The sequence below is a fragment of the Phalacrocorax carbo genome, chromosome 3 (genome assembly GCF_963921805.1).
Source record: "Phalacrocorax carbo chromosome 3, bPhaCar2.1, whole genome shotgun sequence".
NCBI classification, from domain to species: domain Eukaryota; kingdom Metazoa; phylum Chordata; class Aves; order Suliformes; family Phalacrocoracidae; genus Phalacrocorax; species Phalacrocorax carbo.
The window spans coordinates 64616859-64761037 of record NC_087515.1 but is presented as its reverse complement, the minus strand read 5'-3'; the positions used below and the strand labels follow the sequence as shown (position 1 = coordinate 64761037).

The 144179-nt window shown below is 41.6% G+C and overlaps 3 protein-coding genes and 1 long non-coding RNA gene across 5 annotated transcripts in view; 1 reads left to right on the top strand and 3 right to left on the bottom strand.

Moving 5' to 3' along the window:
* The window catches only part of LOC104046339 (p53 apoptosis effector related to PMP-22), a 16525-nt gene extending 10480 nt beyond the window's left edge, over positions 1–6045 (bottom strand). Inside the window, exon 1 of the mRNA XM_009506464.2 lies at positions 5716–6045. Within this exon, the coding sequence (XP_009504759.1) occupies positions 5716–5926 (211 nt within the window). The 5' untranslated portion in view covers positions 5927–6045. The remainder of the gene's footprint in view (positions 1–5715) is intronic.
* An 8078-nt stretch (positions 6046–14123) lies between these two features.
* Positions 14124–25406, bottom strand: PERP (p53 apoptosis effector related to PMP22). The gene is made up of 3 exons (XM_064447183.1): positions 24841–25406; positions 17250–17393; positions 14124–16604 (listed from the first exon to the last, which is right to left on the bottom strand). The coding sequence occupies exons 1-3, from the start codon at positions 25049–25051 to the stop codon at positions 16369–16371; spliced, it is 591 nt and encodes a 196-aa protein (XP_064303253.1). The 5' UTR covers positions 25052–25406; the 3' UTR covers positions 14124–16368.
* A 1617-nt stretch (positions 25407–27023) lies between these two features.
* On the bottom strand, positions 27024–28578 carry LOC135312865 (uncharacterized). The gene is made up of 3 exons (XR_010372484.1): positions 28467–28578; positions 28170–28230; positions 27024–27596 (listed from the first exon to the last, which is right to left on the bottom strand). It is a non-coding gene; the product is annotated as an uncharacterized LOC135312865 (long non-coding RNA).
* An 18278-nt stretch (positions 28579–46856) lies between these two features.
* ARFGEF3 (ARFGEF family member 3) lies at positions 46857–143972 on the top strand. Of its 2 annotated transcripts, XM_064447181.1 has the most exons (35): positions 46857–47546; positions 48618–48669; positions 65683–65764; positions 70176–70307; positions 84215–84283; positions 86930–87061; positions 89322–89444; positions 90796–90838; positions 91862–91940; positions 95281–95385; positions 98068–98392; positions 99808–99920; positions 100668–101578; positions 106441–106607; positions 107855–108020; positions 109454–109561; positions 109805–110020; positions 110278–110388; positions 111799–111949; positions 112563–112877; positions 114462–114595; positions 116085–116230; positions 117815–117994; positions 118370–118514; positions 119653–119775; positions 122057–122160; positions 123663–123807; positions 126298–126426; positions 126976–127152; positions 127833–127947; positions 128574–128676; positions 129306–129437; positions 131021–131151; positions 134723–135953; positions 136705–143972. In XM_064447181.1, exons 1-35 carry the CDS (start codon positions 47462–47464, stop codon positions 136894–136896), a joined length of 6672 nt encoding a protein of 2223 aa, XP_064303251.1. In that variant the 5' UTR covers positions 46857–47461; the 3' UTR covers positions 136897–143972. The 2 variants fall into 2 exon arrangements, with proteins under 2 accessions (XP_064303251.1, XP_064303250.1); XM_064447180.1 differs by lacking the exon at positions 86930–87061.
* The last annotated feature ends 207 nt before the right edge of the window (positions 143973–144179 follow it).

The following is a 144179-nucleotide window of genomic DNA, read 5'->3' as shown; positions in this document are numbered from 1 at the left end:
ATGGTAATTAAATGCTCTGGGCTTGATTCCCTTCTCTCATACCTCTTTAGTAACAGCGGAGTGTCTCCTACAAGCCGGGAAAAAATCAGATTTGTTCTTTCTTGCATCAGAGTTCTTTAAATATACTGTTGTGGTGATATTTTCATTACTATATACATTTAATTTAACCTGTATTTTCTAGAATTCTAAGTTTTGAATAATGATGGAATATTCTACGTTATTAAGTAACTAGTCTTGTAATCTCATTTCTCACTGGTTAGTCCCATGTAGCGTTACACTTTTAGGAGACTGACGACTTAGGAAATTATGAGCTTCTCTATACACTGTCATTAAAAATACAGACAATCACTGTATATAAATATAACTGTTCTATGCTATGATGCAGCAGGAACAGAAACAAGCTTTCATTTTCAGTTCACTGTGTCAAAGAATTCAAGGTTTGCCCTGTAGTCCAAGCAATGCACATAGGGTAGAACTGGGCTTCATCCTGGGCTCTCCCATGGGTTTCCTTGGACTGGTCAGAAACCTCCCCAACTTCTGTTTCCCAGCTGCAAGGACACTTTTCCAAATCTACTTGAATTTTACCAAATTCTGAATGCCTTTAGGTGCAGAACCTCGACTTCAGGGAAAGTCTGCAATAAAGACCCTGTGGCTTGAGCTGGTCCCTCCTTCAAAAGCACAGTTACTTGTTTGCTTCATTTCTGTTCCCACGTGCAGACACCCTCAGATGCCAAAGACCTGCTGGGACAGCCTGCTTGTCCTCCCAGGCCCAGGCTGGGAGGGGCCGTCTCCCAGCCCATCCCTCTGGAAATATCTTTGTGTCACTCTGCTCAGGGCGCTTGCTTCAGGTTGAGGCAAGTGAGGGCTTCCCCACGCCTGGGATTAGGTGCTGCCTGTCAGATGTGATGGGAACGTGGGGGAAGGCAAAACAATTTTACGTAGGCAGCATGGCAACAGGGAAACTTGCTGTCTGGTCTGTCCTGTGCCCTGGGCGTGATGAGTCACTGGTCTGCTGGAGAAGTTAGTTTTCCAGAGGAAGAGCTGTGGGGCCGGCAGTGCAAGGCCAGTGGTAGGTGTAGTACCAAGAGAAGTCCTTTGCTGCTTGGATAATGCTCCCAGCCACACGATGTTCCTCACTGTTGTATCACTAGCCGGGGATTTTTAGCAAGTGATTTCTCTTTTGTTATTAGTCCAGAATAATAAATGGTGCTTCATCATAGCAAAATATTCTCTGGACCCAAGAGCCTGATATAGGCAAAAACAGGAAGAAAATCTACTCCTCAGTGGTGTTCTTATGAGACTAAAGCAGAATATTTCCTCCCTCAAGAGGGTATTACTTTTTGCAACATTCCCTTCTTTCACTTATCCTGTAGTCAAACCCATCTGCTGGCATATTTGAAGGAATTTTTCGTCCATTATAATCATACTATACTAGCAATCCTGCCTTATAGTACTGCATTAATATTCATGAATCAAAATAAAACTGGAATGAGCTAGAACATGGTTACCCATTATTTGCCTGGAATACAAGATGCAGGAAGGTGTACCTTCCAGATGGCAAAATCATTCATCCTTCCACTAATCTCCTTCCAGTAAACCCTCCACACATCTTAGGAAAAGGCTGTAATTTAATATTGTGATGTGAAAATAACTGAAGGACTGGATTCCAGTTGTCACATGGAAATGCCTTTTTGTGATTCTTTTCCCCCAAGATCTCTTTTTGCACCGTGCAAATGAGCCAACCACTTCAACCTAAATTTAGAGCCTTAAGCTTGCAGTTATTTTGATGGTAGCATCTGTACATGGAAGAGCTGCAGGGCCAGGTGGAACATAAGGTGTTACAAGTGTAGCCATGAGTTTTTCATCTCATTGTGCATCATATTGGGACTAATAAAATAAAATCAGTTATTTTCTCCCAACCAAACCCACACATGTTTAAACATCTTCAAAGCTTGCAGTGGAATAAATTACACACTGAAAAAGTGTCTCAGGTCTGTGAGACACACCTTGTTTAAGAGAGGTTAAATAGCCAAAATCAAGAAAAACAAAGGAGTGCTATGCCAGCTATGTGAAGGATTTAACCTCTGCATTTTCTTTGCAAGCTCAGCCATGTCCTGGACAGATACATTCCACACTGTGCTCATTATCTATCCAAAAAGTCTTTGTCTTTGTAAATGTTTAGCATTTTATAAGCATGAGACCTTTATTTGTTCCAAGTGCCAGAACACTGCAGAGCTACAGTTTGCATCTCTCAGACCCTTACCCTGAACTTCAGTCATTTCTAGAAAAGTATCCTAATGCATGAGGTTTGTTTTTTTTCCTAGAAAGCCCTATTTATTTGAGCTAAATATGCTGGAAAAGCAAAAGACTACTGGTAAAGTCCAGATGAGTGTCATATGGTTAAATCAGAAAATTTGAACTCTTGGAGAAGATAACAGAGTGAAAAAACTTTTCATATTCTCACTTTCCACAGAGTTCATAAATTTTGCAAAAGACCTAGAGTGTGTAGATGCTTTCACAGACGATAACTGCACTGGTGGAGCTACTCTCCTGTTTCTCAAAAAAAAATATTAAAAAGTGCACAGGCATCTTGTCTTCCCTGTGAGGTTTTGAATTCTGTCAGCTTAAGCAACTATTCACAGACCCCAAACTTTTCTGGTGCAACCAATGAAACATTCAACCTTCTTCCCTTCCAGACTGACTGACTTCAACAATGGTGGCTTTTTTCTTCTGAGTATATACTCATGTTAAGCCAAACAGCAGGCATTCAAGGGGAATTACAAACACTGCAGGTAGAGAATTTTATTTTAATTTCCACATTATACTGAACAACTTGCAAGAATGTTACAATTATATCCAATTATGATAGGATAAAGATGCCTGTAGTAGATTAAGATAGCTACACTATCCAAGTCGTGTTGAGAATATTTGCTGGCAGCTGCTGGGACGCACACGCGTATCACATATGTCAGTGAAACCATCCCCACAGGAAGACCGAATCTCAGAACCTTTCCAGCCTGTGGCAGATTAGGCAGGGAATCTGAGAGTAAAGACCAGAGGAAAGGAGCTGGCAACTGTGGAACAGAGGGGGGAAAGAGAGAGTTCATCTCAGGAAAGATGTAAAACACTTCTGTCCTTTCTGTTTACATCACGTCTTTTGTCTCTGTGCTCAGGAAGGCATGTAATTACACTTTGTTTATCCAGCACTGTGTTTAGCTTGGCACAATACAAAGTTAAACATCCCACAGAACATGACGCTGAATGCATGTTTTCTACGACCTTTCTGAGGCAGTGTAGATAAATGTAATCCCAGAATTATTAAAACGCTACATTTCAGCACGGAGGCAGGTAGAATCAGGCTCGACACAAGACCTGGTTACTCACAAGTCAGATGCTGTCTCATGGCCTGGTCTTTTGGGTGGAATCCAAGGCCAGCATCAGGTACCTGGAGCCTCAGAAGAAAATCCCAACCCCACACCAACTGAGCAAGGCAAGAATGATAGGAAAACTGGAGAACAGGATTGGATCACATTGGATTGCAGAGGTGGGACACATCCCCCCTCTGGAGAGAAGGTGTCTGAAGGATGGGGCTGGAAAAGGATCAGGACAATGACATGAGTTTGCATCTGTAATGGTCAGATCTACAGCCCTGTTATGGGTTAGGAGTAACCAACTCCTGCAATGATCAAGATCCACATTGTAATAGCATAATCTTGCAGAGGCAGCAGCCTGGCAGCATAATCCACTGTCATGTGGCCTATGCACACATTTTTTACATACAGGCTTTATATATTCTCCCATTGGATAAATAACTCAATCGTCCCAGGTATAACTTCCTTTTCCACCTGGAAATTTTGTCAAGGAGGATTTTTAGGACTTGCTTAGGTTTTCTGGATATTTAGTAAACTTGAAGAGGTCAAATGAGAGATACATGCCCACTGAAAGCATAATGCAGTCATGCAGTACATGAACTGCGTTTCTAATGCTTTCAGAAGCATCAGCTGACTCTCCAACCTATGTGCTGGAGAATATTCTGCCTGTGTGTACTAAGTCCAACATTTCTGTGCTAGAAGTGCTGGACTAACTGTAGATGTGATTCATGGTAACCCCAGACATTGCAGGATAGTCCACACCACAAAGGATGACCTCCCTCGTTTGTCTGTTGATGCTGCCCTTTGGGAAACTGTGCTTGCAACTGCAGAATTTCAGCATGTAAGAGTGAGGCAGAATAATGAAGAATGTGAAATGCTGAACCATGTAGGACCTGAAGGCAAGGTGAAACTTCTCTCGATAAAGAGAAGCAAGGTGAAACTTCTTAATATTTTCTGTCCAGTTAAAGCTGGCATTCATGACATAGATAGTGGCTCACTTTTCATGGAAACTCAGGACTGAGAAGCCCTTTGCTAAGCATCATGGTCTCTCTGCCACTCTCCAGCACCATGTATCAGCAGTGGCAAACTGGCTTGATCTATGCCCAGCCACACAGCTGATGCAGGAGCTCTGAGGGCAGGACAGGGAGTGATGCTGAATGGACCCAGTCTTGTCCTGGAGTCCTACAGTCACAGGGGCCTGCCACAATTAACTTGTTACAGCTGAATTTTGTGCATAGAGGGTAGAGTTTGACTGTAGATTATAAACTTCCAGGAACACTTTTGAAAAACTGTAATAAGTGATCCCCGAGACTGCTTCTGCAAGTGTTTTTATGCTCATTTTCAACAAGAGCAGCTGAGATTCTGAGCCTTAGAGAAAATGCTCTTCCTTTTAATTTGAATTAGCATAAATTGTAAGAACACTTGAACTTTCCTCCTGGGTCAGGCTGACAGCCCATCACTCACAATAATTTGTTTCAAACAGCAGCCAAAAGCAGATATATAGAAAAATAGAAAAAAAAAAAAACCCAAACAAAAAAACCCCAAACAAACAAACAAACAAAAAAAACCACAAAAAAACCCCAACAAACAAACAAAACAAAAAACAAAAAACCAGGAGACATCTAGACTGATCCTTCTCTTGGCCTATTCTCCCAGACTCAGTGGTTAACATCTTTTCAAGCTGAAGGTTGCACCTGGGTCAACATGTTTAATAGCATACTTAACCAAAACTCAGTACAAAGAAGAAATCCTTTCATCTTTTAAAGCTTTCTTTCATAATCACAAGGAGACTTTTTCACACAACCCACCTACTGGAGCAGTTTCAGGGCAGCATTCTGCAGCCTGACACTCCCTGGGAATATCTTCCTAACATCTTACATTTTTACCTCCCTGTTTCTTGCTGGCACTCAGGACTGGCTTACCACCCTAACGCCAGGCTTACCCACGAAATTTGGTTTTTGGACATTTGATCTGCAGTAGCTTTTAGTTTTGGAAAGCAGTGATTAGTGAGAAGAGGTTACTAGGTTCTTCTAAGAGAGGAAGAAAACCTTAAATGCTGTAATATTTTCTGTGCTGGTACATTACTATGTGCGGCTTTTTGTACTATGCAGCCCACCATCTAAAGTAACCAGGTTTCTTTCTGCACAGGGGTGAGGGCATATTTCTTCTTCATCCTGTTAGTCAAAAGCCTTGATGTATTTCAGTGACAGTTCCCATTGCCCATAACTTCTTATATAAATGCTAGATATTAGGCAATACAGTTAGGAGAGCTGAAGGAAGATGAGCTCAGAGATGTGACCCACTGCTTCAGAGACTGCTCCCCACCACCCTTGCAGGAGCTTACCGTAACCCATGAGGGACTCGCAGGTCCATTCCCCACCCTGCTGAGGCCTCCTGCAGCTCTCCCATAACGACGCTTGGTGCACGTAGGGCAACGTCTGCGACTCCAGCCAGCCCCTGCCCGCCAGCGCAATGATACCAAAGATAACGCCTATGCCCAGGAGCAGGGGTAGGATCCATCTGCACCGCGTGTAGTCGAGGCCGTACTTCACCATCTTTCAGGGCAGGGGGAGGCTGGTGGGACAAGGGTGGCCGTCTCTGCCTCAAACTCAGCAACACGAAGCAATGGGTGCTTCTGCAAAGCTCCCGGATAGTGAGCGTCGGTACCTGCAAGCGTGTGTGCAGATGTTTGAGAAAAGCTTTTTAATCAGGAGACACACGTCAGGGAGGGAGGGAGGGATGGAGGGAGGGAGCTCCACCTAGATTCAGATGAGTAAGAGCTGCCACTGAGCAATAACCAGTTGAGCTGGGGAGAAGCTTCCAGGCTGGGTTTATCTGTGGGATCCTCTCTGCCCTGCTGACTAGGTAACAAATCGGGTGCTGTTTACCCTCGGCATTTAACGCTTTCCTTCCTGCCACTCCCCACCAGCAAGAGCATCTCACAGCTGTGTTTACACCTTTCTATCTCCTAAGAGATTTGCATTATGGCAGGAGAATACAGGAGACAGGCCAGGGAACTATTTGCATTGGAGGGTGGTGGTTGCTCCTGAAACTTGCCATCTGGAGGTTGAAAGCAGCTTTTCTTGGACTCCATTTAAACATAAAATGATACCTTATTTTTTACAATTAAAAAAAAATCCTCTAGCTGCTATAAAGCTAAGACAATAAAGAATGTGTGACTGCCATCCCTCCCTGTTTTGGGACATAGCTGCAGGAGAAAATAAACAACAAACTTTACCATTAAAAATATAGTATGATCTGGGTATAGCCTTAGCGGGAGAACAAAAACAGAGCTTTGATTTGACCGTGCCTTACAAACACTCCTTGTGTGCAGCTCTGGCTGTAGGTGCACCGCCCGGGGCCTGTTAGAGCCTGCCTGCAGTGTGCTGTGAGAGCACTGCAGGGACGAGCCATTACCTCGCCGTGGCCCAGGAGGCCACCCAGCCGAGTGCAGGGCAGAGTTTTCTGTCAGCTCAGAGGCAATATAGCCATGTTCATAGCACTCTCCCTTTGAACTAACACATGCTACAACCTAGTATTTTGGTAGGGCCCAGGCGTGCTTACATCTGGAAGCAGCTGCACCCCTTGCAGATCAAAACTGGTTTCTGTGAAACATGGTTAAGCACAGAGGATGCAGATTATCATACAGACCTCATTTACTCACAGAGAGTGGGTACTACATTGCAGCTTTCATGGTGAAGTGACTGAACCTATTGAACAGCAAACACCATAGCTTTGTGCTGAATTAATATTCATAAACCAATAATGGACTAAATAAAAGAAATTACACTGTCCAGGGGAGTGCCTGAAGAGGCGCTGAGCTTGCATAGACCCAAACAGGAACAGCCACAGCAACGACCTGCAGCACTGTGAAAAGGTAGTAGCTCTCTGTCACCAAAGGAGTTTGAACGGGTTAATGTGACATGTGCCTTATCTCTAATCAGAAATGGCTTATTAGCCTGGTGGTAGATTAGCAGTGATGTGGCTGCTTTGCCTCTCATTCTCTAGCTGGTGCAATTCTGGCTAGCTGAAGCATCCTGCCCGCAGCTCCCCTGCTGTGTGAACACGGCCCAATATCCCCGTGGTTGTGAGAGGTCCATCAGGGGCGTTCAATTAGTCTCTGTGAGAGCAGGAGATGTTCTTATAGATTCGGCCTTTGAATTTGAATGTTGCTGAAAGCAAAAGCCAGCTATGAGACACCTCAGCTTCTGTTTTGCATTGGAAATGAGGAACAACCTTAAGAAAAATGGATCAGTAGTTTTTGTAAAGGACACTTTAGGGAACCACCATTTCCTTGGAGTATTATGTATCTTCCCTTGTCATCCACATTTGTGCTAGCCACAAATTCAGTTATCATTAACCTAAATATAATATTTCAAATGCCATTTACCAGTTCTATAACACTGCAATATATAATTTTTATGCACGTTTTTAAAAAATATTTGCATTAAGACAAATATCGTTTGAAGCTCACACTTAGTGCAATATGTTGGTACCCGCAAGCTGTTCAGGTCTGTTTATGCATATTCTTTCTGTTGCCACAGCTGAGGTAGAGACGGGCACAATAAACTCCAAAAGACTGAGAGCACATGGATTTGGATATTAAATGTTTTTTAAAAGATCACTTCAAAAACATTCATGCATGTGGCAGTAGACTGTAGCCCTTGCTCAGCTGTCTATACCTAGCCTCTTGCCAAGTTTTAAACCTTCACAAACAGTTACAGGTTTCTAAAAGCTCAGCCTTTTCTTCTAATCTCAGAGAAAATAAGTCAAATCAAGTTAAAGCAGTTTTGTAGCTGAAGTCCAGTATGAAGTCAGGGACTGTCAGGTATTTGAGAGCCAGTGTTTGTTGAAGAATAAAATCCTTTTCCTTGCTTTTTGAATGCTTAACCGTGTTTCAGGTAGGCATTTATGACTGAAGGATTTGTCATCGGTTTTTGTCATAACTCACCCGTGGACAAATGGATATTGTCACAAATGTTAGCATTTGCAAGATAATACCTCAGAACATATTTATCACGGTGCGAAAGATGGATGAGGAGTGTTCAGTCACCGCAGGTGTTTCTGCATCTTGCCCATCTCTGTCACCCTGAAGTAACTTAAAACTACAAGCAATCTTCACGTTCAATACAAGCGTAATTTGTGATATCTGGAACAGCAGAGAAGTAGATGTATTCAAAGGTGACAAAATTTAAGTATCTCCTGTAATTCTGATACTCCTATGGCAAACAGGGAAAAATGACTGAAAACTTTTGTTAAGGAGTCTGTGATTTGAAGTGATAACTAACCCACAATGTGCTTTGTATTTTGCAGCATATGAGCTGGGTGTTTACATGAAAGCAAATGCTTTCTTCTTTCCACGATCTGTGGATAGTCCCTCCTGATTAACACCAGAATAATCTGTTGAAAATGAAGATATATTATCGTGTTAAACCTGGTAGACTGTAGTGCGCTTTCTGCATCTGAAAACGTTCCTTAATGAATCTTCGTTGCTACTTGAAATAATCATGTAATCAGTAGGATATTGATAAAACAAACAATTCTACGGCATTAGAGTTAAAAATAAAAATATGCCCTTTTCAGTCAAGACACAAGTGGTTTTCTTAGTGGAAGGAGATGCTAACAAATGAATGGCAGCACATTTTCACCCACCTTCAGTCTGATGATCTGGTCAGCTGAGCTATATTGACTGGATTATTGACTGGATTGACATAGGCTGACTAGCTGTTGTGCATGTTCAGGACTCTTGCAGCAAGCTCATTTTCATTCTCTTATATTCATACTGCTTATAAACAGTAAGTCCCTAGAGTTTGTTTTTTAAAAGCTTTGCTAAAATGATTTTATTATCTGTTCTCTTGCATGCCATTTCACATTTAACAAGTCACCCTAAGCAATTGAGAAACACTTTCTCCATGAGCTATCATAAATCTTATGACTATTATTGTTACCTTTATTGATATATTTACAACCATGGGTCCTTTTCTTTTCTGATAATGCCAATCTGCCTTTTCCCTTTGAAGAGGGCTGCACCTTGCCTTGCAATTGGAATATTGTGCTGCAGTTATTGTTACAACCACAGCCCTTAGAGTGATGCAACTCAATCAGCCAAATCCTACTAGGGCTTAATTGTACCTTCTGGTCACTTGGTACCTTGCATCACCTGTGCACCAAGGCAGTAGCATTCTCAATGTGAGTAATATTTCATCCATAGTAAGTACATGTAGAGAAATACCTTTAGACACCAGAAGTGTTCACAGAGTAATGCAAGCTGCAATTCCTTACATTAATTAGAAGGATGCTGGAAATGCATTTTGAACAGGACCTGACTTTACTTCATTGCAAAATAAGACCACTCTCCCAGAAAAATTAACACAGTTGAGATATTGTAGTTTCCCCCACACTGGGCATTTCTGAAGGACTCTCCCATGGTGGCTGGACACTGAGGCTTGTCCATGATGCTTGTGGTGACCTGGGAGTGGTCAGTGTTTGGTCTTGCTGCCACATATCTGGGAGACCCTTCCTCTAGCTGCCCCATTCTGCGCAAAAAACCTCTGCAGAGGTTTGAGTCCTCCTCTGTTTGCTGGCCACTGAGCAAGGAGGAGTACTTCCACGGAGTCTTGTTAAGACTTTTAGCAAGAGCTGTCCAGGACCAGCTTGCGGTCAGACCTCCAAAGCCTGCCCCATGCGCAGCACTCACTGGCGTCTTGTATTAGGAAAACACAAAAATCTTTGTGTGCCTGAGTATGGATTTAATTTTCAGCTAGTTTTCACTAAAGGACATGGTTTCTTCAGGGCGGGAACTGTACTGGGACAAAGTTTAATCCCCAGTTATTTCTTACTGATGCCCTGCAGAAGTGTGACAAGTTCAGCCCACCCGCCCCAGACAAACAGCTGAAATCAAGGGTGTCCCATCAACCCACCACACATCTTCCAGCTGAGATGGCTTCTGAACATTTGTAACTGTTACGGGTGTCTGTAACTTCCTCAGGTGGCTGTCAAGAGCGCAATCCCTCTGGTGGGTGCACATAGAATCACAGAATGTCCTGAGTTGGAAGGCACGCAGAAGGATCGTCAAGTCCAACTCCTGTCCCTGCACAGGACAACCCCAAATTCACACCATATCTCTGAGGGCGTTGTCCAACTGCTTCTTGAATAGCGTCAGGCTTGGTGCTGTGACTGCCTCCCTGGGGAGCCTGTTCCAGTGCTCCACCACCCTCTGGGTGAAGCACATAGGGTTTTTATGAAGTTGTGTGTAAGCAGAGAGGCACAGTGCAGCCCTGTTCTACATATGGGATAATTTTACTTAAACTACTTGCTTTGGGCCCTACAACTTCTCTGTGGTATAGGTAGGCTAATTAAATAGTTGTCCTATCATAGTGTATCATAACAGTAACTCCTTGTAAAACATATAACTCAGCTGCCTTAGGAGAGGAACAAAATCAGCCTTACATAGGTAATTCCCAGGTGCCACACCTTTGCTACTTAGATTTCTCTGTCAAAGAAGTGTGTTTCATTTACTGTGCCTTGTGGGTCGGTTGGAAACAGCACCAACTACTTCTTCAAGCTCTTTGAGATTTACAGATAAGACATGCATACCAAGCATATCTTTAAGAGTTTTGGCCATGAATTTTCAATCTGAGATTCTCCAGCCAAAAGTAGAGTTTTGCTTATACAAAAATGTTACATGGAAATGACCTCTTCAGTTGTAAATGTTTGATATGGAATTGTTTTGGGAAGCAGGCTGAAATGAAAATGGTGGTCTCCTATCCACAGTTTCAACTTTTCCTATTGTCTTGATACAAAATGTCAATTACGATTTTCCCAAGTTTTGTTTTGCAAGTTGTTTTGTCTTTCTATTGCAAATCAGAACAGAAATTAGTTTTCAAGTATCACAATCCATCTAAATTCCTTTTTCATTATTAGTTCTGCTTATTTCTTGTCCTATGGGATTGCTAACATAAAGAGAGCTTAAAAATAAGCTATTTACTGAAAAGGAATTGTAATGACCACATATCAGCTCCTGTCTCAATTATATGCCTCCATGTGTATTCAAGACCGTGACAGTCATCTAACGTACTTTAATCCATGATTATTTCCCAGGGCAGCACACTGGAGGACAGGAGTTAGCTGGCTTTTACGATCACAGTTTCATGTGAGTGTTCACTCCAAACCTTCCTGGGTCCTCTCAAACTCAGTGAACCCAGATTTCCAACGTGCCCCCTTAACACTTAGCAATTTTTAAAACCTATAAAATATTCTGTATTCTTAAAGATCTCTGTGGAAAATAGTATGTGTTGCCCATAATCCCATAGATGAATAAAATGCGACAGTCATACCAATCCTTCTAGTAAGCATTATCCTATCCTGCAAAGACAAACCCATGAGGAATATAATTCATGGCAACATGGGTATTTATTATTTATATTATACAATGCATATTGCTTATTATAAATTATTGTTTATTTATATTCTTTATAGTTAAAATATTTATATTATAGAGTTCTAGATATGTCTGCATGTTTTCCACTACAGTCTTTATTATTAAAAAAGCATTATTAGATAGGTATTCAAAAATCGTAATAAAAAATAACCTTTAGATTATTCTGACAAATCTCAAGTAATTTAAATATAATTTTATAGAGGTAAAATTTGAGGGCATCTGGCTTTTTGCCTGGAATTTCTGGACGTCAAGCTCCATGGCTGGAGTAGCTTGGCCCATACCTTCAGATGCCAGGAAACCCCAGACAAAAGGCTGCTTACTGTAGCAGCACAGACCTGGGCAGGGGATGCTTTGGGCCTATCTTAGAAATGTGCTGTACATGCACAGCAAAATCAACACATTCTTCATCAATGGGATCTACACATATGAACTGCTGCACCTGTGCAGTAATGCTGTCAGATCCCAGGTGCTGTGAACTCATTGCACATGGATTTCTCTACTCCTATACGGACACCCGTTATAGGAATCCCATTCAGAAACTCAGCCTCCCTATTTTTGGCAAACGTATCCTCCACCTTTGATTATACTTTATTCTGGTTGTTAGTATCATCTCCCCAGTTCATTTTATCTGTGAAACTCCACGTTCTAGCACTGAAAACTCTGTTTTTTCAGGGCGCTCTTCCATATTGCCAGTAACCTCCACTGCTCTGCGTTGTGGCACCAGTACCTCAGCTCTCTGAGCTTGTTGTGAATCTCCTAGAGCATTTTGATTTCCATTGATGTATGTGTTTGGTTCATCATTAACTCAAAAGTGCTCAATGATCTCAGCAACTCTTTTTGTGTGTGCGTAACCTTTCCTTTTAGTATGTGGGTGTTTTTGTTCCTATAGTGCTTATCACCATAACAACCTTCCTGCCTGCCCCCCCCCCAAAAAAAAGTATCTTGAATGGTGTGTCACTACACTGTCTTGATTTGTGTATGTATTGTGGGTCCAGACGTCCTTAGATGCAGGGTGTAAAGGTCGGTGAATACTTCTTAAGAATTCTACCTTGTCAAGATATTGTCTAAAATATTAGTCACTTGTTGCATCAACTAAAAATACAAAGCCCGAGTGAGGTGTGGCAGCTCTTTCCCACAACCACGAGATTTAAGCATTAGTCATCCCATCCAGGTCAATTAGCCTTCCCTAGCACCCAGTCATACATGGTTTTGATTGCTTGTAACTCCCCCTGAGGTGAGAGCCAAGTGTGCTCAGAGCCCCCAGAACTGCTCTCTCCTCCAGGATTGGGTTAGAAGGAGCTACCCTACAGCCTGAAGCTGGCTGGAGTTGTTCAGGGGATTTCAGTGAGCACAGAATTAGGCTGCAGCTGAATACAGGCTGGTAGGTAAACAAGAGTACAAGCGTTCTTCATGTCAAAAAGAAAAAAAAAAGGACATTATACAAACCCTCCCCTTATTTTTAAACCATTTAGGAAAATCTAAAAGGAATAAAAATATTTTCCCTAACTGTGTATTTAAAATTAAGAGTAATTAAAGGGGGGGGATGGGGACCTCAAAACCCAGAAGAAATGCATGCAAGTCGCCAGAATCCAGGGTAGTAAGTATGTTTTAAAACTAAACCTAAGATGTTTAAGGTAGTGCGCAGCTAAAAATAATCAGAATGGTGAACCTGTCCTTCCAGAAATCAGAAGCCATAGGCTGGTTTAAGGCAGCAGTGGCCAACAGGAGATTTGCTCTCTGTGAAAACACAGAGGGAGAAAGAGTTGTTCAGGATACAGAATGCTGCTAGCACAGGGCTACAAACAGGCCATGCATAATCTGAGGTTAGGAACGGGAAGGTTTCTAATCACGGGAGAAGTGCAGTCTTCCACCCAAAATAGCAGGTGAGTACTTCATATTTTTCCCCATATTTAAAGTTCTTGATCAGTGTATGGAAGCTATTTGGCACAGTTTTGATAAAAAAAGAACAGGTTTCCCACATCTGAGACCTCCTGTAGATGTTAACATTCTTAAAATGTTTAGGGCTCCCCTTCAAGTCATTTAAGAGGTTTTGGCTTAGCAAGTTTTCTATGCCTGGCAGTTCTGATGAGAGCACACAGCCGTGTCAGCCGTGTTTTGCAGTGTGTACTCAAGCTTATTTGACTGGAAAATAAAGTTGTTGCCTCCTGGACAGATAAGGTCTTTGACTTCATTTTATTAACATGACACTTCATGGATACTGATATTCTTGTTAAGAGAAGTAAATAATGGTGATTTGCTTGAGTTTATGCAATGAATCTGTGAACCACAAACAACACCAAGTTTCTACCACCATCAGTTAAAATAGTTTTAATTAAGCCACCACATTTGAAAGGACTGCCACATACATTAGTATCTCTTGAAAGTAATTAATGTCTATTTGCAATAGCTTTCTCCCAAACATCTTAATTGTGTAACATGCTGGTTATGTTTCTACCCCTCCCAGTATATTCAGAGCCAAGTTTATTTTACATTTGTGCTTTTTTGACAAGGTATGACAATGCTTATTAAAAAAAAAAACACCATACAAAAGACTTCAGTTATGCTAAACCCTATTACCAGGCCCCCCTCTCTTTAGGAAGGTTGTCAATTTTCTTACATATTTTCTCCTTCCCAGCTTTAGCTGTGCAAGGATTTTCCAGACTTGGGTTTCTCTGTTGTGTTACGAATTCACTAGAAAGTAGGTACTATTGTTACTCATGATACAGATAAGACTACACAGTATTCCCCACCAGCCAATACTGTACAGAAAAAAAAAAAAAGAGACTGATTTGTCACAGGATTCCCTTCTTCAGCAAGAATCATAAATACAGTTGATTGTATATGGCACGACTGAGCTTGTAACACAGTTCTGAAGTCTGCGGATGTTTATGTTCTTAAAGTTATAAAATACAGGCCTGGAAGCGACCTTCAGAAGTCACCTGGCCTTTCCAAAACAGGATCACATGCAAAACACACAATTTCCAAATTAAAAAAGGTGTTACAAAACAGAAAGCTATACAACATATAATACAAGATATATTGGGCATTGAAAAAGCTTAGTTCTAAATGGCTTTAGCTTTGCAGTGTGCTGGTTAATGCTTTGTAAGTTCTATTTTGTACATGTGCATGAACTTATAAACATGTGGATATATCCACACACTTACCCTCTCCCAAGTGTGTTCATGATAGTAAGAATTAAGCTGCTTGCTATGCAGCATTTGCTTTCCACCCTGCCTGTACCCTGCTCAGAAATCTGCCTCTGCTAGAGCTACCTCCCCCATAGCTGGAAGAGGAGTTCCACAAATGAGCATCTTCCTTCTTCCCCATCTGAAGAAAGCTCTGACAAAGTTTATAGACCATAATTAAATCTACTTGTAAGATGCTGCAGGTCCATGACCAACACAGACATGGCTCTGCCTTGCTGGAATACTTATTTGGAATTGCTGGCTCAAGAAACACAAGCTAGGAGCCAGCCAGATTACCCACCAAGATGTATGTAAGCTTCATACAGACACCCGTAAATTACTCACAGAACTGCTTGCTATTTTTACCTGTCATCCGTAGTGACTCACAAAGCATCCCTAAGTCTACTAAACTTTGGAGTACTTACAGTATGCTTTAGAAATTTTTGGAGGTTTTCAATACCTTACGCTAAGATTTCCCTCCAAAGCATGGCTGATAATTAAAACATTGTGGTTTTAAAAAGGTAGACATAAAGAACACTGTGTGTTTCTACTCAGAGGTATTTCCTAAATCAGCATCCCTCAAATACCGTGTAAAAATGTATGTAGTTTTACATTTGAAGTCTTATTGATTCTCTCTGTGACAATGTATATTAAATTCTATGTGGCTCCATCACAAGTCCTGCAGTGGGCAAAAAAGGTACCCAATAAGTGTTACATTAGCCACAGTTATACACACCAGCTCCATGCTTTAGAGGAGATCTCTGTCCAACAGCACCAACTGGCAGAAAATAAATTTTAATTTTATTTTCCCCTTAATTCAAATAGCCAGTAGTCAACAATAGTCCAGTAACAGGACTGAAAAGAGATTCTTAGGCAGCAGGTGACTGCAGCAGTCTCAGGGAAGTTCCTTCCTTGGGACTGACTTTGGTGGAAAAAAAAGCATTCTTTGGAAGGTTGGGTTTTTCTCCCTAGTTCTATTTAAGGCAGTTTTGTCAGAAGTGAAAATACAATAACTTGCGGATCCCTCTAATGGGTTATTTAAAATCTCTCCTTTTCCTTTCTACACTCGAAACACTACATCTTTATTCATAAGCAAATGTTTGAATAAAATAAGGATGACTCAATAAATTGGGAGGGGAAGGAGCATGTAAACCACCCAGACAGAACCGACATGAGAATATGTAAATCATATTTCAGGTAAAAGCTATTTGCTTAAAGATGCCAATGTTTTTACCAATTTAATGCCAGAGCTAGTAAGAAATACTCTGGAGAAACAAGGTGGGGTTTTTTCAGGCTCCTATAATTGTACCAAATTTACACCAGAGGTGCTTCTCTGTTGTTTTGACAGTTGATTATACTTGGATTTAATCTTTCAGTTTAAGTATGGTGCTCTCTCTGGGGAGGAGTAGTAATAGGTAGGCTTGATGTTTCCCAGGACTTCATCTTCCCAGTTGGGGAGGCAGCAGAAGAAGAAAGCACAACCTATTACAACAACAGTGCTGGCCCAGCCAAAGCCATAGGCCCAGCTGAACATATTATCTCCTGTCAGTGGAATGTCTTCTGTGAATTTCACTGGGTAGATGACCAAGCCTATGATCTGGAATGCAGCTAGAGAGAGAGAGAAGAAGAAAGAAAAGCAGAAGTAAACAACAATGAATGATATTACATTTCCCACTAAAAAAGGTACCTGGAGATAACTGCGTATCCTTTTAAGACAGAAGGATTAGCTTCAGTCTTACAATCAAACCTGCAGTCTTGCAGAGGTATGTGACTCCTGGCTAAGGCAGATGCCCACACCTATCTGGCTGCAGCAGCTACAGCTGACACTGCCAGGTTGCAAAGGCACTCATCTGCATGCCCCAACCAGCCCTGACCTACAGGCAGCCACCAGGATCCCTGCAGAGCCAGTTACCTCCTGCTTGTACCATAGCCCTGTCACTCCTCCTCTCCTCAGGAAGGTGGGAAGCACCCGGGACTCTCAGCAACTAAGTCTTAGCATGTGACACACAGGGTCAAAGGTGTTGGTTGCCCTCGTACAGTGCTTTTGGGAAAGTGCGAACTGACAAAGGCCACTGGAGCTTCCCTGACAATTATCCTCTCAGAGCATAAATCAACCTTCCCTTGCTCCCCATGAAAATGAGTCATAAAAAAGACAAGGACCGCTTACTTCATAAGGGAGGCTCCACCTAGTACGTTTTTCTGCTGGTGCCTGTTTTACATCTAAAATAACCTTGTCTTTGTGCCTAGCCTTACCAACAACAAAGAGCAAGCCTCCAATTCCTCGCACAAAGTTGAAGCGGAGTATCTCGATCGAGAACGCGATGACTGCGAGGGCGAAACAGATGACCAGGATCACAAAGCCAACAAGGTACGTGGCAGCTGCTGCTCTTCCCCATCCTTGAAGAGAAAATGAGAAAGATGTTATACACAGCAGTGCACTGAACTGTAGGTCATTGCAGGTCTTTGGTTTTCTTTAATCATTTTTTGTTGCAATCCTTTACTGCAAAAAGCATGCTCTATGTCAAAGCAATACTGGATGTCTTCAAAGCCCACAGCCGCAGAACAGAGCTAACTTGCCTGCTAACTTGCCCTGCTGAAAAGAGGGGTATAGTTCGGCATGGTAATGGAGATAACACCTCCAAACTCCACATCTGTAAAAGACCCACAGACATCTGAGCAGATAGGGAACACAACCACTGAGAATGTACTTTATTGTTACTGTTCCTGTTTGACATGCAAGTTTACAAAACCATTTCCATGCATGGGGAAGTATGAGAGCAGACGAGAGGGTACCACCGCAGGAGACAACTGCTGGGAAATAGTACTGCTGTCAGCGTACAGCTTCTTGCCTGTTTATGACAAGAATAATGCATGCAGAGCAAACTTAGCATGACCAAAAAGAAACAGTTGTGGAATAGCTGAGAGATGACAAAGAGAAAGCTCTTGAAGATAAATATCTATTCACAGCTGAAAAAAAATTTAGAAACAGCTAAAATGTAGCAGGTGGAGGAGAAACAGCAGAATCTGAGGAGTCCTCTTTGAATCGTTACTTTGACATTTGATGGGACAGGGTGGGACAGACTCTTAGGATCAAGCAACTGCAGTCTGGAGAGAATCAGGCACGAAGCAAGTGGCCTTATCCTAGCAGAGCAGCACCAGCACCCAGAACTCCCCCCACCACAGGCCAAGGCCAGGGCAACAAAGGTAAGAAAACCTCCAAGAAAAACAGCTGGCAATTCCCCTTTTGCAGTGACACAGGGCTTGTAAGAAAGCCCTCATTACGGCCAAACCATGTCCTCTTTAGAAACCAAGCAGGAGTTCAGGTGAGCCCTATGCAAATAACAAGAAGCCAAGGTGTTCCTGCCCTGGAGGCAGGATACCTGCCCACATGGGCTAAACCATACTAGCTAGTGTTTTGTTTTCCCGTCAGCTGTCATCACAGCTCACTTTCCACATCTGCATAATGTAGGTTTCTACTTTCACACATTCAGACAGAGGTAGGGCCAGATCCCGAGCTCCATCTAATGTAGGAATAAAAAAAGCATCAGGATCTAGGTCAGAACATTTTCAAATATAAAATCTCTCTTTGATCAGAGCTGTCTGTTCCAACACAGCCGAGGCAACTCTGGAGACACACTGCTTTCAATGTAGCCTCCGTTATTTCTGTGCAAAAACTAAGAGGAAAAGGACAGTGAGACAGAGAACCTTCTCCTAAAGAGTTAAAATCCTCCACCTTAACTCACATACTCTACTGGTTGTATAAATGGGGAAAAACTAGTAATCTGAGACAGAGAATGCAGTAAAACTACCTCAGACACCTCCACTATGTACATCAATTTACTCTCTGAAAGCAAAGCATTGTTTTACAGCTATTTTCAGTAGATCACTCTGAACTGGTTTCTTTCCCCCCATTCCAATAGCAAAAATGAAATACAGTAGCCATCCATCAGCCAGATCTCTGCCCAAAACCCCCAACCACCACCGCCACCACCTGAAGACAGTCATGCTAGCATAGAAAGGGTAAGGAAAAGGGTTTTCTTTTGTCTCTCCCTACTTGCAGCTACTCAAGACAGCAAAAACTTTTCAAACTAGTTCTTCTTCAGCCAGTTGTGCATGTTTTACAAGACAGTGCTGCAGGGTGAGGAGGGAGGGAGGACACCCGGTGAGCATCTGGAGATTAAAGCTGCGTCAGTCGTCCGATACAATCTTTTCATACAAAATATTCTCTGACATACCTAATGCAGGTACTGGGTATTGTCTCCACAACAGGATTTATTTAGGCATAACTAGTATAAAGGGATAGTTAACCATTACACACAGCCAGCCCAGGAAAACCAATTCAGGATAAATGAGCTAGGAATGCTATTTATCGGTACGTGCCCTATTAAGAAAAAAAGCACAACAACAAGAAGTTATCAGTTATTGAAGTACATTCTCTTTCAGATGCGTTACATATGCTGGCACAGTGTAGGAAGCCGAGGCTGGCATCTGCCTGACAAAATTTAGGTTGCAAACTCAAATACACCTGCAGGTTAGACATCTTGAGGTTTGGTGCAATGCAAACATGACTGGAGGAGATATGACCCAGAAAGTCCCCAGTGCGCTCTCTGCTGTTTTCATATCCTCTGTCCCTAGATTACAAGTGTAACAAGCTTTTAGATACAGGTCAGCCCCAGCTCCACTCACAGTGATTTATTTTCTCATCTCTGGTGATATAAAAGTGACAACACATAGCTGTAGGAAATGTCTCTTCGGGAAGATTAATATCAGTCCCAGCTTTGTTTCAGGTCTTCAGGGACAGGGCAGTAGTAGACGCCAACATTATGAAATTAAGGGGGTTTTGTGCTCATGTGTGGCAGAGCTTGGTGCTGGTGACCCCCTACTTTCCTCTCGGACTATATTCTCCAGCAGCAGTTATCAGTGGGCTGATACTGAGAAGACCTGATGAGATTGAGTCATCGGTGCTGGCCATGGCACTGGATGGGTCTACACTGGGCTGGACTAGACTACAGCCATCGAATGGCCAGCCTGCCACATGAGCATTGGTGCAAGTCACAGGAAGAGCAGCAAAAAGCTCTGGACTTGTATATATATATACACACACAATGTAAGAGAAATCTCAAAAAATTAACTGGAAGACTTAATAAGTGACTGATGGAAGAGGTTGGGGTGGGAGGCTGCACCCTTACCCAGTGTAGGGTGCAGCCCTGGCATGCTTCTTTCCCACGCAAACTGGTGCTACCCCCACCAATGGGAGAGCTTTCAGTGGAGGGGCTGCTGCAGGGCTCCGACTGAAACTGATGTTTCTCCATGCGGGATCCCTCTAATCCCCATACTTATCAAGTCAGGCTTTCCTGGCTGCTTCTCCTTGTAGAGACTCCTGAGACCTGACTGAGCCCCCACAGGCAACCAGGTCTCCCGTCTCCATCTGCAAGATCCTCCATCTATGGCTCCCTGCTGCCGGGAGGGGAGAGGTGCAGGTTTACACACTCACTGTTGCCTTAAGAGCTGGAGGGACCTGCTCACACTCAGAGAAGGACAGATCAGCCCCAGTTTCTAGCTGATTTGTGCTCAGAAGTACCTTGTAATCATGAGACATTTAGCCAAAATTCAAGTTTTCCATAAAAAGTAGAAAATTCTCAGGTCCCTTCATTTGGCAGAGAGAGTATTTCTTACTCGAAATAGGCATAAACATGATGTCTGTTTATGAAATCAAACAATAACGCCACAGTAATTTGGGGCTGCATAAATAAGACAGGAGAAGAATAGAAGAGCAGAAGAACAGTTGGAGGTATTAGTGTTCCCCGGGTCAATTTTGCCTCAAAGAAGAGTTAAGTTCTTTCATCTGATCAGCAGAAAAGTATTTATCAATTAGGTGGTGTTGAAAGAACATTAAAAAACTGTTCGGGGGCTGAAGATCTATAACTATTAGGAAGAATTAAGAGTTTTATCATATACCTTGATTAATGATGACTATGGAAAGGAATTAAGCTGCAAATGTTATCATGCAAATAACTAGGAGGGGTCAGGATTATTTAATGATGAGCATCAGTAATATGATGAAATTAAGAAAGAAAAGTGACAGAGATTTAGTGTCAGCTGTATTTCCTAATTTTATTTGGCTGTGCCTCAGCCTTAACAGGGAGGAGATGAAAGCTCTACAGCGTAGGACATTTAAATATAGACTTCCCTTTAGAAATGAACAAAGGGACTGGGAAAACAGTCTAGCAGGAAGATGAACTGCAACAGCATTTGAAGAAACAAGCCTTTCTCATCTTTGTTCAATTTTTACAAAAGCAGAAGCTAGTTTGTTACCTTGTGAATAACTGGAATCTTAGGGTAGAAGGTTTTACCATGACGTGCATAGATGAGACACGTTTTTACACTGTAGCTATAATATTTTTCTGTATATAAAGCACAGTCACAACTCGTGTTTGGCCTTGAGAGCTCATAACATAGAATTCCCAAAAAATATGCTTTTGTTGACAGAACAGAAGAGTAGTGGACTGCAAGCAAGAGGCCACTGTCAGTATTATGTTCTTGATCACAAAATGTGCAAAATTCCATGGTAGCACAACTAGTGAAGGAAAGCTATCTGCACACCACCCACCACAAGCACAGGACAGCCCAGGATCAAAGGTTTGCTGGGAGAGCTGGCTGGGAATTAATATTGGGAATCACAGCCCTGTTTTGGTTTTAGGAGTGCAGGAAAAGTGATTGCTATATGACCAAACTATTAAATAAAAGCCCACAAGTACAAACTTGGCTTCAGATACTTCACTCTGCCGGGAGCTCAGGAGAGGCACAGTCCTATATATTTCCAACTTTTAATGCCTGTGTGTTGCCAGCAGTGGAAGTATGCCTGCCTGGGAGCCAGCAAAGCTCACTGCCAGGGTCACCAGCCTCGCCTGCTCGCTGGAATCTTTCACTGGGGAGTTTCAGTAAATGTTTCCTGAGTGTTGACAGGGACACCAACTGGTACCTCTTCCATTAGCATTTCCCAAGTGCCTGCACTCAGCTGACACTACAAACTAAGTTAGTTTGTCTCTAATACATCCTGGCATCATAAATCAGACAGAAGCGTGCCTGAAAAGAGGTGCACTGAAAAGATAAGCACATCTGTAACATTCCTCCTTTATTTAGCTGACTCCTCAGTGAAGTCAACATATGCACTCAGCTTCACCAATAATCTGTGGTATCAAAGTCCATGCCTCTAGGAACAGAGGTACAGTGGCACAGCCGCAGTAAAATATGATTCACAAAGGATGGGCTCCTACTTCCAGGTTCCACTTTTTTTTTTTGGCACTTACTAAGAATCCAGAAGAATGCTTCCCTTTTTCTAGGTCAACTGTTGTGTACTTAATGCATACCAACTGGCTGTTAGGAATATAAGAAAGAGTTAACCTCCATGGGATCACCTTTACCGCACACATACACACCCATCCTTTACAGTGATAATTCAAAGCAAAGTCACTGGGAGCAGCCATTCAGAACCAGGAGGACACAGCCACAGACAATATTGCTCCTTAAATTTACAGCCTCGTCACTATGAAGACAACCTCCCTCTCCAAGTAAGCACACTGCAAAAAATCCTTGTCATATCTGATGGCTTACTGGTAGGTTTTAAACATGCCGTCAACAGTTTAATCCTGCAATGGCCCAGACTAAGTCATCTTGAGTCATATTACAGTGCAGTACAGCAGCTCTGCATTGCAATGTTTTTTGTTCATACACAGACGCTGCCAGCCAGGTACTTCCCAGATGCAAACCGGTACAGAGCACTAAACAAAATCCTTTCTTCCCTGCCTCCCACCAAATGACATCCCACTCTTTTTCCCTTTCCACTTCTTCCCTCTCATGTGGCATTTGCAAATGTGCCTTAAGAAGCAATGCAGTTTAGGAGACATCCCTATTTGCAAATCTTTGTCTGCTCCTGCCCCTTTTCCCCCCATTTACAATAAGTGACTCACCTGCTTTTTCTCTTCCTCTTCTCAGTACGCATGCTGCAGCTCAATTAAGAAACTATCTAATGGAGCTTTCTATTAATGGGGATTCACTCTGAAGTTTTTCTTTCATCAGAAGAGCCACAGGATAGTTAGTGCATAGTAGTTATTGTATGCAAAACACAAGTTATGCATCTCAATTAATTAACTTTTATTTTCCTGCAGCAGTGCTGTAAGTGCCTGCTAGGCATTTTTTCCTTTATAAATGCCCTCACCTATTTTAAGCCTAATTGCATTAGCATAGAAAAAAGGAAACAAAATAAATCAGACCTGAACTCATATGTTACATCCTGTCTCTAAATGCAAATAGTAGTTGAGTAGACAGTGGCATTGATGTCATGAAAATTAGAGAAGAGGCAAAGTCAGTTTGGTCTAAATAAGCCAAGGATTTAAATAAATTTTCACTTAAATAAGCCAAGGCTTAAAGAAGCGAAGTCAAGGATACTATTCCTCTTTGACAGCTTGTTAACTAGAAAAAACAGCAGAAAGTTGCTTTTGCCCCACAACGATCTGAGCAGATGCAAAGCACACGCCCATCAGGACTCAGGGACATGAAAAGCAGTGTCACTACAGAAGCAAGCATATTTCAGCAGCTGTGCTGTTCTAGCACTTCTTCCCTGTGCAATGTGAATTTCAGCAACTCTGCACTAGATTTTCTTCTCTGTCTCATGGGGGAGATGGATATTTTTGTCACACTAGCCAGATTTCTTCCAACTACGGTAAGACCTGGCTGCAGGAATGAAGCCCTTGCTCTTACAGTATATTCAAGATTTAGTTTATGCATGAGTGTTGCAATGGAAAGCTTCTGGAATTCAGTCCACCGTGCTCGGGCGGCAAGGGATCTGCGCGGGGCAGCAGTCCCGGCTCTCCCAGCTGAAACACGCCCTTCCAGCTTCCCAGTCCCTGAAGCACCCTCATCCAGGATCTTAAGGCGGGTCTGCTTATTTGTCCAGAAGTATTTTGTTTGAGGGAAAAGCAGATGTAATCACACCCACATGTTCTAGCAAAAAAACCCAAAGAGTCCCCCAAAACCCCAGAAACTGGGAGTGTACAGTAAGAGTATTATTCTGGTGATGCCGGATATAAAAGTAGCTCAGCAAGTTAAAACAGAGGCACAATTATCCCCTGATTTAGGCTTCAGTGCAATAGAGAGGTATATGCAGGAAACGGCTTTTTTCCCATCTGCAAACCCACATCAGGCCATTTTAAGCTGCAGGTCAGGAGGCATCTGAATATCCAAGTTCTCTTGGCCAGGCAGGGTTAAATTAAGGTACTCTCTCCCTCCAAAGGGCTGAGGGAAGGCAGTTTTGCTGTCATGCAGGAGTGGCTCTGCATAAGACACCCTATGGGAAGGTTTCCACACTCACCATCTGACCAGTGAGGCTGCTGGCGAGGAGAGGGGGAGCTGGCCAGTGCCAGGCAAGGCTGCCAGGACCGGGACCACAGCCTGAGGATCACTGAGAGAAAGCAAACTGGAGAGCCTACGGGACTTGTGGCCAGTTGGCTCTTTTACTTTGGTTGTAAAATAACTTAAAAAACAAAACAAAAAAAAACCAAACCACCACCACTCTGGCTTCTCAAGTTTGTACTGATAGAAAAAACTGTTCTGAAGCAGTCTGGACCTGTATTTCTTTGCTAGTTGAAGCCCTGAAACAGCATTAGTACTGGTTCTGCAAGGGAAACCCCATCCCAGAAAGCAGCTCCTCCACAACAGAGGTGGGGAGACTGTTCATGGTGTTAGGACCCACCGCACCCACCGCTTTCCAGCCACTGCCCCAGGGTGCCGCTTGTGGCAGGGGCCAGGGTCCTATGGAGGGAAGGTCAGGGGGCTCCCCCCTTACCATAGTCCATGAGGGATTCGCAGTTCCAGTTGAGGTCCTCCTCGCCCCGCTTGCAGCTCTCCCACAGCGACGCTTGCTGCACGTAGGGCTCCGACTCAGACTCCAGCCAGCCCCTGCCCGCCAGGGCGATGATGCCCATGATGATGGCCAAGCCCAGCAGCAGGGGCAGGAGCCACCTGCACCTCCAGCAGGCGAGGCCGCACACCACCATCCTGCCCGGCCAGCGGGGGCACCCAGCGAGCCCGAGAGTCGCGGGTGGGGTGTTTCAGGGACGCTCTGCCAGGACGGGAGACTGGGTGCGTGTCGGTATGAGCGGGTTTTTAAGGCGCTGGGGGAGGAGGGAGTCCCACCCACATTCCTCTGACTAAGCCTGGCGGCGGCTGTAACCAGTGGGGCCGGCAGAGAAGAGAGGAGAGAGAGGAGAGGAGGGACCGTGGGGCTGGGCCCCGCGCCTCGCTCTGCCCCGGCTCTCCGCCAGCCCCGCAAAACCCCTCTTCCTTCACTCGCCCTCCCCAGACTCAGCTTTGTGTTTAACCCAGTGCTGGCTGCCACCCCGCCCCATCGGACCCGCTTCTCTGTCGTGGCCCCGCCACTGCAAAACCTAACCACAGCAAAAGCTTTATGCTCTCACTAGGTTTCACAAGCCCTGCCTTCCTCACGGGTGTTGAAGCTTATCTTTCTCCTCTCTGTTCAGTAGACAGACAGACCAGTGTTACTCAACGTTGATAATATTAATGAGGCGCCAAAAGCTTGTAGTAAGTTGCTTTGCAGTTGAAATGGATCAAGTTCTTGCCCAGTTTTCGGACAATTTCAATGCAAATGAGAAGAAGAAAGAAAGGTATTATTTGATGATGGGAACATGACATTATTAACAAGGAAGCCATCACTTGTCTGGCATCAAGCTCAGCGTTAAACAAATGCATGTTTCCTAATGGCCATCTAACAGGTGCTTGATTGCAGTTGTGCTCTGGCTTTCAACCAGGCTGTGCCAGACATAGGCCAGGAGTGGTACTCAGGATCCACATGCCCTGATCTTTCCTCATCCCATGCCTGGAAATGCACCCCTGAGATGACCAAACCGAAGGCTTCCCCATCATATGGCAGGAATGAATACCCAAAATTTTGGTCATGGGAGAAACACTTCTCCACAGTAAGATCTACACACATGCCATCACATCATCCCAGCACCAATGCAAACTCTCATCATATGAACAGACAAGTGCCTGTCACAGTACTAGGGGTGCATGCGTTTTGGGCATGCAACTCACATGCATTTGGTTAAGTCTTGGAGCAGCTTCAAGGCCTCAGCAAAGAGGTCAGTAGGAGGACAAATCATTGAGGTCTGAAGGGCTGAAAAAGAATAGTGGGTAGTGGGGATTACATGGGTTTCACAGAGGATGAGGGGGTATGAGTTCTTACTGGAATGCATCAAATGGAATTTTGTCACAGTGTGTCAAACATGCTCAGACTGTGCCCAATGTCAATTCCTCAAAAGATACTCAGGGGAGGTGTCCTGTGAGGAGGGATGGTGGAGCTCGTTTGAGTACCAGTTGCTGGCAGATGCGAGGGAATGGTCTGTGAAGCTAAAACCAGAAGAGTAAGATGATATCACCACAGGCAAGTGGCAAATATCTCAGGCAGGTTACCTCAAACCACGTAGAGTTTTACCAGCCCTCTTAACAGCCTCCTCAAACTTCCCACCAGAAAAATCTAGGAAGATGCTAATGTATCTAGAAAGTATGCACCTGTATGTGCTTGTTAATGCAATGTGAGTGAAAAATAGGACTGAGAGAAGTATTAATTCTGTCAATAATAATTAAAATATACAATTTCTGTTAAAAAGTAGCTTTAAAAGATTATTTGCATATTTCCTGCATAGCATGTGGCTTTTCAAAGAGTGCAGATGAAGAGCGACAGCTATGAATTATTGTAACATTTCCTAAAAACTGAAAAAAAGGGTAGTTTTAAGTTGAGGCTTTTAAGAATTTCCATTTTTGAATACTGTAGAGGGACATCTTGCCACTTAACTGTCTCAAGGACTTTCACTGGCAAGTGCATATTGACCGGCAAAATAATGAAGGGTTGGTTTTAAGCTCTAATCTAGCTTTAAATCACCTATTTTGAAAAATTAATGGCCTGCATATTTCTGTATAGTAAGTCGTGACATTGTGACAAGGTATCCATTTACTGTTTAATAATATATACATAGATATATATACATACTCACACACATGTATATACTTTTACACAGAAATACTTTTTGTTCATAACTTCTCTTCCACCCTTCAGTTCTTGCCAGTGTTTCCTTGCAATATAAATTCAAATAATATCTACCTTTCTATCATTCTTGAAGCCTTGATTGCCGTAACTTTGTCTTTCAAATCCAACTAAATCTTCAGTACAACACTAAAACCAAAATAATCTTCCTCCTTCATTCCTGATGGTCATGCCCATTGTTTAGGTTTCATTCCAAATTCATTATCAAACAGAGCTGTAAATAAATGTTGCCTGAACTACCTGCAAGCATAAGTCTTCAGCACACAATTTTTCCATACAGAAGTAAGGGCAGAATTGGGCACCACGATCATCTCTTTTTGTCACTATAGCAGAACTTCATTCGGGACAGTGCCAAGAGGTGATTTTCCAGCAGTCTCACTGTCCAGCACTCAAATCACCGCAGAACCAGACAGAGAAGATATTTTCTTCAGCACAAAAAGGGAGAGTTGTTAGAAGAGAAGGGAGGTTGGATTTCATCCCTTTAGTGAGAAACAGAGTAGGAACATACCACTCAGGAAAGTGCTTGCTTCATCACAAGGTTAAAAGTTAGAGAGTTCCCCCGGTTCAGATGGGAGCATAGAGGTGGCTACCATTTTCATTTAGCTGCATTAATTGGTTTCCCAAGTCTGTGCTGGCACCTGGAGTGTCTCAGTGCCCAGACGCTGCGGTGGCTGGGGGGCCACGATGGGAAGCACCAAGGGCAGCCCGGACTCGCTGTGCCGCATCACACCAAAACCCCTCCAAGCCCACCCCTGGCATTAGCAGCTCTTGTTGGCTACCCTGCTGCTCCCAGTGACCCCATGAAGAGAGAAATGCCTTCTTCTCCTTTGTTTTTAAACATCTGACTTTTAAACAACTGGCAAATCTAGCTGAAGTTAATATAGCAAAGATTTCATTCCGTGTGACTAAGGGTCTACAACACATCAGTGAAGTTATCTACCTCCAGTCCTAAAGTGGTTTGGATTTAGTAGTGAGGAAATCTAGCAAACTAATAAACCAGTGCCTCCTGCAGCAAAATAGGCAGCTCCAGCAGCATATGTAGTTTTTCTCACCTCCAGGCTGTGTAGCCCGCATCTTCACAGAGACCAGATGGTTGGAGTCAGCTCTGTGGGCCTGTAACAATACACGCATGAAAAACATGTAGTGCTATGATCATGAGGAAAAGATGCCCTAATACGTAACAAAATAAACTGGAGCGTTGCTTTACTGAACAACCAAAAATGCCTGAATCTGTCCGGGCATCCCGGACCAAGCTGCTTTGTCAAAAGTACGTTAACTTTGGCTATGAACACAGCTATGTGTTCTGTTGTTATGAAAATCTAGACCCTTTTCCCAAATTTTTCTTTTACCATGGAATAAAGGAATGATAAGCTTCTTTCATCACCACTATCCTTAGTTATTTATCTCGTAAATGTCATAATCTTTGGGGCTCTATAGCTATATTTTTTCTATGCCCTTCTAGGATATGTCCCTCTAGTAGACGGAGTAAATCATTTACCACTGCTGGCAATCATTCACCCAACTATCAGAGAAAACCAAGCAGTGCTGAGTGAAGGTCAGGGATCAGCTCCAGCCCAGACAGGCACAGCTGGGTTCTCACGGGGACGGCTTTGAAATGGGTCGGTGGGAATCTGCAGGCTGGTTCTAAGAGTGCATGTCGGGGGGGCACACAGTGGTCAGCACAGTGCCAAGGGCGCCCCTCCGCCCTGCAACGGGCAGCTGTGGTGCAGAGCAGGGAATCCCTTCAAGGCTGAGGTTCCTTTCCTTTTTCCATTTAATCTGAATATATATTTTTTTCTAGCCTGTTTACCTCTCAGCTTTTTTCCATTAGGAAAAAAAGCAATGTCCACAAACTGAACACCTGTTGTAAATCCAATTATTTTATAATTCATGGGTGTTGTCCTTCAGCAGCGTCTTATGCTCACTTTCCTCCATGTCCAAAAGCCCTAATTCTACTTAATCTCTCATCAGGCATCACAGCCGTAATACCTAATTAGCATCACCAAAACAAGGTAGTCATTCAACCCATAAAACAGGATAGGGATGGGAGGTACTTGGTATAACCTGCAACCACCACCCCAGCAGTATTTCCAGATAAAACTTCAATTTCCTCACATGGGCTGAAAAGCTGCCATTATCTGAATTTAAAAGAAAGCAATTTTTCTGAGCAGATAGTCAGTAGCCCTTGGTTGAACTGAGTTTACATTAGAGACTCATCTGGCACAGCTGAAATAAGGTGGCTCTGTGCAATTGATGTGCAGGTGAGCCTGCTTCAAAAGCCTTGTGAAAATACTAGGACATCAGCGTGGCCCGCAGAGGTGTGACTAACCCTTTCTCATTCCAGCAAGAGACACCTTGTGTGACTCCATCAGCCTGAGATGACCTAAAATCTTAGAAATAAATGGATGGTAAAGAGCCCTCCTCCTTCTGTGCATGTTGTGCCTATGATTGCTATACAGATGGTCATAAAGGTGGATGTGAGCTGACTAACTCCAGTTTTCTACGCTTAGGTTGTGCAGAGGTCTCTGAATTGTCCATATATTGTCTGAATATCCAGGGTCTTCGGACAATTAAGGTCTACGGACTTGTTGCTGCAATTTTTCCTCCTTTACCTCATCCTCTCATTTACATTTTCAAAATGTAAAAAATGAAAGCATCAAATAAGGGATTGTGTCATACTTGACCTCCATATTAGTCTTGGTTTTGTCCATAAGTCCTTCTCCAAGGCTGCGAACTGACAATCTTTGTGCATAACGTTAAAAGACCGGTAACAAAGTGCTAGGAATTGCCTAGCTAACACTGAAACTATTCCCGCAGGAATGGGAGCTGGGTGCAGCATGTGAACATTATTTCCTACAGATCCTAATCTTTCTTTTTGAACCCCCCCCTCCAAGAAAACACAAGGTACAGTGTACGTACGAGGGTGTGGAGGTTTTCACTGGTTTTTAGCTCTGTTTTCTTTTAACATAGACTTCTGTTTACTCAGAAATACAGGGAAGAGTTACTAATTCTTGCAGAGCAGCATGCTTGTATTTATTCTGAATTGTGTATCCACATCAAGTGAGTCAAGAGAAGATGTGTTTTGGAAAATACCATATTTGTGCAATATCAGATACGAAGCTGGAAATGCAATTACTGTAACCCTGCTCTGCAGGCATAATGTTAGTTTTTCACACCATTCCGGGTACGGGTGTCAGATTTGAAACTCAGCTTAAGTGAGACCTGAGATTTCTCCTGCGATTACACTCTTTTTAAAAGAGCATGGGATGCATATATACTCTCTTCCATATTTGCTACTTACACGGCAGGTAGCCTGGTAGAAAGGGGGTCCATGCTGCAGCTTTCCGGGTGCAGTGGAGGGCGGGGGGGGTGGCCGGGGCCGGCGGCAAGCCCTTACCACCAGGGGGCAGGAAACACCCCAAAAAAAGCCGGGGATGCCATCGGGGAGGGCAGCAGGGACCTGCCGCCAAAATACCCTTCCTGCATAGGGGCTTATCGCGTCCTGGGACCCTCACCCTGGCACTGCGCAGCCTCCCGAGCAGCTTGGCCAGGCTCGGCCGGGCCCTTTCATGGGCACAAAGTCAGCTGTCCTTATTCCTGCTCCTGCAGCAACGAGGTATTTAAGTCCGTAACTCCCCCCGAAACGGCAGGCCAGGAACCCAAAGTGGAATTTCTCTCGCTCAGCTGTTTCAGACTGAGGCTGAAGTGAAATGTCTGGTTGACTCACCATTGATGATGGAGGGTTATCCAGCCTGCAGGGTTAGCCCCTGTCCATGCACTCACACCACGGACGTGCATAAGGTAGAGACGAATGCCTTCATGCCTTCCAGTGGGAGTTTGGCACTGCTTTCCATTTGTGGGTTTGAGCTTGCCTTGGGAGCCAGAAGCTGCTGTCCTGCTGTCCATTCTTAGCACTGAGATTTTTTTATATATGTCTTTTACTCAATATTTTTGAGGAAATGGTCAAACCTAGAATTAGTTTTTCCTTCAAATATCATGAGGAAAAGATATTTGGCTTGATATATTTACAGCAGCTTTCCTTTTCACCAATATTAATATTTCCTTGCATTAATCCATATTTCCTGCCTTGGTTCCTCCTTTCCCTCTGTAAAGCCATGCACATCTCAAACGTGCCTGTACACACAGCACTGTAGAAGACTCACATTTTTTGTTCTTTCCAGCTCTTGTAAAATGATGTCTTGTTCCCATCAGCGGTATCAGGAGCTTTTGGGATAAATTTAATCTCCATGTGCACATGCAGAAGCAGACAAGGTACATTTCATTGCACAGCTCCACATTAAAGACCCTGTTTAGCTTTTATAAATGACTCACCCAATAGCTCAGTCCACCGAGGCCTCATTTCTAAGAGACAATCTGGTCTTTAAGTACGTGTTCAAATGAGGGATCACAACACCAAATTAGCAGCACATGTGGACATGACACTGGATTCATGCAGCATGCATGAACATCAATACTTTGAGTCATTATTTTCAGGGCCAAATCAGGGGTGCTGTTTCTTACACAGTCTCTCCCAAGCCTTGTTACAGCAGGAGCTGACTCCGTGTTCCTCCCTGGCATTGATCCATTTTGCTCTACTATTATGAAAAGCAATAAAGCAATAGTTTAAAATAGTTATAAATAGTTATAATGCTGAGTCTTTTCTCCCATAGCGCTGGACAGATAGAAGAAATTTCCATCTATTTGTCCTGCTGCAAAAGACTCACCTTCCTCAAATCAGCTTGATCACACTTACAGGGTTAGATTCCCCTTGCAGAAACAGTACTGTACCTCTGATTTTAAAAGCAGGCCTTGAACACCTTGCTGTGATAGACAGAGCTCGGTGCAGGAAGATGAAGAGGATTTTGCAGAAGGTAGTATCTAGAAATGCCTTAAAAATGGGAGAAAAAAGTAATTTTAAAAATACATACACAGGCAGAGTTAACACTACTGTGCATGACCAAGTGTTTGGGAGCAGTAGGAGAAGGCTGGGAGATGGAGGAGGAAGAATGGGGAAGCACTGTTCTTGGAGGCCGAAGTTTCCATTTTGGCAAGGGTGCTGCAGGGAAGTGTTGCTTCAGCTCATGAAGTGTGACAGTATCTACCCATTTCTCTCAAGTGCTGGTAAGCATGTTCTGTAAATACTTTTGTGCTTTAAGGTAGTAAACACTGAGATGGAAACATCAGATTTGTGTGAGAAGAGTGGAGGTGAGGGATTTAGTTTAAACACTGTCACCAATAACAAGTAAGCACTGAAGATATCTGCTTACACAGAAAAAGGAATGGTAGGCAGGGGAAAAATATCCTCATCTTTTTGCTCCTCTTTTTCTAGTTTACACATCATACAGTAGATAGCAATTAAATTGAAATATAACCTGTGGTGTAGTGTGATCAGTTGGAAAAGTGAGAACCACGAGAGACTTCAATTGATCACACAATAACAGATGGCGTAATAAAACCTGGGACAATAAGGAATATTTGTGGAACAAATGAAAGATCAACTTCCCTTCTGTTGCAGAAGCAAAAAATAGGCAAGTGTTAAAGAACAATCTAAAAGGCAAATTGATGAGGGAAAGAACATATGGCAAAGATGGAAACTGTTAAATACACACAGAGGAAAATGTATGTTTCTAAACCGTCTTTACAGCACGCCTGTTCCTAGCTTTTTCATGCTTTTTTTTTGCTACAGTTTGTGAAGAAATAATTCCTTGGTTCTGTGTAGTACAAAGCATGAAGGAACTAGGTCAAAAATATAGGTTCAGCAAAAGCTTAAAGAAAAGCACAATAGGCAGAGGAAAGAGAAAATGAGGCTTTATCACAGGTGATCTGAACAAAAATGCTACCAAGATTTTTTTCCCCACACATATTGTAAAAGAGATTATGCCATGTTTAGAAAGTGACTGCAGCTAGAAATGGGATGGGAATCAGCTCTGTCTAAGCACCAACGCTATACTTTTCAGTGCAGTATCTAAACAGCAACATCCAGTGTATTCCATCCTCCGTTCTGCTGGGAAAAGAAGAAAGACAAGAAACATGGGAGCCATCAATAAACTCCTCAAATACCAGAGTCTCTTACAACTGCTCAGAGTCTGTTGCACAGTCTGCTGCAGGGCCAGAGGAGCCCGGTAGGTAAGATGCAGTGCCCAAGCAGAGATCCAGCCTACAAGGCAGCTCCAGCCACAGCCAGAGGTCACTCACTCTCTGTGGGACACGCAGGACCTCATACACCTGGCATTTCAGCAGCCCAAAATGGTCTTCAGCTTCTGGGTGAGGCAGATGTGTGGAGGGCAGGTACCCAGGTCGGTGCTCACTGCCATCCCCAGGTTGGCGCGTTCAAAGCAGCATGGATGCAGCCAGTGCTCCTCGTCCCAGCAGTGACGGCTCCAGGGCCCGTCTGTGAGGAGCTCACTGCAGACTCAGCACTGAGTAACCTGGCTCCTCATGGGGGCAAGAAGGCTGTCTTTAAGCATGTGCTTGAACCGCAGATTTCAGGGAGAACACCAGGCCTTGTTGTTCCCTCACTCTGTGCCCAGCTTTTAGCTAGGAAGGTCCCACAGAGTTCACTGGGACTGTCCTATATTTAAAAGAAAGGCCTGCCAGCTATCTGTGAGTTGCAGGGGTGACAGAGGGTGAGAGGGCTGTGTTTCACACATGGGCACGGCCCACTTGTATAGTGGGATAAAGAGCAGAGATGTATAAACCCTCCCTGGGCTCCATAGCTGGATCTAGCCTTGCACATTTCTTCTCAAGATCAGAAGTCCAGCTGAACAGAACTGAGGTCAAAACCCTGGATTTAGAAGTAACACCTTTTTTCTATATTTCTGTTTGTTCTAAGCAAGTAGTTATTTTTCTTTATGCTGTTATTTGCCTTTCTTATGGTTGTAGAAAAAAGACAAATGTAAGAAAATGAAATGGAGAAGTCCCTACTTATCCCTACCTACAGCCCCATTTGAATACATCATGGTGAATCTTGTCATTCATGGTAATACGAGACCAACAACATGGAGACAACTGCAACACTGATGCTTATCACCTGGGCTACGCTGCAGTGCAGTGTGAGCTGTATTCTCAGCAGAGCTTTTTCTGGGTTATGACTCATGCAGAGCCCTGCTTTTCTGCTCCTCTCCCACCTACTCTGACAAACAAGAGAGTTACAGGTAAATAAATAAATAACCAGCTATTATTATCAACCAGAATGCAATACAGAAATTTAATAAAGATGCTGCTACATGTCCTTCATGCAGGTACATCTGGATCCTGAATCCTGTGCCATGAAACACCACACTTGTGCAGTGACCTGTGCCTTGTCCCCTCCCACTCTGAAGTCTCAGTTGAAGCTCTGCTGTTGCAGGCCTTCTTCTCATTTATGGTCATTTATCTATAGCAGGAGGCCAGCGAAGAAGGGAGGTTTCTGAGGACAATTCAGCCAGGGAAAAGTAGGTGGAGAGGTTGGGAGGAAGAGATGAAAAGGCCAGAGGATGAAAGCAGTAGGGTAATACAGAAGCAAGTCTGTGCAGTGGGTAAGAGCTTGCTGACAGCAGCTCTGTCACCCTGTTTATGATCTTTCCAACAATGTAGGTAGGGGTTGGGGTTTATATGTAGGGGTTTCACTTTTCTCTTTTTTAAGGATGGGCATGTCTCTGTGTCTCAGTACGGTTAAAGGTAACCGGAGAGAAGTTACAAGAGTGAGCCAGAGTTTACCTGAGGCTGGTGGAGAGCACCCCTCACCTTACCCACACTAGCAAGGCTGAGCCTGCAGAGATTTCAGAAGCTGAACATTTGCTTGTGGGGCCAGCAGTCTCATACCATCCAGTTAACTTTGACAAAGTGAATTAACATAGGAGGCATCTGCACATCTGGATGGGAGAGAATATGTGCTCTATGAGACTTCTTTGCCTACGCTGCACTTCATCTTTTTGTAGGCTTAACGAAGGGGCAAAATCTTGGCATAATTGTAAACGCTTGACTACCTGAAAGTAGAGATGGCCTTTATAAGGCTCACCAAAAAAAAGGACCTCATTGTCTGTTTCAGATAGCTAGCCACAACCAGAATGTAAACAGGAATAATAACAAGAGTGTTCATGTATGACACATTGGGATACAAGCAGGATGCACAGCCAAATTACTTAATCTTCTATGAAAATACTTTCATTGGGAGCCCATTAAAAAGCTGCTATAAATTCATTCTTTTGGCTGAACTGGCATAAGCATCTCAAAACATAGCAACAGCTTTCCAGTGTCTTGAGTGTTAGGCTTTTGGGCTCATCTTCCTGAAACACTTATCAGTTTCCTCTCCTCCATACATTTTATTCTATTTTCTTTTTCTGAGGGGTGGGGGTGATTTTCTTCTTTTTTGGTGTGCTAATACTGCAACAGTGAAGCTCTTCCCTTAGGCTGGTTTTATTTTGTGGACATCTGAAACGTTTGGGATCAGATTACATACTGGCAAGTAGGACAATGGCATTGCCGTAATGAGCTGGAGGCTAATTTATAGGCTTTGCAGATGTGAATGCATTAGCATGCAAATCATGAGCAGCCCCTGCCTATAAATAAAAGAACTTACCTTGCCAAGAGGTGGCTGTCCCAAAAATATAATGAGTATTATAAATTATAGGCAGGTGTCAGATTTCAGCTTCCTTTGTATTCTTGTTTGTGCTTCTCCAAGGGAGAATGTAAAGATAAAATGTATAATACAATGCATGGCACAGGCAGTTATAATCTTTGCTCCCCAGTGCTATTATTACCTTTTGCCAACTGCCACTCCTTCATTTGTTAGAAAAAGAGCTATTCAGACTTGTCAGCAGCTTTGAATAATATGTTATTACATGGTAGTACTCTGAAAAGGAAGGATGAACTGTGCTTAACGGACTGAACTATGGCATAGGAGAAATTTTCTGTTCACTGCTCTGCCTCAGACATAGCTCTTCCTTAGACGTTGTGTGTGGCCTTGGGCAAATCATTGAAGCAGTCCATGCCACCATTTCTCTAGCTAAGAAATCAGCAAAATTGAAGTTTGTTTTACTTGTGTTTTCTGTTTAGATAGTGTTTTGGGGTAAAGCCTGTCTTTACCATCTGTAGAGGGCTGTATATGTTGGCACATGGTGGGCACTCCTGGCAGTAGAAATAACATCAGAAATAGCTTCTGAAGTTACAACTTCGGAAGACATTTAGGAATGAGCTCCAATCCTATGGGAGAGAAAATATAAAGGTTTTTTTTTTCTTTTGGAACTTGATGAGAAGAACTTAAGAGGATTGTGCTTACTGATGTGACTGGCTCTATCAAGCCACAAACACATGCAGTGCTGATGTCTCAGCACAAAGTGTGACTTTGCCAACTTCCTGCCACCCCCTATTTCCCCAAAACACCTTTTAATGACAGAAGAGTAGAAGGAGTGAAACTGAGGAATTCTTGTGAGTTTCGTCAAAACACATTGCATTGTGGACGAGAGAATCCCAGAGTATCATCTTCCTCCCCTAAGGGAGAAGCTCTACAGTGAGCTCACAGAGAACTGCAGAACTCCTAACTTTTGCTGCTCATAGAGCTACTCATTTCTTCCTAAAGTCATACTTTTTTGTGGTTCTTTCCAGTGAAAGAAAAATCCTCCTGAAAGTGAAATAGGCCTGCTGGAGAGAAGGCTCACTGACAGCTTTGCTTATTTTATGGACATGTTACATCAAGCTAAGTCTTTGCCATCTGCTCTGCCCCTGACTGTAAATGGAAAAAAAACCCCAACCAAACAAAAAGAACAAATCACAAGAGCATCAAGGAGATAAAAGTGATTTAACTGCCTGTATATGCTCTGCCAACAATGCAGCTTGCACTGAAGATGTTCTTTCTCATGATTCAGACACAAATCATGAGGAAAACAGTTCACACGCGACACAGTAAATCTCCTGCTGAGCCAGAGTTTTCTTGAAGCAAACCTGACTCCACAAGAGGGTTCAACTGTACTTATGTGAAATTATGGGAGCTTTATGTAAAGACTGTCCTTAAATATTTTTTATATTGTTTGGAGCTCAGGCAGTAAGGCACAATGCGGTATGAATTATTTAAGGGACAATGCCCATGGTGGAGGAATGTGTGAGGTAATGAACGGCTTTTGTAGGTAACTGAACACCACGGCAAAGCTGTCAGATATCTGAGAAGCACAGAAGGCATTCACTGAAAATCTGTCCCAGTGCCATGTTCAACAAGGAAAAAGTTAAACAAACACAAGTGTGAAGATTGTGATTTTCTGGCCATGTGAGAATTTGAGAAATCTATGCAGCTAGTTTGCTAGGGAAAACCCATCAGAAAGCATTGAGGTGAATAGATTAATGGGGCAAATAATTAGGAGGGGGGAAAAAAGTGATGAGATTCAGCAGACGCAGGTGTCAATAAAGATGCATCATCCATGGGAAGCTTACATTTTGCACTCAGTGATAAATCCTTATATCAACATGCAGCTTGTTGTATGGTATTCTTGCTACACTGTTAAGCACAAAGACAAAAGACATGAACCATCCATACAACATAACATAAATCACTGTAATGCCCATTTAAGGGTTTTCCCTTAAGAAATGAAATTATAACCTAATGTGTTGTATTCATCTGTGGAATGCAAATTCCTCTAGCATGTATTCATTGTGAGCATAAGGGGGAAAGATCATTAATGAAAAGATTAACAAGCGGTATATCTATTCCTTTAATTTCTCTTTAAGTTAATTAATAAAATTTAATTAGCATCAAGATATTTGATATTCTCTTAGGATTATGAAACTAGAGACTCTAAATTGGGGGGTGTGGGGGGTGTGTGTATACATATATATATATATATATATGCTTCAGCATTAAAAATATAGGCCTACCTCTTCTGCTGGTGTAACTCTACCGGACCATCTTCTGCGACTTTGAAGGACCTGTGTCAGCTCACAGTCTTGCAAATACCTACAGCAGCTAACCTCTGTTTACAGCAACAGCCACTGAGAATGAAGGCAGAGAATACAGGAATTGCTGCTGCCCCCCTCAGAGGGTAGAGTGCATGCACATGCATGGAAGAATCCAGCAACTGCAAGAAATATGTGAGGTATGTTAACTTGTGTTATTGGGAAGGCTGGTGGTAGCTACAGGACTTGCTTCTGCTGCTGAAGGGAAATCCTATCACTGCAATTGACCCTTGCTGCAGGAAGTTGTGTCTTCATTCAGTGGCCAGCTACAGTAAATTAGTTTACAACATTTTGCACAAGGCTGAATGGAAAAAATTGAACCTGGGAATTTAATTAAAAAAAAAAAAAGAGACAACTATTTCTTTTTCATATACTTTGTATTTATATAGCCTTAGGTAACACAAATAAATCCTCTTATTCTGATATCTGCATTGGTATTTCTTAATGAGTCAATAATGCTCTGCTGTTCCGTACCATAAAGATCAGCTTAGTCTTGACATGAACAACTATTGGACTGATTTGTTCCTCAATGAAGAAATTATTCAAGTTAGACAGTTGGTATTTAAAAAGATAATGTTTTTATCTTCCACACAGATCAGAAAAGGCACAGTAAATTAAATTAACAATATTCTCATTACTAATGACATGCAACTGTATGAAATAAATATTGTATCTGCAATATAAATATCATTTATAAAGTTGGCTGGCATTACAGGTAAGACTACCTTAAGGTCACCTGGCAACTGCCACAGTACAATCTCATTTTCACTCACTTTGCCAAATACTAACCTGGGTTGAAATCTTCCATCTGGATGGGATCAGGGGTGATTGCTTTGCATTTTGATCAGATTAGTTTCACTATTTCTATACAAAAGAGAGAACATAATGTTTTGCCGATGTTAATACAATATGATAACCTTTCTTTGAGAAGACGTACTGTCCTTGTTTGTTGTCATGAAGAATTAAACCAAAATGTATGCATGGATTATGTATCAGGGTTATGCTTTTTGCTGCAGTTTTGAAAACTTGTCTGAATCTTTCTAAATTTCAGAAAATCAGTCTACCATGTTCAGTGAGGCCACTAGATTTTATCAGCTAAAATCTCTGAAGAGACTTTTTATAGCTATATGCTAATACTCTACACTATAAGGGACTAAACAAATGTTTTCCTATATTTGTAAGCCTGCAGACCTGTAGGTGGCCATTAATGTGACACAGGAGCTGACAGCAAGCAGACTTGCTTATCTTGTACCATAATGGTGTCCGTGTAACTTAGCAGTGCCCAACCTAAACAAAAATTGGTTACTGATGTCCTAAATGGAGAGTACTGCAGTAACACACAGCTCAGTCCAAGTTACTCTAACCTAATTCAGAACTATCCCACATACAGGAATATGTCATCTAACTCTAAAGATCTACAAAGGGATAGATTTAATTTTTTAAAAATTAAGATCATATAGACAGAAGGGCTGACTGAGGGGAGACATTGACAAGGGGCAAGCTAGGCTGATGCTTGTACAAGGCGAACTATGACTGGCCTAGGAAGAAGGATGGGACAGGGAGGCAGTGAGAATAGCTGAAAGCACCTGCAGGAGAGGAGATGTGACAAAGCGCGGAGGACCTAGGGCAGAACTGGGCAGAGTGAACAAGGAGGCTGAGACTGTGAGGGCTCATGAGGCTGGATGACCATCTACACTTTATCATAATGGACAAGCTGCATCTCAATGTTCTTTTAATAACTGTGCTTTTGTGTGTACATTCTAACTAAACATGAGAATATGCCAGACAGAATAGCAAAGAGAGGTGAAAAAGAAAAGAGGACACAGTCATCACCTCTTCTAAGTAGCTGTCAGGAAATCATAGCAATATTAACTCAGAACATCTTTAATTCAAGCTAAAAGTAAAACATTTGTACATGACTGAACATTCATTGGTTTTTAAACTTTACAGAGAAGATCTTCTGTGATAAAATCTAATATCTTTTTGTAAAATACGCCATATACACAAAATTATTATGAGAAATCGAGTACCTGAAAAGGCAAGTACCTTATCCTCCAATAAAAGAGCAATCTTCTTCAGTCCAGTGGTCTGGCTTCTTATTATTCCTATCTCCCTATTTTTTACATGCCCAGAAAAAAATAAATGGCCAAGCCACTGCAGCTACTGTGCAGCAATTCAAGCTCTTACACATCAAAGGAGGGAGAGAGAGCACATTGCAGAAGTAAAGGACTATGGTAGAAAAGCCCCTCTCTTTTCATATCAGTACGACTTGAAATCAGACAGTTCTGCTGGTTGCAGTTGTGGCAACATAACATGAGGGAAAAGAGTTGCGTTGGTCCAATCACACACAGCTGAAATCAGTGAGACTTACAGTAGTACTGAAAGCAAGGCTCCTGCTAGGTATGTTTATGATCAAGCCAGCTAAACAGATGCAGACAGTATCCCTATAATTAGTCGTTGTTCTTTAAAGGACCATCATTCTAATAATCTCCCAAGCATTTTCATATTTTTTTCTTTCTGCTTACCCTACAGTATACTGTAGATAGCAAGGAATCCAGTCTAATAGAAACCAGATGACTCTGTAGCCTTGGTTATTAGATCCCTTTCCCCCCAAGGTTTTTCGTTTGTAGACTGCGTATATTTGATCTGGAAGCTACTGAAATCCAAACATAGAACTCTGCAATGCCATTCTTTGAAATCCCTTTTCAAAATATGTGCTGTGAAACTGTCTTTCTGCTAGATTTTCCATTTAATGTAAGAGCAATTTCCAAAAGCCTTAAAAAAATACACATTTGGATAACAGTGCTCTCCCTCAAGCCTACGAGGCTGTGTGCTTCTGTGCCTATTGCTGTAGTAAGAGCTTTTGTGTTGTTCAATATCCACTTAACATTGGATTTTCAGATCATGACTTAGAGGCAATTACTGTCTACTCTTAGCAAGTTGGAAGCTGAATGCTATATTCCCTCTGATTATACCTCCAGAAAGTATATGCCAATAACAATCTGAGCATTGATTTCATGTTGATTAATACTAGTAGTGAAATATAAAAGGGCATCACTCAATATGCAACTTCATTGGTCAGCTTATAGCAAACTGCTATCTTGAAGAACATGCCAAGAAAAACCTCCAAGCATGTGACAATACCACAGGTCTACTCACAGGTCGACTTTGCTGTTAATTTGCAATTTAAGTGTCAAATCCAGCAACTCGGTCCTGTGCCCAGTCAGATGCCAGAGAGAGATGCAGAAGTAATTGATAGTCTGCTAATTCATGTTGGAAGTATTGAGCATGCTCTGCCTTTGAGATGATGAGAAGTAGTGTCTGCAGGGACAAGAGCGTATGGAGAGTAACAGACCCTTATATCCTTTGGAAGAACTTTGGGAGTCCAGGCCCTCCCTTCCTTGAAATAAGTTCCTACTTATTGTTGTGCAGAAAAAAAGCATACTAACTAGGAGCCAAACTATGTTCTGGAGCTAACTTGCTCTCTTAATTCAGAACATTTTATCTTTTAATAAGTTTAAGTTGGCAATATAAGCACCACGGAGTAACAGTCAAGCCACATCTCAGGAAGTTCAGGGGCAGCATGGAGAAGAAAAGGAAGACATTTTCTCACATTTAGCTTTTATATGTGAATATTATGTGAATGCATAAAAAGAAGGCTCTGGCTTGAATTTTGCTACTATTGTATTGTAAAACAGACAATATTCCCCTGAAACCAGCTAATTCATTTCAGATTGATCTATCATCTGTGGCAGAACAGAATCTGCAAATCAACACCGTTACATAAACTTCTATTTAACCTGTCCCTTTGTGCTTCTCTTTACTTTGCACTATACTTAAAAAATTTAGGGATCTGTCACAGGGGAACCATATAAACATTTGAAATAGTGGCATGAAAATCTGTTTATCTATTTTAAAAAGAGAGTTGAAAACTTACACAATTTCAGCTTTTCCAGGAATATTTCTAGTACTTCAACCATTTATTTACATGCTTAACACCAAACAGGGCATGCAAATAACGATCCATTTCCTGGCTGGCAGAGATGTAGTTAGGTCTTGCTGACCTTTCTTGACTTTGCATCACAAGCATCTGACAGCTGTAGATGCCACGATGTCCTTGTTTCCTCATAATGAGACACGTCTTTTTCTCAGTCAAAGGCCACAACAGATTGCAAAGCAGTTTATGGCCCCAAATATGTATAATGCATTTGTAACTTTGAGTGACCTACATTTCATACAGCTATGTGAGAAGTTGTCAATTCAGTCTCTCTCTAGATTCAACTTCAGAGAGTTTGGTTTTGCCCATTTTGCAAATATATGATGGCTAGATGGTACAATCCTGACCTTGGTACTTGAGCGTTTGAATGCACCACTGTTACACTTCTAAACTCTCTTTCCATAGATTAAGACTATGGGAATCCTCTGCATTACAGAGAGAAAGGTGGGACACAATGAGTCCTCTGAAGTTTAGCTGTCTGGCCAACCTGGAACTCTTGTGATATCAAGTTTTGCTCCACAGTTACTTGTAATTTACTTTCCCCTTGAAGCCTCTTCAGTAGAGTCTGGTGGAAGAAAGGGAGCTTTTGTAGTTCAAATCTTCATGCCGCTTTTTTTCCCATGTATTCACTCTTCTTTCCAAACTCTCATATTTCAGGGTAGAGCAGAACTGGAAACGGTACAGAGAAGGGCAATCAGTATGACAAAAAATCATATATGAAGATTAAATAGAACAGTCCACTGTAGACTGGAATAAACACAGCTGAGGGAGAACATGCTTCATGCATAAGGAGTCATGAATGGTGGGGAGAACACGGATAGGGAAAGCTTATGCGGTGTTTCTCACAGTACAAAAGCTAGGTAGCATCAAAAACCCAAGCAAAAAGAAGCTAAAACTGTAAAACAAAATTTTGCTTTTGTTTGTGTGCAACTCGGCTGTGGAACTTGCTGCCGCAGGTCAAAAACATACAAAGGTTCAAACTGAATTAGAATAGATTCATGGAAGAAAAAAATCTGTCAGGTATTACTGAATACATAAAGATAAAATCACTATCTCCAAAGTAACTAGCCTGCAAATTAATAGAGAGTTTACCAGAGGAAGGGGCACTACGCTCTTTCTACCCTTTCTTTAAGAATGCCCAGCTAACTTTTGTCAGAAATAAGCTACTGGGTAAAAAGGACCTTGATCTGACGCAGAATAGCTGTTCCACGTTCCTGATACCCTCTTCAATTGCCTTTGCAATTCCGCAGGGAGGTGAGAAGATTATGGTAGATTAAAGGCAGTTAAAGGGATTTTCACTTTTCCTCTGTCTTTGCAGAAAGTGTGTCTCTGCAGGGCCCTGTCTCTTATTTCTATCCTGCCATGGATCTCAAGACTTCACTTTTGTTTCAACTGTTCTTTACAGAATAAACGATGTAAGGATATGATGGACACTCCTGAATATATGAAAGCTTTATTCACAGCACCCACTCCAGAGGGATTTTCTCCTAATTCTGTGATCCCAGCAGCACCCATCATCATTGTGCTTTGTCATGCTTTGCCTTTGTTCAACAAGGTCATGCTGTGGAGGGTGCAGAAAGCAGCACCTGCTTGGGAACGTACTTCAAGTTTTTTGAGCAATTTGTCCTACATAAGGGGAGTCACACGTACAGAAATTCCTGAGGAAAACCAAGTCCAAGTTTCTTTTGTAAGTCTGATCAGTCCAGTCACGGGGGTGCTTCTGGGAAACGAGTAATTTTGAAAAATCTGACTAGGCACCATTTTTGAACCATGGAACCAGGTGGTTTTGCTATCATTAGAGGGTATTAGTATTTCGTAATTAAACTGGAAGTTCTCAGGGACACAGCCTATCTCTTTGGTCCACACTGTCCAGCATCTGCAGTGTACAATGAGATCTTGACCAAGCATATTGTTAAAATGGCCAAAGCACATGCAATACATGAGTGATAATGACTAATAGCAAATATATGTGATTATGTCATGGTTTAACATGCCTTTTTCTCATACTTTTCCACTGTACATTTGGTTCTTTTTTAGGATCTCACAGACTAGCGTGATGGGACATGTGTGTTCATGGGCAATATGGCCATATGCAATGGGAAGATAGTTAAACTAACACCACATTGCCTTCCTTGGCTAATGGAAGAAGCAGAGCCATAGCAGCACAGAAATCTCTGACAGCAAGCATATGCCGCTCCTTAGCTCTGCTTACTAGCCTAGGCAGAGAACTGTACCTATATAGCTCTATTACTCTGGGTATTTTGAGTACCTTGGTTTTCCTTACACAGTTCTTGCCTGTGTCCAGAGCTGTCGATATATCCTGGGATAAAATCTGCATTCACGTAATGCAAAAGATCAGTAGCACTGCCAGGCGAGAGTCACAAAAGCGCACTGCATATCTGCCCCTGCATCTTCTTGGTATATAACCACTGCATCCTCCAGATACCAGATCTGCGTAGGATCCTTCTGATTTCCAACTGGACAAGGCTTGAGCTGTGCAGGGGATCATCAGAGCCAAGTCCTAGGTAGCCTCTACCACTGTAGAAGGCTGCTGGTTTTCAACAGCTGGGACATGGCAAGGAGGACTTATGAGCTGTAAGCATGACCATAGAAAGCTTAGCTGTCTCTTCATGGCAGAAAATAGGAGGTTTCTTTGTCATCATCCCTCCTCTGCACCTGGACTTCCAGATGTTGTGACATTCTAGGCCACTTGCCTTGAAGGGGAGCCCAAACAGCATGATAAAATGTGACCTCCTCCCTGTGCAAAGCACACCATTCAGTGACTGACTTCCAGCAGGACATTGTTTCCGTGCATTTATGTGCTTACTATAGACAACAGAGACAAGGACTGATGGACTCCTGTTCATGTGGAGATGGAGGGTCTCACATGAAAAGTATCAGCAAGCTGACTCATAGTACTCTCACATACACTTACTTGGGAAGATTCATCATGGCTTACTTGTTTTTCCATCTGCATAATTTTATAGGCAGACCTTAAGATGCTCTAGAGAGCCTGAGCATGACCTTTGTTTCTCTCGCTCTGCTGACATAACTACTGGGAAAACGTGTTTAGCAGCACAGAATCAATTTTGCTTGAAGACATTGAGCAGTGAGTGAAACACAAATAAATGCAAATTTTGATTCAGTGACATCAGCATCTATGAAAACACTGTAGCTCTGGTGAAGATTTCAGCTGCAAAGGCCTCCCTATAAAGACCACAGAGAAATTAACTAGTGAGTTGATGATGCACATAGCTAGAAAATAATTGAAAATTAAAAAGTAATTCAGTTTTGTCAATGGCTTCCTGAAATAAGCAATCAATTATTTACTATGAATAGATACATATTAATCTTTTAGCATTCCACAGGCCCAGATGAATTCTGGTACATTGTTTCTACATTAAAAATACCTCAAACACCATCACAGTCCCTTTGTTGTTTTTCTCCAGGAAAAAAAAAATCAAAGTCTTGAAAATACCAAAACCGACCCTCATGCTCATTTCCACTAACCACATCAGAGAATAAAGAAGCAGCACATAGGTGGGGAACAACTCATCATCACTTCATCTTGACCCTCGACTTATAGCATCATGGTCCACTGACAACCCTGGCTACAAGCTACTACCAGTTTTTTACTTCAAGGAATGTGGTGGAACATGGTCAGAGATAAGAAACTTTGGGAATCTACTTCCAGTTTCTTAAAGGTTGGTTTACATCCTGGAATCTGAAGCTTAATGGTCTTCTATTAGAGGGTTTTTTGGTTTTGTTTTCCGATTTTTTTTTTATTCCTTCATATTGTAGCTCTAGGCATTCCCTATCCATCTCCAGACCTTTCTGGCATCATTCTAAATCCTATTCTTCAGACATGAGTTTTACACTCTGGCCTTAAAATGCAACTATAGATTATGCTTTCATTATACTTCTGAACACAAGCAGGATCAGCCCTTGTAAGTATTTGGATAAAGGACAGCCTTTGAAAGCCCAATATCCTGTGGGAAATGCTATGGCTGATTCACCGGGTGCCAATATTCTGTCTGGCAATTCACAATTGGTACTCTTCCAATTAGCAGTAGGAGACATAACCGCTAATACCGCCAGCTGCAACCTGGACTGCCTTTATCTGTTGTCTTTTTCTTTTCCTAGCCTGTTTGAACTCTTGTATCTTATGAGAAAGATTCTGCAACAAGACAACAGCATTAAAACACTCAATTAACATTAACTGATGCAGTCACAGAAAGGGCAAGTAGTATATCCTGGAGATAAGCCAGGGAAACTGAAGAAGGCAGGGCTTTTGAGGGGTAGGAAGCATTTGGGGTGTGAGGAGGAAGGTCTGAGCTAGCAGAGTGGCTGTTCTTGCTCCCGGGGGCTGGCTTGCTGGGGGAAAACGGGTGTGTGTTCTTCCAAAGACACAGGCGAGTAGGTTGAGTCGTGACCTTCTGCACCTGCCAGCTGGGGAGGAAGGCATAGATCCTGCAGGGCTCATAGCCTTTCATTTCGTCCCAGTGATTTCAAGGATGACCAGCTCCTGCGCACACGTTGGTGCGCGGTCCTGGCTCCGTGTCCCTCCCCGCGTGGCTCCGCAGGGCCCTGCGGGGCAGAGGGGCTGCCCTGCGGCAGGGCCGCGGCTGGAGCGGCCGGGAAACAGGGATCCAGCCCTGCGGGGCCAGGCCGCGCCCTGCGGCGGGGAGGGCGGCTGGAACCGCTGAGCTTAACCCGCAGGCAGACATCAACCGCCCCTCCCCGCGCTCCCTGGGGGCGGGCAGGGGCAGGGGCTGCCGGCGCCCCCTGCCCGCGGCCAGGCCGCCGGTCGGCATGGCAACCGCCCAGGCCGCAGCCCGCCCGCCGCCTGCCCGCGCCGTGTTCCTCCCGCGGGGGCGGCCGCCGCAGGGGTCTCGGTCCGGCGGCGCCGTCCGCCGCTCCGCTACCCGGGCCCTCCACGGTCGGCGGCAGCCGCCACCGCCGCCGCCTCACCCGCCGGCCCCGGGAAGGGACTCCCCGCGCTCCCGGTGCGGGGGGAGGCCGCAGCCGCCGGGTTGTGCCCGCGGCGGGCAGGGCAAAGCCCGGCCCCAGCCCGGCTGCGCCAGCGGGGCCTGCCCGGGGTGGGAGAGGAGGAGGGAGAGGAGGAGGAGGAGGAGGAGGAGGAGGGACTCCGCAGCGGCAACAACTGACGTGTCCCCGCCATGGAGCTCGGCGTGATTCATCAGCGGCGGCGGGGCGGCAGCGGGGCGCCGCGCACCATCCCCGCGTAGGCACGGCCGCGGCGGGGGCAGCCCCGGCAACGCTCTGTCGCCAGCACCCTCTTCTTCCTCCTCCTCCTCTTCCTTGTCTTCTTCATCTTTCTCCTCCTCCTCCTCCTCCTCCTCCTTCTCCTCGCCGTCTGCTCCGCTGCCCCCGCGGCTACGCGAGCATCCCGGGGGAGGCAAGATGGAAGAAATCCTGCGAAAGCTGCAGAAGGAGGCGTCGGGGAGCAAGCACAGGGCTATCAAGGAGAGCTGCACCTGGGCCATCGGTAAGGAGCCGCCGATGGAGAGGCTTTGTACGGGCGGGGGCAGGGAGACCCCCGCAAACTTGTTCCGCGCTGGCCGCTGAGCTTCCAGCGGGCGGGCGGGGACTGGAGCGCCGCCGGCGGTTCAGGACGCCCGGGAGGGAGCTCGGCGCTGCCGGACGGGGCGGTGGCACCTGCCGGCGGTCCCGGGGAGCATCCCTGTGCCCCGCCACCCCCGCCTCCCGGGTCTGCTTCGCGGGGCAGGTGCGGGTATCAGCAGCTATCCGTTTCTGTGTATGTTGGGGTGGTGGTGTGTCATTTCTCTAAAAGCCCCCCCCCCCCCCCCTTTCCTAAATCATCATTAAAAAAATCTCCAGTACAGTTCTAACTGCTGTCTTACATTCGGGCATCTATTTTGAAAGCTAGCTTTTTTTGACTGGATTCCATGAGCTCTTTTATCCTTGCTGTATAATGGAAATAATGATCAATAAAATGAGATCTTCTTTTATAAGGGAATATGATCTTAGGTACGTTTCAGCATCCACCCGTTTCCAGAGGTTGGATGTGACTTGAAGTGCTTTTGATGCTAACTAGCTGGAGCACTAGTCAGCAAGACCCTTAACTTACGTCAGCATAACTGTGATACTTGAAATTGCTTTAAATTTTTATTTGTCATCCATACACAGTTCCAGCAATCTGTGGTAGTTCATACCTGTTGCTGTCTTATTACTGGCCTTTCAGCTGGATGTTCCATGGGTTGCTTCATTAATTGTGTGTTATCTTATCTTTGCACAGCAGCCATGCTAATATCCTCTGTGCTGTTCCAGGTTTAGTATACGTGCTGTCGAAGTGCTGATATGTGAAAGGGAGTTCACTGAGGAAAAGATAGTACTCGGTGCCTTTTTATTGAGCACCCAGTGTCCTCACAGGTTCATGCAAGTCTTTGGAGACTTGGAGCAGCAGTGATTGTTGTTCTGTCAGCTGGAGTAGATACAAACTTTAGGATTGTTGGTTCAGAGATTGTAGCAGATGTATTACTATGGTTGAACTCAAGAGTTTCTTTCAAAAGCCCTATTGTTTCCTTTGGTTGTACAGAAACCTTGGATTCTCCTGATGCTGCTATCAAGATACCTCCATATCAGCTAAGGTAGGAACTTTTAATGTTGAATCCTGTAGAGCTGTGAGTATTTGTAAAATTGAAGAAAAAATTTGAATTAAAAGTGAGGTAGTCAGAGGAAGGGGCTGAATGTATGTGGTTTCTTTGGTTTGTAGGTATACGTTCCTAGGCTGGTAGTAGTGGGTAATTTGCTTGATGAGTCCTTGGCCTCTAGCCATGGATGAAATGTAAAGAAATGTGTTAAAAGGGGCATAAGTATGTATAAAGGTGACCCTTGCTTAGAAAGGAGGACTGGCTTATGATCTAAAGAATTTTCCTTCTAAGTTACAGCCTTCAGTATAAGTGATGATGCTTCTCAGTCTTCTCAGTCTGTGTGTTTTCCTTTAAATCTACATCAGTTTTTGTTTACTGAAAAGAAATATTCTAGAAACTGGGAGGTTATATCATCATATAGCTAGGACATTGTGTAGGAACTAAAATCATACAGTTTCTATGCCTACTTCTTCCTTTAGCCTGCTAGTTTATCTTGAGTAAGCTTTCTCCCTTCTTCTTGCCTCCACTTGTACACTTATGAGATGGGGGAGGTGGCACTGCCCTCATTTGTAGAGCATTTTGGAAATTCTGATCGCTATGGAGAAAGTAAACAGGCAAAACTATTCACTGTCCCTTCTGACAGAAACCATTAGGAAGCATCAAAAGAAGATAGCAAGTGCACTGTTCAAAACAGGAAGGCACTATTTCACACAGCTTATAGTTAAGAAGTGAAATGCTTAGGCCTTCCTTATTAGAGAACGTAATGGATGCTAAAAGTTTGCACGGGTTCAAAAAGCACCTCAACAAACGCGTGGAAGAAACTGACTGAAGTCTATCAGATGCAATGTATCACTTCTTATTCAGAAGTACTTTAGTCAGAGATGATTAAGTTTTTAAGAGAGTATATAGAAGTGTTGCTATAGATTTGTCCTGTCCTGTAGTCCTGGATATCTGCTATTAACTGCTGACAGAGGTGACACTTTTTTTAAACCATGGTGTTACTCTCTTGGGAGGATTTTTATCACCTCATTACTCCCCACTGCTCCTTTCAGATATGCTTGGTGCAGCTTTTTGCGAGGAAAATTAGGGATTGAAGAGCTAGTTATTCCAGAGCAATCACCAAACAGGGAAGAAGTAAGAGCAGTTCTTTTGCTGCTCTAAACTCCTGTCAGCTGCAGTCCCCAAGGGGCCTCAAGTCAATTGGGAATGGATGTAGCACAGGTCTGACATGACCAGTACCAGCCACATGCATCTCCAACACAGGTTGGGCAGCTGAGAACAGCTGGATTAGTAGTTTGCAGTAGCTCCATTAGAATTAGATTATGTTTAATTGGCACTGTGGTTGAACACTTAGCTTTTTATCTTCCCATTTATCACCCTTCATCTTTAATACAGTGTATGGTCTCTGGTTTTAAGTACTATTCTCATTCCCTATGTATTAGTTAGCTGTTGCCACTTTTCTTCCTTTTTTCACTTGCCTACTGCCTCTTCACAGATAAGCCTACCTTTTCTCTTCTTCATCCAGTGTTCTTAATGTTGTATTTGTTTAGTTGGGTGTTTTTTTCCCCACTGTAAATCCTAATCTTTTTAAATAAAGCTAATACCTTCACAGGTGTAGCTGTGATGAAGTAAGCTCTTAACATTAGACTTGTCAGTAACAATGCACTCAATATTACTGGATGTTTTACAAAATGAAGAGTGCACTAGAGAATTTGAATAAAACCTTTGGTTGTGGGGTCCTTGGTATGGTTCTGCCATCCAGCCTCAGACAGCGTGGGAGATGTTGCTGTCACCAGTAGCCTGAGTTTACTTTTTATTCTCTACTAACAAGCTACTGCCAGACTCCAGATCAGCACACTCGGCCACATCTTGGGCTGGAGTTCACCTGCATGATGTGCAAATTAGATAAAAGTTCATCTTGTCTTGGTATTTCTTAAAGAACAGCACTGTGACAGCTTGGTTCCTAACACTGTGAAAGAACAGCCTTGCAAACAGAGCAATGGCATTGACCAGAAATACAGCCAAGAGAGGTGCAGGATAGAGACATCCTGACAATGTCCTTTCCTGCTTTCGTCTTCATCAGGTGCAGATTGTATCATCTGCTGTAACACAGATCAGCCCCTGGCTGCTCATCTGCTTTGAATCTGCCATTCACCCTTTCTGCTATAATATTTTTGAGTGTAGTAGCAGAGCCTTGGGGATACGTTCTGGAATATTCCATGATACTAGAGTTAGAGTGAAAATACGTGTAATCTTTCCACCAAGTAACCTTAGTCCACAATTCATATCTGAATCCACAGCGGCCACGTGCTGAAAGTGTTAAAGGCAATATGGCAAATAGTTCAGGAGAAAAATACATATTTGCGAGGTCTCTTCCAAAAGCAGCAGCTGAATGAGTAGTTTGAGTACTGTATGTGCAGGGAGGACATTCCAGCTTGTTTAGTAGGCAGGTTTGTTCTGTCCTTAGAATATACTGGATACAAGAAAAGGACATCAGCCCTTCTCTACAGTATATTTGGGGAAGTGCATGGTCTAGGGCACATCTATACTGCATAAGAATGGGGGACAGATTCATGAGCTGCCATGTCCAGTTGAGGTAGATACTGGCTTGGTTTCAGAAACAGCGACTCTTACAAGTACCCCAGTCAGTATTGTTTCTGTTTCTCCACAGAGCAGCATCTGGCTTCCACTAGTGAGTTGTGGTGGTGTTACTGCCTTTTAACAGGTTGGCCATGCCCTTACTTAAGTTTTTTTCCTTCTGGAACTGAAGAATGAAGTCTGCTTATGAGAATAAGAATGTGTAAACTGTATACTACTTTTTTTTTTTTTTTTTTTTTACTTAAAAAAATAAAAGGTCATCTGCTGCTTTTGACACCACAGTTCTAGATGAGTAGAGGTTCTTCATAATGTTTTCTTTTATGACTGTGATCCTTGCTTGAGAATGGGGAGGACTAGATATCTCTTTGCATTTCCTCAGACTATGACTAGTTGAGTTCAAGGTTTTCCTCTTGTGTTATACCAGTTATACTTACCTCCATGATACTTGTGGGGTAGATTAATTCTATGTTCTGGCTTGCTTCTGACCCACATCCATAGCTTCCTCTCTTGTGTTGGGCCTCTGTTACTGAACACTGGACAAGCCACGTTATAGTTCCCTGAAGTCTGTGCAATTAGTTGTGGGGTTCAGCTGTAGCATTTGTATAGGAGCTGTTTGCAGCCCTTGTCTGGTAGCAGATTAGGTAGCACATGCCTGCTATGTTTGGGAGCACCTGGGGTGTTTTTGCCCCAAGGGAGTGCAGTGACTGGACATTCAGCCTGGAGTGTCATTCTGTAATTAGTTTGATAGAGGTCTATTGGGTATATCTTCAGGGCACTAAATGAGACTGTTTTGCTGTTCTGCTTCCATTGATGTTAATTGGACTTATGAATCCAAATCCCAGTTAATGATTTTGTATATTAATTCTAGTGAGGGGCATTATTTAAATATCTCACTTCCTAAAAAAAATACAAATCTCCAACAAATATGGAGTTTCCCAGAGAGTCCTGTCAGCTCTGCCTTGAGATAGGACTATGTATGTGCTTTTTCAACACTTTCACTTGTGATCAGAGTATTGAGCAAGGGTATGAAATAATAAAGAAGATTAAAGTGGACCAGGAAGCAAATGACCTTAAGTCAGTTCAAGGCTTTGCCATAGATGTCCTGTGGATTCTTGAGAAGGAAGAGTCACATAACCCATTGGTAACTGGTCTGTTGTTGCCTGCCTAGTATGATGATGTTTGTTTCTGATGAACGGGTGTCCTGAAGATTGGATATATACTAAGTACGTAAGGAGGCTGGATGGATCACTTATAAATAATGCATTAGATAAAAGGAATTGATGTGCTGGTGTTTTAATTGCTGAATTGATCACATGGAAAATAGCTTAAGAGAGCTTAATGTCTGCCAGCAAACAATTGTTTGCTGCTAAGTTGGGCTGCATTCGCTTCAGTGTTTTCAAGATGACAAATTCTGCCCTAACCTACACTGAACAAGTCTCTCTTCTTTGCTAATTCGTGGCCAGTTTCTTCATTGTGATTTTAGAGGCTGAAATGTGATCCATAAGAGGTAACTGAACAGACACAAGAAAATGAACCTTGATAAGAGTGTTTAATCAGAGCAGTTTAATACTCAAGAGTGTTATCTACATACCCGAGACTAAAATGAGAGGCTAGACAGCACTTGCCAGTCACATACTGGTTTGAAAAAACTTGGGTTTACCAGAGTTTCTTGGAATGCTTTATGCAACTAAGTCATGCCTTATAGGCTATGTAAAACTTAGTGGCTTTTTGTCAGCACGGACTTGGTGCTGCAAAGAGGAGGTTGCCTGGGACTTCTGAGGGAGGTTGTAGCTTGGTGGGTAGTTTAGCTGTTGTGTTTTGGTATTGCTGTCTTCACTGGAACTTGCAATCTTACCTACAGAATTTCTTACCACATCCCTGCCATTCTTCATTAGGATTTTTTTATTATTATCCTGAAGAGATTTTTCTTATAGTTCTAAGACATTTCCTATAATTTCCAGGTCTGTCATTGCTTTTCTTTTTTCCTGACCAGAACAATGGCAAAATATTTTTTTTCCCTTTTTTCAGTTTAGCGGAAGCATCACTGCAGACTTGAGTTTGAGCTGTTCTGTGAGTTTGTGTGGCAGTTGTCTCTTTACTCTCAGAGAAATGTGGCTAAGTGCAGAAGAAGATGCATAGGCAAGACTCTCAATAGTATAAATTGCTGTTCATGCTAGTTTAAAGTTTCCCCTGTGGACTTTAAAGTAATGGCCATGAGACATGTTCATGACTGAGGTGTTCTGGTATAGTAACTGATGTAATTTACATTCCTTGAAAGAAGAACCAAAAGGGCTTTCCAAATGCTTACTTATCTCTTCAGCATATCTGTATACTGCATGTCTTTATACCTAAAAGTTTCAGAAAGTAATTGAAATCGAATGGAGGTACAGGCTCAAGCCTTTGGGCCATCAATTCTGGGCGCCTAATCAGAGAGATATGGGTCCTCGCTTTCAGAGGTGCTGAGCAAGTCCTGTTTGTTTGTAGTGGTTCCTCTGTTACTGCAAAAGCTTGCATCCCTCTAGTATTTCACATTGGCCTTTCAAAAATAACCAGTATTTCTGGAGATTGCCGCTGAAAAGTCAGAAGTCAGTGGTGAGCAGGGTCTATTGTAATAACCAGCTTATGTCCAGTTCTGCCTCTCCTCTTTGTGTCCTGGTCCTATTCATGTTGTTACTAGTTTTTCAGGGCAATTTGTGAACTTTGGGAAGCCAGTGCAATGAAGAGCAGTCAGGACAGAAGGAAGCCTTAAACTTAGCTGAACTCTGAAATATCTATCCTGCTTGCACTTTTTTCCTATAGTCATGGAAATTTGGGGATGAGATTGGTATTTCTATTCTGCCATTTATTTTTGCATCTCTAGCTTTGCCTCTGACACTTCTTGAAGTAGCTGCAGCTTATAAACTCTTAAATAAAACAACATGCTCACTCATTTTAGCTTACATGTGCTCAACAAATAATAAAAGCAGTAAGTGTGGTGTGAGCATCACCAAACATCTGTCATGGTTTAACCCCAGCCAGTAGCTAAGCCCCACGCAGCCGCTCGCTCACTCCCCCCAGCAGAATGGGGGAGAGAATCAGAAGAGTGAAAGTGAAAAATCTCCTGGGTTGAGAAAAAGACAGCTTGGTAACTAAAGCAAAAGCCGCGTGTGCAAGCAAAGCAAAACAAGGATTCACTTGCAGAGCAAGGGTTCGTTCACTGCTTCCCATGGGCAGGCAGGTGTTCAGCCATCTGCAAAAAAGCTGGGCTCTGTCATGTATAACAGTTACTTGAGAAGACAAACACCATTACTCCAAACATTCCCCTCTTCCTTCCCCAGCTTTATATGCTCAGCATGATGCCATATGGTGTGGGATATCCCTTGGTCAGTTGGGGTCAGCTGTCCCAGCCGTGTCCCCTCCTGGATTCTTGTGCACCCCCAGCCTGCTCACTGGTGGGGTGAGAGGCAGAAAAGGCCCTGGCTCTGAGTAAGCACTGCTCAGCAGTAACTAAAACATCCCTGTGTTATCAACACTGTTTTGGTCACAAATCCAAAACACAGCAGCCTACGAGGTCCTGTGAAGAAAATTAACTCTATCCCAGCCAAAACCAGCACGCATCCAATGCCATAGAGACTTCAGATCTAGTTAGTTTTCCAGATAATTCATCCACTTAAAGAATCCTGAGGCTTGGGATGTGTTTTGGCTTCTCAATTGTGAAGAAATATTTGTGATTTCATCACTTCATTCTTCTCCCAATTACTTTATTTTGTTCATCATTTCTGTTAGTTTCTTTCTACTGGGAGGAAGTGGATAGGGAAGCTGATACATATAGCAGATCCCCTGACCAGAAGAAAGGAGCGGGGAAGGAGGAATGACTATCTGAGATATTTTTGGGGGTATTTTTAGCATACGTCTCTCTATATTACTCTTTCTCATTTTAAAACACTTTGCTTCCTGCTCTTGCTGTCACAACCACCTGACATTAAGTGCTCCTGTGCTTTCCTCCTGAACGTGACTGCTGGATATGTGACTCACACTGCTCAGCCATTACACAGTTGCTATCTGGCATTCAGCAGGTGGCTGATGAGTTCCCTGGCAGGCATCTGGCCAAGAAGAGATTCTGGTGGCAGTGTGGATTGCTGAGCTGCATCTCTTGTGTTGGCAGTTTACAGGCTGGCTCCAGACTTTTGGGGGCATTTGTGTAGCCCATTTGGGTTTTGAATGGCACATATGCTCTGGCCTTGATTTAAAATGTTGCATTCCTAGTTCTAATGTTGGGAACTGGGTGAGGGGAGGAGATTAGTGTTTAGAAAGGCAGTGTGGCACTGTCTGATATAGTTTTTGGATCACCCTGCATGTTTAATCTGGGATATGTAACTGGCCCTATTTCTTGTCTGATGGGCAGGTATTTCTATCTCAGCAGAACTTTGCATCTGTTCTGGGACCCCAAAAGACAGCAGTGTTGGAGAGGAAAGGTGTGTACAGGGTCAGTTTCCATCATGCATGTCTGAACTCTTGCTGTCAAGGCAAGATTCCAAAAGTGTTGGAAGGCCTCTAGATCTAGGAGTCCCTAAAAACCTGTCAGCCAGGGTATCAAAGAAGGTGTGGTATTGTCATGGGAAAACGTGCATGGTTTCGGAAAGATTATTTCCATGGCTCTTATTTGTGGGTTTGTGGGGGGGTTTTGTTTGTTTATTTGTTTGTTTTAAAAAAGGCAGAGCTTTCTGTTTCTGAAACTAACTTTCTGCCCTTCCTGATGTTCCTTGTAGTAGTGAAGCTTAATACTTAAACTGCGTTGGGTCTTTGTTCCCTTTACGGATTCTTCTGAAAGTTCATTCTAGATTTGTGACAAAAGCCCACAGCGTACTGGTTTTGGCTGGACTAGAGTTGATTTTCTTCACAGGAGCTGGTAGGGTGGGAGTGCGGAGCAGCTGGGTGGGGCTGAGCTGCCTATTGGGGTTAACCCCCAGCTTACAGTTACTGTGGGATGTAACATAATTAATTCAGTACTGGAATAGCACCAATAAAAAGTGAGAGCAGCCATCGTTTTTAGTGTTGTCTAATTTCTAACAACAAATGCAACTGAAATATTGCCCTAAGGGTCTAAGGATGATAAAGGGATAGCAGAGTGTGTGTTTGTTTTAAACATCTGATCACTTCTAATGCTTGCAAAGAAGAAAGTGAGAACACTGGGAGGCTGTAGATAATTGCCTTAGAGAATGAAATATGGTTGGGCAGGGGAACCAGGAGGTGGAAGAGAAGTGGCACTAAAACTGAGAGGACTGTTTTCCTACTAATTGAGGCTTGACCCTGCTGTGGTCTTTGTGTGATGCTGTGCAAGTCATGACTTTTCTTTGTTTCAAAAATGAAGGGGTTAGTGGGAACAACAGAAGTATTTTATCACAGTTCTTTTATTTACATTCCATGGAAAGTAACAAGGCTGCAGGAAATGGACTACCTTTGGTTTCCTTGAATGTTTGTTTGCTTAAGAAATTGAATATGCTAAGGTGCAGTGAGTATAAAATTACATAATGTGTTGCAAATGTGGGGATATTTTTAACAACCATCCCTTAGGTCTGTCAAGATTTAGCATTACACTGCTGTGAAAGTTGAATAGAACTGCAGATTGCAGCATTAACCTTCAAAATGTAACTAGTAATGACGAGAAATATACCTCATCCTCCCATTTCTTAGTCAAACTGTTTTATAACTAACTCTAGGCCATCCAGCTGTAATGGAGAAAATAAGGTCGTCAGCAAGATGTCTGTGCAGTAGTACCTCTGTGTTTCTTTTCTGTCCCCTCAGTCCTACCCTGTCCCAGCATTGTAAAACTTCTGATGGAATTGTAATTCTCATAAGATGCTTTATTTAGTGTTTTCAGTGTACTGAAACTTTGAAACAAGAAATGTTTTCACTGGAAAAATCCTCAGCTTCCCTTCAAGGCTTACCAAATATAGGGAAGAGAGGTTTCATGGAACAGCTTGATAAGCTTTCAAAATTGTAGGTTGAGCAAGTCCAGCGTGTGCTCTACCTCAGGCCAGGAGGTGTACATTAAGGATGGATACTCTGCTCCTCACCTCATCTTCATGCTGTGCTTCAAATGATAATCAATAAAATGACCTAAAGGGTACAGGTTGCTTCATAATGAAGACCTTGTGAGGTTTATGTGTGTCATCAGATTCCTTAAGAGCAGAGTTAGTAAGTCGCTGTCATACCTTGTGCAAAAAGGGCAAAAATCTCCTGGGGTTAATGTTGTAGGGAGAGTGATGATATTGTATCACAGAGAGATTGCACTACAGCTTTGGAGACTGGAAGCGTCCTGATTAATATTTTGGCCTTGTCCACTTTAATATTGTATAGAATCTTTTGTTGTCTTTCTTCCTCTCCTCTCAAGCAAATGTACATTGTGTGCTTCTGTTTTTTGTTTTGTTCTGTTTCAGTATCATCTTGACAACAGTATCAGGCTCCAATCTAGGAACTTTGTATTGAAATCAAGATATTATTAGCGAGTACAGCAAGGAAGCAAATGACCTTATGAGCGCTCTCCAGCTGAGTGACTGTGAGCTATTTAATTATGATTGTATGAATTCTGTGGTCTCGGCTGCATTAGGCTGGATGGAAGATTAAACTGTTCGTGTTTGCCTTTCCCATGAGTAGAGCTATACTTCTGCTGCTATGGTAAATCCATTTCTCTTGGAAAGTGTGTAAATAACAAAAACTAGAAATGCCACTGTGTCACATGTTAAATACCAGGCAGTATTAAATTGCAGTCTCATTCAACATTCCAGGTTTGAAACAAACTGTATGAACTTATATTTAGATACTATTCCTCACTTCCTTTTCCCTGTGCCATGAAGCGTCCTCTGATAAGCAACTCATATGCTTCCCTCCAGAGGCAGGTTCATTTAAGCGTTAGGTGATTACTTTGAGTCTTGGGTTGGAAAGCAAAAGGACTGAAGGGAAGAGGGAATACATGAAGCAAATGAAAAATGAAATACTGAGCTGGAGGAGAAACTCAGAGGAAACTGCAAGAGACAGCTGATGTCAGCAGCTGAGGTGAGAGAGAATTGGATACAGAAAGAAAAGGAGAGTTAAACCTCAAGTCGGATGAAAAGAAGCCTTTCCATTGTAACTGGATAAAAGTGAAGAGTTTTGTACTGTGTGCAGAGAAAAAGAATAAGAATTTTTTTAAAAAAGAAGCTGCAAGTGGTGAAGAAGAAAAATTAAAATGCTTTCAGCCAGAAATTATAAAGTTATTAGTAAAGGTGGAACCTCCCCTGGTTATGTGAGAGGTAAATCTCTTGACATGGGAAACATGCATAGAAGTGTCTCTACGAGTAACTGGAGTAATCCTGCCCCTGCTGAAGCATGTCAGAATTTATATCAACACAGTAGGATAGCAGTCTCTCAACTGTTTGGGTTTTTGTTTGGTTTTGGTTTTTGGTGGTGGGGTGGTTTTTTTTGTTTTGTTTTTGTTTTGTTTTTTTGCCTGTCAACTGCAACCCCGACTGCTTGTATTTTCTTATGTAGTGCTGTAACACCAAAGTTGTCTTAACAGTGCATGATCGTCTTGTATTGGTATCAGAAGTATGGTATCATCATCACACCTTCATAATGTATTGTTTTTTTTACTTGAAAACAAGGGTTCTGACTGGAGGGTCTCAGATTTTGTCTGTTATCCTATTGCTCTAAGAGGTGACTGAGTACTGTCAACACACTTGTATTTGCACAGAGGTTCAAATTTTAGTGATGGAGGGGTCTGTTGTAGTCATCTGGTCTGACTTCCTGCATTGTGGAGGCATGAGAACTTGCCCTATATTTGTGTGCTGCAAGCTCCAAACTTCTATCTGAGCTCAACTGTGATACTCTTCATAAGAGGGACAGTCGTATTTCTGTGTATTCTATTTCAAAGATAAAATGAATCATTTTTCTAGAATGTGAGCAAGGACATAAAATCTCCTTTCTTCTTGAAGAGCTGCTGCTTGAAAAAGGATGTATTTAATTCCTTTTCCTCCTCCAGGTTTTAAGTACTTGCATTATGAACCATAAAGTTGTTGGTGGATTCTTTTATCAACATTCTCTAAGCTAGCACAGGAAAAGATGAGTTATGGTTCTTTCTACTTTTATATGTACATGTGTTCATATATACACTGCTGGAATTTGTTTTATACAATTAAATCATCCCCTTTTGTGTAGGGACAGTATTGGATTATTTGGTTTATTTAAGGATAAGGCTGGGAGTACCTCCAGAATTTTGAGAATTCATCTTTGCCATTTATTTTCTCGTGGTGGGCCAACTTTTCTGCTTGAGTAAGTGAGGCTAATGGAGTTACACCCTGTAATACTTTGTCCATTTTAAGCAGCCAAGACTGAGGAGCTCTTCTGAACTGCCAGTGTTACTCGGACTGAAAAATGGCAGACTCTTTGTGACTGCTATTTTGCCTAGCAAACAGCGTATCAGAAAATGGCAACAACCGTGAACCAAATTCTTACCTGTTCTTTGACTGGGCTGTGAATTATGCTGTGGAGTGCAAATTACATGCTGATAAGGCCCTGAGGTTCTGAATTTTGCTTCTTCTAGGTAATTTTCGGGGGGAAGATAATGCAGAGAGATGTCTTATTTTTAATCCCTCTTTATTTTTAATCCTGTTTCTGAAAGCTAATATGGTTATCACCATTTGCATGAAGGGAAATAACTCCTACAGTGGTGCCAAATAGTTCTTTTATAGCACCTCCTTCCCTAAGTCAGTATGGTGGAGATGAAGGCCAGCCATGAGACTGTTTCAGGCACTAACAAGGAGGAGTTAAGACTGGGCCATTTCCTATCTTCATTACAATTTTTCATCATGAGAGTGAATTAATGAGCCATTATTCTCTTCCCACTAAAGGCTTTTTCCACTACAATGAGGATAGAAAGATTTTTATTATCACTTACTTATGATCTCTTACTTAAAATAGTAATCTGTCTTGCTCTGACCTTTTTGGCAGTCTGTTTTGACTGGCCTGTTGTAGCATCCCTTGTGACAGACCTGCAGGGAAGGAGGTAGGTTGATGAGCCATGGCAAACTCAGACAACTAGAAAGGTCATTGTAACCCAGCGTGCTGAATATAAAGGCTATTTTTGTTGTCGTGACTCATTCTGCAGTTTACGAAGCTGACAGTCATGGTGTGGGGTAGCTTAGGAAGGACAACGTGCTCCTGGAGATACTTGTCCTGGATTACGCACTTGGTTTTGTCTCTGTTTTGCTTGACCCTGGGCAGGTCACTTGGGATTCAGTCCATATACCATGGAGGCCTAGGGACACAACTCCAGGTAGCCTCAGTAGGAACAGGACTGAGTCTTTGTCCATGGTGCTCACTGCATACCCTGTTTTGCAGGTAACAAGGTCCACACTTACCAAATGCTGTTTTCTCTAATGGAGTGCCTGTTAGTGCAAATGGCTACTGGTTTCTAGTTACCTTAGATTATATATTTATACACACATATATTTTAATTGGTCTCTGGGTCAGGACAGGAGAGTGGTTGGCACTCTCTGTTTTGAAGGGAGTGGGCTGCCATCATGTTATACTCATTTGTTCAGTATTGATGCATTATACTAGATTTGAATATAAACACTGTGATTAGGAAAGCTGTTTTCAGGTCTCTGTAATTACTTTCTGTGCTGTAAAATCATTCTTCCAGACCCTTGTTCTGCAGTGACTCTCACCATATCCTTTGCACAGGTGACCTTAGACAGCAGCAGCAGGTAAAGAGCGATCCATGTCTTGTCTTCTGCTGTCAGGGAAAGGACACTACAACCAGGATCTGTTATTGGTGCCTCTCTTTTTTGTTTTGTTTTGTTTTTCCCCTTCCCTCCACCCCTTTTTTTGGGGGGTGGTGTGTGTGTGTGTGTTTTATTTATTAAACTGAGCTGTCTTTTGAGAGCACTGCTCTGTGGATGTATGCAAACAATGCAGTTAGTATGGATTTCAGCATAGTACACCACTTATATCTGAGCACGTCCTTTTTCTTCACTATCATTCCTTCTTTACACTGTCTCAACTTCTTCTTTCTCTCTTGCTTCTGTTTTCATTGCTTTGTTTCATCTGTCAATGCCCAGGACACCTTATCATGAAGCTTTTGTAGCTTCCCCTCCTCCAAGTCAAAGGTGCTCCCTTCCTTTCATGCCCCCTCTGTGTTGTACTCTACTCATCTCATTCAGGGTTAAGTTGGCATTTGTGCCTAAAACTGTATGTGTATAAATTTCCACACTTGCATGTATCAGTATGGAAACTTAGGAGTTCCAGTGTGAAACTAGTTTCTGTGCAGTAACGTAAATGAAAAACATTCTGAAATGTTTTTTGAAGTATATTGATGTGCAGCAGCTTATTCTGAGAACTCCACATATATAAAATATCTTATGTGTGTAGCACTACAAAACCTGAATGAATTGTCACTTGACGGTATAAAACTGCAGACAGTGGAGTTAGCAATGAGATCCCATGGCACGGGACCACTCAAAACAGGGTGGAATTTTAAAAGGACTCTACGGTATAAAAGGAAACCTCAATCTCTTTCTTTGTTGCACTCTGAGACCAAATTCTGGTCTGCGTTGTCTCTTGTGCAGCCTTACTGAATGCAGTTCTTAAGTGGTAGACCCTAGCAGGGACCAACTGTGTTAATTTACATCATTCTCTCCCATTCTGCCTGAGGATTATCTGCCATGTCCTTCTGTGTTCTCATACTAGCAGATGATGCATTTAAATGTCAGGGCGAACTGAAGTGTGGAAGATGCTAAAGCTAATCAGACATTGTGAGGTTTCTCTGCAGGTGTTTTATAGCTGTAGCATGGAAATGCTAAAGATTTAATTGACTGAGTCTGTAACAAGAACAGGAAGTGACACAACGGCAGTTCATTTTCTCCAAGAATACAGTGGGAATATAGGCTGCAGCAACCTTAATTAGATTTTCAGTTAAACATTTTTAGCAAGGATGGGAAGTTCAGCTAATTGAATCTGTTCTAATTTCCATCCTCCTGTTTGTAATTTTTTGCTCTTCATTTTGGGACATATCTCGAGAAACAGCTCTCATTGTTCTCTGCTCATTGCAGTATGTGATGACAGATGGTAGGCAACATGCTGATGTGCAGGGTAGCTACACATAAGCCATAGGAGCTCCCACCTGTCTTCATTATAATGAAACTGAACTGGATCCACTCCAGTGGCTTATGACTGCCTTCCCTTTTCCTCCCAGTCTCCATCCACTTTAATAGGAGAATAAGTTTGTTGTGTATTCATAATACCCCAAATGTTTATATGCCGTTTCTGTGAACTGTAGAAAGTCTAAAACAAATGTGGTGTTCTGCCCTGAAGAGGTGCAGGTCTAAATAATCATCAGTTTTTAGGATCTGTGCAGTTAGTACTATACGCTATTGTGATTTCTGCCCCACCCCGCCCCTCCTTTTTTTCCTGCGTGTGGCTGATTGAGTACCTGTTAATGCACAGGTACCTTGTTTTGGCACCTCTTGATCTACTAATTTCAAATGTGAGTTCTCTCCCAGAGGGTGATAGTGACAGCCTCTTTTAAAAAAGAGAGTATGTCAAAGTCACAGTGTAAAAGTTAGCACTTAAAGGTGCTTTGTGGGTTAGAGATATATTGCTGTGACACCTCTCTAAACTAGAAAGACCTATCACAATTTATCTGCATGCTACATATGTTCCCAGATCGAGGCAAAGCAGGCAGTAGATACACAGGTGGTAGCCAGCTCTGTACTGGCTAAAGAATTACTGTCTGAACCCTGGAGTAGATGTTTTGGCAGTTTCTGTAGATCTGGATGATATGACTGTCTGTGAGGAAGTATTTCCTAGATGTTCTGTAGTTCAAGCTGTTTTGGATGCTAAACTCACAGGTTTTAAGAGTTAGTTAAATTGATTCCAGAAACATTTAAGAAAGGAGCTTCTGAGAAAATTGGGCTTTGTGCCTGCCTGTTTCTCAGAATATCATAAATGAAGCAAATGCTTAGCTTTCAGTAAGAAACCTATTTTAAGATACACAGGTAGTCTGCCTCAGATTCTTTAGAAATCTGTGAAACAGCTTCTTTTGGTGTTATGCCAAATAGCCTTTTACAAATTCCCATAATCTGGAAAGAAGGTACAAATATGAAAAGATCTGCAGATTCTCAAGAGGTCTTTGCCAGGCACAGAAGCTTGCTAGACTGCCTAACTGAGCCATGCTTGTGACTCTAAAGTCTTTATCATTAAAGGAAGGGGTTGCATTTCACAGAGCAAAGAGCAGATTTATGTCCCTTGAGGCAGCTTGTGATTTGTGCTTTTTTGGGAAAGGCAGAGAGAAAGGAATACCAACTGAACACACCCAAAATAGAGTTGACTTTTCAGAGTGAACATTCATTCCTCTCTGCAAGCAGGATCTGCTGAAGGAGTTACAAGCTAGGTTCCCCAAAGCAGAGACAGCCAGTGTTTGGTAATCTCCACTTAAGTTTTTTAAAAAGTTTAGGTTGTAGATGGCCAGTTTTGGAGGGAGGTTGGCAGGTTATGGGCAAACTGTGGCAAAACATGACATTAGGTAGCTTTGACAATATGTCTGAAACTCCGGTAATCACTATTGCTCTAACCTAGGACTTCTCCTTAGCCAGATATGAAGGGAAGATTTGTGAGAGGAGCAGAATATGCACACTAGCCTACTGCATGTAATGCATTCATATCAGAACTTGAACCTTTAGAGTTGTAGGAATGTTAGTTAATACTTTGGTTTTGTATACTTCTGGGCAAATGAACTATTCTGAAACTTAAGTGAATCCAGGTCAAAGGCGGCTCACGGGAGCAAAAGAGGAAAACCTCTTCATTTTGGTATTTTTAGAAATTAAACATCTTTGACTCTGCTTTGAGAAGGCAAGGGTTTTGGTGTGTGCTTGAATGCATTGAGACTTGACAAAGAAGAATACTTCAGAGGGAACAACTACCTGAAAGGGTGTTGTAGTGAGGTGAGTGTTGGTTTCTTTTCCCAAGTTACTAGTGATAGGATGAGAGGAAATGGCCTCAAATTGCACCAGGGGAGGTCTAGGCTGGATATTTGGAAAAATTTCTATACTGAAAGAGCGGTCAGGCATTGGAACAGGCTGCCCAGAGAGGTGGTGGAGTCACCATCCCTGGAGGTGTTCCAAAAATGTGTAGATATGGCACTTTGGGGCATGGTTTAGGAGGCATGGTGGTGCTGGGTTGTTGATGATCTTAGAGGTCTTTTCCAACCTTAATTATTCTATGATTCTAAGTCAGGGCTTTTTTGTTTCCAGTTAGGTAGGAAGAGACTCAACTAGTCATTTTCTGTTCCTTCTTACTTTGCACACACTTGTCTCCATGGAGAGGAAATTAATGCGATTCCAAAAGAGCTCCTTGGGGTGCAATGCAGGCAGTTGGAGAACTAAGACTCTTAAGGGCTGGCACAGAATGGTTTGCCATAAGCAAGTATGTCTATACAAATGCAAAAATAGACCCTGTATGTACAGATAAGTACCTGTTACGATATGGGGCCTAATGAAGTGTTGCAGACCTTCAGGGAGACTGCAGTGGGTCATGGGCTGAGTATCTCTGATCAGGAATGAGTTTCCTGCCAACTAGCAAGATTAGCTTAAAGGGCTTGTGGTTACTAGGGCTGCAGCAGCTGAGGAACACCTTCTCTGATAAGGAGCAAGGAGTAAAGAGACAAGTGGTAGCTCCGGGCCCTGTTTGGTTTGGTCACCAAATGAAAAAAAAATCAGTATCTGAGCACTGAGGCAAGCGGTGGTAATAATTAGTGGTAATAATAACTTATTAGTGATTTATTTTCATAATCAGAAAATGGTGTTATTCAATAATCAAAGTGCAGCTTAGTCGTACTTCTAGCACATGCTAATTCAGGTGTAAACCAAACTCAGTGTACATTTGGTTTTGTCTACACCATTTATAGTTGCAGGGAGCTAATATAACAGGACACACTTGTACTGTAAAGGAGGCCGGAGACCAAAACTTGGCTAATAGGAAGTGGATTATGAAACCACTTTCCTGGCAACCTGAATATTAAACAGAAGGTGACTAAGTGTAATGCTTATCATACTGAGTTGGAGAACTACTGTGGATCCCTTCTTTATGCTTTGCACATTCATGCATGCACACAGAGGGCTAACAGCTGGGAAGTATTTTGTGATGTTTCAATTTAAAAGCCATTCTTAATGGTATGTGAAGAAATATGCCAGCTTTCTTTAGAGGGTAAAAGTGCTTTGCAGAGTTTTGAAATTCTTCTTGATTACTTGCATAATCTTCTTGATTACTTGATAACACTTGCATACCAAGTGTTATTTTACTGAAAGTGATACAGCCATTCTGGAACATTACTCCTTTGAATATCAATTTTAGTTCCATTGTTCCCTCTCACTTTTATGTTTTTTTAATCTTCCTCAGGGAGAAGTGTCTCCTTCCTCTCCAACTGGCTCTGGAATCGAAGAGCATGAAACTGGCCCAACAGGCTCTAGCAGGGATGCAGGTATGACTTGAGAGTGGGGGTGTGTTAGTAGGCAGTGGGTGTCAGGGAAATCTAGTCTCTTCTTGTCATGGTTTCAGCTGGGATAGAGTTAATTTTCTTCACTCTAGCTGGTATAGTGCTGTGCTTTGGAATTAGCATGGAAAAAAACCTGTTGAGATAACACACAGATGTTTAGGCTGTTGCTGGGCAGCGCTGATACTAGTCAAGGACATGTCTAGCTTCCCATGCTCTGCTGGGTGCACAAGAAGCCGGGAGGGGAGGGGGCACAGCTAAGAGAGTGGATTCAAACTGACCAAAGGGATATTCCATATCATGTAACGTCATGCCCAGTATGCTACCTGGGAGGGGCTGGCCGGGGGAGGGAGAGAGCAATCGTGGCTCGGGGACGGGCAGCGTCGGTCGGTCGGCGGGTGGTGAGCGGTTGTATCGTTCGTGTTTCTGCGTTTTTGTTCCCTGTTTTCCCTTTCCTTCCTTTTCCCTTTTATTATATTAACATTACTGTCATTATTATCATATCATTTATCATCATCATTCTATTGTAGTTATTAAACTGTGCTTATCTCAACCCACAAGTTCTTTTGCTCGTCCGATTCTCTTCCCCATCCCACAGGGGTGGGGGGGGAGGTGAGCGAGCGGCTGCGTGGTGTTCAGTTGCCAGCTGAGGCTGAACCACGACACTTCTTTTGAAAAATACTACAGAAAAAGTGTCTGTCCTTGGGTGGACCTAACAATGGTGTTTGTGTTTCTGTAACAATGTTCAGAAGTTAGGATGCAGGTAAAGGCTGGTGATTCTGAGGAAGCTAAAAATGTTCTGGACATCGGTGGGAGTTCATGGCTTTCAGTGTTGAAATGGAGATATACTTTTCTGTGTGTGGCCCTGTGCTACTCTCAGCAAGCTTTGCCACTGCTAAATGTCTTAGAAATTAAACTGAGTCAAGTTTTTCTGTTTTCTTTGATTAGAAGAGAGGACTGCAGTGCTTGAAAGATGGAGAGGTTAATAGAGGATCTGGGAGCTGCATTCTCTGTGTGGGCACTTCCCAGGGGTTTTTGTACACTGAAAACAGTAGGAGTAGCATCTGATTTGGAAGTTTAGTAAATGAAAAAAAACCAAACCAGCAGTGCAGCACAAGCAACAGAAAGACTCTCTTGGGTTTGACAGTATAAAAACTAAACCAGTTTACTTTTATTTTAATTGGACAAATGAGTATGTATCAGTAAATACTTATCACTAGGGGGATGCTAGTTGAGGAAAAGGCTGGTGCACAGCTGAGGTATAAAAGGCATGCCACTATTTTCCAAAAAGAAATTTCTCCCTCAGAGGGCAAGCATGAAGTTGTTTTGTGAGTATAAGGGTGTAATGGATCGTTCAGATTCACTTAATTCAGCATATGAGGTGTCAGGCATTTGGTTAGTGAGTGCCCTATATTGTGGCACTACACGATTGTAGGAGGTTCTAGCTAAGGTAAAAAGGTACTTTCTGAATTACTTTGTGTAATTATCAGGCTCTGCCAGAAGACACATATCACCTTCCTGCAGCGTAGTACTCTGGTCCCACTCTGAGATCCTGTGCCCTGTGTTTCAGATATGAGAAGTGTGGGGGTAGGGGAGGTTGCTTTTAAAGTGAAAGCAGCAACAGTAGACTAGTGGGACTTGGATATATGTCCACTCTTGTACTGGTGCAGGTATGCCTGTTAGAAGAACATTGTAGAGTGATGATCAAGAATAGTGGAAAAATTATGAATGACCCACTGTCCACTGTAGTATAAGTTCCTTGGGAACAGGCAGTGAAGATGAAGTTTATCTTTTTACTCTTCTAACTTGTTGCACATACACTTGAGTTCTGTAAGAACTGGAATTGCAAAGTTGTGGATTTGCAGCATGGAACCTTAAATAGGAGTGTTACTTCCTATCTAGAAGCCTGAAAAAGTAATCCAGGCAACAGTTCAGTCCTTTGTCTGCATTTATAATATGTGAAGTTTTATGAAGGACTAAAAGGCAAACCACACAACTGATGCTATAGAGATAAGTTAAAAAATAGGATAAAAGGTAAAAATGAGACACAGTACCAGTTGAATTGATCAAAGTAGGTCACAGGATGGTGGAGGTTAGCAGTGACTTCTGGAAATCATTTGGTCCAACCCCCCTGCTTGGGTAGGGTCACCTAGAGCTGGTTGCCCAGGACCATGTCTAGCTGGCTTTTTAATATCTCCAGGGATGGAAACTGCACAGCCTCCCTGGGCAACCTGTGCCAGTGCTTGGTCACCCTCACAGTAAAGTGTTTCCTGGTGTTCAGAGGGAGCCTCCTGTGTTTCAGTTTGTGCCCATTGCTTCTGCTCCTGTCAGTGGTCAACACTGAGAAAAGCCTGACTCTGTTCTCTTTGCACATACCCTTCAGGTATTTATATACATTCATGAGATCTCCCCTGAGCCTTCTCTTGTCCAGGCTGAGCAGACCCAGCTCTCTCAGCCTTTCCTCATAAGAGAGATGCTTCAGTCCCTTCATTATCTTAGTCGCCCTTCCCTGGACCCTCTCCAGTAGCTCCTTATCTCTCATACCAAACTAAACATTCTCCTTTATATAGAAAAAACATATTCTTTTCCTTGTAAATTGAGTTAAATCTAGTCAGGCTGTACAATGCTAAAACACTTGTATACTGCTGTGCAGGAAATTCTTTAAAATGTTGTGGGTTAACCCCAGCCAGTAGCTCAGCCCTACCCAGCTACTTACTCAGTCCCTCACAGTGGGTTGGGGGAGAGAATCGGAAGGGTAGAAGTGAGAAATCTTGTGGGCTAAGGCAAAGCTTAATAGGGAAAACAAAGCTCTGTGTGCAAGCAAAAGAGTATAAGGAATTTATTCACTCCTTCCCATCAGCAGGCAGGTGTTCAGCCATCTCCAGGAGAGCAGGGCTCTGTCCCATGTAACGGTTACTTGGGAAGACAAATGGCTTAAATCTGAATGTCCCTGTCTTCCGCCCGCCCACCGCCATTCTTTCCCCAGCTTTTCTTGCTCAGCATGGTGCCGCATGGTATAGGATATCCCTTTGGTCAGTTGGGGTCAGCTGTCCCAGCTATGTCCCCTCCCAACCTCTTGCGCACCCCCAGCCTGCTCGCTGCTGGGGCGCCAGTGTGAGAAACAGAAGGCCGTGATGCTGTATAAGCTCTGTTCAGCAATAGCCAAAGTGCGGGTGTGTTATCAACACTGTTTTGATCACACATCCAAAACACAGCACCCTACGAGGTCCTATGAAGAAAATTAACTCTATCCCAGCCAAAAGCAGCACAAGCATAGAAAGTAAGAAGTAGTGAAACCAGTGAAATGTGCTACAGAGTTGGAACTGGGAAGGAGCATCGGTACAAAGATTATGCAGGATGTATAGAGTGAAGTGAGCTGCTCAAAGTCTGCACTGGAATAGAGCAAGGCTGTGTTCCTGGGAATTAAGACAAGTAGTTTTGCTCTGTCATAGGAGCTTCTAAGGAGATTGGAGCTGGGAAAAGACTTGAGTAGGTACATCTATTGCAGGATGCCTGCCACTGATGAGAGGCATGCATGAAGGTGGTTACAGACTAAATGGAAGAGGCATTTCTAGTAGAACTCTGAGGAAATGCTGCCACTGGCCGTGTTGGGAGGTACTGGCTCAGATACTGGCTTTTTCCAGGCAAAGGAGATCTGATCAGTCTAAAATATTTAGTCTGAAGTTCAGTCAATCTGTATTGAATGCACTCCTATGTATGTTTATGGCCCTCATGCTAGTCACTTGCTAACAAGTCTCTTCTTCCCGAGGGCTTGACTGCATCCATTATTAGTCAACTTCTGAATGACACATAACACATCATGTCAGTGATCTGAAGTGCCCCCTCCATAGTGCTTGTGCTCTGTGCCCTATCAAAGTGAGTGGGATGATAGCTGACACTGTCTCCTGCTGGGCAGGGTAGTTAGCTGGGCAACTATGTGGGCAAGGTAGTGCTAGCACTAGTTTGAGGTCAGGATAGTAGCCTGAGTGGGGTTTTTTTTTGTTGTTGGTTTTTGGATTTAGAGGGGGTGCGAGGGTTCCACCCTCTCCCCGCTTCTAAAACACTGAGAGGTTTTGCTGAGGGCATTACTTGGAGTAATCTCCCACGTCAATTGCTGGTGTCTGCTTTCTTCTGGACACTGGAGAAGTGGGATGGGGAAAAATGATACCAGAGTAGCAGCTGATTCAAAAGATGTTAACTGTCCTCTCATTGTGGCACAGATCTCCCAGTTTTTGCTGTACTTTCTTATTTTGTATTATTGGATCAATCTGAAATTTGTACATAGAAAACCTAGCCACCGTGGTACCAAACACTAATAGGTTTAGGTGTAGTAGTTTACAGCAGAATTGGACAGAAGCGGTTTTGTCTCAACCTGTACATTGCCATTTTCTCTCTGCAGAAGCTGCTGTCTGATGAGAGGTTTGTATCTGTGGAAACAGACTCAGATGAGAAACAGTTGCTTAATCAGATGCTGAACGCTGTCAAAGTGACTCCTTCGCTCAACGAAGACCTGCAGGTTGAAGTGATGAAGGTTAGTGTTTCACCCATGTTAGTGCTTGCAACAGAGGCTGCATGACTGAATGCTGGGGTTAGCAAACAAATTAGCTGTTGCCTTGGAAATCTTCACATTAGGACAGTATTTTATTGCCTCCTTCCTGCTGGCAGATGTCAGTTGTTTTCATTTCTGCTCTGTGTTTCTCTGGGTTAAATAGGAGATAGTTTATTTTAAGAGTCAGTGCACTAGCGGTCCCAGTTTTAGCAAACTGAAACAGGACAATCAATTCACTCCATGGAAGTTCAGAAAAATTACTTATAGGTTTGTAAGTCTGTGTTTGGTATTGAGCTTTAGTGCTCATGAGGTGGGCTGTGCAGGTTTGTGACTTTGCATTGTGTGTGTAGGTGCTTTATAGTTTGTTAGCTATATGTTCTTTTTGTAAAATGCTAATGATGGAGCATGATTTGTTTAGGCACTAAAATGTCCCTGGACTAGAGCATAAGGGAAATTATTGTTTTGTATACCTAGTGAAAACTTCAATTTCTAGAAATGCTTTAGCATTCTCCTGTGTGTGTTAGGAAGCTCAGCTGCCAGGAGGTACTGTCAAATTTCATTGCTCTGTCGTGTGGGTTCGTTGTATGACTTGCCAGTACTGCCGTAAAAAAGTGACTTCCAATACCTGTATTACTTGTGTGAAGCAATATGGTGGTGGTTAGTTCTCAGATGTTTAGGTGTATACTGGGTACTACAGGGTTTGTTGTGCTATAGCAGATCACAGCTTGAAACCGTCTGGAACAAAGTTGGTGGTCCTTTTTGCATGTTCACTATACCTAGTAGTGATTGATATATTTGGATCTACTTACTTGACTGCCCTTTACTTCTAAGTGTGTACATTAGGTATTTTATTTATTTCTTGCACGTGACACCCTTGTTCTAATGAATATATGTTATCCACTCTGAAACTGCTCTGTACTAGCTATACTGTTTGCCACTGAAGATGACTCAGTGTCAGAACACACAGAAGGGTGAGCCTCGCAGCAGAAAAAAGGGAGGAGTATTTACATGGGCTGTTACCCATTTTACGGGAACAGGCTTCTGCCCATGTGCAGGATTAGCTGGTGACACCCAACCCTGCATCCCGAAGCCAGCATGCCTGTTTCCTCCCTCTTTTCTCTCTACAGTGGGAAAGGGGAATATTTAAGCAGCACTAGTGAACCAGCAGGTCTTTCTTGATCTACAGTAATTTTTTGCAAGCCGCTAGTTTACCTTCTTGAGTGTTCTAGATTCAGAATCTGCATGTGCACTGTTCTTTGGAAACCACGACATGCATCTGTGACGCATTGCCCCCACACTGAGAAGGATGTAAGCACTTGTATTTTACTACAGTTATGAGTGAACATCTTCTCAAATTGTCTTGATATGTGAGAAGCAAAAAAAAGAAAAAAAAAGAAAAAAAAAAAAACCCAACCCATAACACCAGACCACATAAAACCCAAGCCAAAACCTAAGATTTTGTGTGAAACTGGGTCAGCAGTGATACTGGCCTGGTTCTTTGTGACTTGCTACGCAGTTGTGTGGGTCTTGCAAGTATTAAGAATGCAACCATCAGAGATTCCACAAAAGCTTTTAGTCATGCCAAATAGATGTGAAAATAGAGGTGCAGGAGTACAGACTTCACTGTAAGCTGCTGACATGTAAGCTCTTAAATCACTTACATGTTGTTAGGTTTGTGGGTTTTGTTTTTTTTTTTTCTTAATCCTATCCAGATTATCTCCTGTTGTTCCCAATAGGTGTACAGCAGAAATTCACACTTCACATATTGTTCAAAACAAATGTTTTGAATATTTGTTTTAATGGTTTGTTGTCATCTACCTGTATTGCAGATGCGAGTGTGAAGGGATTTGATTAGCTGAGAAGAGTGCTCTGTAACACTTCTTACATGCAGGTGACTGCAAGTTGGAATTGACAGTGAAAGGAAGAACACAGGAGAGAGGTGTAAGTGCAGTTAGCTGCCTTGCTTGATAAGCTTTTGGGGCCTGTCAAATATTATTATAAAGGGGCAGCATTACACAGGAAAGGAATAGAGTAGCTGTAATGGTTGCTGTGAATAAACAGAGAGGTGTGCTAGCTGGGCCTCTTCTGGCACTGAAAGAAACAAGCAGTTGGGGCCACTGTTGTAAAAGTGGAACGGCACTCACAAATTTATGGCTGGGTACCAAATCCTCCTTATTTTTAAATGTGAGTATCATGACATGATCTACAGATTCCCAGACAGGAGTACCACAAAAACAGCATGCTGGCAGTGTTCAGACTTAAGGGCCGGGTCTGAGGACTATGCCAGAGTGCATCCTGGGCAGCTCTGGAAGGTTTATACTGCTCAAATGCAACTGTCAGGATGAACTCAAAGCCTTCATCTCTCACAGTACCTCTCTCTCTGTGCTAAGTGAGGTACCTCTTTTATTTTTTATAATCGTTGATTTAAAGTGGAATTTTACTTTTTGTAGCAAGCAAATACGAAACCGAACTCAAGGTTAGGGACTGCTGCCAGTGTCTCTAGTTCTTCTGAATGCCAGTTGTGGATTGTACCTTTCTCCTGGATGTTTCATTTAGACTGATTATGTAGGGAAATTCCCTCTTTGTATTTCCAGAGTAGAAGTGATACTCTGAAGTCCTTGTTTATCTCTTTGCAGGACACCCTTATTATTACTAAGCACTGGGTAATTCCTATGTTAGCAGCAGTTTTATTCCCAAAAGGCGGCAGTGGTCTTTTCAGTGAGGAAGGGGAAAAGACGATGATTTCTCTGTGACGTGAATGGGTACTTGTAACAAACACAGGTATGCTACCTGCATTTGGTTTCCTACATAGTAAAGCAAGCTTTCTGGGGTGTATAAATTTTGCATCCAGACTTGCATGTTACTTAACTGCTGAGCCTAGTCTTTCTTTAGAATATCTCAATGACAGTACTGTCTGTATATTCTCTGTACCTCTGAGACAGTTTATGACAGAGATTTATTAGTGTTTTCACACTGGGGACTAAACTGAGGTTGTTTAGGTGCTTTAAATCATATTAAAAGATACTGAGAAACCAGGTAATCCAGAAGGTGTGACCAGAAGGAGCAGTGTATCTGACACAAGGCCACTTTAGCATTCACCTTTGCTGTTGCCGTGGTACTTTGCTATCACATGGAAAAGCACTCTAATATATGTAATACCAGTTTGTGTTTTTACTGTGCTCAGCTGACTGTATCAAGGGAATAGAAAATCACACAGTGCCTTGTTGTCAATCATCTAATTGCACGTTCAAACAGAATAATGTAAATATTTCTACTTGTGTCTTTACTTTATAATACTTGTGAGTTGGGAAAGAGGAGGTATACTGATCATTAATCAAGATTCAGTATTTTATCAGTGAGGCACCAAAGGGACTCACTGCTCCATTTATACAGTTGCAGATGTATAGAAAAAGTAGGGGGGATAGCAATACAACATTCACCTTAGATGAACACGGTCATGCAGTATGGCTGGTGTAGAAGTGGGAAGAATTTTGTTGTGTGACATGGGACCATGTTATGGATGGGTGAAATGTAAGGGTGTATCTTGTGTTGAGGAGTTGGGACATTATGCTGACTTTAAGCACTAGACTAGTAAGCAAATATATAGTCTGCAGCAGAAAGGGGATATGTTCAGGACTGAAGATGAATATCATGGTTTTGGGTTTGGTTGTGGAGTGGGGGGGATCCTGATTTCTTTCCTGGTTTGATGGTTTTAAATTCTGGCTTCAGATGTTTTTAAAATGGCTGAAGTACTTCTGCTTCATGCTATTAAACCTTTTCTTGCAGGAACACATATAGTATTGACAAAAGCACTATGAGATATAGTCAGATCAGCAGTGGAAAAGGAAATTAGTCTACAGCTGAGCCCCTGGCTTGAGGTCCCTTCCAACCTCAAAGATTCTGTGATTTTTACTTTCTCTCTCTTTGACTTTTTGGTAGTTTTTCATCTCTAACCCTGACCCCTAAAATCCAGTTCTCCCAGGAAGGGCTTCTGGAAGGACTGGAATTCGGCTTTGAACATAACTGTGACATTGAAGCAGGTGAAACCATATATGAGGGAAGTGGGTAGGGTGAAAACAATCCAAAACATCAATTAATTTTTTTTTCTTTTTCTTCTTCTCACTAGTCTTATGGTCACTTTCATTTATAAGTTGACAACTTTCTTAATAATGCAGTCTCTCTCTCTCTCTGTGATAACATTATTCTCAAAAAAAAAAAAAAAGTTTAATTAATATTGCAAATTAGTAGATGAGTCCTCACCCAGAAATAAGCTCTCCAGATAAATCAAATACACTGTAATGTAATGGGTACTGATAGTAAACAAGTTGTTTTTAAAAAGAAAGTCATAACTGATCATTTACAATTTCCCTTTCTACTACCTCCTTTTGTTTTCTTCAGCCACAGATAAAGCCATGTCATGTAATCCAATGCATGTCAGTTCAGTCTGCCTGGATTTCCCAAGAAATTTACAGCTAGAAAGACAAAAATTTTCAAGCAAGAATGAGAATACTTATATTTTTTGAAGGAAACTCAGCTTTCTGATTTGATGTCTTTTCAAATATTTGGTCTTTATTTCACTATTCTAATTAATGGTGTTATATGCTGGATATGATTAAGCTGGATTGTGCTCAAGCAACCGAGCTAAACTTACTGTTAACATTTTCAGAAGACTTGGAAGGAACTTTGTCGCCATTGAACAGGAAGCCTAACATTTTTCTTTTTCCAAGATGTGGAGGGTTTAATGGGGGGCTAGTTGATTCTTTGCTGATTTGGCCCTCCACAACAGAGAACAAATTATATTATGTATTTGAAAAGTAGCTCTAAAGTGTTTGATCCAAAATGTTGACAGAACACAACTGTAAAATCCCAGCCTCTGTGGATGATTATATTCTGCACCTTTTTCTTGGATATTGTTAAATGAGCTGATCACTGTAATAAACTCTCAGAAATATATTATCTTCTCATGGTTTTAAGGTTAATGTTTATGAAATGTATCTTTCCACATACAACTTGGTTATGCTTATTAGAATATAATTTGCAACTGTTCTGCTTTTTCTTGAACTGTAAAATTAAATGGAGGAGGAAGCTGGACTGAAACAGCTTGGATTTAGAGGTATATGTAAACTGTGTTATTTCCTGTGCTGGCCCTTTGAGGCAAGGCATGTATAATAGTTTCATACAGGAGTAAAAAGAGTTATTTTACTGCCCATTAAAAATAAGAATTCATTGGTGCAACAGTAAAAATGTAACTGGTAAACAAAGATGGAAAAGAGAGACTGTCATTATCAGGATGAGATCAGCAACCCAATTACTGATACTTGTTGTTAATCTACATATTTTAATTAATATATCATTTTGGAATAACAGTTCACTTTTTCCTCTCAATATATTTTATGCACTGCATTACTGCAAACATTTTTCAACATCCCTTGCAATATAAATTGCAATCCAGTCCCTTCTGAGCAGAGGACTATGTTTTAAATAAAGTAAAAAAAATAAAAACCCTTATTCAATTTTATTTGCACGCCTTAATCCAGAACTGGTTTAAAATTTTTAGTAATAAGAAAAAAATAATAAAATGCTGAAAATTTGTAGAAGAAGGTTTCACTGGAATGTGTTCATTACTTCTTGTAACGGTGGTGCCTGCTGTCGTAGGCAATAACTGAATTTCGTCCAGTCCGTAATTCAGAGATGTGTTAGCAGCCTGCGCTGTCAAAGAGGGGAGTCTGTAAAGACTTGCACAGTATCATGCAAACAGGACTCTTTTCTAAGATCAGTCCTGCCCAGGAATGCTAGCTAGAGTTCTTAATGGTTCCTCCACTTAGCCTTTTCATAAGTTAAATTGTTGTAAAGTAGGTCAACTACAAATCCAGACTCTCTTGGGTTTACTTTTCTGGTTTTGTTTTTCCTGGTTACTTTTTAAAGTCATTTTATGTGCTTAGTTATAAGTAACCAGGTTAATTCCAATGGAGTGACCTACCTTGCGTGTTTCAAGATAAGCTTATCCTTTCCCAAAGTAATTAAAACTATGGTAAATGCCTAGTATTCATAATTAAGATTGTGATTAAAGAATTCCCCTGGTTCTTAGGTGCCTGGCTGTCACAGCAGAATTCGTAGTCTTCAATTAAATACCTGAGTTTTCTCCTTAATGGGTACAAAAGAATGAGAATGGTAACAGCCTGGATATGACCGAATGGATATTGGATGGGAGTTGCCTGATCCAGTCAGTAGGGAATGTAGTATCTCAAAAATCCAGCCTCTTTCCAGGATCTGTGGCTCTTCCTCAGTACCTTTCAGTGCTTGAATTCATAGCCCTGAAAAACCTCTGTGGATCCAGGCAACCATGAGGCTTTAAAAATCTAAGCAGAGGATTGGTCCTGTCTCTTAAAAGGTTTGCAGGAGTAGAAAAGTAGGCTTAGTTTCTTGCCTGAAGAAATTGTAATGCAAGAATTTTAACTTTCTCAGCACTCCCTCAGCTGTGAGGTTATGAAAGCGTTTTCGGACAGAGAACGTGCTCGTTCTGTTGTGTTGGAACTGTCTCACTTGGTGTGGCATAATCAAAATTGCCAGGGTTGGGCACAAAAAGCAGGAATTAGAGGAATGCTCTACCCTGGGGCTGAGGCAATGATAGGAAGGGTAAGAGGGCAGGATTCCTATCGTCGTCATTCCTCCTGCAATCATGGATGGATGGCAGAAGGGTTCTTTATTCCAGGTTAACTCAGCAGTGGTTTTTTTTCCTAGGTTATCTGATGAATGACTGTTTTGTGATGGGGGTGAGGAATTATTACCTGTGATACACTGTGTTCAGATACTATATTACAGTATACGTGTCCAGAAGCAGAATTAATACCACACAGATTTTGGCTATTTGTGGAGGGGTTTTTGTTATTTTGGTGTACTTGTGACTGGCTTTCTTTTTTGCAACAGTGCAGATTTTGCAGAAATGAAGAGACTCAAGCAGTGCTGGAGTTTTATCACTGAGCTGTTCTGTGCTGTGCAGCATATGTAAGCAATGAGTCATTGGATCATACCTGCAGGTTTTCCAGGGCTACGTGGAAAGCAGCAACTCCCTAGCCATAGAAAGTGTAATTTAACACCTGTCCTGTGTGGAGGGGAAGTACGAGTTCTTACAGACTTTCTTTGGTCTCAGGCATATACCAAGAACCTGGAGATTGCTTAACCGTTATGAAAGTAAAGGCAAAGACATTGTGTGACCACAAAACCAAATACAGAAACCCTTTAACTTCCATATATTGCAATTTAATATTTTCCCTGCTGCCAGACATTGTAAAAATATAAAATATAATGTCATAAGAAAATGTATATGAAAATATAATGTCATATAGAAGCTATAGCTTTTACATGCAATTATACACATACTCCAGATGTGGCACAGATGACAGCTTAGACCTTCTCTGCTTATCAGCTTCCCATAATGAGGGCTGCTGCCACCATAGCTGTTAACACCATTTGGTACCGGGGGCAGCTGAGGAGAGAACTTGTGTCCCAATAAGCTGTTCTGACACTGCTAGCCAGCTTCTGGGGGTCCTCTTCCCTAGAGCTCCTCCCATGTACCTCCTGTGAGATAGGGAAAAAAGGTATGGAAGCTTCATGTGGCATAGTGGTTGATGTTGGAACCAGAAAACCAGCTTACCTGGCTTTTTAGTATCTTTTCTGGATGCAGGTCAGGAGATGGTCTGGGATAGGGTGAAATCCTCTGGCAGGCCAGACAGCCTGTGGGACACCACTTTTTAGGTTGTCTTGAGGCTATCTTCTTGCCAATTAATCTTGTGACTTGAAAGAGTAAATTAGCTGTTGTAAAGTACATTGCCACCCAGAAAGTTCTCCCGATGTAGTTTTGGTGGGGCCTTGCATGTGTCTGAGGGTAAGGGAGTTGTCTTCACTCTCCCCTGTGCAGAAAATTCCTTCTTTGCTAAGAATAAATGTCAGAATTTTCTGTCCAGGGGATATACTGGTTCTGTTTTCCTTGTCAGCTCGGGGTTTACTTACACCCATTTGTTGACATCCTTTCTGATCATTTCGGTGGTGGATGCATGTAAATTAATTTTTGAGAACTCTTTAAACTCTTTGTTGGTATTTTTCAAATTGATACTTGTCCTTTTTCAGTTTTGTCTTTCTCAGGTATCTGTCTTCTAGTTTGTAAGGTAATGCAGTATACCTAAATAGGCTGTAAGCTGTGAAGGTGGAAATACCATCCTAGCAGTGCTAGTCAGCTTTTTTTTTTTAAAACTTCCCTGTCTTTAAGTGTTATAACTCTAAAGATAAAAGCCCCTGTCAGAGCTGTTAAGAAAACCTGTTAAATATCTATTAAGCAATTGCTTTAAATAGTTTCTTCCCCTTCTACAACTGTACTACATAAGCAGGAGCTTCACTTGGTTTTATATCACCATAAATAGTGTTCAGCAGTAGTTCTGTCTGAGTCTAGTGAACTAATGGGCATTGTCTTCTGGGACCATTCAGCATGTCACCACTGATAATGTGTGAGGTTCTTCTATACCAGATACATTCCTTTTGTTTGAAGCCTCAGTGCATTCATAATGCTGAGCACCAGTTGCTGCTGTAATAGCAAGGCATTTTATGGCTTCACTGATTCATTGGGCACTGTTTCCTTTCCCTCCATAATTAAAACCTGTTGGTTTGTAGTGTGATACATAGTGACACAAGGTACACGAGTTCATTAATGCAATTCGTTTCTTTTGCTCTTGTTTTCCTTCAAGGTCAAGGAGTGCAACATGAGCAGGTTACTAGTTATTCTGCCAAATAGGAGGACACCTCCTGGTCCAAACTATTTTACAGAAATACTGGATGACTGTGTAAAATGTTAAATTACTGAATGAGATAAAGGGTTGTCCTGCCTTGTCGTCTGGCTGGGTTTTTCCTCTTGGGGGGAGGATTTGAGAATTATCCGAGCATACATTGCATCCAAGTTTACAAGCCTTCAAGTCAATCAGAGAAGGCCCCCTCTATGAATCCCACAAAGGGGTTAGAGGTGGCTGCAAAATTCAGCACTCCAAGGACTAAAGTCTCTATGTGCAGCCCAATTAGGAGAAACACAAATGTTCAGAGGATTTTGCCAATGGGAGTTTGAGTGCTGGGATAGAAAAAGGATAGCAGTAGTGTATGAATGTTGGACTTGGGACTTAAATGCAGTGAAGTGCTGAAGAACCCTCAGGTGACGACAGATTACAGTTACTTTGAAGTTTTGTACCTTCTCCCTCTTTCTTCATCTTGGGGGATACTATGTGCTTTCTTACATACCTTGTTTATTTGATGTGACTCCACCATAAGCTATTCAATGTGAGAACTGCCTTTTACTACAAATATGTGCTAAGCACTTGGGGAACTTGGTTAGCAACACTTAGCAGTCTTACAATCTAAAAATATTCCCTCTTTTTCCATCTTTAAGACATGTCTCTTAAAATATAGGAAATAGGGAATAGAGGTTGTAATGTCAGTTTAATTGCATTCTAGTTCAAATCCTGTACAGTTTCTGTCAATTGACCTTCATTATATCATCAGAAGCGCTTTTGTTTTGGTTTGGGTTTGGTTTTGGTTTTGTTTGTTTCTACTTACTCTGAAAACGCTCTCTGCATGTGCTCCTGTACTACAGTTGGTGCCCTGGGACTCCAGGGAGTAGGAATTGTGTTTCTTGTTCCATGACACTCAGAGTTTCAACAGTAATTAAAATGAATACTTTCATTATGGATAAGCCATGTATGGAAATGTGATTTCATCTGGGTATTTGCAAGATAATGCAAGCCAGTTAAAACATCATGGATGTTGTATGACTTTGAAACTATCTCTACAGTCATGTAAGTTTCTTCGTTTAAAAAAAGAGAAGTGTATTTTAGAGTCTATACCAATTAAAATCTCATCACAGTAACACACAGTAAAAGCTGATTTTCAATTTTGTTTTGTACTGAAGACGTTACCAGAAATTGCTCTGTAGTTTTGCTTCTGCTTCCACTACCAGTTTGCAAAACCAAAATGTCATTGGCCAAGAAAACCTACCTTTCTTTTCTATAATTTTTTAAAATATGAACTGCTTGAGTTAGTGTCGTGAGTAGTTAAGGAGGCTACGGGATATACTGTCTGGATACTCAGTGTTTTTAGTGGATCTGAATGATTACGTTTGGTTTTGTTTGTTTGTTTTTAGTCCCATTTTTCATCCAGTAATCTAAGAGAAGCCTGCTGTCTTCCTGTTTGTTCCACATAAATGGGAAGACACGCGAGTTGAGTGCCTGGAGCATTGCCAAGACTGTAAATGAGCCCTGCAGCAGCACTGATGGAAATCGTAGCTGAGAGCAGTCTTGTGTGTTGGTCAGAGACCATCTTTCAGATCTCGCAAATGATTTGTGGGGGAAGACGGTAGCAAGTGGAGTAAGCCAAAAATATGCTGGCTGATAACTTGTTATGCTTCTGTCATTTGATCACAACAGATCATATGCCCTTTCTCTAACAAGTAGGTTCCCAGATCTCATTTTATACAAAGAGTAGCAGTGAAAACTTAGCAGTCTTTTTGCTGAAATTCTCTGTTGCTTCATACCAAGGTTTTGATGGTCACTTCCTTACTGCACTTGATATCTGACTTTTCTGTCATTCACCTGTTACAAGCAGGTTATTGGCGTTTGTGACAGAAAGAATTAGGCATATATATGCTAACTTTTCATGTTCAGCTCTATAAAGGTAGGAAAATTAAAAAAAAAGGGGGGGGGGCAGCGGGAAGAAGAGATTTGGAAGAGCAAGGGCTTATAAGAGTGCCTACACTGTTGTGTACTTCCATGTGTTGTAGTATATGGCTTCCAGGTTTTGATCTGTGGAAAGCATTAGGTATTAACAAACTGTACAAAGCCAAGATGGTACAAGACAGCACAAAATCACATGAAGCAAATGAGGTTTTACAAGTAGGGAAAATCAGGACATGCAAACCACTGAATAAGATTAGTCATGGGCCTGGCTGTCCATCTTGGCCTTCAGCACAATAAGAAGATATTTGTCAGTGGGAAGTGACAGTTGCCTGTCTCTGGGTTTCTGAACTGTGTGCTACAGCGGTATTTTACACAGCAGTGCATGCAGAGTAGAAACCACAGTTTCCTTAAATACTGCATGTATTTTTTAGCCAGCTGTTGAGCCCTCATGACTATTAGAAATGTCAATATAATTTCAGGGTAGTTAATGGCTGACAAGGTGGGGTCCAACAGCTGGATGCAAGGCTGAACAGTAGTTTAGAATTCACTTAGTGCCAAACAGAATTGTGCAGTTTTGAAATTTTAAATTCTGCAGGTGTATAGTCTGAGCAGCAGATGGAAATAACAACCCTTACAACTTATGTACTTATTAACCAAATGACATTATTGACAGTTTTTATAATTGACTGTTTACTTTTCAGCTATTCTGTAGGATTTTTTCTGTGGACAGGAAAAAAACGTATCACTGTTCCTCCTCACTGGCACTTGTCCACATGCCAGCAAATGCAGTGGATTGCAGAGAAATTTGCAGAGTTCATATCAAGAAATACAAAGCGCAGCATTCTTAGTAATTTGTAGTTAGAAACAGATTTCCTTCTCTGTCAAGTTCAGGTGTTAGTGCTCTAAAGTTTCTATCTCTCCTTGCAATACTGAGGTAGGCTGTGTAAAACTTTTAAGAGGAGAATATCCATTTCACCCATTTCATAGAAAAGGGAAACTACAGAGAAAAAAATTGGTTCAGAAACTTTGCTTTGCTCTAAAGCTAACTACTAAATATCTGAAAAAGAGATTATAGTCCAGGACTGTTGTCCAGGAAGAGTAGCACACCCTCTTCTGTTCTCTCTAGTATTTATCCAAATATCCAGCTTCCATTTATGAAGGACTGAGTGAGAGTCAGGGCAAAGTAACATATAAAGACAAATATAAAATTGCCATTATGTAATGGTTTCCTTGGGATACTTTTTATAGTAGAAACATTTTCTGTAAGAATAGGATCAAGCTCCTGACTGGTATTTTATTTACAAAACAAAGAAGCAAACAAAAAAACCCTTAGAGTAAGGTGTGACAGCCTGTAGTGAAATACAGTTTCGCTGCTGAGAAAAACGTTTGTAAAGATGCAGTGCATTTCAGTGCATAGAAGCTTTTCAGTCTGACTGTCAAAATGTGAAGGTCTATGTCCTTCTCCAGAAAAATGGCACGCTCATCTGTGGACAAGCTCTTCTGTCTGTGCCTGTAAAAGCAAGTAACTAATGCTCAAAGCTTCTCTTGTACGGAGTGTTCAAATTCCCCTACAGTTATTAAATGCCTGTTTTCCAGTAATGGATTTTCCCCCCCTCCCTGGTGCAAAATAACTACAGAGAAGAGTATTCTCCCAAGAAGAGATTCAATAATAATGATGGGTGTTCAGTGGCTGCAGCGTGCTAAATGGTGCTATATTAGTCTGCTTCTCTTAACCCACAGATCAGCTTTTTTTTTTTTGTTCTTTATGAAGGCTCTAAGATGGTTCTAGAGATCATCACTGCCTAGAGAAATGATACAGCTTGCACCTGAGAGGTGATCTAGTTTGCTGCTTCAAGTTGTTACAATTTTCTACTCTTCCACTGCGACGTGGAAACTGGGCAACACATTAAAAGGTCCAAAAAATGAGGCTTTTACAGGGACCTGAGGGTAGTAATGTCCCCAAACATGCAACCCTTTGCCTCCTTTTTTGTTTGTTTATTTGCAAGCTCTGATCAGACACACTGTGGCAAAGTTGTTTGTTTTGCTTTCTAGACTAAGGAGATTACCCCAGGGTGTTGTGCATTAGTGGCTGTCACAGAACCTGCCCATAAAATAAAAACCCAGTACCACTGAGAAGCATGTAATAAATAAAAGAAATGCTTAATAGTCAGTAATGCTAACTTACCTAATGCCCCAAATTTCCTTGTGAAGCAGAGATCAGTAGTTCCTAGGTGCTGAGGACGTTGTAGGGACCAATACATTAGTGTTAATGTGATAGATATTTTCCTGGTATGCTTATCCCAAAAAAACTCAGGCTATTTCAGAACAAGCAAAGCATAAATTCCAGAACTGGAGGGATTTTATGCTTTGAAGGAGAGAGGACAGTAACTCACTCAGACTTTCTCAGTCTTCCATGGGGCTGGAGGGATTGTAAAGGGAGACAGAGAGGGAGATCATTTCCAGACACTAAAGGCATTACACCACAGCACCTCTCACCATGTTTCCCCCTCCCCGACCACACTACCCTCTGGTAGATCATATCACATTCCCACTCCTTCTTTCCAAAGTAATGTGCTGGATGGGCTTTTAGTTGTTATTCCTCCCGCTGAGTTCAAGACAGGACAAGCCTTCCCTCATGAATTGGGGCTTATGAATTTTTTTTTTTTAGCTGCTCATTATGAAGTGACTGGAAATATCCTAGGCTGGGAAATCCTCATGTCAAACAGTTATTAATGGCTTGTTTTACGTAACTCGTGTGTCACCTAAGTAATAACTTGTATTGTATGCATTTTCTTCCTCCTTTGTTACACTGATATAAATGAATGGAAGGACTGATTATAAATCATGCAAAGCTTGTGGATAAAATATGAATGGATTCTGGCTATCGAGTCCGAGGCCAGAGTTGATCACTGGATTGTCTTTCCTTCCATGGTCAGACGTAGGACGCAGTGCTAAATAATCCATTGAGCTGTACCTCTGGGGCAAACAGTTGCAACCTCTCAGGATGAAGCAACTTGATTGTGCTATCTCCTTTATCCCAGTAACACGTGGTGCTAAGAAGCTTCTGATGTCTGCTCTAAAAATGGAAGGAGCTGTGGCTAAAAGCATATGGGTAGGGAAGGGAGGCAATAACAGATGAATCTTAATTTTATTTCCTTCCTCCCTCTCTTTTGATTCAAGGTCTTGCTCTGTATAACATATACCTCCACATTTGAGCTGAATGGGAGTTCAGTGTTGAAGATCGCTGAGGTAAGTGCCGCTGTTGTACCATTGCTTGTGTCAGTTAATGTTGCCCCACTGCCTAGAGTGTGTCTTCATACATACCTTGAAACTGGACCAGATCAAATCACAATTACCATCTTAAGGACTGGTATTACCTTATGTCTAGTGTGAAGGAATAGCTGCAAGTTGTGCAGGGCTGATGGGCTTGCATGGGAAGGCACTTTTGGAAACTGACTGACAATTGTACGCTACAGTGTTGCACATTTACTACTGCACATTTCACTTTGCTTTGCCTTTGCAACAGAAAAATTTCCTTGAGTTCTTTATAACACAGCATTGTGGTGATTCCTTACAGGCTGCAAGTCTAAAACTAATGAAGTTTTCTCAAGAGAGGTGTGTAGGCCATAATGTGGCCTGTTAGCACAAGTGCCTCTATGTGCTTTGTTAGCCTTATGTCTATTTTTCACTAATACATCCAAGTAAAAGATCTCTTACACCTCCAGATATATGGTGGTGTCCTGGTGCTGTTCGTCACTCTTCTCCCTTTATTCCATAAGATTTTAGTCTGAATTAAGTTGCAAAGGAGCTTTGGCTGTAGAAAAACATAACTGCAGGTCTATTAAGTGAGCCTTTGTAGGTGGGTGATATTTTTAGTACAATGTGTAGCAAGCCATGAGGCTGTTTGCTCAGGTTAAAGATGATGCACAGGAACACTTAATCCTCCTGTGCAGCACACACTGTTGCACGCATGATATATTATAAAATTATGTTGTTAACGTGGAGCGGGGAGAGCTAATGTCCATGGAGCAAGGTAAAGGTTATATACGTGTCCTATACTCCAAGTTTATGTAGATATTTAGAGATGTTTTCCTTCTCAGGTTTTGGTATTTTGTAAAAAGGAAAAATCCCATGTGAAAATAAGCTAACTTTACCTGGAAGTTACAGCATTTTCGAAGTTTAGGAATAAAATTGACCTTATATTGTCCCATTGGAAGCTGGGAAAGGGGTTGTAGGGATAACAGGGAACCAAAGAAAACAGCTGCCAGTTTGTAACAAATGGCCTGTAAGAGGCAGAGATATGACATAAACAGTTTGCGTATATAACATACATAGGATTAAAAAAAGTAGCATTCATTCCAGAAGTCCTGCACAGCTTAGACGTTGGTTTCTCTTGTGTATGTGAGACTTCCAAATCCATAAGGTATGGCTATTTTGGGGGGTCTTTGTAAGTCCTTACCACCTGTAGATGCTGCAGCAAGGATGAACTGAATTAGTATTTAGAGCAAGCCACAACTTTTCAAGTTTTACTAAATCCTCTTTAGGTCAGTATGCCAAACTGAAGAAAATACAGATAGTTTCACCTGCTGCAGTTTTTTTCAGCAGACATTCTAACATGCAAGGCAAAAGCTGATGAATTCAGCTTAGTGCATTCTTTGCTGCAGTTAAAGAGCTCTAGGCTACACAAAATACTTGCTGGGAAAAGCACCTAATGGCTCTAAACCCTTCAGATTTCAGTCTTTAAGAGCACTGCCTAAGGCTGGGGAGAATGGTCCATCAGTCATGATCTGTGTGCTATAAGAAATAATATTTTCTGTTCTCTCTTTATTTGGATAACAGTAGGTCTGTTATTCATTTAAAGCATCCTGAAAAATGGCAGGTTTCTTTCATAGAGTGGAGCTAAACCCTGCTGTTCTTAGTAGTTGCATTTCACTTTCATTCCCAAATGGCTAGCCTGGCTCTTAAAAACCTTTGCTAGTATAGTGGTACAAGTTAGCACTATAATAGTTTGTCTTTTAAAATGAACAGAAGCCCTGATGCAGGCTGATGAGATGAGCCAGAAAGCAAACAAAACTTTCATTTCCTTCAGGGAATTGGAACAAGCTGTAATACAGAGCATGCATGTTTCTATTTGGAGTATTTGGGGGTACAGCTATTTTCCCCTCTGTGAATGCCTAGGTCTTTCTAATTAGCAAGTCCTGCTAGTCACATACATGCTTCCTCAGGTTCTTCCTGGCCAGGTTTAGGTAAGGCAAAGGCTGTAACAAGTGGACTCAATATGCCTTTGTATCTGAATTCTGCAACACATAAGCAGTAGGAAACGGAAAATTATTTCTGAGTTCAGCACTTGCTTAGCTTCAGCATTTATTGTTCTGACTTGCTCTAAGGGAAAGGTGGCAGAGAGGAGCTTTTGGCATCAGTGCCCCTGCTATATGGCATTTCTTTCCAAGTCAGTCCCTTAGTTTTCCTAGCCTGCCCTCTGTAGCAAACTGGAGCCACTGCAGAATTGGAAAGCCTGTGTTACTGGTAGAACTCTCTGAGGGCTCTCTGACAAACAAGGCTACAGTCTGGCCGTTTTGCACTGCCTGATAGTTCTCAATTCATGTGTACAAAATAATGGCACCCCAAATCTTTCTGAATATTATCAGCTTCAAATTATGGAAGCATCCAAAAGGAAGAGTACTATCTTTTATGGCTTACGTATTGAAAACAGACTAAATCTTGCTGTGTGCACTTTCCCATGCTTGCCTAGACCCCTGCAAAAAAGTTTAGTTTGTGCTCTGACTGTTGCCTGGTTTTATGTATGTATTTGTTATTCCCATCTACCTTTTGGAGGTTTGTTGTGTTTGACTCTGCTGTGTTTTGTTGGCTAACCCTTCTGTGTTTTGCTCTTAGTTGTGTTTTGCATGCCATAGAGCTGGAAGTCCCCAAATGCATGAAATGATCAAAATGTCCATTGCACACCTCCTCGGGGCCCTGAGCTCTCGCGTTTTTACTGATGCTTCTTCATCAATGGCTTTTCAAAAGGTACCTTGCCCAGCCATTTTAGAACACAGGCCTTCTGTAAGATCGGAGCTCAAGTGGATAGCACTGTTGCTTATTAGCCAGCATGGGGAGGGGAGAGAAAGAGGAGAGATCAACCATACTCTTTCCAGAAAGTCAGCCTCCCTCTAAGAATGGAATTTCATCAATTAATTCAGGTATTCTAGAAAAACACTAATAGCTCAAGAGAATGATCTCAGCAGCACTGGAATGGTTTGGCCTCTTTGAAGGTTGTACATGGTTACCAGGCTTTGGGGTTTTTTATCCACTGGAGTTCAGGTGATAGCTGAATGATGGACAGAGTAGGTCCAGGCCTTCTTTTAACTTACAAGACCATCTTCATCACTGACTGATTATCTCAAGCTAAATAAAATCCCTCATTTTGGGGGGTTATTATTTGAGGGGATATTGGAATCTTGAAAAAGGGCAACAAGAATGAGACATGTTATTGATTCAGTCCCTTATATCCTGCAAATGCGTTCAACCGTAACCTGTTCTAGTGTATCATCAAAGGAGATAATCAGTCTCAGCTTATGTCATTTGTATAGTGTTTCTAGCATGAGATAATAAGAGGTATACATACACTTGAAAAGCTCTGGAATGCTGTCTTACAGTGTAGTTGGGAAATGAGGGAAAAAAAGGCAAGAGCCATAATTAAGTAGCTTCCATGTGTGAAGTCTTGGATCACTCACTTAACATAGTCTGTATCCAAGAAAGTCAATCATGCTTTCATGGGCTCATGGCTTTATTGAAATGCTGAGATGTGAGGTTGCCCAAAGTGAGGAGGTTAAAAGGGTCTTAGGAACATACCAATGTTGTTTTCCACTCTAACAAATGCAGAAACATGCCAGCAATATGTTAAACTTTATAGCCTTGAGCCCACAGCCTTTCTGTGTTAGTCAATGGAATAGTTTGGTTTCATTTCAGTAGGTGTTAGAAACAATCAAGGGCATTGTCCATGTGCCTGTGCCAATACTGATTAGCCTATATAATCAGATCCCTTCTACTTTCCCTCTTGAAAACTCATCCTCATTAGGGAACTATAAAAATGGGTTTATATCATATAATATCCTTCTCATTTGAAAACGTACACCAGATGCATTTATGTATACTCTTCATGCATATCACTTATTTTTTAATTTTTTAATTACTTCTTTTTTCATAGATAGTTTAATCTCTATTCATCATTCTTCTCACTAGCTATATATCCAAATGATGGCAGAATAAAACCACAAAGACTGAAAAGTGTGCGAACTGTCATTTATTTATTTTTTTTTTTACAGTCATTGTTAATGATACAACTCATTGTAGGCCAGAGGACCAACACTGCTTCTTTGGGTCACAGTCTGAGAAGACTGTATTGCACAGTTCTGTCAGAAACCCACTCAGCTCCATCGATACTTTTAGCCACTTAGTAGTTACTGTGCACTAGTTACAGTGGTTACCACAGTTATAGCAGCTCTTCCAGAGACCAACTCCTCCCACAGAAAATCCAGTCAAGGATAGAAACTGCATTTTGCAGTGTGCTGTCCCCAGGATCCTAGCTGTGTTATGCAGCTATTTGTGTAACATCATCTGGGGGCAAAAGTCAAGCACAGCTCTGGTCACAGCACAGTGTCAAAAAACTGTGAGCAGCTGGGCATCAGTGTTCTTTCGTTGCTACCTTGACTCCCGTGGGATCTCTGAGCTGAGGAGCCCTCGGGTAGGTTGCCAGTTATTAAAAGGCAATCATGTTTTTATGGTAAAACACTATGTATTTTCTGTATTAGGCTTTCAGATGTGCTGCAGTATTTAATAATTAATTATAGAAAAAGTGGCAAATACCTATTCAGCAGAAGCAAAAAACCTTGGAGAGTTGGAGGGTAATACCATTGCAGATGTGGGCTTGCAGAGTGATAGTTACAAGTAAGTATCTAGAAATGAACAATCGAAGTAGCATTTAGGGAATTACCTACAGAGCAAGGCAAGTGCCAAAGTCACTTGGGTTTCACAGAAGGGAAAGACTTTGCCAGTTTTGCCTTACCATTCCTGCAGCTGTGAGACTATCTGATTAATTGCATGCTGCTTCTAGATGTTACTTACTCAGTTTTCCATGTTGCTGAAAACTTTTTATGTGCTAATAAAGCAATCTGAAATAGTAAGGAAGGCTGACTATCTGCATGTGAGAGACCTTGGTATCCTCCTAAAATGTGTTACTGGTAAGTTACAGTTCATACTTTGTACTGCTATCTTGTTTCCTCATCAGGTTTGCATTGAGACATATGTATCTAGCTGTCACCAGCGGAGCATTAACACCGCTGTGCGGGCAACCCTCAGCCAAATGTTGAGTGACTTGACTTTACAGTTACGACAAAAGCAAGAAAATATGGTGAGCCTTCTGGCATCAACAAATGGTTCCATGTCCATGGCTGCAGTGTGTTGTACTGGCTTGTTGTGCCTTATGGCTTTCATTTTACACTTCCACAATTAATCCTGTTTAAGAGCTTTTTTGGGTTCTGACTCTGTGCCTGCCTCAGAGCAGTCTGTCAGAAACGCAGCTCTCATGTTGTCAGCTCTACTTAGCTGATTATTTTTTTTTCCTCCTTCCATTAAACAAGAGGCTTTGTTCTGATCTCAGGCTGCCTTGGTCTTTTCCTTTTCCATTCTTTATTGTGTTTGCTTGTTTTCCTAAGGTTCACTGAAATGCTTTTGCCAAAAATCTTTGCATGACAATTATTTACATAAACAAACCAAAATTTCAAGTAAGGAAAGTGTAATTGAGGTTTTTCTTCTGATTTTTTTTGTAGAAGATAATTTAAGCTTATGAAATTATTTTTTTGGTTGTTAGCAAAAAAATAAATTCTATTTATTGCATTATTAAAATCTATGAGAGCTGTTTGGATGAAATCCCAGCACATTGTCAGCAAAACTGTAAATGTTCTGGGCACATGTGATATTATATTGACTTCCTACATTTGCTCATGCTGCTTTGTATATTATCATATTAGCAAAAAAGTACTATTTGCAGTTTCGATTTATTAGGTATCTTTAAGAACTGTAGTGGTACAGATTATTTTCCTTACATCTGTTTTGGGTTAAGGTGATCAATTCTGTTTTGGATTATTAGACCAGATTATTAGACTAGCTGAGGAGTAGGTGAAAGTATGAGAGCGCTGCATTTAGTTCCTGGCAGTTTGTTGTTGGTGCTTGAGAGGAGAATTTGGCTTGACCCCATTGTGAACTGATAGGAAGAATCTTATACTGCAGCTGAAACAAATGATGTAAGAGGTTGTTTCCATTTCCTGACTGCTATTAATTGTGTTGGCGCTGTAACATTATCAATGACGATATGATAAACTCTCTAATACTCAATTGATTTTGGTTTCTAAGTACTTTGTGAAATCTAGACTATGGGTTCCTCTCAGTTATTTTCAATGTGACTTACATGCCTAGTTATTACTGCGGCTTTTAGGTGTAGGAAATCTCGTAAGGACTTGCAAATCGTAGTTCAGCTCAATAAGATGTGAGTTCCTTAAACCTAAATTACTGTTAAAACAGATCTTACAGAATTTTTAAAAATGTTATGCAAAAGCTTCACTTTAAAAAATCTAACAAACAAAAAACCCAAAACCGATAGAGGACATGAATTTGTTAAGAAAGCTCTGCTGTTAAAGTACTGCTTTTACAATGTTTTTCTACTGCTTCCACTGATTACACCACCTTTTGTTTTTCCTCAACAGACAATTGAAAACCATGACACCTTGCAGAAATTCAAGACTCAAGGTATTTGTATCACTTTTTTAGTGATTCCTTCCAATCCAGCTTTTTTATTCTTCACTTTCCTTTCATCAGCACAGTACTGTTTTTGATGTCACAGGAATTGCATCTTCAGGATTTCTTACCTTCTGCATAGCTTCATGTTGCCTGTGGTAAGAACTGAGACAGCCCTGTTAGTTCCTGGTATTTTCAGTTGTGTCTTCATTTGGACCATGGTAACAGCATTGCACTCAGCATAGTAATAAATGATTGTTTCAAGGTACTAACGTCTGTAATTAAGGAGTTTCAGTGCTCTAGAGAAAGTTTTCGTAAATGGCTTCACTCCCTAAATTGAAACAGATTCATCGAGTAAGATGTGGAATCTGGTAATGATTGTGTTGCTGTATTTCAGGCCAGAGACATGGTTTGTGTAACAGCAGATTTTGAAAGCGCATCACTAGTAAAGGTGCATTCACGCTTGCCAAATGATTATTTTACAAGATAATTCTTTCTACTCCTATTCTGGGTTAACTTCCACCATCTTCCCTGATAGGTAAAAATAATACCTGTTTTTTATGTTTTCATTGGATTTCTGCAGGAGAACTTGTGTGGATGGAGGTTAAAAATCTTTGAAGTACACAAGTGTCCCCTTTTAAGATCAGGATCTGATCAGATATCAGAAGCTGTGTAGCAGAGACAAACTACAGGGAGAGATACAGAAATTTTAGCTGCCATGTAGAAGCCCTGGAGCCAGTTCTCTTTTATTTATTTATTTATATACTTATTTAATTTTCAGAATTAGATTTCAGCTAATCTTCTGTAAATGCATGTAAACAACTGGTACCCTCTCCAGATTTAATACTACTGCTTTTTCATTGTGTGGAGATCACTTTCCAATCTAGCACTTTTCCTACTGCATCTTCTCTATGAATTTTGGCAGCCCTGCTCATTGTTTAGAAGCTCCGACTAACTCTGAATGTCTATGCAGTGAATTGAGGTTGTAATCCAGCTGCACATATGTAATGCCTCTGATCTTTGTCCTTTTTGGAGGTACTTCAGCTGAGTCTCTTTGTGATGATGTTGTATCTGTCCTCACTGTGCTCTGTGAGAAGCTCCAGGCTGTCATAAAGTGAGTTATTTCAGTTTATAATTTGAATTTATTACCTGGAGATTGAGAGTGTCACTGATATATGTGATTGTACTGTTGTACTTCTGGGATTATGGAGCAAAACTGTGCTTAAATGAGGTGTTTATTAGAGGAAGTATTGTTCATGATACATTAAGCTACTTTGCCTTCTCTGTGCACTGTTGAACTTTAAAGAGCTTCCAGTATATCTAATCTACAAGTAACTCCCATACAGCAGCACAATACTTGTCAAAGGAGAAGTTTTCTTTTCTGGCTTGAAAGCAATCATTGTAGAGAGAACAACAATTACAAGAGACATGGAAAAACCGAACAGAAACATTTAATATGCAGAATGAATTGATATATCCTTCGTATAAAGGCAGTATTCCTCCAGTTGAAATAATTTCCATTACCAAAGCATTTCTTTAAATTTAGGAACGTTGTACACTCTACCTACTTGGAAGTGCATGAGCCTGACTTTTAAAATGCAGTTGTTATGGGCAGTAATAAGGTGTCACACTGCGTTAAAATACTAGAGTCTCATGTTGGCCAGTACTGTAAGAGTAAATACTTACTCGTGAGTTAAAAATTACTTCCTGTGACATTCTAGCATGTCTCAACTAACGGCCTGTTAAGAAATGAGCCAAAAAAACCCTGAAGTGTTAGAGAGGTGACAAACCAGTCAAAAGCAATGCAAACATTGTACAGCAATAATTTAAAAACTAGAAGTATAGCAAGCTGGAAATACTTGGAAAGTTTTAAGGGAAAAACAAGTTCTTACTTGACAGCATTGTTTCTGTATCAGTCCAGTAAGATTTAACTTGCTACTGCTGCCAGTTGCAAACCACCTGAGTGGTAGCGAAAAAGCCAATCTGAAACTATTTTAAATTTGCATAATGTCTCTTTGGTTGGACTGTATGTCTTGGAAAGCAGCCTGTGATAAACTTGGGGAAATAGGAGAAATACAAAACACACATGCATCGGTACTTCCTTTTATATGCTTTACGATTTTCAAGAATTCTGTGGCTTAGGACCTACCAGAGCCAAAGACAGCACAGACATCTTTGTGTGCGGGTCTTCTGTAGGCTTTCCTCCCAAGACTGTCTCTAATTACAGCAAGATTTGAATGGGAAGAGTGCCTTACTTAGCATTATTTAATCAGTGTCAGCATTTGGGAAAACAAAAGCATGTTTCTGACTCTTCTAAAGGAACATGTTGGTATTTTTTTAGTTGTGTGCATAGTTACAGGACAATAAGAAGACATCTTCAAAAGTGTGTATCTAACAATAGCAAGTGGCAAAACCAGCTGAAATATTAATTCTTTGTATCAAATTTTGCCCACATGTGAAGCTATAAATAGCCATCATCTGATAAATATTGTCCACCAAATGAAAATCACTTTGAATTACTGGTTATGAAATATCAATACTAAACAACCTGACAGGATCTCTCAAAATCACTGAAAGTCTTTTTAAAAATTACCTGCAATCCCAGCTCCTTATAAAACTGTAATGAATTAGAACAGATTGAGGCATGCTGTAGATAAAGTACAACAAGAAATTCAGAGGACTTAAAAATACTTGCTGAGCCGTATTTACTTCATGCTTGTAATTATGTACCTAGACTATTAGGATCTCTAATGATGTGCAAAGCACTGTAAAGGATTCTGATTGAATCTGAGGAAAATAAATTTAATTAGGATGGCTTGTTAAAGAACTAACTCCATGAATGAAAAGCCTTTATTTCTTTCAAGGCCAGTTTTGGTACCTCCTTCAAAACACTTTGTTGGCAGCAACTTAACTTTCTAACCTCCTGGTCAGTGAAGTGAGGTTTTAGAATGCTATACTGCCTGTTCTAATTTATTAGTCTGAAGATTACTTTAATTCCTCCTCCTAAATTTCAGGCTTACTATAATTAGGTTTTGAAGGAGGCACAGCTATGAGTGATGAGAAAGAGTTCAGGGAGGTGATTTTTTTTCTTGGGTTCACTGGTGGCTTTGATTACTCTGCAATTTGTGGCAGCAGTGATATAAACACAACAGCTGCGCAGTGTTCATTTCTTACCTACAGAAAACAATTCGGTAGTAAGAGGCATCAGAACCATCAAGAGTGCAAAGATGCCCTGTGCATGCCCGTGCAAGTGTCAGCTGCGAGATGTTGATGATCTGCATTAAGACACATTGTAAGAAAAGCTGTCAGGAAAGAAGGCAATTTTATCTGGAATGTGTGTATCTTTCTAGATAGGTATGGACTGTCGTGAGGAAAAGGCTATCACCTCTAAAACACTTAACTAGCCAGCAGTTTTCAATTCTTCATAGCATAGAGTTAGAAATATAGCTTCAAGCCTCAGGATTCACTATTTTCTGCATGGCATGTGAAACAGGTACTGTTCTACTTGGATGAAAATTCATCTATGTGAACAAAAGGAATTCTGGCAGTCACGGAAGAGCAGTCATTTCTCATTCCTTAATTTCAGTTAAGATAAATCCATTCTTTACAGCTTCCTTTACCCACCATCATACATCAGAAAATACATTCCTCCAGCTCTCATCTTGGATGAAAAAAGAATGATTAAATCTAGTCTTTTTAGGAAAGAAAACCAGAATGTGAATGCAGGTGGCATGGGGAGCTCCTTTCAGAAGGCAGACCTCAGCCTTGCTTGTCTCCTGAATCCTGCAGCTAAATCTGAGAGTAGGTACAAGTGTGTTGTAAGTTACAAGTGCATCAATTCCAGGTGTCTACAGGATCTTTCATGTTCCTTCTCAAGAAGCTCACTTTGTGTTTATGGTTTTAGCAGAGTAACTGGCAAGGCGCTGAAAGGTAGCCGTGTTGTCATGCGACTTTCTGCATGTAGACATTGACTTTTGACCATTGTGGCTCTCACTAAGAAAATAATAAAAATAACCAGAAGAGAGCAGCCTAAATGCCCTTCAGGTTGTCCAAAGAAACTATCCAGTAATCCAAAATCTTCTGGTTGTCTCCTTTTCTAATGTTTAAGAGTTCCTTCTACCTCAAGTGTTTAGATGGAATTTGAATAGTTATTTCTGTTTTCTTCCTCTTTTTTTTTTCACATAGATTTTTTTTTTTAATTCCTCATTCTGAAATTTGATTAATTCTGTTTTCTTTCTATCATTTACAAGAAGTAGCAGGTAGCTGCATGTGATCAGTACAAAATAAATGGGACGATAAAAGTGATCACACCATTGTAAATCCATAGGAAGAAGCAAAGTAAATCACTGCTGCAAATTGTGGTAAAATTGTCAAGTGAACTAATATAATTATTTTAGAAAATTAAATAATCTTTGTTTTAACGTGACATGAATGGCATCTTTTCCCATTGCCAGTGACAATCGGCAACTTCAGCTTCTTTACTTGGAGTGCATCCTCTCCATGTTAAACAGCTCCTCTCCCAGCATGCGCCAGCACAAAGGATTCACTGATCTAATATGGTGAGTACATCTGAAGACTAATGCAAATATTCAGTGTGTAAGTATAAAAGGACCTTCTCCCCAGCCGTGCAAGCAAACGTGTAATAAATCCTCAGATGTGAGCAGAGCTCATTTTAACTGTCAGTTCATTCTGTGCCTCGTGCTCAGCTAGCACATTAAATCCCTGTAGTGACTTATCACTGTAATGAAGTCTAATGTATTTAGCCAGAACAGAAAATCTCTTATGCTTTCTGCAATAGTTTGGATTTGTGTGTGACATTAAACACACAAATATTCTGCTTACTGTAGGAGGGTGCTGTAGAGATTCTTACTGCTCTGATGCAGTTAATACAGGAAGATAAGCAGAATTAATGTCAGATGGTGTGCTGGTGGCCAGAAATACTTATGACCTGCATTGTATAAGAGCTGAGGCTAAATGGTCTTCATGGTGCTTCCACTTTATCAGGAAATCCTCTTTTTAATACACTTTACCAGAAAGGCCTGCTGTCTTTAGTGTTCATATCTACCTCTAAATATTTTTATACCATCACCTTGGAGCATCTGAAATAATCGTTTTCCCCATTTTTGTTTGCAATAGTGCTTTGGTTTTTTTATACTATATGGATAAGTCATATTGTCATAGTAATAAAGCAAGAATGTAAGTAATGTGCAGTTCCTTGCAGTCCATACCCATCCTGTGATCTTGGCAGGTGATTGTGTTAAGAAAAGATATATGTGACTTAATGGCAAATGTGTTTCTTGTGCTTTTTCTCTGTAATTTTTGAAATGGAAGTGTTTGACTTGGGCCTAATGCTAAGGATTCAACATGTCGAGGCACCCGTAACTTCCCTTGCTGTCCCAGCAAAATCAGTGGCTGCTGGACTGGGATGTCTTCAGGTTGATAACGCTTGGCACTGTTGCACAGGGGCCCTGTGCTGAGGCCTCTGGCAGCTTTAATGTAAAAGCAGAATTCTCTCTTTCATGGCAAACCCATTTCAGAAGTTTCTGCCCTTGAATTTCACTCAACCCTTTGTCCATGATTATGTGACTGACTGTGGGGCCATCCTATAAGCAAGGTCACTGAAATGGCCTCAGTTTAAAAAAAAACACTTCCTGTTTTATTTCAAATGTACTTAATTTTGATGATCCAGTTTATGCTGCAAATCTATGGGTTTTTGTTTTTGTAACTGTGTATTGTGAGGGCAAGCCATCAGGGGCAGGACTTCACAACTGGCACTGCATCCTCCAGCTACATGCTTAAGATGAAGGGGACGGGAGGGACGGGGGAAAAACACACTAGGAAGACATTTAACAGTTTAAACTGCAAACATAATTTTGTATATATGACAGTGTGAGCACACACTAATCCATTAGCTTTCTGGTGAAGTTGGGAACCAAACTGATAGTTGTCTTTGTTCTTTAAGGAGCCGTTGCCTACACGCACACAACTTTCTGTTTGGCTGGCACTTTGTAGTCAGTTCTTAACAGAAGAAGGGAGCAGGTTCTCCATAGTTTGATACAGAAGCGCTTTGATGGGACTAAGATGTGTGGGGAATATGTTGCTGTTGCAACCTGTGATTACGCCTGCTTCGAGGCAGGCATGTTTCTTAAGCAGTGAATTGATATGTTTTGAAGTGTACCTGATTGGAGAAGGAAATGGAATAAGCAGTCAAAGTTATTATCTGATGTCTGATTAAAAGCTGTTTTTCTTTTGGTGACTTCAGGAAGCTGAGCTGTTTTAGCAGGCATGTTAAGAGAAGCAATGAAAGTTCTGGGCTGCATAAAAATCTTGAGGAAATAAGATGTATTTACCTATGAGGATGTGTTACGTTTTATGCTCAATCATTACTTGTCATTGGGTGCTTGCTCTAGGCGCCAGCTTGAACCTCTGAGGCATGTGGGTGAAAATCAGGTTTGGGACTGCATTCTCATGCAGCACTTGACTTTTTAAATTAGGGTCTTGCAGACTGAACTAAAATGTCAAGTGCCTGAGTGCAAAGCTGAAATAACAGCTAATGGAGCAAAGTGCTGAGCTGGTTTTGGCTCTGGTTCCACAGAAGAGTGATCTGCTGATGTGGAATCACTTAACTTGAGTGTTCATGCAGAAAGACAGTTGAAGGAAGGATGGTGTTTTTAGGGTATAGTGGCATATGAGGAGTTACAATGTGTACTTCGAGTTACTGTATAGGTCTTTAATTATGTTCTCAAAAGCCAGCAAAACAGAGGCTCAAAACTAAGGGTCTTACTAAAATATTTGCGTGTGCAGTTCAGTGGTAGAACAAGAGGCCTTCTAGTTCACATAGATTGGGTTTCGTTTGGTCACGCTTTTTTAAGGCTCCCAAGTTGGACTGAAGAAGAAACACTTGGCAGTAGAAACCTAGAATTTCTATTTTGTGATAAGTTGCAGCCAACGAAAGAGGCAGGCATGCTATCCTGTAAAGGGCAGCACTGTTCAGCAACATGAACTTGCAAAATCAGGACCATGTTTATAAAGCACCCAAAAGTATTTCCATATGTACTAGCATGCTGATGCTTGGGAGGTGAAAAAAACCTGGTGTAATTTGTTATTCTATCTAGCCGCTGCTGTTGACTGATCATTAAAACAAGAGTATGTATCTTGCTTAACCGTGGGCTATTTTCAATCTGTTCCTGTGAGATTTTCTTTTTTGCAGTTACCATCTGCTGCTTTTCTCTTTTTCTCAGGAAGCAACTGTGTCCAGCCCTTGTAGTAATCCTGGGAAATCCAATCCATGACAAAACTATCACCTCTGCCCACAGCAGCATCTGCCTTGAGGCTGATTCACCTTCCTCAGGGATCTCTGATCATGGCCGGGGTTCAGGTTGTTCCTCCACAGCACCTGCCCTTAGTGGGCCAGTTGCACGGACCATATATTATATTGCAGCAGAACTGGTTCGACTGGTGGGGTCAGTGGAATCCATGAAGCCTGTGCTGCAGTCTCTCTATCACCGGATATTGCTTTACCCACCACCCCAGCACCGAGTAGAAGCCATCAAAATTATGAAAGAGGTAGGATAATCAAAGGTGCAAATCCAGGCATGTAAAGCAAAATGTTTATTTAACAGTAAATGTTGCTGATACGTGCATACGAGTCCATTGCATACCTTAGCCCTAAGGATGTTGAAATCACCCTTTCTGAGCACAGCTGTTACATCAAAGCCACTCTGACAAATATTTTTAGTTTTACAAAGTCATAATAGCTATATTTGTCTCCATAACGCAAGCTGCTATGGCAACTCTATCAGTGTTCATGCTGCGGTACTGCATGGAGCAGATCTTATCACTGAGTCATGACTGCTCTTTTGGGTGAGATACAGTATATTGATCCAATTCTCAACTTCTTTGACATCTTTCCCCACTCTCTGCTCTTGCTAGAAGGAGGCATTCATCCTCACAGTGTAGTATTCCAGGCATTAAGGTGAATATATGCTTTGATCACATGCCAGGTTTTTGAAATAGTTTCCTTGAGCTTTATTAGAATAGCCACAAGGAAGCTGCCAATGTCTTAAGCGGCCACGTCAAGACCACTCCATTCTGGCCTCTTGCCCTGTGCCTCTGACACCACTACCGCTAGAGTATTGTGAGACTTCTTTGAGCAGCAGCTGCGATCATGGGCTCTTCCATTTCATATGTGCAGCTTTCTTCTCATGTTGTGGAATACAAAGCAGCATACATAATTTGTAGAAACAGGGGTGTCTCTTAGAGGATTTTTGTGCTAGCTTGTGCAAACCTAGGCTTTTCTGTGTCTGAAGATCACTCCTAACACCACAAAGCCACCCACCAGGTTGTTGTCTGAACTGGCAGTCACCCTGGCAGGTGTCTTCCTCTAATTTTAAACAATAGCAAGCTGACAATTGAAGTTTTAGGAAAAGCTCAGTCTGATGTTGTTTCCTGCATGACATATCTGTTGCCTCTTTCTGCTTATTAATATGGGCCTGTTGGTAAACCCTTCTCCTTGTATTTCCTGGTGGGCATTAACAGGATGCCACCCAGCATGTTGAGTCAGAAGAAATCACTTTGCCTATCTTTGCATGACTTGTATAATTTTGTAACTGGGTGACTGAAGAGAAAGGCCCCCTTTGGTGTATAATATAATGCCAGATACTTGCTCTATATTTAGGTATAAAGATTGTCTTGTGCGCAGTATCATTTGAAACATATTCAGTCAAAAATGTAAAGCACTGGAGAACATTCTGTATATGATTCTTGTTGAATATTCTGCTCATCTGTATCTGCTTTTCTGCCTTTAAAAAAAGGAAAGGTAGCTTTAGTAAGTAGAACCTCAGTGTGCTGTTTCCCTTTGCTGTGAGAAATTACAGTACTGCTGCCTCAGGTTCCAGGGCTTGATGCAACTATGACTCATTTATTGTATTTAAATAATGCTTAGATAATCCTCTAGTAACTTCTGTTTCCTTTCCTTTCAGATACTTGGCAGTCCTCGGCGCCTTTGTGATTTGGCAGGGCCCTGCTCTTCTGAGTCAGAATCCAGGAAGAGGTCTATTTCTAAAAGGAAGTCCCACCTGGATCTTCTCAAGCTGTACGCTTTATTTCCTCCTTTAGCCTCTTCTCTCTTAAACCTGTGTACACAGGACACTTAAACACTTGTATCTTCAGGAACATACCCAAATATGAGCCAGGGTATCTCCCTGGTTAAATAAGCTGTGAAAATGGAAGAGGAGTAAAAGCTCTTACTGGTTTGTTGTCAGTCTGGGCCTGTTTGTAAAGGCATAGATAACTACCTCGTTGAGTTTTCCAAAACACCCAAATATGTTGGTTTACAGCTGGAAAGTCTTAGGTTTGGGTCCCTAACCTTGGAATGAAATAACTGTGTGCTTATTTAGAGGTAGATTTCTAAGGTGAAGTCAAAGGAGGTAATTGAAAATTTAAACATTGTCAGATTGAGCAGGAAGGATTATCAGTTCTTATCAAGATCATGTCTTGTAGATAAGATAATTTTCAGGACACAGGTGGCTTTAAATGTAGCTTCAGTTGGGTGTTGAGGTTTTCTTTCAGTGTAAGTGCTTGCCTGTAAGGGAAAACATGCTGTGCATGCTGGTACAAATGCACGGTAACCGTTTCCCTGGTTGGCACTCCTTTACAGAATGGCCATGTCCACATGGGAGACATAATAATTTGTTGTAATACTAGTTGTCTTTCTCAGGAGTAGTCTTACAGGATAATTTAACTTATTTTTATTTTCCTGGTTATGGAGGGATGGTGTTGGATGGTAGTGACATGTGCTCACTATATGTGCTGCATCACTTAAACTCTGTTTTAATTGTAGTATCATGGATGGGATGACAGAAGCATGCATCAAAGGTGGTATTGAAGCATGTTATGCTTCAGTGTCCTGTGTCTTTGCCCTGCTTGGAGCATTAGATGAGCTGAGCCAAGGGAGGGGTCTCAGTGAAGAACAGGTACAGCTGCTGCTCCGGCGCTTAGAAGAATTGAAGGATGGGACTGAGACAAGCAGGGACTCCATGGAGATCAATGATGCTGACTTTAGGTGGCAGAGGCGCATCCTGTCCTCAGAAAATCCTGCCTGGGAATCAGGAAATGAGAAGAGTCCTGACATTAGCATTAGTGTTACCACAGACACTGGTCAGACCACTTTGGAAGGGGATATGGGACAGACAACTCCAGAGGATAATCCAGAAAGTCAAAAAAACTCACTGCCATCTCCAGCTGGACATGAAAGCAAAGAGATACGTTATAGAGAACCAGAGTCAGAAACTATTGACCAGCCAGATGTTGTTCAGAGAAGCCACACCATAGTCTATCCAGATATAACTAACTTCTTATCAGTTGATTGCAAGACCCGGTCCTATGGATCCAGATACAGTGAAAGTAATTTCAGTGTAGATGACCAGGACCTCTCTAGGACTGAGTTTGATTCATGTGATCAGTATTCCATGGCAGCAGAGAAGGACTCAGGCAGGTCAGATGTTTCGGACATAGGCTCTGACAATTGCTCCCTGGCTGATGAGGAGCAGACACCACGGGATTGCCCAGGTCAGAGGTCCTTACGTACTGCTGCTCTCTCTCTGAAATTGCTGAAGAACCAAGAAGCAGACCAGCACAGTGCACGGCTTTTTGTCCAGTCACTTGAGGCTCTTCTTCCTCGGCTTATAGCTCTTCCCAGCATAGAGGAGGTGGATGGAGCACTGCAGAGCTTCTCTTCAACCTTCTGCTCAGGTTTGCAAGCAAATATTTACTGTCTAACCAGCATGCACACTGTGACAGCGCTGTACTCTCTTGTAGGATTTCATTTTCAGAGAACATATCCAGGATAAGGAGGTTTGTGCTTTACAAAGCACATTCCTCCACAGGAGCACACTTCATTTAGGGCAAAGCAAATTGAATATGCAGGCGCTGATTCAAAGGGAGGTCAATCCATTAACTCTTAACAGGCTCTGGATTACGTCCTCAGTCAATAGAGAAATCATATTTTCTGTAGTAAGATACCTCTTCACAGGTTTGTGAAAATCTGTTGAGAAGATTTGTACATGGTGCCATTAAAGAGAGGCTGGGGTTGCCCCCTAGCATGAAAGAGGTGTGGGGAGGACCATCACCTGTTCTGAAAGAGATTTAAGTAGTTTAGTACATCACTGCATTACTATTAGTAATGCCAGCCTTGCAAAGAAGGTGATAAAAATTCCACAGCAGTAAGCTCTTGAAAGGATAAGAAAAGAGGAATAACTCTCTTCTTCACTCTTTTTTGTTTTTCTTAATACTGCTGTCTATTATTACAGGAAATGCAAAGTTCAAAGCCCAGACCAAGTGAAAAATAATTAAAAGATCTTACCTTTTAAGAGATTAAATACTTGCAGTTCTTTCAGGGTTACAACCTTTGGGATCTTGACTTGATCAATCAAACAAAAAACCGCCATGCAAAGGCCAGTTTGTCCTGTTGATAGTATATTTGAAATGTGTATAAATGTATATATTTTTAGAAGGGTTTCTTTTTCCTGACAGTAGCCAAAGTGGCAATGTTAAAATATCTTCTCTGTTTCTTTAACTTAATTCACCACAATTGCCTTTCCTATTGCTCCTCTCCTAATCATTGCTTCATTCATTTGTGCTCTCTCACACACATTAAACTCATACAGAGTTAGAAAGGATGCCTCCCATCAACATAAAGCATGATTTAGGTATGAAGCTGCGTGAATAAGCTGATGTTCTTCATACCCTGTTTAAATGATGCCCAAACAAGCCCTAACTCAGCAAGATGATAAATGACGTTCTTAAGAAACATGGGCCATGTTATATCACAGAACAGAGATATCTTAAAATGGACATTAGTATTCATTACATTCCTAATTGAGGTGCTCAAAAGCATCCTTTCTGTCACAAGGGATTTCTTTTTCCTGAAAAACAGTGAGGTTATGCCAAAAGATCAGGACTAGAACCCTAGCTCAAGCTTTTGTGCACTTGTTCCCTCACGCATAAGTATACCACTTTTCTCTTGTGTCTGTCAAATCCCTTTAGAATGTTTTAAAGCATTGGAGGAGGTAGACCTCACAGATTTCTAGATTTTAAGGTTAAACACGTTTTTTGTTGTCATTCAGTATGACTAATACAGCGAGAAAGATGGAAGGATATCACTTGATCTTTGCATTAAATCCATAATTTCTGGTTTGTACCTCTCTCTTAAAAAGATACCTAGTCTTGGACTTCGATTGTTGAGTTGAGGAAGAATCTTTCAGTTTCCTAAGAAAGCTACCCCCATGGCTAAATCTGTACTTAAAAAGGTATATCATGTTTCCAGTCCAATCCGGTGAAGTATTCTTAGAAGATGCACTCAGTAAGGAATCATGGGAAAACATACTAGCAAGTTACTGTATTAATATAGCTTGGAAGAGGTATCCTGGTGTTTTCATAGAGCGGTGGCTGTTACAGAGGTGTAATTTAATGCTCTCACAATATCTGTGCAGATCATGTTTGAATCGGACACCTGGATTGAGACTTAATCCAGCTGAAACAGTCCCTTAGCTTGTACCTCAGATCTTAAGCAAAGTCCATCAATCCTTCTGAGGTGAGGACTTGTGTTCCTGTGTAGGTGAGAGAGGCCTGAGTTTGAAGACCTGTAGAGACAGAGACTTACTAAAGTTGAAACATGTGTCGGGGGGTAGGAACTTCCCCTGCAGAGCTTCTGAGACACCAGTCTGAACTGCCTCCATAGGCAATGTTTGAGTCCTTAATTCAAGACTCCTTTGTTAGCACCAACAATTGAAGGCAGAAATTAGGTGATGAAGTTCAAGGAACTGGTCCTATTCATTGTGTGTACAACATCTATTCATGTATAATTCCTGAAGAATACATTAGGAAATTTGAGTATTGGTTAAGATTTGAGTTGAGAAAAGAGACAGGTGCAGTTCTGAGACTGGCTGGTACAGAAGCAGTGTTTTTGTGTTTCTGAGAACTTATTTAACTGCTGTGTTTCATTTTTCAATTTTTCTTATGCTTTGGGGGAAAAATACATTATCTACAATTTAGTAGTCCTTCCTACAGACTAGGTCCTTAAATAGTATTGTAATATTATTATGTTTTCATAGGATTGAAAAGTAATGAAAGGAGGTAGGAGTTTGAGGCGTGGGAGTATAAGCATGGAAAAAGTGAAGTCAGCTAAACAGATTTATGGTGAGATTAAGATTTGGAAGTCAGTTGGTTAAAAGCCTTCCTAATCTACGTTTTTCATCTTTCCTCAGTAAGTTCCTCCTTGCTGCTAGATAAAATCAATGCCAAAAAAACCCTTAGTGACACTGGAGTGTGATATGTACCTTAAAAAATACTGAATTATCTAAAAATTCTCAACATCATGTTTTGTACAAGTCAAGATAAAGTTAGCATTTTTTCCATTTACCTGGCCAATTTAAATGAGCTGTTGTCTCTGTTAAGGCAGTGTGCTAACCTCATTGTTTATTATAGCTGGCAGATTTTCATAATTAAAGTTGATGATCAGTATTCTCTTAATTCGGACATAACTATTCTCATGAACTGCAGTGTCAAGGCATTAATTCTAAAAATAATGTGCCCTTTTGTGAATAATCATAGCAAACATTTTTAGCACCTCTTTTCAGTTTTGATTCCACAGCTTTTAGCACCAAGGTTTTTATGTTGTTAAGCATCATTGCAGGTTTACACATTAGCTAATCTGCTTTTGAGATCTCAGCATCTCTCGAATGCAGTTGTTTATTTTCCCATACTTTAGATAAAATTAGGGGCCATATTTTTCCCACTTTTGGGTGCACAAATATATATCCACTAGGTAGTAGCCACTTTTATGTGCAGTTACACATATCCTTTTTAATCATGGTCTTGTATAGGAGGTTGCGCAATTTCTTAAATATTTTAATGCAAAATAAAGTGGGGTTTTTCTTTCTTTTACATACCCCTCTGCCTTGAGGTTTTTATTACTATAGCAGATTCTAGTCCCTAAGGTGTATATTTAAGAGAGATAAGGCATCAACTCAAATTATTCTAGCTACATCGGTATCATGATCCTCCATCCAACACAGTGATAAGATGCATCTTTGCCTTCAGTGATGAAGCACGTGGTTGCAGTTTTGGTACTAGTTAAAGAATTTCTGTTAACATTCACCACGAGGAATCTACCCCAAGCACACGCCAACCCGTGTGCATATGGTTTGTGGCCAGCCCTATCACTCCTCTTCACACATAGGTTGCTCCCTTGAACAGCTATTCATTTTTTAGACCCACCCTGGAACAGTTACTCTCTTTCTAAATCCGCCCTCAAACAGTTACTCACCTTATCCACGCCCCCAAAGTGACGACAGTGGAAAGTCCGAGAAGGCAGCAGCACAGAGCTTTCAAACCCTCACGAGGCAAGAAAAACATTTGCTTCTTTTCTGTGTGTGGATTTTTCTTTTTCTTTTTTTTTTCATGTTAATGGTTTGTTGTATTTTGTCTAAGAAGAGGCATGAGCTTTGTGGTGGGAGGAATATATTCACAGTAAACCACTGCAACAGTTAACAAATGACACAGCTTTGCTTCATCATGTAACTAACATTGGAAGCTGTTTTTTTGTTTCATTTCAAAAGTTCCTCTAGGATAAAGCTTACTCCTTAGTCTTCTCTAATTGACATTATATGAATGGATTTCACGGTTGATGTGAAAACCATGAAATACATTGTGGGTCATGGCGGGGAGGGACTAATATTTCTGGTTTGTTCTTGGCTCAAACTACAGATCATGGGGATTCAATCAGGTATTGCTCATACTTGATTTATGTTTTTCTACCAGTAGGTCAGCTAACTTAGAGGAAAATGTATGTGCTGTCCATCCTACCTGGGAAGAAGGGATTGTGCCACAGGGCATGGTTGTAGGCTGTCGTTTCATATACTTAGTGTTTTCGGGAGCGCTGAGCGCTTACAGATGGCTTATGGGTTTGACAGAGCTGCAAGTGCTCAGCTGTCTAGAAAGCAGGTCTTGTATGAACTAAGCAGGGCTTGGACTTGTAATGAGTTCCAGCTAGCTTGGCCCGAAATATTTGTTCTCATACCTCTAGGCCACGCAGAGAATGATGGTTACAGCCTGATCCTGCAAGGTGCCGAGCACTCCAGTCCCCATCCAACAACTCGCTTAGCCAGGACAGATTTAATGGGGGGTTAAAAGGGCTGTCACCCTCATTAGCACTGTTTGGTGCAATGTATGCTCAATTAAGTACACAGGCTTTGCCTCTGCTCCTTCGCACCTCACCTTTCCAGTTAGCATTGCAGATGTATCCTGCCCTTTGCTCTGTACCTGGCAGTCATCCCAATGAATGGTGGTGCTCCTTGTGTATTTCAGACTTAGCATGTTGCTCTGCTGGACTGTGACTGGAGTGTTCAGTTTGCCTTGCAGTACTGCATTCTAGATGGACTACTTATTTTTCTGTTCCCTATTCTAGTGCATTTAATAGAGTAATTATTCTACTTATGATTCATCAACTGTTCTAGCAATCTGTTGCTGCTGAAATGCTAGGGTTAGTTTCTGATTTTTTTTTTTCCAGGCAAAATCTGTGTAAAATGTGAGAGCTCACATGGTGTTTTTGTTAGGTATGATGCACTCACCAGGATTTGAGGGAAACCTAAATTTCAGCTTCCAGACTCTGATGAATGCAGACAGTCTCTACATGGTCTCACATTACACTCTGCTGCTCAACCTAAAATTGGCCAACTCAGATTACTACAGGAAGAAGCCTGCTCAAGCCCCTGTGTTGCTGGTGAGTTGGGGAATATGGGAAAACTGTTAAAAAAAGAAAATTTGTTTTGCTTCCTTTTGCATAAAGCAGCCCACATGTAAAGCCTTCAGGCTGCTTGCTAAGTGGAGAAATAATAATTGCAAATGAAGCATTCTCCAAGCTGCTTATGAATCTTGCATAAGTGCCATGCCTCTGAATTACACAGGTTCTCTGTAATTCAGGAAAGAATGAATACAGCTTACTGATTATCACTAAAGTAGCAGTCATTTTGATGGATACTCTATCTTCAGAACAGATCTTCATTAGCATCATGTGATGCAGCAAGTATTGTTTATGCACATTATCGAGGGAGGTACCTTCATCTTGCAACTACTTTTGAGCGTAATGACAAATTTCTTGCTTAATACTTGATTTGTATTTATGCAGATGAAGACATGAGAAGTTAGAGTGAAAAATAATTAGGTTTTAGTAATATGAACTGATGATTTTTGTGGCACCTGGGATTCCTCAGCTTACTGGGCTTTTTAAAAATTGGTTTGAAGGCTGCAGGACTAAAAGTGTGAATCTATGTTTTTCAGCTAAGCCACCCAAGAGAAGTCATTTCAGAGTTTCCCTAAAAATAAAAAAATTGGTGATATATGGAACAAAAAAAATGGAAACCAAAAAAATTCTGTCAAAATGTACTGTTATTGCTGAGCTTCCCATTTAAGACAATTTATATTCTAGAAGACCTCAGAAACAAATCGGTTTTAACATCATCATCAGTTCTGGCGTGTTCTTCAGCAGCTGTGAGAGCAAATATGTGACTCAGAACTTTCTCTAAGGACAGCACTGTGCACAACAGGCCTGAGCATGACCTAAGTATTTTCGAAAATAGTTCAGATATCTAACTGGACCCCAGTTCATCTGTGGTGACTGTTCAATGCAGAAAGGTCTGATTGCTGGAAGGCATTAGGTGCCACAACTTCTTTTTATTGGAATTGAGATCCTACCCCTACCTTGTGGAATTAGATATTTGCCTGTCCCATTGTTACTCTGCAAGAATTGTCATTATGATTTGCATCTTGCATGAACTGAACTAAGAGAAGGGAAAGTTCATATCATCCTCCATCATAGAGACAGACTGCAATCCTCAGTTAGTTCTTATTTTTTGCATAACCTCTTTTCTGCTCCTGCACACCCTTACACTCAGGAGCAGATCTAGGAGCTGAAGCTCATGCTGTAGGGCTTACTGTTGTCTTACATTTGGCTTTTATGGTTCTCTGCAGAAGGAGTTCATGAAGCAGGTCCAGTCGAGTGGAGTGTTGATGGTATTTTCCCAGGCCTGGGTTGAAGAACTGTACCACCAGGTACTAGAAAGGAACATGCTGGGGGAAGCTGGATACTGGGGAAGCCCTGAAGAGCACAGCCTTCCACTTATCACCATGCTGACTGGTCAGTACTGAGTTATGGTGGCAAGGCTAACTTCCAAATATGTCTGAAACAAGCTACAATAACATGCTGGTTCATTGCATTACATACAGAACAGTGTGTTATCAAGTGACACATGGTGTTTCACAAAGTTACCGGTAGAGAAAGAATCAGTCTTTAACTGTGGTATTTAAGTGTTTGTTTCGGATCAGACAGAAAGCTTTTGAAGCATGGGTTTAAAAAAAAAACTGTCCCCGGGAGACAGTGAAAGTAGGTTTGTTCACTGAACCAAAATATCTCTTAATTCTGTCAGCGTCAGTTCTGGTAGATTTGGTACTTGTTAATGGTAAGCGGTAAGGCTGCTGTTTTCTTGATGTCATAGCAAAGCCGTTTCAGCATGCCTGTGGTGCAGAACAAATATAAATAGTGGAATCTGATCCTGGAAGCATTCCACAGAATGGGCTCCCCTTGGTTCAGATTTGTGCTATGCCAAGGATATGCCAAATGGCGCTAGAAAGAAGCTGAAGACCTGGAGCACCTCTAGCAAATTCTTATAAACAATCCTTAGCTTCATCTGAGGGAAAAAATCCAATGGTATCAGCTGAAAGGCAGCAGGATGTCTATGTTATTGTATTGATATAAAATGCACTGTCTGCTTGTATGTGTATACTGTATGATTACAAAGAGGTAATTAAAACAGTGTATGCAGGGAGAACACTGGCTTCAGCTGAGCCATTAACTGGTAATCAAAGAGCACTGCTCTGAAAGTTTTTTCTGATTGTATTGAGCTCAGTGTCGCTTTTAACTATTGAGCTGGGAAGCTGAAAGAAACACTTTAGAAAAACAATAGCCGTGGAGTATGTGGAAGAGAGACAGACAAACAGGGGCTGCTAGAAAGGAAATCAACCTGATGTCACTAACATCGACCTCTCTGTGAGAAGCTGGTCTTTTGTTGTGTTGGAGAAAGGGTTGTATTTCTTTTGTCGAGCTTGAACCTACACAGGTCTACTAAAATCACATTTAGGACATAGGATCCCACCACATCTTGAGGACTCAGACTGAGGTCTGGGAACATCTAGGTACAGGATTTAGCAAGATTTGAAAGGTTATACTAAGAAACATGGAGATTTAAGGGTGTGGGAAGTTCTGAACTGTAAGAAATACCATGAAATCTTTGCTGAGAGTTCTGTTGACTGTATAACTTCAGGATGGGGGGCTTTGGGAGCAGGATATTTCCCGTCTTCAAGAAAATGTTGGTTATGCTGGGCAAAATATAAAATGCCACAGCTCATGTTTATGTCAAGGCTTCAGAAGACTGCCAGAAGAGACCAACTAAAAAGCATACCTGAGAAGTCAGGAGTGCTAGTACTTATTTGAACAAAGAGCCAGTAGGAGATGCCTTCCTTATACCATATGTGTGTCAAATAGTAATCTGTTGGTTTTTAATGTTCTGGCAGACATCGATGGCTTGGGAAGCAGTGCAATTGGTGGCCAATTGATGGCATCTGCTTCAGCTCAATCTCCTCTTTCCCAAAACCGGAAGACAGATGATTCTGTTGTTGCAGGTATTAAGACTGTATTGTAAGCACAAGTGTATCTATCAGCAGTTGGTTGTTATATACTTTAAGCATATTCAGATAAATTATGTTTTAGAACAATTTAAGTGTTAAGGGAAGTATGTCAGTACATCCTATGCATGAATTGGTAGTCCAGCATGAAGAAGACAAATATGACGTGGGATTTTCCCACTGATGATAAAGCTGCTGTTATGTAATTTTCCAGTAGCAGTAACACATTTCTCACTCCAGGAGTTGCTTTTGCCCAATACCTTTTAATCGGCTGTTGGAAGAACTTGATTGACACTTTGTCCACACCACTGACTGGCCGCATGGCAGGCAGCTCCAAGGGGCTGGCCTTCATCTTGGGAGCAGAAGGAGCCAAGGAGCAGAACCAAAAGGAGAAGGACTCCATCTGCTTGAGCCTGGATGGACTGAGAAGAGCAGCCAGGCTGAGCTGTGCTCTAGGTACTGCTGCATGTGGAATGTCATGGAAGACTCATAAAACAGGGTGGTAACTTTCCTTGAAGGAATATGGGAGAGGGAAAAGCAGCAATCTGTGCCAGTCTTGGATAGGGACCTGGACTGTAGGACTCCCCATAGAGCCCACCTGCCCTACAGCATAGACATATCCAGCCAACTTTCCTTGGCACAACCTGTTGCTGAAATTGCATCGACTGGGGAGGAAATGCTGGTTAAACAGTAATTGCGGTGTTGCTTTACAGGAGTTGCTGCTAATTGTGCCTCTGCTCTTGCCCAAATGGCTGCTGCCTCCTGTGTCCAGGAAGAGAAAGAGGAAAAAGAAATCCAAGACCCCAGCGATACTATAGCTCAAGGTAACTATGTGATTAAGTTACCTACCTGATCTCATATTGACTGCAAAGGTGTGACTGGAAAGTACTTTGCTGCACATAGAAGGACAGAGGGGAACGCCACCGCTGTGCACTACTCACTTGTAGGTATATGGGATGTATGTCTAGACGCTTCAATCCATGTCCTGCTGTCCTGGGTTCTTAACATTATGTCACACTAATTATATTTTATATGGAACTGAAATCAGTGGAACAACAGATAAGCCAACAGCATTTTTGAAATGTGCACTTTTTAAGCCTTTTGATACTAGTACAACCAGAAGGCATCAGAGAAACAGCTGTTTGGGTTTTTTAATGTGTTGGGTGGTAATATAAGCTGAGTTTGCCTCCCTCTCCCTGTCTTGTGTATACATCCTTGATTGTCTTATTCCATCATCAGATATTTAAAACTGTTTCTGGATCATGTTAAATGAATCTAGAATTTTAAAAAAATGATATATGTATAATGTAAAAAATCCTGCATCTCTATACCGCTACTTCAAACCAAGTGGAAGTCAGTAGAGGCAACGGTTGTCTCCAATGGCTGTTTGGGGAAGCACATAATATGTGTCTGATGACATCTGATTTCTCATGGCAAGAAGTGCATAAAAGAACACTGCATTGCACAAATAACCCTGCTTGGCACTTAAATTTGGTGCTTCAGTAGAAAAAACAAAACTGAATAGACCTGAGCACAAACTAACTTTGGACCACTCTGCTAGTTATGACTGAAATGAGTTGGCCAGGCCATGCTGAAGCAAAGAGGAGGCAGTAGCAGTGGCCAGAGGCCAACAGATCTGTTCTGTGAAAGCTTGCAAAGCTTCAAAATTGGTTTCCATTCCAATGCAGTAGGAGAACTAAGCTTTTCAGAGATTCTCAGGAAAAAGAATGAGGTCCAAATGTTTGTAGTTCAGTTCAGGATTAGACTTGCTTTGACAAGAGTATCCATTAACAAGAGCTCCTTGGTGAAACTCATGTATGGAAATAGATGAGAAATCCTGAAAATCTTTTTTTTTCCCCATAGCAAATTTATTTAATTTTTAGTTAAAAAAAATTAAATATATAGCCAGCCAGTTCCAAAGAGAAACATGTAATATCACTGGCAATCTGCATCTGTTCTGTGGGCAACAAGATGTGAATTTGGGGGTGGAGGGTGTCAATCTGGCATTGATTTTTTTTCATGCATATAAGATCTGTCAAAAGGGATTTTAATTTTAAAACTGCCTCATGTTTATTAGGAAGAAATGGGTTTCTCTGATTTTTCTTTTTGTCTAAAATCCATGGTTTTTTATAGCTTTCAGACTGTATACCTTTGCCATAACCCTATACATAAAACAGTATTTGTTTAAAAGCTGGTGAAGCTAATGGTTTGGGTTTTTTTTTTTCATGCTGCAGTGAAACAAAAAGTGGAGCAGAAACTGGAGCAGATGGGGAAAGTGCAGGGAGTCTGCCTGCACACTGCTCACGTTTTGTGTATGGACGCAGTTCTTAATGTAGGCCTGGAGATGGGAAGCCACAATCAGGACTGTTGGCCTCATGTGTTCAGGTACTCACCAGCTTTCTGAAAAGAAATGGAATTTATACCATGCTGCCTGAAAGTAATGAAATGAGAAAAAGGACTTCACATGCTCTGGGAATGTTCTGTGTAAACAGTGTCAGAGTGAATTAACTGCCAGTATCTGTAAGAGAAAAGATGGTGCTGTTTTCCACCACTATTCAGAGACAAAATCCATGCTTAAAAACTTCAAAGTTACCAGAAGACTGAGGCAGGCCCAGGAACCTAAGTGGGCTTTTCAGGCACCTCCACTAAACTATTTGCTATCTAGGCATACAGGTGGCCAAAGGATGTAAGAAGACAAGTTATCTATCTGTAGTCTTAGTCTGAGAGTTAGAGGTAGTCCATTTATGGTTTGAGTAATATGTCCTGTGCATTGTATCTGGTTCAGATGTAGAGATCAGTGCCTGTGAATTGGCAGTGGTTTCCATGTAAGCTGGTTTCTCACAGTGAGGCAGACGAGAGCTGTACTTGCACTATCCTTCTGACTTACCTCTGGAGTACAGACCCAAGCATTTCTTCAGTGAGCCTGGTCATCAGTGGTGGGGAAGAGTTGTTGGTTTGGGGGTTTTATTCATCTTTTGCTTCTCCTGTTTGTTCTCAGGGTGTGTGAGTACATCAGCACGCTGGAACACACCCACTTCAGTGACGGTGCTTCCCAGCCCTCCCTTACCATCACCCAGTCACAGCAGGCACCTGGAGGGCTGCACCCAGACTCTGAGCCTGGGGAGTCTCCCCAGGCATTGACCCCTGAGCAAGAGACCACTCTCAGCAGCAATCCTGTCATTCAGCCAGTTTCTATCCAGGAGCTCATCAAGGAGAGCAGTAAGGGCAGAGCTTTTGACTTCCGTGGAGGCAGCCTGCTATGTGGGACCAGTGCTGCCAAGGCTGTTCTCACGCTCTCCACGCAGGCTGACAGGTAAAAGCAGCGCTGTCAAGAGCCAGAATCCCTGTTCTCAAAACAGAACCGAAATGTACCTTTCTGTGGTGCAGTGGGGCTTGATCTTTGTCTGTTACTGCCACTTGCTTCGGCTGAGTTTCACAAGAGAGCAGCGTGTGTGTCACAACCAGCAGTTCCTAAAAGACCTGGTTTTCTGCATCTGTGCAGTACCTGCCCTGCAGGCTGAGTATGTCTGTGCACAACAGTGAATATGCCAAGTAAATCAAATGCATCCCAAGAGTGGTGGATTTATCGCTTGTATGTAAATTAATCTGTTGTGTTTATTAAAGCAGGCAAAATAACTAGGTGTCTTTGTCACTCAGCCGGTTCCTGTCAGGACAAGACCAGTGTCAGTTAGAAAGCAGCTGCTTCTGTCAGGGCTGTGTGGACAGCTTGTCAGCCTGCCCCAATGTGGCCGGAGGAGGAATGGCCACCAAGCATGGTTGCAGAATGGCTAGGTTACATTAGGTCCCTAAAACACAGTCTGCAGACTGATATATCACAGACTTTTTCACTATTTCTGCTATTCTTTCGACAGCCCAGGCCAGAGTTTAAAATTTCCTGAGTTGCATGCTTCTAATACCCTCTTTTCTCCATCTGACATTTTGACGTTTTGCATTCTTGATCTCTGCCCAGAGGAGGGTGCTATTTGTAAATACAGAGGAAAAAGTAATGCATATTGACACTGCTTGTAGGAGTTTGATGCTGTGCATGGGAAGTACCTTTTATTCAGGAAGATCACAATACAACTTGGTTCCAAGGATTAGAGAATAGTAGTACTGTAATTTTAATGATGCAGGTTTGACTTCTGCACTGTTACTTCAGTGCGGACATTATTAGGAATCAATCCCAGTTTTGCAAGACTATAGAAAATTTTTTCACTTAACACAATGTCAGAAAATCATATTTGTGTCAACTTGTGGCTGCACCATATTAAATTTCACTGTGACCTCTGTGGAACCCACCACCTACGTAAGCTTAAGTTTACTGCTTTAAGGGTACAGATTTTAACTCAAATCTTAAGAGCTCATTGCAGCTGAAAATAACAACTCTTGTTTGATTCCTAAATAGCAATTCAGGTACAGCAACTTCAGGTCTAAGACTTGAATTAATTTGTTTTCATGTAAGGGGTTGTAACTTCAGAGGAGCAAACTGGTGTAACTCTAAAGTCAGTGAAGCTATGATGATCTATGTTGTGAGGACTGGGTGTATTCTCACTGTTCTTTCAACTACTAGCTCATGAACTGCTTATAGCATTAAGATACAATAAATGGGAAACGTTGATTCCTTGCAAAAGTGACTTTTTGTTTTAGTACTGCAGCTGAATCTTGGAAGGGTTCTGATTGGTCCTACAGTGCTCTATTTTCCACCCACCTATTAATAAAGCGTCTGGATCAAATTTTTTCTGTAGCACTCTATAAATTAAAAACCCCTCAATAACCCAGTGTGTCGCCAAAGGCAACAGAGAGCAGCCATGTACAGATAAGGGTTTTCCTCTTACATACACATTTTAAGTCTGCGTCTCATTAATTTTTCAATTAGATTCCGTTCTTTTACTCACAGGCTCTTTGAAGATGCTGCTGACAAGCTAAACTTGATGGCATTGGCAGGCTTCCTTTACCAGCTCAAGAAGGCTTCTCAGGCTCAGCTTTTCCATTCAGTCACAGATACAGTTGATTACTCCCTAGCAATGCCAGGTAAATCACCTGAAGATCCCTTACAGAATTCTGTGTTTCATATACAACTGTACTGCTTACAGAACTTGCTTTGTATTCTTACAGTTTTAATTTTTCCAGTTGAAATTTCAAGGTATAAATAAAACATGGTATTTAGTCGCATAAAATCTTTCTGTAGGAGCAATTCAAAGTCTTTAGAAAAGGTTGAGCACTGTTTTTGGACAGAGACCACATCCAAACCTGCTGTGAAACACTTCAGAGGATGTTCGTTTCGTTCTTGGGCTTTGAGGGTGTTAATTATCCACAGATATTTAATCACAGCTCCATTTTGGAACCCGATCCAGTAAGGAAACTTGGGTGAATGTAGACCTAAGACAGTGGATTGAAGTTAGACATTTGACAGTGGGATAACCTCAGAAGTGTTCTGGAAATGGGTGATAGCAAGCAAAGCACATAACTGAATAACGTTAAATAAAGTAGTGGGATTTGTCCTGCTTGCTCTTCCCCAGCAGAAAGCTTGTAAATTGTTGTTTCCATCACTATCTCAAACAGAGCAGAAGGATTGGACCCAAAGGAAGATATTTCACTTAAATCTGTACTGTGCCTTTAGAAGTTACATTAGTCATATGGGCTTTGTTCTGTCCTGTGGCAGATATGGGTTTTATCTGATAGATGTCTCCCATTTAATCAGTTTCACCTTTCCCCGAAGTGCTGCCTGTCATTTTCTCAATGTGACACTTCAATTTGTTCATTTTTTCCTCTTGCTTGTCTCCAGGCCTCTTTTTAATAAATAGTGATCCTCATATCATGTATGTAGTAATCAATCAACAGTAGTTGGTAAAAATGAAATCAAAATTAGGATGGAGCAATTAATTGCCTTTTTTTTTTAATATTAAAAGTGGTATGCCCCCTGATTATATCCTTCATTAGAGATAAAAGCAGCAGCATATTTTAAATGAGAGAATGAAGTGCCTTTCCAAATGTTGGAGGAGCAATGGAAGATTAATCCCTTTCAACAGGAAATAATGAGTATTACTGGCTGGAGAACAGAAGTATTTTCGCACATTCTCTGCTTCATATCCTTTGCTTGATAAGAAATAAGAAAGGACAAACCAAAACGAAATAACTTGCAGTTTAAATTCTTTCCTGTAGATGTCACCAAAGGTTTTTGCAACTACTATTTTGGGGTCGTAATATTAATTATGTAACTTCATGCCTAACTTTTCTGCACTACTTCTCCAAGCCTTTGTCTTTAAAATGTTTGCAAAAATAAAAATAAAGCGTGTTTGATAAGTTTTTCTTAAAACTTGGGTCCAATTCCTGTTCTTACCTACACAGGCATAGGCTGTGTTTTTTTTTTCTTTCTTTTTTTTCCTCCACCACCTTCCTCACCCCTCCCCCAACTTAATACTAATAGTTTCTAACCTGATTTAAATTCCAATTTAGACATCTAGAGATGGAGAAGCTGCTGTTGCTTAGCTTCCATTTATTTTCTTACACTTGCTTGTAGGTGAAGTAAAATCTACCCAGGACAGGAGAAGTGCACTTCACTTGTTCCGACTTGGTGACGCCATGCTCAGAATTATAAGGAGTAAATCTCGCCCGTTGCTCCACCTCATGCGCTGCTGGAGCCTGGTGGCACCTCACCTTGTAGAGGTAGGAGTCAGGGAGAAAACAAGAATGTGTGCAAGAGATGGCAAAGCTGAAAAGCTGGAGAAGGCTTGGTAGCTCTTAAAATGTATATCAACCCTCAACATTGTCAAATCTGGTGGCACTCCTGTTGGAGTACTGTACATACCATGTCATATATTGTGATACTGACACTGAGGAATGCACTTTTAAATATCTGAAATGGGCAGGTCCATGGACAATGTGTTGGATTTTTGCAGTATGATACTTCGCATGTGTCTGTGGTGAAAAACTGAAACCATCCTAAGAGTTTACAAGTAACTCCTCCATCTACCTATTTTCCCAGTCAAGGTCTGCATCCTTGCAAGTCTTCCTATGAAAGGATGCAGGTTTTCTTTTCTCACATAAAGCCAGCTCAACTAGGAAGATGGTGACATTTTCCCCTTTCCTTCTCTTTCCTTGTGAGCCCTGGTCAGTAGCATGCCAGTAGCAGCCACATAATGGATTTTGGTCATAGCAAATGACCTTTCCTCAGCTAAACTTTCAGTCTTATCTGGTGCAATGCTGGTGCCTTGACTTCTCAGAGCTTTCCGATTTCTATCATTGGTATGAATAAATGTGCAGTACTGCCTTTCTTTCTCTTGGTGAGGTATGTGGTGTCATCTGCCCAGGTCTACTGAGAGCATGCTTCTCTGGAGTTTTAAGATGAGCTGTTCAGAAAATTGCCATAGCACTTCATTTCATTGCCTCAAGAAAAAGTGTAGACTATCTTACAGCAGAGTTCAGACTTTGGGGAGTCTTGGTGGAATCCCTCTAAGTGGACTACACATAGCAGAGAATAGTTTTGTTGTATGTTTTAACAGCCCTTTATCTTCAAAACTAGTCTCTTACTTGCCTTTGGATGCCAGCCTTCAGACCACTTTAAATACTTTTCATGTTTTGAACACTTTTAAGTCTTTAAGATCCCAAGCCAGTTTAAACTCAAGTACCTTCCATGTTTTCAGAATGCAGGGCTGGTTAGTCTTTTTGGCTGACTTCAGTGCAGATGAGGGCATTACTGGGAAGGAGCAACATCAGGGAAAGGATAGAATTTAGCAAAACCTGCATAGTTGCTTAAACTGGTAACTTTATATCAAGATTCATTGGTGTTTAATTTTCTAATAGCTCTTCCAAAACTGATGAGAACCATCTCACTTTAAGTTCCATAAATAGCCAAATAAAAAGCGACATTTGATCATCCATGGATAGGTATGATCAATATATACAGAAACTACCTGTTTGAAAGGAAAAATGGTCACACGGAAAGACAACATTTCACATGAGTTCTGTTTTGTGGGTTTTATTATTTAATTTATTTATTTTTAGCTCTGTGCTTTTTGAATCGTTAGCAAACCTTTATGCATCTGTGAGACACCAAGCAGCTCAGAGTCTCAGTCATCTGTTTTCCTGGCAGTAGTCTCCCATTTTTGTTGCAGTGGGGTCCCTACTCACATTAGTGGTGAAGCTGGTTTTAGGGTTCAGCAGCGTGAAGTGCTTACCTCCCTTAAAAGTGTCTCACTAAAGCAAATTTTTTGCTTGGACAGACTTGTAATATTCCTCCTTTCCCTGCAGGCTGCCTGTCATAAAGAGAGACACGTGTCTCGGAAGGCTGTCTCCTTCATCCATGACATCCTCACTGAAGTGCTGACGGACTGGAATGAGCCTTCTCACTTTCACTTTAATGAGGCGCTTTTCCGCCCCTTTGAGCGTATCATGCAGCTAGAGCTGTGTGATGAGGATGTCCAAGACCAGGCAAGTCAGCCCTGATCAGGTTGTCTGTATCTCGCCTACCATGCCCAGGAGAAAGATGGTCTCCAGAACGCACTTGGTCCACTTGAGAATGTTTCCCAAATTCCCTTCAAATGGTGCCCCTTAATTGTCTTCAAGGAATCAGGAGGGCTCTGCCCACCTAAGCCAGCATTGTGGTAGGGCACAGAGACAGTACACCTGGCTTTAAAGCAATTAAATAAAACTTTCCTATTATCTAAAACAAAACAAAATTAGTCTAGACTGACAGTGAAATATAGGAATGTGTTTAAAGCCATCCTCATTCCTTCTGAAGGTCCAGCTGTGTATCAGTTCTGGTTTTTGGTTTTATTCTTTCAACCTCTCCTACACTGTCTGCAGGTGGTCACCTCTATAGGAGAGTTGGTGGAAATGTGTTCTACCCAGATCCAGTCAGGATGGAGACCCCTGTTCAGTGCCCTGGAAACAGTGCACAGCAGCAGCAAGTCAGAGGTTAAAGAGTACCTTGTAGGAGAATACTCTATGGGTAAGGACTTACTGCACTGACTGTTCCATGTGTGTTTTGTTTCCCTGTCTTGTTCCCTGGGGACACAATAACTAACTCAGTATATTTAAATGTTGTACCTGAACAGTGGCACTTAGCAGTGGCACTGCAATACTCGAGGACTGTACTAAAGTATCTGGTTTATTAGCTGGGGTGGGAGGGAAAGCAGAGGTATTGTTTTGAGTTTTTATGTTCTGGATTCTGGCAGATGAGTAGAATGAGAAAGAAATGTTGCATACCTACTTCAATATTTTTGAGCAAAACAGTAGTGCAGGAATACTGAGCTTGGCCGGGCCCTTGCCACTGTCCGGCTAGAGAAAGGAAGGAAAGCATACTGTATATAACCACCACATCTCATGTGGACTGTCTTTCTGACTGTGTGAAACCTATTGCTCTCATATATCAGGGTAAGTTAGTGTGATAATTTAGGCAAGTGCTTGTCCAGCCACTTAATTGCAAGGCTTCAAATTGCTAGTGCTATTACAAACCGTGTTTGCTGTAAGAATGATTCTGCGTCCCTCCCAGAGATGTTTGCTTGTATGGAAACTGGGTAATATGGAGAAATCACTTTAACCCATTCTTTTGCCCCATTAGAAAAAATTTTCAAATGTTGTAAGTCATGCGTAAGTGTTATGGTTTTCCTCCTAAATTTTGTCTTTCAGATCTGTTATGATTGATGGCAAAGTGCAACTGTATGCTGTGTTTGAGATCTGATAATCTACTTAGGAAAAGCACAGCTATTTTGTTACTATATAGTCTGAATAGTTTTCCATGTGACTGCTGTCATCTTGGCAGTTTTCAAGAACTAAACCAGAAACCTCCACCACGCAGAAGTGTTAGCTACTGAGCTGAGTTCAAGAGCTAAGACCTGCTCTTACTACCTGGGCAGGCATAAGCTGGTATTTTTCATAGATAAGGCAAAGGGGGAGCCTGTTATTACTTCCTATGAAGGGCTACACAAGTTGCCTCAGGAGCCAGAGAAGGTTTTACTTCCAAGATAATTTCTGTCTCTGCTCTGAATAGAAGAGATTCTACAGATTCAGTTAAATTGTTGAAAAAAATGTTGGAAAATCACCTTTATGGGGGATGGGGAGGAGTGCTCATCTTGTTATTTCCACAGGGAAACGCCAGGCTCCGGTGTTTGATGTCTTTGAAGCATTTCTAAACACAGACAGCATCCAGGTCTTTGCCAATGCCGCCACCAGTTATATTATGTGCCTTATGAAGTTTGTCAAAGGACTGGGTAAATATTTTTATTTTCCTTTTATCCTATTAAGTCATGATATGTCAAACTTGATCCTGCAGAAGAGAAGAATTCAGTTATGTAACGCATAGTATGGTAGGGAAGAGAGAGACAGTGAAGAGATTGAGTCCAGAATGCTTTAAAAAAAAATCAGGACCAAGGGGTTATTTCAGAAACATTTTTAATGCTGTCAGTTCATCAAGTTGTTGTAGCAGCAAAGGTGCATCTCACTATTAAATGTCTGCTTCATGTGATCTTAATTTGCATCAGGACTTGCTTATATTCATTTAATAAAAAAGTAAAAACCAAACCCAAAAACCAGAATGTTGCAGAAATGGCCTGGCACTGTGCAGTGACAAGCATGGGTTGTCTGCAACAGAACAGGGTATGTTTTACATTCAGCTGTCAAAGCCACATGGCTCCTTCCTACCCTTGCCCACCTCAGCAGGAACAGTTTTGGTCATACGCAGTGCTGAAAACTTGCTGAACCTTCAGTGAGATCATGAGCATTGCAACTAACAACGCTCTGTCCCCATGATTAGATTTTTTGTTTTTTGGTGTGTTACTGAGGGCAGCAGAGACAGGCGTCAAGTCAAGGTAACCCTGCAGAGTAATTGTGGCGCTTCACCAAGCTACAGAACAAAGGCAAATGGTGTTCGGTCATTCTGCCTCTGTGCTCGTGTTCCCTGGCTTGCCTTGATCATTAAAATTTGACACTTCTTATTGAACTGTGGCAATGATTTTTTTTCCCCTTATGTAAATTGCAAAACTTCTAAGGAGTGGTAAAATGGGGGGTTTTTATGTTATATATATATTAATTCACAGAGGTATCTAGATCTGTAAGCAGCTCCCTTTGATTTAAATGAAGCACCTAACTGCAGCAGATCTAGTCTTTAACGTTACTCTTGTCTTATTAAGCTATTTCACCATTGATTTCAACAGGGGCAGAATTCAGCTTGTGATGACAGACCAGAATTGTAATTATTACTACAAAAGAGAAACAAACTGGCATGCCCACTACTAACAGAGGGGACTCATGTTCCTTCTTGAGAACTTAAAAGCCTGTCTTATGTTTCTTTAGGTTTCTTACTTTCATGAGATGAGTTTGTCCCCTTTATGGTTACATGTCAAAAAGCGAGATCTTTTTTTGTATTAACGGTAGTAAGGCTGTGGGATAGTTCAGTACTGAACAATAGCAAATATACCATGTATGTGCATTTTAACATAAAACTAAAGGATTCAAACTTCACTGGCTGACTTGGCTGATCTTAGTAGTAGACACGACTTTAAAATACATTATGGAGGGAATAGTTAAGGGCATAGAAAAACCAAATAAATGTAGTGAAAGGAGAATAAAGTAGGATTTACTAAAAGGATTTAATATTTATCTGGTGGTCTTTATGAGAGGAATCACTTTTAAGGTAATAAAATGTTGATGCATATAGGCATTTAGTAAAGCTTTGGATTTGGCACTGAATAGGAAGTATTTGCCTAAACTGGAAAAATGGCTATGAGCCAAGTGTTCTGGGGTGGGCAGAACACTGGCTGAGGGAGGAGGAAAACAGGCTGTGCAGGCAGGGGGAATGCTGGAGTGAATGGCGTTATCCAGGGAGGAGCTCTGCACAGGATGCCTTGGAACTGATCTGCTTATTTAATACACTTAGTGAAGCTGACCTAGAAGTAGGAGTCTGCTGATGCCACAGAGTTAGTAATACCGGTGATACTGAGACATTAGACCTGAGGATATCATACAGCTGAAACTGTGAGGCCTTGACACCTGAATTTGACAGCAGAAGGAAATATTGTAGCATAAAATTTGGTGTATTTAACGAGTAAATAAACTAAAGGAAGAATTTGTGGTAGAAGAATTTTCCAGGGCACTGGGGTGCAAATGAACAGAAAAAAAAATATATATTAATTGAGCAAAGGGTGAATGTGAGCAAGTAATTCATACATCCGTGGAAAAAAGTGGAGTGGAGTCAGTATGACAGGTGACTAAAAGGTATGATTATAAGAACTCACAAAAGCTCTCCTAAAGAGTTATTAAACAGGCTGTATGTATTAAAGCATTTATTCACATAAAAGCCCATGTATAAACTGTGACCAATATTACTGTATTGTTTGTATGAGAATCATCTGGTTGTCATCTAATAAGATCAAACAAAGGCTGTTTTCTGTATTCTATTCAGACATTAGGGCACAACTAAATGAAAAAGGAAAACTAACACTATGTTTGTTTCTCTTCTTCTGTACTTCCCAATCCTGCCTTTCCCATCCCCAGGGGAAGTAGACTGTAAGGAGATGGGTGACTGTGTGCCAGGATCAGGATCTGCATCTACAGACTTGTGCCTTCCCGCGCTTGATTACCTCAGGAGATGTTCTCAGGTATGATGAGCATCTTACACAGGTACTAACCTGGCCTAGGAAACAGTTCTAACCTCCAGGCTTTGCATCAATGGCTAGGTGGTTTGCATGAACACAACAGAACCTGTGGTAAGCCTGATGGTAATAGCCGGCACTGCCAGATGGAGAGTGGCAATCTGAAGGAACCCCATACCTTCTAGGCCAGCTGACGGTGGGAAAACATGAGGAGATAAAAACACTCAGACCCAAGGACCATGTGGGAAAATGTGAATGTTCAAAACCTAGTAGTAACATATTCAAAGCTACATTCATTCTTATTTAAACAGTTACTGTAAACAATGTTGGTAATGAAAGAGGAGAAAAAAACCAACCCTTGAGAATTCTCTCATGCTAAGAAGAGCAACAGGTTACACCCTCTAAAACGCAGCAGCAGCTCATCTGTACCATGAAAATGTATCTGAAGCTCAGGGCAAATCTCTAACAATTAGAATGCTGGCATGTTTCCTCTAATCTCCTTGCACACAGTAGTACCTGCGGGTCTTTTTGTTGGACCTAAGCCATGTCTTTTTCTGGGTACAATACAGATGACAAAGGATATCATCATAGCCGAAAGGACTTAATATCTGAATTCAGAGATAATGGGTGGATTCAGTACACAGGCTGAAAGGAGAAGGAAATAAGGCAGCTCAGAATAATAAACAGCAGACGTATCAAACTGTACTTGCTATCTTGTTCACCTAAAAAATTCTAGTGAATATCTATGCATATATTTAGCAAATATCTATGTGCATACATAACATATGTTCTATCTATAGACTATGGGCATCATATCACTCTTCCTCATCCTTATAAACCCCACTCCACAGTGAGGCAGAAATATTTTCTCCTCTTTAAAAGAAGCGGCCATTTTTATCTTGTTATACCTTTTAACTTGCCAGTAGAAAAACAACAGGAATGACTAAAAAGAAATCCTGTCTGTATATTGCAAATACATGGTTTATGTTAGAAAGGCCGGGTGAAATACCGGTAGCGTCCCAGCTACAGCACAATTCTGCGAAGTTTGTTTTTGTTGTGTAATGGACAACCCAAGCAACAAAACTCTGAAGCAAACCTGTACAGATTCTTTTATCAGTATTTACTTAGTCCTTCAGAGCTCCAAAATATTCTGTGTACAGCTAATGGAGCTCCTTAGGTCATAGTTGCAAGCAGTAAGTAGAAACATGTCTTTCACAAACGAGGAGGGGGCACACTCCCTTCCCCAAATTGTGTCACTTAAATTGCTTTACTCCCTCTCTTTCTCCCCCTGACCCCTTACTTGTCAATGAACAGAAGAGTTCTGGCCTATAGTTGTGTTTTTCATTTATACTAGTGCTGGGTGAACAGAACAGATGCTGATGTGCTGCTTTCATAGCTTTTATTTTATTTTACATGCCTGTGTTTTATGTGATGGCTTTTACAAACTTTCCCGTATATATTTGTCTTGTCTTCTCTTTTGTTGCCTCTCTCTTCCTCTCACCCCCAAGTTGTTAGCCAAAATCTATAAAATGCCCTTGAAACCAATCTTCCTCAGTGGCCGTCTGGTTAACTTGCCCCGAAGAGTGCAGGAACAGTCAGCCAGCAGTGAGGATGGTATTGAGTGCATCCTTTCTGACTTCGATGATGACACTGGTAAGTGCACTGAAAGCTCTAAATGCGGAATTATTCAATTGCTTCTTCCGCACGTCACTGTAAAATTTGTCTCTCCACTGCTGTAAGGAAAAAGGAGGGGAAAAACTTCATAGTTTATTGTCTCCCCGTTGTCCACACACACACACACGTGCGCACACAGAGCTTGGAAGTTCAGATCATGTCACCTTCTTTATGTTAGCAAATACAGCTCGTATATGGGAAAAATACAACCCCTCTCTTGGGACAACATAATAGTATTAATAATATTTTTATTATCCTGATAGTCATAATAAAACCAGGATGTATTTCTGAGAGCTAACACAATAATACTTTCTAGACCACAGCTAAGTAAAGCAGTGAAAACCTTTTAAGCTTGGTATTGGCAGGCCTGCCTTTAACAGAAAAAATATCAGTGTTGAGTTAGTTTAGAAAGATAAAGCATACTTGTTTAAATATGGTTCCAAACTTATGTCCTGTGCTCTATTGAACTAAATGGTGTATCTCTAAAGTCCATAAAAAGCACTATGACCTCCAGAAGAACAAGCAGCATTTTTCTCCTGATTATTTTTGTGGCTTCTATGGGTTGAGGATTAATCAGGTGTTTGATGAACTAGATCTGTGTGGAGTCAAGTGGCAGAGGAATGCAGCCTCACCACTTCTGGGCTCATGACAGCCCTTCGAAGCAGTACAGTCACTTTTGAATATCTGAACTACTGAGGTGTTGTGACCTGGCTGCCTCTGTGAAGAGCCAGCTCCAACCAGGCAGAACACAGGCTGACTCCGATGCATTTCCTTCACATGCCTCACCAGAATGATTCTTGGTACCTACTTTTATCAAGACTCTTCAACTACATGGACTGTCCTGTTCCACTGATACCCTGTATAAGGGAGAGAAAAGCTGCTTTCTGAAAAAAAACAAACCACAAGTCCTAGTTTGGTTTTTGGTTTGTTTTTCTGCGGGGTGGGTTGGTTGGTTTGTTTGTTTTCAGTTTACATTCTTCTTTATATGTTTGGGGTTTTTTCTCTCTGGAAATTTTAGAATGTTCAGCTGGGATGTGGGAGACCCAAGTCACTGAAGTCTCTGCTTTGAGTCAGGCTTGGGACTTGACCTAGGGTCTCCCCACCTCAGGTGAGCGCCATTTGCCTACTGTTCTGAAGTGGCTCTGCCTTTCAGTGTCTTTGCTTGCTGTGAATAGAAATACCACCCTGCAGCAAACCAACCTTCTGATCTGGTTCATGTTAGACCTAAGGACTGAAACATTCACCCAGTTTTTATTTAGCTGCTAACGGTATTTAGAACATCGCTAGGCAAATTGACTTTGCAAAGACAGAAGACAGTGCTTCGGCTGGCACTCCACTGCTGAAAGTCAGTACCAAGATGGGACAAAGTGGTTTAGCCTACTTTGCCATATGGTGGTGCAGCGTATTGTCATAGTGTATTTGATTCCATGCCAAACTCTTCAAGAGGGTGTTTCTGGAAGATACTCAGTTCTTCCAGATTTGAAGATACCCAGATTACGCGCTCAGTGATTTGTGCCGTTTCCTTATCTAGAAACATCATTAAGGTCTGTGTGACTCCAAACAGTGTCACCGTACGCACTGCCCTGTGGAAGGGGTGTGAATAAATAATCAACCCGGTTACTAAGTAATGATTTCACTGTATTTTCCTTAATTCTCAGGAAGACGCAGTCAGCAAACTCAGTGCATCTTAAACAAAGTTCCCTTACAGCCTTTTTTATTGCTTTTGGAACATAATTAGCCAGGAAGCATCGTGCAGCCCCAGACTACATCAGCATGGCTACCAGTGGCAGAGAAGGAGGACTTATTAGTGAACCTAAGTAAAATCCATTTTAGCACAATAAACCTTTTAAGGGGACTTAACTCAAGAATAACACTGTACATTGCAGGAGCATTGTGAGTGTAATATGCAAGATCCTTCTAGTCATTCGTAATATCATGGGGAAGTAGCAAGTACTTAACTGATCTGTGAAAAAGGGCAGCAATTCCTGACCATCTTCAAAATTGTATTGAAAACTCGTTGTATCCCGTAATCTTTTAGGGATACATGTTTCCTAATGTAGATGTGAGCTAGTCACCTTAGGGTCCTTAGCTAAAAGCATAACCTAAATGGGTGCAAACCACTCTGGGCATCATTTGCAATGGTAGTGAGATGTGTAAAATGTCTCATTAAAAAAAATTTTTTTAAAAAAGGTTAAAGAGAGTGGACTAGTGGGAGTAGTAAACTAAGAAAGAAGACCAGACCAAGATGTCCATGGAGGAGGAGGGGTGGGACGAAACACAAACTTAGTCAAAAGGGAAGGAAAAGGAGACCATTGTTTCAAAATTTGATACTGCCCACAACCATTGCAGAGCAACAGTGAACGTGCAAGAACCCATGATCTTTATTAATTAATTTCTTAGCCTCCATCGCTTTCTGAGGGCAATGCAGTATCTCACTTAGGGCTTTAATCTTTGTTTTCTTACTTGTAGGCCTTATGAATGTCTGGATTATTCTGCTGGAAGAATTAACAACTGCCATATCCAACTGTCCCCGCCAGCACCAGCCTCCTACTTTGGATCTGCTCTTTGAATTGCTGAGGGATGTTGCCAAGACACCTGGTAATGAAAGGGCTTGATAAAACGTGAGCTAGTAGAGCCCTGACCCGAACCTCTCAGAATCCTAAACCACTTTGGTAAAGTGTGTTACTCATGCTGGAGCTGCACAGAGACGTTCTTAAGTTAAAAGGGGTTTTAACAGAGGGTCATATGTTATTCCAGTTAGTGCATTGCTCTGTGTTGACAACAAGCATCTTGTAAGAGTATGTTGAACATACTGTCACATTTACTGCACAAATAAAGAGGTGCAGTACTCTATCAATGTCCTAGCCACAGAGAACCTTTGCCTGGTGTCCAGGAAATGGAAAAAGAATATTATATAGTCCCGTAGACCTGCTGGGAAAGACAGTAGGTAAACAGTTGGCTAAATGTTCATATACTACCTCACAACTAGATCCAAAAGTGCTTACCCCTCATCCCACAAAAAAATGTTTCAGAACCTGCTTTCTTCAGCACCACCCCTGGCCTCAAGCTTGGAACAACTTAGCAAATGTACTGTGCAGGTAGGCTTTGCGAGCAAAAATATACAACCATCATTGTGTTTATTTTAAGGCCCAGGATTTGGCATTTATGCAGTTGTACATCTTCTTCTTCCCACGATGTCTCTTTGGCTCCATCGCAGCCATGGTGACCATTCTTACTGGGATGTGGCATCTGCTAATTTCAAGCATGCCATTGGCCTTTCCTGTGAACTCGTAGTGGAGCACATTCAAAATTTCATACACTCAGGTATGTCATTGCACTGTCACATCTGACAGTCATCAGTGTCATGTTACTGAATAGCTGCTTGGGGAGATGGTTTCATTGCTTTTTCGTTACTCAAGCATAAAATAAGCTGAAGAGGGTTGAAAATTTCTGTTTGTTTGGGTGGGTTGTTATCTCCTTCTCTCGCTCCTTCTCTCGCTCCTTCTCTCGCTCCTTCTCTCGCTCCTTCTCTCGCTCCTTCTCTCGCTCCTTCTCTCGCTCCTTCTCTCGCTCCTTCTCTCGCTCCTTCTCTCGCTCCTTCTCTCTCTCTTTCAGAATTATGGAGAAAATTAACTAGTAAGGGACCTAGGGAAGCTACTTAGTCCAGCCTCCACTCAGAGTATGGCTGTCTTCAAAATTAAATCATCACAGTCGATATAGTACTTTCGAAAAGATACTAACACTTTGATCATAAAGAACTACAATATTCAGAAACAGGATCTAACAGAATTTCTCCAGTACCGCTTAAGCCCAGACATTTTATATCATTAACATAAAAAGGACTGTTCTTTTTTCAGTTTGATGTGATGCGTGTTTCAAAATTGAACTCTAGTGATAGCTGCATAAAAAGACTCAGTTTTTCAAATTCTCTGAATAGCAGGAAGTGTAGCAAGACTGTTTAAAAGGCAATGATGTTAAAACCAATCTGTGTCTTTTCCTCATAGATATTGGTTATGAAAATATGATCAATACTATGCTGAAAGATCTTTTCAAGTTGCTGGTAGCCTGTGTAGCAGAACCAACAGAAATTATTTCCAGAGTTGGCTGCTCTTGTATCAGGTAACACAGTCTATTCACTCTGTAAGCATATTCAAAAATAAAGATGTCTTTATATCTTTGAAGACCTTGTAGACTGATTAAGTTGTTTACATCTCAAAAGAAGCCTACAGTATATCTACCTCTTGTTATTTGAATAATTAATTTTAGACTTACTAACCTTTTTTTGCTGTTTTCTGCTGGCTTCAGACCTGTGATTTTAGGCATTGCTATGTGTATCATTGCCATAAAAAGCCCTTGTACATTACTTATATGCAGTTAGTCAATAACTAATCCTTAGGAAACAGAATCAAGCATCTTTCTGTTGGAATTTACAGGTCTTTAGAGGTAATGAATACCTTTAACAGTCTTCAGGTTATTACAGTCGTAATCAAAACAAGCACTGCATTATATACTTACACAATGGGTGTTCTTGTGCTGGCAAGATGACTACTTAAAGAAGAAGAGCAAAGGAAAAAAAAATAGAACTACAGTGTAATTACAACAGTAGGTCAGGGTAACAACCAAGGAGATTGGATGTTATTAGCTAATGAGTAGGCTTTCTGTTCTGTTTTCAACCTTCTCCCATTACAAGTAAGAATTGTCTAGTTCCTTCTTGAACATGGTAATGTTTTCCTGTGTCCTGGCAGGTATGTATTAGTGACAGCAGGGCCTGTTTTTACTGAAGAGATGTGGAGGCTTGCGTGTTGTGCCTTGCAGGATGCGTTCTCTGCCACTCTGGAGCCCGTAAAGGTAAACGGCCTTTTTGCTGACAGTCAAAACGTAATCATACTCATTATAGATTCACTAACTTTTGAGAGGTTGCTTTTTCTTTTACAGAAAAGTTTTTGGGTACAGAGCCAAGAAAAGAAGCGTAAGGATTATGTGGTAGCTTTTGTTATTTTGTCAATTCATTCACAATGAAAGGTGTTGGATCAACAATGGAGATTGAAAACAGTTTTTCTAAACATGCACAGAAAATACTAGTCACTAATAGTTGAGACTTTTTTTTAATTGCCCTGCCAGTATGAAATCAGAAGAGTTGAGTAGGTGAAAACTTACCTTTTGATCTATTTCTTCCTCTCGATTGGCTAAAACTAGACAGAAGACAAAGTCGCTTACTTGATCCTGTAGCTGCATGCTTCATAGAGATTATTTCTCAACTCACTAGCTTTCTTGTAACAAAAAAATCGTCATCACAGGCCAGACTACATAAGAAGTTGTAATATCTTTGCATCAAATACATCAAATACTAAATAGCAGGTGACCGGCTGATGGTAATGGGATAGATCACTCTGAATCTTGCATTACACGTGAACAGGCTGGACAGTGCTACAGTCATTTAACGCGCAGTGAAAGTCTGATGTTGTGTCTCTCTATAGAACCTGTTGGGCTATTTCCACAGTGGTTCTGAAAGCTTTAGTGGAGATGCCTGCGAAGTGAAGGTGGCAGCCCCCTCCCTCTCACCAAGTGCTGAAGCTGAATACTGGAGAATCAGAGCCATGGCGCAACAGGTACTGACTGATGTTTCAGGGGAAGTCAGAGAACCTTTTGAACCTGGGGCTTTTCTTTATGAAAGTACATCTTTACCGCCACCTTCCTCACAAACCCTGCAGGCAAAGAGTTCCTCATCACGAGACTAACATTTATTTGTCTAATAGTAGTATTGAGAAAAAGTAATAAAAACTAGGAAAAACCCCTTAAAACCATCCCCCTGTAAGCAGGAATTAGGAATGTCTGGAGTGGGGGAAGATGCATAGGTACCTGAGGAGGACTGATGATGAGCCTATTGTATAGCGTATCTTTAGAAAAGGCAACCCTAGCATACATCAGTGGAAAAGTTTCTGATAGAGAAAAAGAAATAGTAGTGGCACTATGAATTATCACGTAGAATGTCATATACATTTTTAATTACTCTGTTAAAGAATGATAATTTCAAAGGGCAAAAAATTCACTAGAACAGAGACTGTGAAAAGAAACTAGAAAAACAAGATTCATTCAACCTATCAAAGCAGAGTTTGAAGAGGAATGCAGATTTTTTTTCTTTATAAATACCTGGGTATAGGTTGCAGAGAAGAAAGAGAGTTACTGAGTACCAGAGGATAATGCTGATATTTAAAAAGTTATGTAAAGTCATCACTAACTCCTAATCAGCAGCACAAGCTTGGAGTCAACCTTCTCAGGGTCCTTTTGACTACAGTGGAGATTGTTCATTTTATGAAACTGGTTATATGAAACAAGTTCCTTGAAATACAGCAGACTGAACTTAATGACCTGCAGGGTACCGTACAACTGTAAATACTGTATGACAGATTCAGCATGGGAAAGCAGCTGGATTAAAAGAGCCAACAGATGTTTGGTGTCAGTTTCTGACTTGATTAATCATACCCTGATGCTGCTTGAATATCTGAGGCACACAGACCAGGATTTGTGATCACAAATAATGTGGCAGTGGCAGACTTGGAACAGAAAAAAATGTTTTAAATTAAGTTTTAAAGACGCAGAACTCAAGAAAGCAGGGAATATGGCATTTATACTTTTTGTGTAGACAGCATCAGTGGCACTCCCTGAGTCCTTCTCAGTGGGGATTTGACACAACTACTAAGCTACAAAACAAAGCTGCAGTAACCGAGAGTTGTTTTCCCATTTCCCACCCAAAGAGTTGCATGTTGGGTGTCTGTTGTATCTTCATGGCTGAAAATAATCCTTTCAACAACCGACCTTTCTAGATACAACAGGCAAACTATGCAAACAGGTCCTTGTCTCCACTACACATGATTTTCTGATATTAATATACAGACAGCAGAAGGCTTGTTTTGGCATTTGGTATTATGCCCTATGCAAGTCCAAAGAAAAAAGATGGCTGTCCTTTGCCCTGTGCTTTGCTGGGTGTCTGGAGGTAGCCCATGGCTCTGAGGCTGTTTCTCCAAAGCAGCATGCTCCAAGGAAGGTCTGCCTGGGGGGAGACTTTGCATTCTCTCCATCACTGTAAAATAACTCATCATAACAGATCTTTCACAATGCAGGAAGTCCTATTCTCAATAGTAGGACCCAGTACAAGTGCTAAACTGATTGTTTTATGTAACTTGTTTTCTAGGTCTTCATGCTGGAGACTCAGTGCTCCCCAAAGACCCCTAGCAACAAGGAAGGGTTTGAACATGCCCAGTCGTGCGTGCTCATCATTGACCTACCACCAGATAAGAAACCAAATGGGCATACGCAGAGAAGGTAAAATATCTTCTCAGGAAAATACTGTGTCATTAAAAGCAAGATTAAAAATATTGTCAGGCTGGCAGAGATGTGAACAGAGCCTGGCAAACCTCTCCATAGGTCTCATAAAAAAAAAAAAAGAAATACACTAATCGAATAAAAAATAGGTTTTGTGACACAGGAGACAATAGTTTACTAGTATCTGCTTTCCATGTGTTCCCATGATCATACACGGGTGAGCAGGCATGTGCAAAAGCTGTTACAGTTATAGACAAGCCTGTGTCAAGGTCTATAGTGTGGCCCTTAGAAAGCTAAATAAGGAAAACACTTCTAATAGATAGTAAAAATTGGTATGTTACAAATACCTGAAGGATACATAAGGTCACCCAAAGCCTTCAATTAGAGGAAATTAAGAAAAGAATTCTCATAGGAAATACTAGGAAAATCTTTCCAATACTGAGATTCTTTTCTTTAGTAAGTAGCTAAAATATCAGTTTGAAGAAAGCTTTGGAAGTACTGTTATATTTGTAATGATACTTAGAAAATTAAGTAATGTCTGCGTCACTAATGGTCTTTTAAATTCAGTATTAATGGATTAAGAAGGTAGAAAAAGTTAGTGGATAAATTGGAGCACTATAAACTGAAGAGACTACATCCAAAGCTACAAAACCATCAACATATTGATCTAGGGAATGTTGGTTTTGCTTGGCAATTTATTTTTGTGGAAGTCCTTCTATATGCTACCACCTCAGAAACTCATGCATTTGCATGACAGTCTGATCCTGTCAAAAAATATTTCTTTTTGCTTGCACTCAGTTGTTTAAAATACTGCTGAAACATCAATAAGGCCAAGAATTAAAATTCTGCATTCAGAGTTTGAGTTTATATTGCAAGGTACATGGCATGAAATTGTCTTTTACCAGATACCAAACCTGCTTGTGTACCACTTCAGGTGTTCTCATTCAAAACAAAACTATTGCTTGCAACAAGGAGCCAGAATGTGATGGTCCTTCTTTGGATGGACGGGAAGAAAGACCACGCAAGGTGTCTCTATTCTTACACGGCTGTACAGAAGTTTACCCCAAGAGCGGGTGCTCTATTGCCTTTCCTTCAGAGAACAAGGCCCTGCAGAGAGACGAAGAAGGGTTGAGGTCACAGTCTAAACCCTTCCTTCGTGGTGGGAAAATATCTGTTTTACCCAAAGGTTTGCAGAGCATTCTTGTTACAACGAATGCAAAGCCGAAGACTGGGGTACTCCCCTCTCATGGCACGTAAGGCCATGCAATCTAGCAGGCTGTGTTCATAAAGGTAGCGTGGGTCTTGTTTGTCTTTAAACGAATAAATAAATAATGCTTGCAATTAATACAAACTCTGAACGGTCTCACACTGCGCTTTGTCTAAACAACTGCAAAAAGTGTATATGCCAATAGGCAAATGTTACCCCAGCAATGCTCATTTTTCACCAAAACAGGCTCAAAAGTTGACTGTGCCACTGTTTTTCATATTATTTGCTAGAACAGTGCAGTAATATGCCAGCCTTGCATGCTAGTAACTGTGGCCTTTCAAAAGTTTTCCTTTAACCTTAGTGGGGTTTCTCTTCTCCCTTTTTGCTTTTGTTTCCTTAATGCTGCATCGTTTCACAGGAAGCTGGGGTAAGGGAGCTTTTCTTCTTCCTAAAAAGTAACAATGTATTTCAGTTTGGAACTTTGGGCAGAATAAGAAAATACTATCCTTAACCAGCTTTGGCATTGCGTGTTTTCATCTGTAGCTCTGTACTTGGAAATTTACTTTTTGGCTATTACAAGGAAAAGCAGATCTCTGTTCTCATCCTGCTTTTGAAACAGGATTAGTCTCTCGAAATCAATGCAAGCGCTCATTTAACTTTATGCATGCTCTTAAGAGCTTTTCTGACTCAGAGCCGCTAATGATTTTTACAGCAGGAAACTACTTCCCCATAAAGAGCTCCAACGTATGTATTGATCATCAAGATTTTAGCACTGTCAGATAATAAGACTACTAAATTTTACTGCTGTGTCGGCACTGGCAGCTGTGTCATAGTCAGTGAGCTGACATAGGTAAATTAACCCTAGAAGCCCAGTTTTGTATGACCTGTGGCTTCTACGTGGCCAAGCCACATGGTAGTCCCTCAAAAGTGTCAGGACTTCTTTTCTTTTTGAATCAGGACCATTTGTGTGCTTTTATAAGTCAATTAACAAGGCAAATTTTTGAGACTTGAAAAAATTCCAGAAAACCACATTTTTTAAGTGTTGCATTCTCAAAACAGTTTTGATTTCCTTTCTCAAAAAAAGTAGACTTTTTGTTCTGGTGTTTTGAAAACACTTTTGAAAGTTGTTTAACGAAAGTAGATAGTTTTTGAAACAAAAAAAATTGAAGATTTACTTTGACTTAGACCTAAAACTTCACTATTGCAAGCAAACCTAAAAACCTCTTCCTCGCTAGGTAGCAGAGCTAATTAAAATGTTCCCATCACAGTTTCCTAAATTAAAAAAAGTGTTTCTATGTGTACCAGAGCATCAGCTCCACTTTAAACATTGCCACTGTAATCTTACGCAAAGACTTTTTTGTAAATGCCTTAAGATGGGTTTCACAGTTTATAATTTTAAATCTATGAGATACCAAACAACAATCCTGTCCCACCCCTTCTTCCTAGCCTCCCTTGCCTGTAAGCCTCTCCATGTTATTTACTAGTAAATGACCTGAAAACTTTGGCTGGGGGAATTTGCCATTCCCGGGTTCCGTGTGCAAATCAAAAACAGTGAGATCAAGAACAACTCACAGCATCTCTCTAACAGGAGCACAGCTAAGAATCACCCAGTATTACATGTGAGAAACAGGGTTAGGAATAGATATTTCAATTCTAGGCTCTCAGTGTTCAAGCTGAAGTCTTAAGAGCAAACTGAAATGTGCCTTCAGCAAGACTTAAGCTTCTTTGCATGCTCTATTGCACTGCTGATGTTTCTGTAGATTTGTTTTTATTGATTGGTTGGTTGGTGCTCTGTTTGATTTTTAAGAAGTACTCCTGGCATTTGTGGAAACAGAAACTGAGTGGTAAACCAGTTTTGGCCTCAATTTGTCACAGCAAAGTTAAGGTTGGCTGAATTGCTGGTGGAGGAATTTTAAGGATATTTCAACTTAGCCAAAGTTCAGCAACAAAAATAGAGAATATAGACAGGGACCGATGGCAGAAGTGCTGCATAACTTGTATATTAACAAATTCCTCAGTTATAGCAGGCTGAAATATTGAAAGTGCTTGCAGCTGCCATGAAATTGAAACACAAATTATTTAATCCTTCAGTGTTAGACATCTCTGGAGAAAAGAACAAAAATTATAATAGAGCTTTGTTTTCATACCATCTTTGCGCAAGCACCATCACTGTGCTTGCTGCGACAGTTACTTTCCTTATCCAGCGTAAGTGGATTTTGTAACAAGGCTCTGAAAATTTGGCCTTCCATTTGCATCTTTCATGTTAGATTCTAAACTATGAAGTGTTACTGTACTTCTGGTAAAAGCACAATGCACCATTTTAATTTTATTTTACTTTTTCCTTCCCATGCTTTGTTTACTAAGTATTCCTTTCAGGACGATAGTGGTGAGCTTGCTGTCCCACCAAGTACTGCTCCAGAATTTATATGACATATTACTGGAAGAATTTGTGAAAGGCCCTTCTAACTTGGAGGAGAAAATGACCATACAAGTACCAGAAAACAAGTTGGCTGGTTTTCTCAGGTACATCTCCATGCAAAACCTGGCTGTCATCTTTGACTTACTGCTGGACTCCTATAGAACAGCCAGAGAGTTTGACACCAGACCTGGGTTGAAGTGTTTGCTGAAAAAAGTGTCTGGCATTAGTGGAGCTGCCAACTTGTATCGCCAGTCAGCAATGAGCTTCAACATCTACTTCCATGCCTTGGTTTGCGCAATCCTGACAAACCAGGAGAACATCACTGCAGAGCAAGTGAAGAAGATCCTCTTTGAAGATGATGAGAGAAGCACAGACTCATCACAGCAGTGTTCTTCAGAAGATGAAGACATTTTTGAAGAAACTGCCCAGGTCAGTCCCCCACGAGGGAAGGAGAAGAGACAGTGGAGGGCTCGAATACCATCTCTGAGTGTACAGCCTGTCAGCAATGCAGACTGGGGATGGCTAATCAAGCGGCTTCATAAGCTCTGTATGGAACTGTGCAACAACTATATTCAGATGCATCTGGACTTGGAGAATAATGTAGAGGAGCCTCCAGTGTTCAAAGGCGACCCTTTCTTCATTTTACCATCCTTTCACTCAGAAACTTCCACCCCATCGACCGGAGGGCAATCTGGGAAGGACACGCCCTCAGAAGATGACCGAAGTCAGATCAGGGACCAAGTGGGAGATAGCCTGACACCCCGAGGAGGGAGTGGAGAAATGTTGCTGCTACCCCCACCCCTAAGTCCTAAACCAGAGAAAAAAGAGCAAGCCAGGAAAAAAGAATGGTGGGAGAGCGCTGGCAACAAGATCTACACCATAGCCACTGACAAAACTATCTCCAAGCTCATGACAGAATACAAGAAAAGAAAGCAGCAACAGGCCATGACATCCTTCACCAAAGAGGTCAAAGTGGAAAAGAAAGGGGAACTCCTGGGTTCAAGAGGGCCAGACTCGCCAATACTCCAGCGGCCACAACATCTTATAGATCAAGGTCAAATGAGGCATTCGTTCAGTGCTGGTCCAGAGATCCTGAGACAAGAGAAGAGGCCACGCTCAGGATCCACAGTCAGTTCCCTGAATATATCTGTTAGGGATGCCGAGGCCCAGATACAGGTAGGACGTAGAATGCTAATACTAATAGCAAAAATTAAAAATATGCTTATAAATATTTTTTCTGTTGCTTTTATTACAAAGATTATAATCTCTTCATTAAATGTCTTTGTTACATAAGAAGCCATCATGATGAGGACTGAATATTTCAGCAGCTGGCACTGATAAAAACCTGATTCTGTCCTATCAAAAGAAAATCAGTGGAAGCATTGTTAGGCATATACTAGTACAGTTTTCAGGAGTGCTTCTGTGACTGGGGCCAAAGCTGCACTTAGTCCTAAGAACTAACAACCTACAGTGAACTCACTGGTTACTGCTAAGGGCTCTAGCCCACTTAAGGGCTTTTGAAAATGTGATGATGCTTGTCACAATGCTTTTGTACTTAAGAAGGTTTTTTTGTTAACACCACAGCAGAAATAGTGGGCTCTGTTGCTAAACAGAATCTTGCTGCTTGCACGTCCAAGTGAACAAATCGGTGAAAGCATCAAACTTGAAAGTCTCTGTTCACTGTGGGGTGAAATAAAAGGTGGCGAAGGGTGCACAGGATACCTGCAGTATGAAGTCAAACAATGACTTACAGTACTGAATGTGAATTAGGAAGACACAGTGAACGTTAAATGAATATGTTGGCATTACTCAGTCCTCTTCATGAGGCTGCAACCACCAGATATCTTATTTTCTGCCTCAGCTGCTGGGCTCATCTATTTAGAAGGGTCTTCTAAGAGCCTTTTTTTTGCATCTGATTTGTTTGTAGGCATGGACCAACATGGTGCTGACAGTTCTTAACCAGATTCAGGCCCTGCCAGACCAAACTTTCACAGCCCTGCAGCCAGCGGTGTTCCCCTGCATCAGCCAGCTCACATGCCACGTGACAGATATCCGTGTCCGCCAGGCAGTACGGGAATGGCTGGGAAGAGTGGGTCGAGTTTATGATATCATCATTTAAACCTAGCTGTGCTCTGTTGCAAAGGGAAGAAGACATCCAAGGTATACAGCAAAGAACAATTTGGGGTTCGTTAATTGCCTATTTGTTGGTGATAAATTAAGAAACAATGAGCTTGTTGATGTATATTCTCTATCCACCTGAGACTGTGTGTCCCTCACTCACACTAGCAAAGGAGGCAAAGCATGAACGTGTCCAGGGGGGTCTGGAATGGCCCCAGAACCCAGAAACTGCCAGTAAATCAGGCTAGTACCTTAAGGGGTGATATATTTCAGTAGCCTTCATTTTAATTCAAATTTGCAACAGTGGGAGCCACATGAAACTGCAGCTGAACTTCCACGCTTGCAATTAGCTGTGAACGCAACTGTCATCCGGATGTCAAACCAGGCCAGTAAGCCTATTTTTCTTAAAAAAAGGGAAAAAAAAAAAAAAAGAAACAAATAGAAGTCAGGAAAATGTGGGGCTATAGGACAAGTAAAAGGTGACACTTGTTCAGGGTAACTTTTTGCCCCTTCTGAAATTAGCATGAGAGAGGAAAGGCAAATAAAGATTATTGTAGTAACTATATGCCTCCCTCACTAGAGAAAGTGGAAATTTCTTTTGCTCTGAGAAGAGCCTTTGAAGTCTGGTCACATTTGGGATAGCTAAGTGACTGTTAAAGTATCCCAGGTCTAAAACTGATGAACCAAACACAGACTATTCACCCTTTCATTGATCTTGTGGAGTAGCGCTTGAAGAAAAATGGCACTGTCAAGCTGCCCTCAACACTGCCCTGGTTGCCTCCTCAGCTATGCCCGATCGTTTTATCACGTGTCTAATTCCTCCTGAGGGCAACAGGGAGGTTTGTTTTGCTATTTCCAGCGAAGCTGGGGGAAAGACTCACCACAGGGCAAATACCAGAGTCTGCCAATATCCAGCATTCAACTAAACAGAGTAGAGAGAAAGTGTTCCAGTTTAAGCAACACTGCAGCTAAGTTAGCTTATACTTCTGCTGGAAACTTACATGTTCACTTGCATAGGTCGAGCTGCTCCAGCCAGGAACACCCTTATCACCTATGTTAAGCTTAGGCTATCACTCCACATTGAGATGAATCAAGATGAAAAATAGTCTGAAAGGAAGGTACCTTTCCTGTTTCTCTCCCACTTCTTGTCTGCTGCTGTAAATAGAAGGGGACAGATCCTCATGAAGGTGCATCCTCCTCTGTATGACTACTACAATTTGCTGATATTATTAAGGGGTGAGAGAAGGGGAAGGATTGACTATTGTGTTATCCAATCCTTATGTGATGCTGTTCACAGTAGACACAGCAAAGGGTTACCTTGCTGCACAAGTTATGTCACAGCCCCTGGGACGTTCCATCTCGTACTCCCATACTACCTACTTTGTTAATTAGAAGTTGAAATCATTTGTTGAAAATAAGTTGATTTTAATCTTGGGTGACCCCTTGATGATATTCTCCCGAGGTCTTTAAAATGTGCACACCAACTAAATATACAGCTTCAGTCCCTGCTCCAAAGCATCCTCAAAATGGCATCTCTTTGTACCAGCCCTGGATTTTGCACAGCTTCTAGCATTTTAAATGTAGGAAAACAGAGGGAGCCAGGAGGGTCCACTGAACAGCCGGGACCCAAGCTGATGTGTTTACAAAGAGTCTGCCACTATCCTCCTGCCTTTTCCCTCCATTGCCCACTTCCCATTTGTCGCCTGCTAGGCTTGTGCAGGGAATATTTGTCCCATAATTTTCTCTAGTGCCAGTCACACTGTTTCCCTTTCTTTCAAACTTTGCCTTTGCTAAATTGTTTCGAGGACATAAAAATTCCTTAAAAACAACTCTTTCTTACCATCTACATTGACTCGATAAACAAGTAATTTAACAATTTTATCAATTGTCAGTTTTCCCCCAACAGTTGTAATACTTTGTTGGGGACAGGTAAGATGAGTCCTTGGTAGATGGGAGAGTAGCGGTGTGGTTTGATTTCTGTTGCCATGTCTGTCTTACACATCATTAGGTAGAGTAAAAGGGTGGTTATATTTTTTGCTAAAGTTTTTGTTGGGCATCTATACAGGACTGCTTTTAAAGCAGTACATTAATTAGGCAACAGCAGAAATCAAAATAATAAACTGCATACAAAACACCCATCTCTGCTGTTTTTCATTATGTATGCATTGAACGGATGCAGATCCTTGCTGTACTAATCTAAAACTAAAGCAAATTATGTTGGAGAAGTAAAATTAATAGCAGTACCAACGGAATCACTCAGGACGCTAGAAGAGGGCCTGGTATCTTAGAAACACTGTGGTTAGGTGTTGTGGTTGTGATAGAAAAATATTTCTGTAAAACAAATAAAATCTCTAGGAGTGACAGTTCCACCACCCCTACCACCTCCCTCAAGCCCATGAACGCAGCGTAGCCTAGTGTTATTTGGTTAGCCACCACCTTGACCCAAAATATCATTGCATTTCAACTTCTTACACTGCAGATACCGTACTGGAAATGAGTAGGAGTAAATTTGCTGTAGTGCTGTTTTAAACAGCACTGGTTTAAACTTTGCCCTCCAAATTATGGATAAAGTGCCCATTCTCACCCTCAGTGCCTCTGTGCATTAACACCCCTCCATAAGAGGTCATGAGTAACTTTGTGTAGTTCCAGAAATGTAATTTGAAAGGATGGGGGTGGGGGTGAAGGAATCTTTGAAGCAGCAGGCTCTACATAAGCAAAGTTTAGCATGTGCTGCTTTTCCTTTTCCTTATACGTAAAATGGTAAGCAGGTGAGGAGAGCGGGCCACAGCCACTTCAGAAACCATTAATCTGTGTTGCAGAACCTTTCTGATGCACCTCCAAAATAAAAATAAATAAAAAATTGAGTTGGTTCATCAGATTCTCAGTCCTTTTTTTTTTTTTTGATATTTCAGCCATAGACATCAGCAAGCCCCAAAGAAGTATGACACTAAACAAGTGAAGTCACTGGTTCATAGACTGGTGCAGTCTGTTTCCTGCATGCTTTGGGCTTAAGGCTGCCAGCATGCTACCTTTAGGCCTCACAAAGCAACTCTTAGCCCAAAGGAGGAGTCTGCCAGAACAGTCCCAGAAGGGTATTGGCACCAGCCTATCCTAAGCTTCAGAAGGGGACTCCCCAACTCCACACCCCAGTCATGTCCAGCTGTACCACGCTACAGCGGCTTTTCTGCTTTCCACCTGTGAGTGGGGCAGCACCTCAGTCAGTAGCACAAAGCAGCCCTTGTACCCACAGGTCTAAGTCATTCTCATGTAATCCATTCAAATCCTTACTTATAGCCCCATAGCATAATGCGTGAGCAGCATGTTACCAGCTTTACTGTTGAATCAGAACACTTGAGCCTTGAGAAAACAGAGTTGATGCATTATAGCCCAAGCCTGCTCTTTCTCTTTGCTCTCGTTAATGACAACATTATTCTCTTATCTTGCACTTACTTTTTTGTCACATGAATTTCTATAGGAGTTAGGTTTGGTTTTTATTGAATTGGACAGTTATTTTTATTTAACTGAATTGAAGGAGAAAAAAAAGAAAAAAAAAAAAAAAAAGGTGTGGCAGTTTGTCATCCCTCTCAGGTACCAGAGCTGCACCTCTGCTGCCTTTGCCTATTTTCACACTGCCCTCCTCAGGGCCACCACAGCAATCGGAGGCAACGACATCTTATTTTAAAATCTTGCAGGCAGCCACCAACAGAGAAAGTGGCTGTTGGCAAGCATCAGCTACCTTTACTCACAGGTAATAGCTCATCACCATGCAAATATTTAAAGCTGAAAAAAGCAGCAAGTGGAAGTGCTACTTTTCTTGTATAACAGAAGCAGGGCCTGACCCCAACTGATATGGTTTCAGGCCATTGCATATGTTTGCACTTTATTCTGTAGTGTGAATATATGCAGATATAGAAGACAATTGATGTGTTTATGTGTAGATTCCTGTAGCTCCAGTCACTGTCATACTCTGAGCATTCTGCGTATTTACAGAGCAATGTCCTCATTAGTCGTACGTTTATCATGCTCTCTGAATATTTGTGTCACTTCAGCAATGGTTAACGCAGTTGCTCTGGTAGCTTCCCCACAGTGGTCTTTTCTGAGGATTCAGCAGCCATAGAATAACCACCACTGTCTCTTGGTTTAACATACTCTCATGTCTTTAAGATGTTAAGAGGCAGTGTAATACTCTCCCAGGGATAAACACTCACTTGAGAATAACTGACTTAGTTTAGCATCTAGAAAGAATTATTAGGGAAAGATTTACATAGACTTGGGCAAAACTTCCCTTTTAAAACTCCAAGCACAGGCAACACAGCTTTTGCCTCACCACAGATTAAAAAAAAAATAAAAAATCCATGTCCTCCAGACTATATCTGGCTCATGTCAAGGTCACGCAGAGTTTACAGCCATGACTTGCAAGGTACTTTGCCTTTTGATTTGAGTGTCAAGTTTTGTTTAAAACCTATACCTTACTGTAAAATCCACTGACAACTCCTCACCTACCAAAGATATAACCCCCACCTCTAAATACCTTGTGTTACCATATGTAATCTCCATCTGCACTTGACAGAGTCGCATTTCCACCGCAGAGCTCAGCACTGCACTGGTATGAAACAGAGGGGCAAACGAGTTAGCAAGCAGAGAGGTCCAGCTCTGTGCGCTGCCTCCACTTCGTACCTCTCTCCACAGCTTAGGCCCACACCCAGCGTGCCCAAGCTGTTGAAATCAATGCGAGTTAGGTACCTGGATATCTTTAATACTCAGGACTCAGTCCTCGGATCCTTCAACACCTGCATACAGGTTCACAAGGTCTCAGGAAAGGGAAAGTCCTCTACAGTTCCTGATGTCACCCTCTCTGCTGCTGTCCTCTATACACATCCTGCTTGAAAAAGCTACAAGAACCAGCACTTATTCCTGCACATACCAGTGCCCCAAAACTAGAACCTTCACTTTTGCATAGATCCCGTTATAACATGTAGGAGGCTGACCATAGCAAGCCAAAGTAATTTATTGAACCTAACTGTTCTGTGTAGAAGCTTATTCAGAAATTCACCATGTAGTTTGGCTATTTTCACCTTTAGCAATCCATTCTAGAAATGCCGTAACTCAGTGATAACTAGTTTTTAATTCACACACACAAAAAAAGGTAAGGCCTATCTTCCCTTGCTTTTGTGGGGGTGGGATACGTTTCTGTTTAGGCAAGCTGTTTACGCATTATTCTGGTTATAGTAATTTCTGGGAAGATCTGTGTGTAGTGCTAATCATGGCATATGACACAAAATATAGTTAGGGTTCTTCCATTTCTGATCATTCCACAGTTGTTGGAAGACATTATAAAACACCATCAATTTAAAAAAAAGTTTTTCTTCTTTTTTAGTATACAAGGACCAAGTTACCATAGCACATAAGCACAAATGTCAGATTTTATGCGATGTAGATAACAGCGTCCGGCAGCTAGAGATGCTGCTTCACTGAACCTCCCTTTTTGAGTAGAGCTCCTATAGGGATACAACGTCAGGGTCTCTTAGCAGCCCTCACCAGCAATGCACCTGGGACTCCAGGAAGTTGTACAGCTGCAAGGAAGCAGTTGTAGCTCCTCTTTCTGTTGTTTCCACTAATTCCCCTCAGAACGTACACTTCGTATGTGACACTGACTGTATCATATCATCCTAAACAAATAGCTTTGGCCAAATATGGGAGCTGCCTATTTAAAAATAAAAATTATATAAAAGCATGTGGCGTAAGTACGCATCAGTCTCTTCACTTAGTGCTCAGAGGTCGCCAAGCTAACAACTAAAAGCAGAGGAAAGAAGAAATGCCCTACTTCTGTTGATGTTGGTGGAGCTACACGATATGATCCTGGATTAATGTAATAACAAGCTCACCTGTGTGACCAGATCCCTCAAATCCCCTTTATTTTTGGCAAATTTACAAGTTGAGGTTTATGTAGTCTCCACTGCCACGCTGAGTCAGGGAACTGAGTTTGTAGATGGCATTTTTTATTAAGAAGCATGGCAACAGGATCTATTCCTATCCTTTTACCCCAACATCCCACTTTTCAAAAGGTAGTTATGTACTTCCATAAATTTAATCTAAATACCGTGGCCCACCAGGGCTGTATTTCCTATCCATGCTTTTGGTTCATCTGGGCTGCAGTGAAGTGCCATGCTTCCACAAGAAGCAAGCTGAAACAAGAGAGCTGAGCTAGCGGAGAGGCACAGGAACACAGCTTCAAGGGACAAATATCACCTCCACAAGCAGGCTGTGGCTCCTGAGCCCCCTGCTCTGCAAAGGAAAGCAGGATTTGATACCAAAGGGATAACAGCCAGGAAGGGCAGAGCCCAGTGGTGACAGAGCCCTGTAGTGCATGCCTTGTGCTGGAGCAGATGGGAGCAAGAGATTGAAATTATGCAATGACAGCAGCGAGCACCTTCTCTCGGTTCCTCTCACTTTCTCTCCCCTGCCCCTTTTTTTTGTCATTATTTGTGAGACTGCAAGCATACTTCCATGGGCCCCTCAATCCGAACTGAAAGCTGAAAGCAAGCCAAAGGGAGTGGACACTCCATTTTGCCAAAGATCTAATCCTTTCCTGTTTGAAAATGAAAAAAAAAAAAAATCAAATTTTATTTCCATGGTGGTGGCTGCCACAGGAGATGTTTTACCACAAAACATGATTCCCAGGACTTCATCTTTCTAGCTGTATATTCAGGAGGAGCCACTAATACTTTTTAAGAGAGACTGTAAATCGTCTTGTCAAGCGAGTGCTTATATTGGGTTTACCTTCTACTGAGTTCATACCTAGCTGCAATTTCCTGGTCTCATCCATATTTCCTCCCTCTACCTTTCTGCTCTTCTTTAGCAAACACCTCTCCGTGTCCGCCGCGTCCTGTTGTGCTGCTAGCTTTGTTTGGTCCTTGGGTGTCCAGTGGTCAGGAAGTCACTGTAAGCTGGCTTGCAAATTGTATTTTGTGTATATTTTATTCTGACTGAATTCTGAAATGGAAATATTTTAAAACAGAAATTATAAACTATTTATGTTGCTTGTGTTGTAGAATAAAGAAGCAAATGCAAAATAAATCATGCTTTGGTTTTGTCTAAAGATAATTATTTTACACTTACTGATGAAGCGAAGGAGCAGAACTAAGAAGGGGCCTGAAACACTTGGTAGGTACCAGCAAGGACTGCAGTTTTCACAGATGACCTGGGGAATTTCACCACTCTCAGCTGCTGGGGTTTTTTCAGTGGGAGCTGAGATCTAAATGCTTTAACAAATGAGCTGTACAC

What these genes read in the sequence shown, in the direction of transcription:
- PERP (XM_064447183.1), bottom strand. Translation starts at nt 25,051, where the DNA reads ATGGTGGTGTGCGGCCTCGCCTGCTGGAGGTGCAGGTGGCTCCTGCCC. An exon ending in CGAATCCCTCATGGACTATG is followed by an intron (nt 17,394 to 24,840) that starts GTAAGGGGGGAG and finishes TTTCTCTTCAAG; the next exon opens with GATGGGGAAGAGCAGCAGCT. An exon ending in AGGCTTGCTCTTTGTTGTTG is followed by an intron (nt 16,605 to 17,249) that starts GTAAGGCTAGGC and finishes CTCTCTCTCTAG; the next exon opens with CTGCATTCCAGATCATAGGC.
- ARFGEF3 (XM_064447181.1), top strand. Translation starts at nt 47,462, where the DNA reads ATGGAAGAAATCCTGCGAAAGCTGCAGAAGGAGGCGTCGGGGAGCAAG. An exon ending in CCATCAAAATTATGAAAGAG is followed by an intron (nt 98,393 to 99,807) that starts GTAGGATAATCA and finishes CTTTCCTTTCAG; the next exon opens with ATACTTGGCAGTCCTCGGCG. An exon ending in CACCTGGATCTTCTCAAGCT is followed by an intron (nt 99,921 to 100,667) that starts GTACGCTTTATT and finishes TTTTAATTGTAG; the next exon opens with TATCATGGATGGGATGACAG.